General features: G+C 38.0%; 6 protein-coding genes, 1 long non-coding RNA gene, 1 other non-coding gene and 1 pseudogene across 15 annotated transcripts; 6 read left to right on the top strand and 3 right to left on the bottom strand.

Annotated features, from left to right (window-relative positions):
* Nucleotides 1-21,472: 21,472 nt before the first annotated feature.
* On the bottom strand, nt 21,473-27,526 carry LOC126611824 (putative mannan endo-1,4-beta-mannosidase 9). The gene is made up of 5 exons (XM_050280167.1): nt 27,500-27,526; nt 23,216-23,365; nt 22,240-22,362; nt 21,925-22,130; nt 21,473-21,833 (listed from the first exon to the last, which is right to left on the bottom strand). Exons 1-5 carry the CDS (start codon nt 27,524-27,526, stop codon nt 21,473-21,475), a joined length of 867 nt encoding a protein of 288 aa, XP_050136124.1.
* Nucleotides 27,527-27,734: 208 nt separating this feature from the next.
* LOC126611500 (uncharacterized) lies at nt 27,735-29,634 on the top strand. Of its 3 annotated transcripts, none has more exons than XM_050279796.1 (6): nt 27,735-27,823; nt 27,920-28,014; nt 28,111-28,242; nt 28,353-28,426; nt 28,522-28,659; nt 29,340-29,634. In XM_050279796.1, the coding sequence occupies exons 2-5, from the start codon at nt 27,967-27,969 to the stop codon at nt 28,655-28,657; spliced, it is 390 nt and encodes a 129-aa protein (XP_050135753.1). In that variant the 5' UTR covers nt 27,735-27,823; nt 27,920-27,966; the 3' UTR covers nt 28,658-28,659; nt 29,340-29,634. The 3 variants fall into 3 exon arrangements, with proteins under 3 accessions (XP_050135753.1, XP_050135755.1, XP_050135756.1); XM_050279798.1 differs by having other exon boundaries at nt 27,741-27,823; nt 27,947-28,014; XM_050279799.1 differs by lacking the exon at nt 27,735-27,823 and having other exon boundaries at nt 27,922-28,014; nt 28,097-28,242.
* A 12,429-nt stretch (nt 29,635-42,063) lies between these two features.
* On the top strand, nt 42,064-43,095 carry LOC126609587 (uncharacterized). Its single transcript, XM_050277433.1, has 2 exons — nt 42,064-42,850; nt 42,939-43,095. The coding sequence occupies exons 1-2, from the start codon at nt 42,671-42,673 to the stop codon at nt 43,059-43,061; spliced, it is 303 nt and encodes a 100-aa protein (XP_050133390.1). The 5' UTR covers nt 42,064-42,670; the 3' UTR covers nt 43,062-43,095.
* Nucleotides 43,096-43,938: 843 nt separating this feature from the next.
* On the bottom strand, nt 43,939-48,945 carry LOC126611653 (uncharacterized). 2 transcript variants are annotated; one of them, XR_007618918.1, is made up of 3 exons: nt 48,537-48,945; nt 47,202-48,435; nt 43,939-44,228 (listed from the first exon to the last, which is right to left on the bottom strand). It is a non-coding gene; the product is annotated as an uncharacterized LOC126611653 (long non-coding RNA). The 2 variants fall into 2 exon arrangements; XR_007618917.1 differs by having other exon boundaries at nt 47,202-48,945.
* Nucleotides 48,946-54,675: 5,730 nt separating this feature from the next.
* Nucleotides 54,676-87,893, top strand: LOC126611646 (uncharacterized). Of its 2 annotated transcripts, XM_050280013.1 has the most exons (46): nt 54,676-55,054; nt 55,214-55,291; nt 55,721-55,833; nt 56,071-56,164; nt 57,729-57,766; nt 57,986-58,054; nt 58,463-58,524; nt 59,411-59,612; nt 65,720-65,788; nt 66,329-66,408; nt 66,541-66,690; nt 67,649-67,712; nt 68,780-68,881; nt 69,317-69,478; nt 69,556-69,683; nt 70,467-70,617; nt 71,268-71,363; nt 71,508-71,609; nt 72,455-72,513; nt 72,639-72,741; nt 73,802-73,984; nt 74,072-74,188; nt 74,813-75,084; nt 75,465-77,038; nt 77,168-78,261; nt 78,820-78,948; nt 79,026-79,175; nt 79,563-80,135; nt 80,210-80,281; nt 80,363-80,821; nt 80,961-81,144; nt 81,242-82,028; nt 82,109-82,225; nt 82,440-82,713; nt 83,286-83,399; nt 83,488-83,571; nt 83,960-84,010; nt 84,094-84,273; nt 84,358-84,680; nt 84,760-85,101; nt 85,193-85,256; nt 85,512-85,658; nt 86,059-86,163; nt 86,243-86,353; nt 86,434-86,608; nt 86,763-87,893. In XM_050280013.1, exons 1-46 carry the CDS (start codon nt 54,952-54,954, stop codon nt 87,449-87,451), a joined length of 10,395 nt encoding a protein of 3,464 aa, XP_050135970.1. In that variant the 5' UTR covers nt 54,676-54,951; the 3' UTR covers nt 87,452-87,893. The 2 variants fall into 2 exon arrangements, with proteins under 2 accessions (XP_050135970.1, XP_050135971.1); XM_050280014.1 differs by lacking the exons at nt 54,676-55,054; nt 55,214-55,291; nt 55,721-55,833; ... (5 more) ...; nt 65,720-65,788; nt 67,649-67,712.
* On the bottom strand, nt 58,870-58,989 carry LOC126612753 (5S ribosomal RNA). Its single transcript, XR_007619315.1, has one exon. It is a non-coding gene; the product is annotated as a 5S ribosomal RNA (ribosomal RNA).
* Nucleotides 87,894-88,538: 645 nt separating the features above from the next.
* On the top strand, nt 88,539-92,691 carry LOC126611648 (uncharacterized). 2 transcript variants are annotated; one of them, XM_050280019.1, is made up of 12 exons: nt 88,539-88,981; nt 89,068-89,170; nt 89,447-89,570; nt 89,711-89,731; nt 89,954-90,019; nt 90,277-90,315; nt 90,438-90,518; nt 90,641-90,688; nt 90,782-90,832; nt 90,938-91,006; nt 91,577-91,822; nt 92,089-92,691. In XM_050280019.1, exons 1-12 carry the CDS (start codon nt 88,690-88,692, stop codon nt 92,338-92,340), a joined length of 1,392 nt encoding a protein of 463 aa, XP_050135976.1. In that variant the 5' UTR covers nt 88,539-88,689; the 3' UTR covers nt 92,341-92,691. The 2 variants fall into 2 exon arrangements, with proteins under 2 accessions (XP_050135976.1, XP_050135977.1); XM_050280020.1 differs by lacking the exon at nt 89,711-89,731 and having other exon boundaries at nt 88,540-88,981.
* A 7,411-nt stretch (nt 92,692-100,102) lies between these two features.
* LOC126611647 (histone acetyltransferase HAC1-like) lies at nt 100,103-111,172 on the top strand. 3 transcript variants are annotated; one of them, XM_050280016.1, is made up of 17 exons: nt 100,103-100,457; nt 101,088-101,398; nt 101,706-101,814; nt 102,133-102,427; nt 102,533-103,015; nt 103,191-105,028; nt 106,027-106,323; nt 106,417-106,695; nt 106,871-106,999; nt 107,104-107,304; nt 107,413-107,555; nt 107,648-107,960; nt 108,258-108,397; nt 109,410-109,488; nt 109,597-109,989; nt 110,116-110,333; nt 110,511-111,172. In XM_050280016.1, the coding sequence occupies exons 2-17, from the start codon at nt 101,202-101,204 to the stop codon at nt 110,623-110,625; spliced, it is 5,229 nt and encodes a 1,742-aa protein (XP_050135973.1). In that variant the 5' UTR covers nt 100,103-100,457; nt 101,088-101,201; the 3' UTR covers nt 110,626-111,172. The 3 variants fall into 3 exon arrangements, with proteins under 3 accessions (XP_050135973.1, XP_050135974.1, XP_050135975.1); XM_050280017.1 differs by having other exon boundaries at nt 101,326-101,398; XM_050280018.1 differs by lacking the exon at nt 101,088-101,398.
* A 28,636-nt stretch (nt 111,173-139,808) lies between these two features.
* The window catches only part of LOC126611651 (coniferyl alcohol acyltransferase-like), a 12,070-nt pseudogene continuing 7,699 nt past the window's right edge, over nt 139,809-144,179 (top strand).

Raw genomic sequence — 144,179 nt, forward strand, 5'->3', positions numbered from 1 at the left:
AACCCGTTTATGTAAAACGGTTTTCTATTCATAACAGAACGGGTTCCTTGTGTTCGAGCGAAAGTAGAACCACGACGATTGGCCTTCCTCTTGCAATCTCCTACTTGAACATTGAAGATTAACACCAAAAAAGTTAACAAAACAAAGATATGGAGCAAACCCTTCTCGGACATGATAATTGAGTTCTCATGTAGTGCCTGAACAAAATTAATTAGACCCCTTTAAGTGCTTCCCTGATTGACAGTGACGAAAAAAATCAAGGAAATTAAGAGAAATTCTTAGGAAATCCCAGCTGAAGAGAGAGGAGAGAACACAAGTTACGTAATGCATCATTTTACGTGTTATAACAAAGGTTCTTTAGAGAAATGCCCTTGAAACTCCTATTTTCCAAACAAAAACCCACATAATATTAAACATTCAAATAAAACCCAAAATTCAAATAGACTACCATGTAGACAAATATATAACCAATTATTACAACATATTTACAACTTATGCCACAAAATCCTAATTATGTCAATAAATATTGTTACTCACCCTAATTATGATTAGCAATTAGCCCAATATGGAAATTTTACCTTTCTTGTATCATAAATATTAGTAACATATATATATATATATATATATATATATATATATATATAATATTAACTTATCCATATTCATAAACAATTATGGGCACATTTTTCGTATGAAAAAAGAAAATCCTTTGTACAATCAGTTATTTTGCATCAAATAATATTGTTTGATAAAATAACAAACCAATTAATATTTTATGTTGTAGGTAAATTATTACATACATTAGACATTTTTTATTTGTTATTATTATATACGTGTTAAAAATAATTTATCTATATTTATATGTAAAATATAAGTAAATTAATTTTGAATCAAATAGTGTGACGACCCGTCCCTAATTTTCCTATGTTATTTCTCTCTGAGCATGTGTATTGACTATTATGCCCTTATTGGCAATTGACATGGACGTATTCATATCGCTTTTATTGTATTTCTTGCTATGGCATTTAAATTGTACACGTTGTTACGAGTGTACGAGAATTTCTACCAGTGCAGAAATATCTACTTCAGATAGATTTTGATTTCCCTTACAGTAGAAAATCTGAAAACCTATCCCTATTCACCCTTTTAACCCAAACCGTGCACCCTCCTCCATTATTTCACTTTCTCACCAATCAACTCCCTCAAATCTCTCATCAATCCCATCCATTCCCTCATTTTTTGTCCCCCAATCAGAAAAAAGAGAAAATGAACTCTCTCTCTCTTCCTTCTCTCTCTCTCCCGTATACTCTCTTTCTCTGCAAAACCCTCAAGCGAGCTTCAAAGCTCACAAATCGAACCCAAGAACCTCATTTTCGTGTTCATCTCATCCTCAAAAACATAACCATGTTCTTGAAACCTGGAATGGTCAAGTTTTCAACGTCGAACTCGTGAGATCCAAACTCGGGCAAACTGAGTTCGATGTGTTTTCGAGCGAGTTAGGAAGTTTTAAAGCTTGGGGAAGCTTCTACGCAACTCCTCGAGGCTCCTACAACAATTTCAAAGAAATTTGGAAGTGAAACGACCGAGTTTCGAAGAGTTCACTTTTGGCCGGAACTTTCGAGGCTTTTTCCAACGACCTCCATCCACTTTTTGGACTCCAAACAAGTATAACGCGATTCTTCACTTCACTAGCTTCAAATCCATATAAAGTACGTCAAAAATGGTTGAGAAATGAAGGAGAATAGTGGGTTTGAAAATTTTCCAAAAACCGGCGAACAATCAAGTTGCAGACGAGGACGGACGACGGCGACGACGAGGACAACCGGAGAAGGAGACGGAATATTCCTGACGGCACTGGCCTGCGCATGGGGGCGCGTCTGGCTGTGCCCTTAACGGCGCGTGGGGGCGCGTGAGCTGTCCAAAAATTATTTTTAAAATTTAGGGATGTTCGTGACGTTAAGTAGCTCACGATGGTATATTTAAACCTTAGGTTTGAGCAAACTATGAGGGTTTTATTTAGGTTTTCGTATATCTGCTTTAATTAATTCTATTTTAGTTATTTCACATATAGGTGAAACGTATCCCGAGGACATTCAAGGCCAAGCTAGGCTCAGGGGCTATGACCCAACGACGTACTTGTGAGTGGGCAGTTTGTTTTTATACCTATACATATTTATAGTTTCCATAAATGCGTATTTACTTCACTTTAACGCTTATTTTGCCAAGTGTCGTTGTTGTGATATTAATTGTGATAAATGCTGCTATATGGTTGGGATATTACTGTCATGACATCCCTATATATATTTGTACATGCTTATCTTGCTGCACTGGTGTTAGTACTCACCCCAGGGCCAGGGCCAGGGCCAGTCCTTCACGTGTATGTTCACATCGCACCGTTCGCTCATCTTGGATCCAAGTTAGGTGTCAGTCCTGTCGGGTAGATTGCATTAGGCAATTCGACTTGTATGGGACCGTGCTTCTGCACCAGCCTTCACGTGATTGTAGTACTAGAGCATATTGATTTCACCCAGTCCTGTTCGTGTTAGAAATTATTTGTTCGAACTCGTGTGTCAACCTAGATGGATGAGCACTTAGCTATACTTGATTATTACATGATTATATTATTGTGGCATTTGATACATCATGACTTGGCATATTTCTGGTTCTAATACTGTTATAATATTGTTGTTTTATCGTTTACTTACCTACGTAGTATGGTTTAAGGAAACTATACTTATTTTACGGCGAAGGGTTAGTATATTCGAAAATAAAGGATTTCGTATAAGCATTGTTTTGCTGGCCCACTCAACTTTGTTTTTCGCCCCTCCAGGACTTAGATAGTTGTACTCTTTATGGCACTCGAGGAATCTCGGCAGTTCTGACATTCTCTTATGTTTAGACGTACAAACTTATCACTGTTATGTAATAAGTGTACTTTAGCTACTTTGACTACTCTTCTGTAGTCTCACTATCTATTACGCTCTGAATAATTGTAGTGGGTTCACCCCACGATTGTGCACTCTTTCACTATTTAGTATAATTAGTTCTAATTAGTTTTAAATTTACTCACTTTTTCATCACTTACCCTTATGGTTACGTCACCTCACGGTGATGGCCAGCATGCTTCGACCTTTCCAGGTCGGGGTGTGTCAAATAGCATTTATTTTGTAGGTAAATTAAAATAGTAGTTACATTGTTTTGGTCAAGTTAAACAGTGCCTAAATTATTTCGTAAAAATTAAACCAAGATAAATTATCGTCATTAAAATAAAACAGTAGATACATTAGTTTTTTGTAAGATTAAACAATAGGTAAATTATGTTGTAGATACATTATGTTTGTTAAAAAAAAAAAGGAAAATTGAAAGTAGTAGATATATTATTTTTAATCAATTTTCCTTTATTTGTAGGTGAATTATTTGCATGCATTATTACATATATATTGGGCACATTTTATTACTAATATATATGTGTGCAATGATTCACCTATATTATTATATAAAATATAGATAAATTTATTTTGAATCAAATAACATTTCTTTTATTTTATAAGTAAATTATTTTGCATGTATTATTGCTGGGCAAATTTTATAGTGCCCTTTCATATTTTCATTTGGTAAGAAAATGACAAGATCAAATTAAAATTGCCTAATTTTATGCAAATTTGAAAAACAATTATGAAATCTTAAGGAAAGTATATCATTAGTGCTTTTTTTTTTTTGGCCAGAAGCATTAATATACAATTTGTTATGATATATTAATATGCAATGATTTTAAACATTAATGCATTTTTTTCATTAATCCCTCCCTTCAAATCTACATAGAATTAAATGTATACATTAAAATTGTAATTAGGGATGTTTTAGGTATCTAAAGAATGCAAAATGAGTAAAGGCAAACATAATTAATGAATTTGCTTATGTGGAGCCTAGTCATTGGGTTTTATTTAGGTAAAAAGACAATGTCAGGTTTTATGTAAAGAAACTTGAGTTTCAGAGGCTAAAGTCATATTTTCAGTTATAACAATGATAGACAAGAAAATATTGATATTACTTTTAGAATATATGGATAATTTGAGTGGAAATAGTAACAATGTATATTGAAAAATAGCTCAATTTATACATGTATGTATTCAATTATCAAGAGATTTGAGATCAAAAATAAAAAATGAAAACTAATGAAAATAGCTTAAAAACTTTAAGTTTGATCAAAATGACAAAAATGTGTTACAAGTGAATAGTATCCGAAGTAACTTTTTAGAGTAAAAATATTTTTTTCATTAATAATGAACTGTACCAAAAATATTTCGTTAAAACTTCCTTAAAAAAATCATACTAAAAGATTCAGTTAACTTGTTTAATAAATGATATACCATAAATAAAATTCTAGAAGACAGGTGTATGTATGAGTATGTTACTAATATACACTTCAACCCTGATGCTATTCTAAGCTACCAGAACATAGCCAACTCCTAGGAGGCCACGAAACCGACTTCGGGGGAGCACGACGCCGACTCCGGGAAAGCCCACAATGCCGACTTGGCCTTTAAAGAAGACGGATCGAGAGGATCCTCTCCCTATAATAGCTACTAGCTGATAGGACGGTTTATTGATTAATTACTGTGTTTAATTAAATTGATTACGTCATTGCTAATTTGCTACATATTTGAAATTAAGGATCCATACGTGGTCAAAATAGTTGTTTGAATGGTGCATTAAATACCTAGACAAGGGAAACACCTATGGGAGCACAAGGGAGGTGACTACGAGAAATGCTAAGCATATTTTTAAAAGTGGGACTCTGAATAAATTTTCTGCCACCTATATATGCAAATGTAAGCCCGTGAATTTTCATTGTGACTTCAACAATCAATTAATAGATTAGGGTCCAATATCCTAGTAGATAAGACGTTGGGTTTCTACCCATGTGTACCAACTTTAAAACTGTTATTCCTCTAAATTATTGTAATAGTTTCAAACATTTTCCCCTCCCTGTAATTATAATATAAAAAAAATTAATAGATTAGGGTCAACACTGAAATTTCAAGGATCTTGTACGAAAAACTAGAATTAACACTTTTAACTTGGTCTCACGATACAATATGAATTCTACCATGTTAAGTTTTTTTTTTTTTTTTTTTGGTAAACTTCTACCACTTAAAGTTTTGTGATTGAAACGCAACATCAATTAACACAATCATTGAATTTTTTTTTTTTTTTACGCTTGCATTGTGCTTGTATTTGGTCACTACGATAGATCATGTGTTTGCCTTTCTCTTTTTTGTTTTGCCGAGTTTTTCTTAGATGAATACAATGTATGACTAGCACAACTTACATTCACATTCTTAAGAGTATATAATTTTTTTGTTTCAACAAAGTAAAGAAAAATACCAGACCACAGATTCATTGGGATTTTTGGCCAAGTTGTATTGCGATTTTAGTAAAACTAAAGGATTTTCTACCTACCGTATATGATATCTAACTTTGAATTTATATGGTTGGATGTGTCTTTAGTGAAGCAAGTTGTCGATGAACGTGTTTCTGTTATCTTTCCTTTTTTTTAATTAAACAACAACAACAAAATGAATCAAACTTCATTTTGGTATAATGTATTTGGAGAAAAAACATCGCAATACATGGTTGGATTTTGGGTATAAGCCTTTACGTTTGGATTTTGGGTAGTGCTATATGTGGATGCAAATTTTTTCCTCTTATTCTTGGACAAAATTGCATATACAAAACAAATAATACCTTAGAACAAGGCCAAGAGCCTAACGCGCCCACGATGAATTTGGGGGAGGGGGCGCTTTGGTGAAGAACCTCCAATGCCAAAGTTAGAATTTTGAGGGAAAAGTGTTTGGAAAATTTAGAGAATTTAGCAAGAGAATTGGAATTGAGTTTTGGAGAGAATGTGGGGGTTTATATAAGGGTGTGGCCAGCCCCCTTGGGAGAGGAGGAACCAGCCACATGGATGAATTTGTCAGTTAGGTTCATGATTTATGTTTAATTAGCTAATTAATTGAATAATTAATCAATTAATTGGCTAATTAATATAATAAAAAAGGAATGATATAGGAGTTACCTTGTGGAGAAGATATGATGAAGGGTGGATGAAATAGGTTATAAATAAATACCTATTTGGACACTTTTGACTTGATTGAGGGATGATTGTTCACTTCTCGCGCGTAGGAATCCTGGTGTGGCTCGAGAGTAATTTTGTCCTTTTTACCCAAAAATCCACGTGTCGCCTATTGATTATTTTATGCTCCACAAATGCCCCCACACCTATTGGGCTACTCGTAGAAAAAAAGGGCAATAGGTGTAGAGATTTTCTTGCTTTAGGAAACATAGGATTGTTTCTTGTTTTGATGTAGATTCCATCTTTAATAAGAAATTAGATCCTTCTAGGAAAGAGAAATAAATTTCTCTCAAAGCCTATTTAAGTCCACCTTAAGTGGGTTATTAAATCAACTTTGGAGAGCGATTTATTCTACCCTACAAGAGAGAGAAAGCTTAGAGGATATTTGTTCCCCCTCCTCTAGCAATCTTCTACATCTTGCCCGTGCTTTCGTTGCTGCTTCGTCTTCTCGTTGCTTCTAGGTAAGAAAAAAATTAATTTTCTTGTCTTCTTAATTTCTTGGGAGCCTCGGGGTTCGAAATTTGGCTCGACAGGGTCGAAGATGTGAAAAAATAGGTGGGAGGAGGCCACGACACTGTTGCCGTGGGTGGTGAGTCATGTGTTAAGCAATATGCAGAAGGAGAAATAGAGAGATCACAGAGGAAAAAGAAGAAGGAATCAGAGAGAATTAGAGAGGAAGAAAGAAAGAATTGCACTGATATTTTCTTGATTACTACAATGGTTACAATGATATGCTTACTATATAGATGAGTGCTAGGCTAACCACCTTAACCGACTTACTCCCTTACCAACAGTCCTAACTAATTATTCTAACAGTCACATTCCTAACTGCCTTATATACTCTAACATCCCCCCGCAAGCTCATGGTGGTTCAAGCATGAGATTGTTACAATTTGAGAGTATAGGATCTTGTCACTGCTGCACACATACCCTGCAATAAGAAACCTCCTAGCATCTGGAGCTTGTATGTTACCATTATACCGTGTATACCATAGTACCCAAATCAGCATAGACTCGGTGCCCCCACCCTTATCAGAAATTCGCATATGGTAGCCTAACTGAATATCAAATATACTTCCACCATTACATAACTGAAGTACATAAAATCCCCGGAACTCATGTATAACAATTTGAGTAGGAACACCAATTTTCGTCTTGTTGTCAGCATCAAAATGATATTTCTGCGAACAAATGGTATGTGATCTGCTAATTTGTGAACTTTCTGCACCAACAAAACTAGGTGGCTGCTCCTCGGTTGCAAAGGATCTTAAATGACTCAAACCTAACAGTGCATAGTGATCTTGTTCTTTACCTTCGCCACCAGATTTCTTCTTACCTTGGCTGCTGGACAAATCAAATGATGATACAGAAGTCTGTTCCTTGTTATTAACCACCTTCTCATCTTCAACTGCTGTCTTTTCCTCCACATACCTTGTTCGGGACAAACTGTGATAGTTCTTCCAATCTAACTGTTGTTCTTGTTCTTGGTTTAGGTCTTGTTCTTGTTCTTGTTCCTTGAAGCTTCTTTCTGAGAAGTTTCTGTAATAATTGTCTACAGGCTAGCGTATGAAGTTTGGAGGATCAAGAAAGCTTGACTGAGGCTGTTTGCCGTGTTGGGCAAAATCTGGAGGCTCGAGAAAACTTAACTGAGGTTGTGTACCATGTTGACCAGTTCTAGCCCAGCAATGACTCCGCATTGGATGTGCGGAAATACCAGGGTCATGATGTTGAAGTACACTCTCTCGGTGGAAATGTGCTGATGTAAAAGCCCCATTATTAGACTATGAACAATCATCATAACGTTGAGCCCAAAGATCTTCAAATTTCAGTTGATTATCTACAAAGTTGGTTGGATTCCAATCAGCAGAACAATCCACAATGGCTTCCTCAGCAAGCAATTGTGCACGAAAGTCCTTGAGTGAAATGATACTCTCACGCCCTCTGAGTACACATTTAAATGTGTTGTATTTTGGAGGGAGTCCATTCAGCGCAAAGACCACAAAGTCTTCATCAGGAAATGTAACACCAAGAATAGAAAGTCCGTCCCTTGCTTCTTTAAGCCGTCGAAGATATTGGGAAACAGAATCGGATCCTTTCTTCATGTTGTACATATCAGTCTTTAACTTGATGATGATAGTTCTTGTGACTGGTAAGAAAAATTCGTCTTGAAGACGAACCCACATCTCTTGAGAACTCTTGCTACCAATCATACAAGAAATTGCAGATGAAAAAAAGGTTGCAGTAAGTAACAACATCAAAGCATGATCATGCATTTTCCACACTTTAAATTCATCTAATTCTGGTCTGGCAGATGATTCAGATGTGATTACATAATGTGTAGATGTTGCCGCATCTTGAGGAGGACAAGGATTCGATCCATCAATGAATTCCATAATGCCATGACCTTGTAGCATCATCTTCATCAGAAAATGCCACTGCAAGTAGTTAGTCTTATCTAATTTTACACAAGTAGAGGAAGAAACTGACGAAATCAACGATACAATTGGGGAGTGCAAAAGTTGCAATTGTGCAGCGGTAACCATAACTTTTGTTGTAGAAATGAACAACCCAGATAGAGATTTAGAAGAGAAACGCCAAATTTGTTGCTGACAAATCAAACTGGTTGATAAGTTTTCTTTGAGAACAAAGAGCAAACACCTTGTGTGCACAACTTTGTTGAATGTAGAATGCAGAAATGGGCAGTCGGAGATGCCCAGAAAAACAGAGAAGACATACCCAATATCTTCTGGTCAATCAGAAATTGAAAGGATCGAAGAAGCTGATCAAGCTTTAACGGCTCTTGATACCATGTTAAGCAATATGCAGAAGGAGAAATAGAGAGATCACAGAGGAAAAAAAAGAAGGAATCAGAGAGAATTAGAGAGGAAGAAAGAAAGAATTGCACTGATATTTTCTTGATTACTACAATGGTTACAATGATATGCTTACTATATAGATGAGTGCTAGGCTAACCACCTTAACCGACTCACTCCCTTACCAACAATCCTAACTAATTATTCTAACAGTCACATTCCTAACTGCCTTATATACTCTAACATCATGGTGGCGGCTCGGCTCGGCTTAGGTCGAGGGTTGGTGCGGTTGGCGTCGGCCAGGTTAGGCCATGAGGCCTACGGGTGAGAAAGGGCGGGAGATGCGGGGGCTTTGGGCTAAAAGGAAGAAAATGATAGAGGAAGCATAAGGCGTCGACCCCTTTTCCTTCGGTTTGGGTTGTGAGGTATGCGGGCCGAGAGGCCTGATTTGCCTCCCCCCCCTTTTTTTTTAAGCTAAGCTCGAGCTCGTGCCCAAGGGAGAAAGGAAAGAGAGAGGCCGAGATGCTTGCTGTGCTTTTTTTTTTTTTTTTGGCAACCCTCTAATGGATCCTGCTTGTATCTTTGTAGAATTTTTTCAAGCATGTCTTCCTCGACCCATAAGAATGATGATGGTGTTCCGCCATTATATCGTCAAGGCAAGCCTTTGAGCAAGGTTGGTTACTTCAAGGCTGCTCACTTCAAGATTAGCTCTGATGACTTGTTTAAAGACTTCCTTGAGGCATACTGGCACTTCATTCCATTGGGAGTGCGTGTGAAATGTGTTAAGGATGGTAGCAGCCTTGAGGCATGTGATAGGGCTCGGAGAGCCATCAAGTTCCACCCCTATTATTTTTTGTTGGGGTTTACTTTTCCTATGCCCCGTTTCTTCCAAGAAGTGCACTGCTCCATGAGATGTGCCTCCGCCTAATGTTCTCCAAATGCGGTCCGTGTGATGGTGGGATTCCATAATCTAAGCCAATTCTTTAACTTAGATTTAACCGTTAACGAATTTTGGTACTTCTTTGACATAGGTCACATTGATGGAGTTGGGCAGCTGTGATCTCACCATAGGCTTTTTTATAACTCGAGCAAGGGAGATCATGACTGGGCCAATGAGACTTTGGAGATAAGTGGAGAATGGGAGTCTGATTCTTCCCTCGAGCTGCGTGTACCAACGGTTTTCATATCCAGTAAGTAGGCTACTTTGTATTTGTGCTAAGTTGTTCTTTAATTTTCTAATTGTCTTCCGCTACTTTTGTAGATTCGGAATTCGACTCCATTCCTAAGATTTCTCTGGACATAAGGAAAATGCATGTTGCTTTAGGTATCCCCTCCAAGTACCGTGAGTGACGTTGGCTGCTTAGTCCTCTTCATAGGGAAAAAGGTGGGCTGCCCCCAAGAGAGGAGATAAAATGAATCAAGGTTGAGGCATTGGCTCGTCCTATCACTGTGGTGGAGCCTACTACAAATAAAGATGGGAAAAAAGGTCTTCCCGGTCTGCTCAAGAGATGTCTGCTGAGAAGAAGCCGAAAACTTTTTTCGCTGCTCGTGGGAGTTCACCAGCTGCTCAAGAGATGCCTGCTGAAAAGAAACTGAAGACTTCTTCCACTGCTCGCAAGGGTTCATCGGTTGCTTCCAAGCATGTGATTGACTTAACTTCCTCCAAAGGCGAGAAAAATAGGCTGCTAGATCTGTGCCAGTGGCACTTGCCGTTCCGAAGGCTACTAGTTCGATTGCTGATAGGATTGCTCAATGTAGAAGTTCTTTCATGCCTCTAGTGCCGAAGTTTGTGCCAAAGTATCCCTTTGGAGCTAAGTCTAGTTCACATTTGGAGATGTTTGCTACTATGAAAAGTGACAAGGTGCCTATGCCTGCTAAAGTGGCGCCAAAACCCGTTCCCTCTGCTGCTGAGACCTATATGTCTGCTAAGAAGAATAAGATTGCTCGTGCAGGCAATTATGAGAAATCCACGAAGTCTGCTTCTGGGGAAGTTGTTGAGATTTATGCGTTAGATCTGCTTGAGGATATGGATGTATGTGCCAAGTTTGTTGATGGCGTCAAAGGAGTTGTTGGCCCAAGTTCCTTTGCGATGTATACGACCGTGTATATGATGACTGCTCTGTTGGCCATGATGCATAAAATGGCAATTCTAGTAGTCAAGTCTATGCTTCTTAATCAAGAGGATACCAAGGCTGCTAAGGAGGTGGCAAAAACTGTGGTAGTCGAAGCTTACTGGAATCTAAGCTTGCTGCTTTGAAGGGGTCTAACATCCCTGCCCCCATTTCTTTGCAACTTGAGACCACTTGCCAAGAGATCGTTGATTTGAAGACTAAGCTTGACGCGATCCAAGTAAAGTATGAAAGTGCAGAGAAGGAGATCGAGTGTTACATACCTCAAATTCAAGATCTTGAGCGTGCCATCTCTGAATTCTGCTCCATTGTTTATGCAAATGATGAAAAATTGATCGTTGCTTACAACCAAGTTATCCATTTCAAGAAGGTTATTGATAGGCTTGAGCCTCAAGTGTTAGAACTCAAAAGTGCTTTGAAGATCAATGACAATCTGAAGAAGGAAGTGGAGGAGCTGCAGCGGGTTCATGCTTATCTGCTCGAGGAGAATGAGCAATTGAATGATGAAAAGGCTGGGTTCGAGGCTTCGTTTATTCTGAGTCAAGCTGATTTCTACAAGCTGGGTTATGTAGATCATCTCTTTGGGCAGCCGTGTGACTTTGAGTTTTCTGGTAAAGACTTCAAGACATTCTCTATTTCTCTGGAAGACTTGTTCGCCTTTACTTTTGAGTCTTCTATTGGTGAAGTAGTCGGAGAGGTTGGTGCCCAGGCTGGGGCAGTTAAGGGTGAAGCGCCGGATAGTGCCGCTGCTGAGGGCATCACGGCTACTGAAGGTGTGGTGACCGAGTAGTCGTGGGATGTCCAAGCTGCTGAAGAGTAGTCTTCTAAGTAGCTTTTAGGATTTTTTTTTTCCTTGTTGATTTTGCTTTGCTTGAACTCATTCGGTATTTGCTAGTTGTTTATCAATTTTGCTAGAAATTTCAATAAACTTGTTTCCTTCACTTTTCTCCATCTTCGTTTCTTTTGTTTATACCCTGACCTTTAGACTTTATAGACCAGTGGCAGGCGTGCTGCTTTTCTATAAGCAGACATGCATGCGTACACTATGTAGTTGTAGGTGTTGGTGTAGAACTTTTACAAAGTTGTTAGCCATAGGGTTGGCAGCCGGATGCCTTACTTACAGAAGTAGACAAGTCCGCGTTACCACTAGGCTGTTAACCTTGGCTTTCTCCAATTTCGTAGGTTGCGTAGCAAGTATCACAACACTTTAGGACTTGGTGTAGGTTGTTCCGCGCTCGGCAGTGGTGAAGCTTATCGACTACGTAGATGTCGGCAGTGGATAAGACTTCGTATATGCACGCTAGCTTGTTTAACCTTTCACAAAAATGTGCAGTTGTATAAGTCTAGCGTGGCTTTACTACTTGAAGGGTAAGCCGTAGACAGTCTTTCGAAAACCGTAGGCTACCTTAGTGCACTCGGTAGCAGCTTTAGGGTTCCAGGGCAGCCGTTCATAGGTCGTGCTACATTATGTGCCTCCTCCGTCTCTAGGGCCCGGTTCCCTGCTGATTAGGCCAAGAGAACCAAAATCCTTTAGTTAGCTAAGCTTTGAAAATGACCATTGTGGCTACTTCTAGGAATCCCGGCGCAAGCCATCATGCATCTAATTATACTATGGCAGCCCGGCTCATCCACGTCTGGATATTCAAAGTGTAGATTTTATCCTCCCTCTTTAGAGAGCAAACCCATGTGGGTGTCGGGGAATTAGTTTACCCTCTCACACTGGAAAACATGGTTGGTCCCTCGAGGGGTGCAATTCCTGCGGTGAGTCCCCAAGAAAGGCGTTATCTTCTTTTGAAATGCAGGAGAGATAAGTTGTTATAGACATGTAATCGAGCCAAGTTGTAAATTACTTCTGAAATCCTCATTGAAAAATGAGTGAAACGAACAAATAACTTAATTGTAAAGACTGCATAACAACTGGATAGTCCTCGGCTTGCGAGGTGGTGCCCGATGAGTTGCTTGAGTCTTCGGGTCTTGATATAGTGGGAGGTCACACATGGTACTTCCTTAGGTTGTAAGCATTCCATTGCTTCTTGATCTCTTTGGCGTTCATGGTGGCGAAGGTGTAATTACCCTTGGCTCCTACTCTGCTAATCTTGTACGGACCTTCCCAGATGGGATCCATCTTTTTGGAGCCTTCTCTGCGGGCTGCGAGCAGTGATGAAGACTTTTTTTAGGACCAAATCTCCGGGTTGGAATTACCGAATCTTGGCCCTTTTATTGTAGCTGGAGATGAGCTACTACTGGTAGGCTACGATGCTAGTGATGGTCTGCTCGCACTTCTCCTCTGCCAAATCTAAATTGGTGACCATCTCCTTACTGTTCTGCTCAATGCTTGGCAGTAGAGTGTTGATGCTTGGCATGATAATGTTGGGAAGAATGATTGCTTCCAAACCAAATGCCAAAGAGAAAGAAGTATCACCGGTTGCTCATCTTTTGGTGGTGTGATATGCCCATAAACATCCGGGGAGCTCGTCTGGCCATTTTCCCTTCTTGTCGGTAAAGGATTTCTTAAGGCAGTCAAGGATCATCTTGTTGGATGCTTCGATCTGCCCATTGCCTTGAGGGTATCTCGACGTGGACATGTGATGCTTAATGCCATACTTTTGGAAGAACTTCGTCAAATCTTTACCTACGAATTGTTGGCCGTTGTCTATGATGATGGACTGAAGAATGCCAAATCGACAAATGATGTTCCTCCATATGAAGCGCTCTATGTCCGTCTGAGTCGTGGTCGTCATGGGCTCTACTTCTACCTATTTGGTGAAGTAATCCGTTGTAACGATCATCATGCCTTTGCCCTCAGTAGCAGGCGGCATAGGTCATTTCAGGTCGATTGCCCGGTGTAGCTCGCTGGCAAGCAGTGCTGGTACTGGCTTGTAGCGTTGGCAATGGTCACACTTTTGTACAAACTCATTAGCATCTTGGTGCATGGTAGGCCAATAGTAGACCGTGTTAAGAGCCTTTTGTGCTAAGGATCGGCCTCCAGAGTGATTTCCACAAACGCCTTCGTGGATTGAGCTTAGAACCTTCAAGTCATTGGAAGACGCTAGGCAGCGGAGATGTGGTCTGGTGTAGGATCTTCGGATGAGAATGTCATTCCACATGTAGTAGCGCGCTGCCTTTATTTGGAGCTTCCTAGACTCCAACCTTTCCGGGGGGAGTGTGTCATTGACCAGGTAGTCTATAATAGAACTTTTCCAGTTGGGAGTTATACTAACCTATGACACCTCGGTAATTGGCTCCGCTTCTATGCTTGGCTTTTCTAGATACTCCACCAGAATAAAGTGTTTGAGTTGGTGGTCAAGGGCAGAGCCTAAGCCGACTAGCGCATTGGCGTGGGAGTTGTTTGCCCGCGAAACTTGAGTGAGAGTGTAAGTCTGAAATGCCTCAAGCTGCTCGCGTACCTTCTCTAGGTATTGCGTCATCCTCAGATGTTTTGCGAGCTTTTTCACCGCCAAGTCTTTTGCCATTCGGAGGCCTACTAGTAGGGCCTCGTACTCTGCTTCGTTGTTGGATGCTTTGAAGCCTAGAGTGATCGCCAGCTCAAGCATTGAACCATTTTGAGTGACAACCACACCTGCTCCTGAGCCTTTGTAGTTGAATGCGTCGTCGACATGCAAACACCTAAAGTCTCCATCAGATGAAGCTGGCGTGACTAAGGTGTGGTCGGCTGCTTTCAAGGTGCTGTTGGGCCGCTCTGTTGCGTTGCCTAGGCTAGGCGTAAATTCTGCTATGAAGTCCGCCAAGGCTTAGGCCTTTATCTTCGTATAGGGTCGGAAAACTAAACCGTATTGGCCAAGTTCCTACGCCCACTTTATTACTCGTTGAGAAGCATCTGAACCATATAGGATTGATCGTAAAGGATACTGAGTGATGACAATGACTGTATGAACTTGAAAGTATGGTATGAGATTCCGAGCAGTAACAACTAGCGCCAAAATTAATTTTTTTGATCTTCGGATATCTTGTTTCTTCATCGAGAAAAGCTTTAGAAATGTAGAATACCGGCAGTTGGGCCCCTCAGCTCTTCTTATATGAGGGCATAGCTCATTGCTACTTCGGAGACTGCCAGGTAGATGTATAATCCTCCATTGTTTTCGGCTTGGATAGTAATGGAAGTGATGTAAAATACTTCTTTAGGTCTTGGAAAGCTCTTTCGCACTCTTCATCCCATTTGTCTCATTGTGCCCTATTGATGGCTTTAAAAAAGGGTTTGCATCGATCGGTCGACCATGAGAGAAAGCGGTTGAGGGCAGCTGCTCGTCCGATCAAGCTTTGGATCTCATTCAAGGTAGTGGGAGATTTCATCTCTTGGATCGCTCAAATCTGCGTGGGATGTGCTTCGATTCCTCGTTAGGTTACTAGGTACCCTAAGAATCTGCCTAAAGATACTCCAAACGTGCATTTGGTGGGGTTGAGCTTCATCTTATACTTTCTGAGGATGTCGAAAGTTTCCGCCAGGTTGCCGATGTGGTCTGACTGCTGCTTGCCCTTCACCATGATGTAATCGACATAGATTTCGATGGTTACCCCAATTTGCTTCTTAAACACATGTTTACTAACCTTTAGTATATGGCTTCAGCGTTCTTAAGGCCAAAGGGTATGACTTTGTAGCAATAGGTGCCCTGTTCGATCACGAACACGGTTTTCTCCTTGTCGGGCTCTTACATGGCTATTTGGTTGTAGTCAGAGTATGCGTCCAAGAAGCTAAGCAGCTGGTTCCATGAAGTTGAATATACTAGTAGATCAATTCGGGGAAGCGGATAAGGATCTTTTGGGCATGCTTTGTTGAGGTCGGTGTAGTCTATGCAAACCCTCCATTTGCCATTCTCTTTCTTCACGACTAGCATGACGTTGGCAAGCCATGTTGAATATGCTACCTTTTCTATGAATTCGGCCTCTAGTAGCTTGTTAATTTCTGCCTCGATGATCGCTACACTCTCAAGTGCGAAATGTCTTCTCTTTTGGATCACACGTTTGGCAGCGGGGTTGACGTGCAGCTTGTGGCAAGCTATCTCGGGATCGATGTTGGGCATGTCGAAAGGTGACCATGCAAAGACGTCTCGATTTTCCTTAAGGAAAGTCGCGAGTTCTTCTTTCTTGGCTGGGCTTAGATGTGAGCCAATTCTAGCCGTCTTTTTCAGCTCCTAGGATCAAGAATGATGTCTTTGGCATCTTCTTCGGGTTTCCATCCTATCTCGTCTTCTTGGGCGCCATGTAATTGTTATTTGGTAGCTTCTTCGTCCCTTTAGACCTTGGTAGCCTCTACGAGGGTAAAGGTCTTCTTCTTTGATTTCTTCAACACTTGCACAGTGCATAGTCGAGATGCTGCCTGGTCAGATTTGATTTCTCTGACTTCTCCTCCTGGGATGCAGAATCAAATCTTTTAATACTTGATGGAAGTAACGACATCCAGCTTGATCAACCAAGGTCTCCAAAGAATCCCATTGTAGGGAGATAGGTCATTTACAATCATGATCGTCTACTTTGAGACAACTGGTGGTGTTTTCACATCAAACGTGATATGGCCGATGGCAGTTGAGGTATGCCCGTTGAATCCGGTGAATACCTTTGCTCGGCGCATGATTGTGTTTTCCAAGCCCATTTTCTAAATGACTAAGAGTTGAAGTAGGTTGATTACACTTCCATTGTCGACCATCATTCTATCAACTATGGCATGAGCCAGTTGGACAGATACTACTAGTGCGTCGTCGTGCGAAAAATCGACGTCTTCTGCATCCTGCTCGGTGAAGCCAACGATGGGTCCAGGTTGGATGTCAACTGATTAGACTTGTGAGACTAGTAGAGCTTGCTGGATCTTCCTCTTTTTGGAGTTTGTTGGTGGCCCCCAAGTGCTCGGATTCAGCGAAGATGTCATTGATTCGAATTGTCTTGGTTGGCAAATTCTCATCGTCGTCTATGTTCCTTCTAAGCTGCGTAGCTGGCTTGTCCAAGTATCTGTCAACCTTGCCTTCTTTCACGAGCTTCTCTAGGTAGTTCTTCCAAGTGTAACAGTCGTTGGTTATGTGACCAGGACCTCGGTTGAATGCACAGTATTTGGTGTGATCCAACTTGGAAGTATTTTCCTTTGATTGTTTCGGCAGCTTGAACCATGGCTTGTTCTTGATGTCACGAAGGATTTGGTGGATCGAAATTGAGAACTTAGAGTAGTTCTTGGTCGTCAAGCATTCTTTGGTCATGGGTTGGTCTCTATGTTTGGCCTCCTGCCTGCTTTTGCTGGACTGTTTCATGTCCTCCTTCCTTTAAGCCACTGACGACTCTTTTCAAGGCTACTCAGGTGCCTTGCCTGCTCATCGAGCCTTATCCCAAAGTGCATGCTTCTCTACTAGAGCAAATGAGTATGCTAGAGTTAGATCTTCTTTCAAGATCATTTCTCCGAACAGGGGGTGGTTTGATAGGAGTCCTTTTTGGAAGGTTGTACTTGCTATCAAGTCGTCACATCCAATGATCTTCGCCTTCTCTGCTTTGAACCTCTTCACATAGTCGCGGAACGACTCTTTTGGGTTTTTCTTCACGTTGAACAAGTGGTCGGACTTTTTCTTGATCGAGCAGTAGGATGAGTATTCTTTGGTGAAAACCAAGGAAAGATCATCAAAACTCCGAATGGATCGTGGTGGCAAGGTGTGAAACCAATCTTGCGCCTCGCCTTGTAAAGTGGTGGTGAATATTTTGCACATAAGGGCATCATTGTTCCGATAAAAGACCATCGCGCTTCGGTAGTGCTTCAAGTGTCTCTCCGGATCTCCATCCCCTTTGAAAGATGTGAAGTGTGGCATGCTAAACTTGTGTGGAGGCTCTGCCTGCTCGATCTTGTCCGTGAAGGGTGACCTACTCATGTTGGTCATATACTGTCGTAGTGCTTCGTCAGCCACTTCATTGCATTGGAAATCATACAATCGTTTGTTGAGGAGCCTCTCTACCTCTTCCTGAATTTGCCTTTGTTGGGGTAACGGAGCCCTCGGCTACCCCCGGTCTTGACCTTCTAGTCTAGGCTGCTTTTCTACAAGCTCGACACGTCTATGCTGCAGCTGCGGTGCATGAGGTAGATTCCTAGCAAGCAAGGGATTTCTTCGCAGGCTACTAGTTGAACTTAAGCCTGATTAAATGACTACTTTTCTTCATCCATCGTGCTACCTACTCCGTTGAAATGTGGAAGTTGCTTCTTGCAGGTCTAGTTGCAAATGAACATTTTGCCTAGAAGGCTGCTCATGTTGATCATCGGAGTGTGGCCCTAACTATGAGTGTATGCTCGTCCGTGGGCCTAGTCTAAAGTGCATGCTCCTCCGCACGTTAAGATAGGAGTATACGCTATCTCGGGGGCCTAATCAGGAATGTACACTGCTCGAACGCTCAATTTGTGGCTAGTAAAGTGGCTGCTTGTCGGGACACTGCTGGAGAGGTTCCTCGTCTACCCTTGTCTTACTTTGGGACACCTCATCTGGGCCACGTTGGATCTCAATGCGCTGCAAGAGTTGATTCACCAAGGTCATATGTTGTACAAGGGTGCTCGTCAACTCTATGACTTGTCGAGACAAGTGTTGTTCGCCATTTAGATTGGAAGAGCTTGGTAGGAATGCGCCTCCTTGAGCAGTGGAAGGGTGGTAGACTCCAGGCGTGAGATTTAAGTTATGAAATGTCAAATTTGCGGAGAAATGTGGTAAGAATATCCCCTGGCTCGATCGTAGGTCAGGAAATTTGAAGCTGGGATGGTTGAGATAATCTTAAGCCGGCTTGGGCTGCTTGGGAAACCACGGAAGCAAGTTGGGCTACTAGAGTGGGCTGCTCAGTGTGTGGCACACGTGGGTGCGAGGCTTAGGCTCAGCTTGGCAATGCGTTAGGCTTACATTAGGTTTGGACAGCGCGGGCCGACTCGGCTAGGGCTTAAGCCATTGAAGGTTGAAGTGGCACGGCTCGGGTCGTGGTTGTAGCGCCATGAACCTTGCCGTGGGTGGCCATCGTGGTGCCTCGTGGGGGTGCCGCTCCACTTACTGCTATGTTAAGCCTTGTAAATCGTCGCGGTCTTAATCCTTGAACGTTGGAATTTCCGTTCGTCGAGGTTTCCGAATCTCTTGCCATTGTACTTTTCTTTTACACTTTATCAAAGAATTTTTAGAAATAAAAATTCCTAGAATAAGAACGTACGAAAAATCTACAAATAGACAAAGAAACAAGAAACCTTATATGCGAGAGTCTTCTACGAGCTTGTGACTCAACTCTTAATGAAAGCACCAATTTGTGGATGCAAATTTCTTCCTCCTTGTTCTTGGACAAAATTGCACCTACAAAACAAATAACACCTTAGGTCAAAGCCAAGAGCCTCACGTGCCCACGATGAAGGGAGGGTTTTGGCCGAATAACCTCCGATGCCAAAGTTAGAATTTTAAAGGAAAAGTGTTTAGAGAATTTAGAGAATTTAGCAAGAGAATTGGAATTGAGCTTTGGATAGAATGTGGGGGTTTATATAAGGGTGTGGCCGGCCCCCTTAGGAGAGGAGGAACCGGCCACATGGATGAATTTGTGGGTTAGGTTCATGATTTATGTTTAATTAGCTAAATAATTGAATAATTAATCAATTAATTGGCTAATTAATATAATAAAAAAAGAATGATATAGGAGTTACCTTGTGGAGAAGATATGATGAGGGATGGATGAAATAGGTTATAAATAAATACCTATTTGGGCACTTTTGACTTGATTAAGGGATGATTGTCCACCGCTCGCGCGTAGGAATCCCGGTGTGCCTCAAGGGTAATTTTTTCCTTTTTACCCAAAAATCCACGTGTCGCCTCTTGATTATTTTTGGCTCCACACTATCTATATGGTTGGATGGTGTTCTAACCTAATGGGAGAGATGTAATTTGAGATCTCATTTAATTTTGGGTAGTGCTATCTATATATCCTTTTTTAATTCTCATACACCCCTCTTAATTTCCGACTGCCAGATCAAATGAATTAAAGGAGATCAATGGCTAAAAATTAATAAGGGTGTGCAAATGGGTGTATGAATAGCACTTCCTTAAATTTTTTTTTTCCTCTTTAATTATCTAGATCTATCACCAAACGATGTAAAAAAGTATGTATATTTAGATTTTTATTTACGTTTTCCGGCTAAAATGTGTATTTTACATCTCTGCATTAGAGAACTTTCTAGTTAACAAAAAAACATAAAATACACATTTCAAAGCATTTTGCATCTTCCATTAGGGATTCCCTTATTGACACTATGTTTGGATGAATGAAATAAACTTGGAATTTTCGTAAAAGTCAGAATTTATAAATTAACATGCACCAATTTCCTTATTTGGATTCATAAACATAGAAATTTAGAATTTCCGCATGGAAAAAAAACTTGGAATTTGGGACCTCCAATTTCCAAGTTCAAATTTCATGTAAATAGGTGTCATTTCCCAATTTCCATGATTGAGAGTTTAAAAATAACAAATTCCGTATTCAATTTCATTGTTCTTTTAGGTTAACCAAACAAGAAAATTTACAAATTCTAGAATATAAAATCTTGTCATTTCAATTTCCGTCATTTTAAAATTCCTTAGTAAACTTAAATTTCTTCATCCAAACATAGTGTAAAAAAATTGTCTGATTACGTCAGGCAGCAATAACAGTTTTGAAAACAAAATGAGTATTTACAAGTTTATCTGACAGCCGAATGAGCCTACCCAGTTGGGCAAATTTTGACATAAAACTAAAAGACCAATTACCCGTGCATATATAACCCGCTTCCGTATAACTAGAAGCAGAGTTCCCCGCGCATATGAAAGTTGGAGACGAAGACAGAGATTTTGAATTGTCGTCCTCATCGCGCAGTCAGTCAGATCGAGTTTGTATGAGATATCCGATATTACAAGTTTTATCTGTTTCCATAAACTTATCAGAATTTCTTGCCATCTTTAAAAGATTTCGTCCAACTGGTTAGGAACATAATTTGCTTGGGTCAAATGAACTTTGTTGGTTTATTCTTATTCCTAAAAGCTTAAGCAAACATAGGATGTGTGTCAGCTTAGATGATCTGAATTGGGTTTTAGCAGCTCAGCATTTTGGCTTAATAAATTTTCCATTCTGGTTTTCATTATTATTCTTTGGGGTCATGATCCGGTAAAGTTGAGGCGGTATGAACTTGCCATGCATCATTGACATTTTGCCATTTGTAATGTGCCAAAAAAGAGGGATTGTGGCTCTTAATTAAATAACAATGAGCATAACAGATGCGCTTTTATTTACAAATTAATCCAAAAAACAATAATTATATATTCATGAGAAATATTGATGACTGATAAGTAACCAGCTACGTGAGTTAAATATAGTATCTTAATTAAGTAGCTCATGAGACATTTAACTATATATATATTCATAGACTAGTCGTAATTTAACCTACCAAGCTTGCTAGACTGGTATGCAATGACATTGGCAGTAGTAGGGCTCTCCTCCAAAACGACTTCGTATCCATCTCCGAAGGTGTCCATTCCCTGTGCAATCAGCTGCCAGAAAATCCCACCTACAAGAGAACCCCCACTACTCGCACTTGTGTAGATGTACTCGTATAGTTTGCGAAAGTAGGCATTCCTCTTTCCTGGGGTGTAACCTGGTAACCTATAAGACTTGCCAAACTCTCCCAAAACCAGTGGTTTCTTAACTACTGTGTTGCAGTCTTCGATGTGTTGTTGCACCCATTTGTCCACAAAACCGGCTTGGCCCTCTTCGCTTGTCTCTGGTAACCTATTTCATCCAAGAATATTATATGCATGGCTTCTTTTTCTTCAAAAAGAAAAGTATATACAGAACAAATAGAGAGTTTCTAAGTACGTACCATTGCTCAGCATAGATATGTATAGTGGCGAAATCGCTGTCGGGAAGCAAGTTGCTGGCAATGAATTCAGAACCATATTCTAGGTTACCAGGATTGAACTGCTTCTTGTCCGGCGTTGTTTTGCCATAAAATCCTTCAAGCCCTATCTCTAGTAAATGCTTACTATCTATGTACTTAAAGTGTGCAGCCATTTCTTTCACCCATGGCTGTACAGTCAATTAGTTAAGGTGTTCGGATTCCATTAAACCATATGCCAAAAAAAATGAAAAAACAAATAATTTAGGGAAAAAAGAAGTGGAGAGATATATACGTAACCTGAAGAATTGATCCAGATACATCAGATTGGCAACGAGGCTCATTCATTAGTTCCCACGCGAAGATGGTTGGATCATTTTTGTAAGCCACCTTTGTTATGGAATTTTTTCTTGTGAGCAGAGTCTGCATCCCAATGTGCACGCATGCCAGTTAAGATTGTAATGTAAGAAGATAAATCAATTTTACCACTAACTAACCATTTCATCCACAATTCTGTCTTCAATAATACACACAAAATTAACATACTTTCTAATATAAGTAGGTTTTACGAATACCATTATATGTCACTGTGAGACTCTTGTATTAGAAAATGTTAACAATGTTGTTATCTTTTTTGTGTCTAAATAATATTACCTTCATTTATTTAAACAAAAAATATCTTGTGTGGGTACTTCGTTAATCAGGTACAGTGTTGGGAAATAATATACAAAAAATTGAAACACTTGCTTCTGTTGAAGTGTGTCAGCAAGTGTAATAGTTAAGTCGTGTGTACAAGTGCAGATTATTTTTTTTCCTTCTTGTCATTAGTAATTTCTCTAAACACGAAACATATTGGAAAAAAGAATGCGAGGGTAAGGTTTATATTCCTTCTTTTTTTTTTCTTTTTTTCCTTCTTGTCATTAGTAATTTTACTGGCCGTCCACCGAGAGATATTGTCGGCAGCAAGAGTCGAACTTAGGCCTTAGTCTAGTGAAAAAAATGATCTTTACCAACTCAACCAATCCTTGTTGACATTATCAAACAATTTTAATATGAAACATATATACATTCAAATAACATTTCACTAAATTAGTTGTAGTAGTTTAGATTATACATACATAAAGACATAGGTACGGTATGAAGTACTATACTACGTGTCCTCGTTGTATGAACCATTAGAAGGCTGAAGGGGTCTATCGTTACCGCCGTCACTGAAAGCCCAAACCCTAGCAACATTCATGCCATACTTGGAGCCTTGTTGGAGTGCACAAGTGACCTTGGCCCTTGTAGATGGGTCAGATGCCATGTACATCATCCAATATGCATTGAACCCGTTTATGTAAAACGGCTTTCCATTCATAACAAAACGGGTTCCCTGTGTTCCAGCAAGTATAACCACGACGAGTGGCCTTCCCCTCGCAATCTCCTACCCGAGCATGGAAGATTAACACCCAAAACAAAGATATGGAGCAAACCCTTCTCGGACATGATTGAGTTCTTGTGCCTGAACAAATTAGACCCTTTTAAGTGCTTCCTGTTTGACGTTTTATTCAGTAGTTGAGGACCATACTAGTATATATAGTACTGACATATAGATAACAGTGATGAAAAGAACCAAGAAAATTAATGGCATGTTTATGTAACCGTAATCAAAATCGGAGGAAGTCCCAGAGTGAGAGACAGGAGGGAACACAAGTCATGTGGTGCATCATTTTATATGTTATAATAAGAATGAACGATAAAATATTGAAATTTCTCACTTCTAGAATATATTTATAATTTGAGTGGAAAAGTAACAAAACCTGGCCGTGTTCTGTGTACACCAAAAAATAGCTCAATATATACATGCATGCACTGTTCTAAAAATTCTCGCCTAGCGCCACTTAGACGCTAAGCAGTTGGTCACCGTCCCGATTAATTCCTAAACGTTTGAAAATTAAGAAAGGGCGCGTAGACCTGCCTAGATGTCATCCGTCTAACCCACCTAAATCTGTCTAGGTCGGTCGTGACTCTCACTTAGACAGAAAACAAATAATTTCATTTTGCATTTTATTTTTCAATAAATTATAAGTGACTTGTTGAATACTTGAATAAACACTCATTATATGTTTGTTCCTCATGTTTTCAATATGTTCTAATACTTTATAATCTATATGCCATTTTTTCTAATTTTTTTATTTTTTTAAGTATAAATAAATATTTATTTATATGATATAATTGAATTTAAAAAAAATAAATAAAATAAATAAATAAAATAAAAAACCTAGGCCCCCAGCTAGACACCTAGATGCTAGACCCCTGCACCCTATCGCCTTTTAAAACCTTGCATGTATTCAATTATCAAGAGCTACAGTTTAGTAGTATTCCTCTTCATTTGTAAGTGAGATGTCTTATTTTCGATTCTCAACAAAAACAAATTTGAACCACATTATTGTTAACTCATTGTAATGTTTAGGCCACTCCTCCACCCCTTAGTATAGAATTATCAAGAAATTTGAGATTAAAAAAAAAACCCTACTAAAACTAGAAAATAGGTGTATGTATGAGTTTATTACTAATATAACCTTCAACTCCGATGCTATTCTAAGCTACTAGAACATAATTATTTTGAAAGAAGGTGTTAAAATGGGATAAAAAAAATAGAAATTATTCTCTTATAAAACTGACAACTCCGATGTTGGATTAGATGTGTGTGCCGTGTGGGGTTCATATGTTACATAATTACAAATTTGTAAATGGGAACAGAGAAACCAGTATTGTACAACTTCGCATGAGAGAAAATTTACCTACGCATATTATTGTTACGTGTATCGGCTTCATACTACCTACTAAAAAAAATTTCAATGTACTGGAAAGCAGCACAGGACATCAAGTGTTATAACATAATTGTTTGACTTTTTTTTCCTAAATTTCCAATCAATTGCATTGCACTTTATGTACTGGGTTATGTGACCAACACACTTAAAAATGTCTCCTAACTACTTAGCTCATAGGACGGTTTATTGCTTAATTATTGTGTTTAATTAAATTGATTAAGGCATTGCGAATTTGCTATATATTTGAAATTAAGGATCGATACGTGGTAAAGGCATACACCTATGGGTAGCATAAGGGATATGACCATATATGCAAGTGCAAGCCCGTGAATTTTCATTGTTACCAATTTTTCAACAGCCAATTAAGAGGTTAGAGTCAACTCTGAGATTTCAGGAATCTTGTACCAAAATAAGAATTAACATTTTTAGTTTGGTATCAAGATACAAGATTGGTGGGATAGTGCTATTTTAACACACTATTTTTATCTCTCACATACTATATTTTTTTACTATTGATCTTCTTCAAATTATTCGATCCACCGGCCGAAAATCACGAGGAGTGTGTGAGAAATAAAAATGGGTGTGAACAGCCTACCCTATTGATGCTACGAAGTAAAATTTTATGAAACTCAACATCAATTATCACAATTTTTTTACGCTTTTTTTGTACTTCTATTTGTAAACTACGATTGATCATGTGTTTGCCTTTCTCTTTTTTGTTTTGCCGAGTTTTTCTTACATGAATACAATGTGTGACTTGCACAACTTACATTCACATTCTTAAAAGTATATAATCTGTTTGCTTCAACAAAGTAAAGAAAATACCACTTCTAGACCACAGATTCATCGGGTTCTTGTTGTATTGCGATTTTAGTAAAACTAAAGGATTTTCAACCTACCTCATATGATATCTTACTTTGAATATATATGGTTGGATGTGTCATCTGTCAAGCAAGTTGTCGATGAACATGTTTCTGTTATCTTTCCTTCTTTGTTTTTAATTAAACAACAAAAAACACAGAAACAAAGTTCATTTTGGTGATGCATTTGGAGAAAGTGTGATATTAGAGTATACGCCCTTATGTTTATATACAAGAGGAATACCCTCTATTAATAAAAGCTTTTCTTAACTGTATTTTAATTATTCTAATCCGACCTACTCTTGCCGACTTGTTTACGTGTTTCGTCTGCTTTATACACTTATTATTGAGGAGGGACGAACCAAACTCAAGACAAAACGCATCTCCGGGCCTCATTTCCCTGAATGTGCATATTAACGTAAGCTTTGTTTATTGGGAAACTAGCATATGCCCACACACAAAGTGTGTGTGAGTATTTTTTATTTTTTAAATAGAAAGAGAGAGGAAAAGAGTGAGTGAACATGAGGGAGAGAGGGGAGAGATTTATATATATAATATCAGATATATGCTAGACTCACATGTGAGTGAGGCTTTAAAAACAATAGCTAAATTTGGTTTGTATGAAATTACATTGACGCCCATGTTTTTTTATTTCTGTTCAGTTTTGACTAGAGGGTTAGAATGGTAAGCTTATAGAATTTTGCTTGACAATCAGAATTCTATTAATATATAATTTGATTACTCTAAATTGGATGAAATTCATACTAAAAACATAATTATTGTTATTAACTAGTAACTTAAGCCCCTTGTTTATTTAGATTATGAAAAACCCATTAATTGAACCAATTAAAAACTTGTTAAAATTTTATGGAAAAAAAAAGTTCTTAGAGCATCTCCAATGGAGAGATGCAAATTTGAGGTGCATAATTACATCACATTTTACACTAATGCAAGGTTCTAAAAGACGTTAGGCGCTAGTTGGACGGCGAGCTGGGGCCTGGCGCCTAGGCGCCTAGGCAAACTAGGCGGATTTAAGTAAATCTATTATATTTCGTGTAAATAAGTGTCTATTTATACTTAAAATATATATAATTTTCTTATAAACTATAAAATAGAATACCATATATATTAGGAAGTATTGGAACATAATGAAAACATGGGGAACATGCATATAATGTGCATTCATTTAAGTATTCGACGAGTCTCTTACAATTTATTGAAAAAATAAATAAAATGCAAAATGAAAGTTATCTATTTTCTGTCTAAGTGAGTCGCAACCTAGGCGGGTCTGGGCGGGTGCCTAGGCGGTCTAGGCGGGCACCTCAGCAGGTCTAGGTACCCTTTCTTAATTTTCAAACGCCTAGGCATTAATCGGGGAGGTGGCCAACTGCCTAGCGCCTAGGCGGGGATTTTTAGAACAGTGCACTAATAAGAGAGATGTAGATGGGTGTTCTACTTTAATGAGAGAGATGTAAATTTAAGATCTCATTTAATTTTGCTTTATTCACGCATTCATTTTTAATTCTCACACACCCCTCTCAATTTATGGTTGTTAGATCAAATGAATTGAAAATGATCAATGACCAAAAATTAAAAAGATATGCGAGAAAGGGAAAATGGGTGTATGAATAGACTTCCTTAATTTCCTTTCTTTGATTGGCGGGCCCACCATCGAAAGATGTAAAAAAATATGTAAATTTAGATTTTTATCTACGTTTTCTAGCTAATATGGGTGTTTTAAATCTTTCCATAGGAGAATTTTCTGATTAGCAAAAAAAGGTAAAATACACATTTCAAAGCATTTTGCATTTTTTTTAATTAAAATGAGGACTAGCCGATGGCTTCGCCACATCAATCCATCTTTCGGGGGCCGGGAAGACTCACAAAGGCATTTAACCTTCCCCTGTCCATTATCGTACAATTCACCAGTGGCAGAAATTGAACCCAAGACGTTAGGTACCAATAATAATAACAGTTTTGAAAACAAAATGAGTACTAGCAAGTTTTATCTGACAGCCCAATGGGCCTACATAGTTTGGCCAATTTTGACATGGAACTAAAAGGCCCAATAACCCGTGCATATATAACCTGCTTTCCGTAGAACTGGAAGCAGAGTTCCCGCGCATCTTAAAGTTGGAGACGGAGACAGATATTTTGAATCGTCGTCCTCATCGCGCAGTCAGTCATATCGAGATTGAATCATTGAAGGTACGAATTTATGTCAAATTATGCTTATAATTAAGTTAATTAACGATAATTAGAATCGATGCTGAATTTTGCACTGTTATTGTTATCGTAATTAAGGTGCTGTTTGGCTGATTACTTAATTAGCTTAATCAACAATCGATTCAATGGAGAACACAGAAAGTGAATCTACAAGGAAACGCATGAAATCAGATGTAGGTATTTTTTTGATGTTCAATCCGTGTGTTTTGTGCTTCTTATTCCGTTTTGTGAATTAGTGTGTGAAAATCTGATTAGTTTTGAGGTTTAAGGAAGGAGAAGGAGTGATGATAGAATCAGAGATGGATCAGAAGGAAGAATTTGAGGGAATAGTTGCTGGATCTGAGGAGGTGGAGCTCGCAATCGCTCACATCCTCGAGAAGATTGAACGCTTCACTCAGCTGGTATTTAGCTGTTAAATTTCAGAGTAAATGAATCATTATTTCCTTGAATAATTGTAGGTATTTGCAATTTTTTGGATGTTTTTTATGTAATAAATTAGAATTATGCATAGGTATCTGAGAGTCTGGAATCAGGGAAGACGATGTTTCAGAAGATTAGCGATGAGTTTGAAGAGCGAATGATTATGTGAGTTGCAAAAATTAACTTTATATTTTCTGTTGAATTTGTAATATTTGGGGTTTTGGATGATTGACATTTGTGGGGTACAACTACACCTAAAGGGTGCACAAGGAACAAATTGAGAAATGGCAGGAAGAGATCCGAGAGTTGCGTATGCTTGATGCTTCAAACGAGGACGCCAATGTTCTTCTGCATAATGCCCGACATGTATTTCAAAATGCTAACCTTGATTCCTGAAGGTAATTATACAATCTATTCGTTTGTATGAGACGTCTGATATTATAAGTTTTATCTGTTTCATAAACTTCTCAGAATTTCTTGCCGTATTTAAAAGATTTCATCCAACTAATTGTTATATGTGGCTCAATACGCTTAGGAACATAATTTCCTTGGGTCTGATGAACTTTGTTGGTTTATTCTTATTCCTAAATGCTTAAGCAGTTACCTAGGATGTGTGTCAGCTTAGATGATCTGATCTGGGTATGAGCAGCTCAGCACTTTGGCTTGATGAATTTTCTGTTGTTTATTCTTTGGGTCATGATCCGGTAAAGTTGGGGTGGTATGAACTTGCCTTATCTTTCCAGGGTAACATGCTTTAAGAAATTTCAAATATCCTCGTACAGCCAAACCATGTAAAAGTTGAAAATCTCAAGCGCTGGAAGCAGTTAGAAGTCTAGTGTTTTTGGTTTAGAAGTGTAATTTGTCCAATTCAAGAACTTGGGCTTGAACTCTTCTGGTTTGTGTTCTTTGGCCTTGAAATTCAACTAGTGGGACTCATAAAGTAGTTTGGATAAGCAGCTAAACTGGTAGGGCTTAAGCTGTAAGTAGCATATATATTACTGGCCAATATCCAGCTGACTGTTTCAGCACTGCATAAACCTTAAAATGTCGAGAAACTAACGAGGGCGCTGGTATGCAGGTTTCCCAAGACCGTAGCAGATGACCACGGATATTCATTCTGCTAGTTGGATGGAGGGGACTGTCTCCGTTGATGTAGGTAAAGTTACAAGCTAAAGCCACAATTTTAAGCTTCTGCAGTTTGAGTTGTTTGCTGCCTGAATCTGTTAGTAGCTGTTGGCATTACATGAGATTTACAGTTGGCATATATTTGTAGTTTGGACATTTCTATTGGTTTAAAAATCGATCTGTTCCCTTGAATTTCTCATAAGATTGCGTATTCATGATCAATTTTAACATCGTGAATGATTCATTTACCACATTTTCTTACATTTAAAGCAGAAATTGACTTGCTTCAACCATGAATTAATTAGTTTTCAAAGAACATCGTCGTTTGATCAAAGAAGAAAAAAGAATTGTACGTTATAAATTACATCATATTTACAAAATCGTTGGATCAAGAACTATATAGTAAATACGTACAGAAAGGTGAATGTTGGTAATGTCTTGAAGATCATTATATCATCGTGTTTCTAAAGGCTTATTCTAATTTATGATCACCTCCTTTTCTTTCTTTCGGCCGTTTTTAAGACTAGCTCTGCACCTGTTCTCACCCTCACAACCTCTGTTATAAGAGTTCGATGGTGGAGGCATGCAACGAAATGCCTGGTCGTGATCCATGACAGAATATTTAAGAATTTTGGCATTCGTCAAACCAAGCATGCTAAAACCTACTTCAATCCTTAGAGTGAAACTCAAATTTTAGGTTTTAAACCCACCCCGACCCTTACTCCTTAGGGCAAATTAGTAGTGCTCACCTACAGGTCCTCTTTTATCTACTCCCTTTAGATTAATCTGACGGTAAATTAATGAATAACCTAATGCTATCCCTGTTACACTCTAACAAACATTGGGGACGTGAGTCAGCCAGCCGCATCCGGCTTCCTCTCTCAATTCTATCACCAGCATTCGCATACCGAATCCCAGTCAAAAGCAACACCACTGCCGCCACCAAATCTTCGTCCTCGGACAGTACGTACCAAAAAACCCACCTCTCAAACCCATTACCCTCCATCGATTTCTTTGCAATGCCGCAATCAACTATCTCGTCTGCCCTTGAAGACCCATCTCGGTTTGTTCCTTCCCAATCGCTCTCATAAGGCACATGGGCTGCTCCGTGAGGTTGGGCCTGAGCACGTCGACGGTGTTCAAATCGGCGGAGGTGGTTTGTGTCCTCTTCTTGGGCATGGTGGCGGTGGCGGCAGTTGCAAAGAGTTGGGAATTCAACGAAGGGAGGCTTCGTTGGCTTGTTGTTCGAATTTGGCTTCTTGTTACTCGGCGGCGAGGGCCCAAACGCTGGGCTTGGCTGAAAGAGACACTTGCTGCCCCTTGGGGAACATGAGATAGAGGGGATGAAGGGGATAGAGACATTCACGCCTGAAAATATCAGCTGTTGGATTATTTAAGTCAGATTAATCTAAGGGTTTAAATGAAATAAGACCTCACATGTCTTTAAAATGAGGACCTTAGGTGAGCATTCCTGTAGGGCAAATATAAGTTTTGATTCAAAACCCATTTCTAGGGCAAATTTAGGTTATGATTCCCCTTGAATTATTGAGCTGGCCCATCATATATGTATATTTTTTTTAGTTTTATGTTTATAAATTCATTTAATCCAATAGCTATAATTAAATATAGTCAAATTCAACCGTAAAAAAAATAAAATAAAATCTAATGATCCAAATTTATGTACAACGGCTAAAGTAATTAAAAAAAAATTATTTCACATGTTTCATGTTTTTCATAATGTTTCACGAGTTTCATGGTGTAGGTTTAGTGATCGTTTAGTACCTTTAGGTTAAAATGCTTATAAAATTAAATTATGATAGTCTACAAAAAAAAAAATTAAAAAAAAGTTACTTTAAAAAAAATATCTTAAATTCAATCTTTAATAATCTCAAGTTAAAAATTTACTAGATTAAAAATTTTAGGTTTTAACCTAAAGATGGAGATGGTCTAACAGAGCAACATCGCAAACCGAGCACACTTTATCAATTTTAGGCAATGTGTGGCTCAGATTGAACCTGAAATATAGTTAATTCTGTTATTCGTTATTGGTTTTGCTCAACGTGACGTGACACACTGGTTTCATAAATTTATGGGAATTTTAACGAAAAGCACCCGGTACTGTTCACTTTAACGAAAAACCACATTTTTACACTAAAAAGTCAATCCTGATACTATTCACTTTACCCTTTATTTTGTCCTTATCATTAAAACTCAAAGTTTTTAAGCTCTTTTCATTAGTTTTCCTTAAATTTATTTGGATGTATGGTTTACCTAAAGAAGACATTCCGCTTCAAGAACCAAATTTGGAAATTTGTCGAATTGGACTTTTGGTTTTGTGGTAAACGATGAATGAAATGAAATCCTATCAATCTGCTAGCTCTTTGGTGGACACCAACAATAACAATAACAAAATTTTTTCCCACTAAATAGAATCAGCTGTATAAATCCTAAAACGCCATTGCGTTTGGTTCTGTGTCACGTCTTCCTTTAGATCCAAATACTTAAAGTCTTTTCTTAGAGTCTCTTCCAAAGTCTTCCTATGTCTTCTTCTACCCATTTGCGGCCCTGAACCTCTATCCCGTAATCGCATCTTCTAACTGGAATGTCTGTAGGTCTTCATTTCACATGCTCAAACCACCATAAATGATTTTCTCTCATCTTTTCTTCAATTTCGGCTACTCCTACTTTACCTCAGATATTCTCATTCCTAATCTTATCATTTCTAGTGTGCCTACACATCCAACAAAATATTCTCATCTCCACTACATTCATTTTATGTACGTATTGATGTTTCACCGCCCAACGTTCCATGCCATAAAGCATTGTTGGCCTTATTGCCATTCTATAAAAAAAATTCCTTGAGCTTTAGTGGCATACGACGGTCACACAACACACCTGATGCACTCTTCCACTTCATCCATCCAACTTGTATTCTATGGTTGAAGTCTTCATTCAACTCTCCGTTCTTTTGCAAGATAAATCCTAGGTAGCGAAAACGGTCGCTTTTTGGCGCACACGAATCCGAAAAATTATAATATTTGATTTACTTGTTCAAATGACTAACTAGAAATGAACAACCACGAGAGCCAATTGCTTGAATATGTAATCAAATATGATATTACTTGTTAATAAGAATCAACTAGCTTTCAGTTTAGAGTTACTTCTCTTCCGACAATAAGTTCGTCAGAAACAATGAAAGCAATAGTTTTTTGCATCACTCCATGCGTGTATTGAACATTTTCTACAAAGTTAAAGTTCACTTGCATATATTTGCTAGAATTGTGTAATGTTCATCGATGTTGTTAAGGAAAAGAAAGTAGAACTTGATTAAATTCAGAAGAACAATGAATTAATTAGTTATGACTAAAAGAATTTTTGCTATTACATCATGCTAATCTAAAAAAAAAATATATTGAGATTAGATAAAGAAGTTTCATCAATCACTTGTGTTTCTCAAGACTTATTTTAATTTACGACCACCTCGACACTTATTCTCCTTCTCATGGCCTCTGCTATAAGGATTTGATGGCGGCGGCATGAAGCGTGACTTCCTGCAACGAAACGGCTGGTCATGCCCAATGTCTAGATAACCATGGATTTTGCATTCGGTGTTTCAATGCAAAGCATATCCTCCGCTATGTGGCACGCTTTCACATGGTATATGCTTTCACAAGACATTTTCATTCAATTTATATGGGTTCTTGGATTGCAATTGGGCTGGTAGTGTTGATGATGGTCGCTAAACTATTGGTGCATACATTTTTCTTGGACCTAATATTCTTACATGGACGGCTAAGAAACAATATGCTGTTTCTCGATCTAGTAAGGAGGCTGAAGCTGATATTCACTGGTCCAGTTATTTATTTCGCGAACTTAGCATTCCCTTGCGTGTTCCTTCGTGCATCTTTGTTGACACATGTTGCACTACATATTGCTGCAAATCCTATTTTCATGCAAGAACAAGGCAGATAGAAATTGATTATCGCTTTGTTCAGGAGCTGCTAAACCTTGGTTTTCCTCGAACCCGTTATGCCCTACTATACATCAGCTTGCTGACATCTTCACGAAAGCACTCAATCGTGAACGATTTCTTTCTTTGGTTCCGAAGCTCAAGCTCCACTACGTTTCATATCGCTTGAGGGGGTGAAAGGGCACATGCACATTTAACCAAGCGATCAATTCATTCCACTAAAGAGACACAAATACATTTAACCAAGTCATCAAGTCATTCCATTCTTAGAATCAAGAAGTCACAACAACGTCCTTCTTCTTAGAATCTGATGTATTTATTTTCGTGTCATTATTTCATTCATTGTATCATTCTTCTTACATCTCTATACTAGAAACCTTTTCGGAACTCAGTTCATCTTTCTATAGTTTCTTCTCCAAACTAATCTTTCTATAAATGTAACCCCTAGTGAAGCTCATGGTCGTGATCCATGACTGGATATTTAATAATATTGGCATTCGTCGTTACAATGCAAACTGAGCACACCATAAGAGCAACGATGCAAAGTGTAAATGTCTTGGGCATGGTAACAAGAGGACAATGAGGAATATCAGATAAGATTCGAGGAGGTCGAATATATGATCATTCGATTGAGAAAGTTTGTATATAATCAGATGGTACTTTGCCAATTTAGGCAATGTGTGGCTGCATATTGAACCTGAAATATAGTTAATTCTGTTATTCGTTATTGGTTTTTCTCAACTTGGCGAAATTTAGAAATTTGTTATTCGTTATTGGTTTGCTGAAGTATAGTTAATTCTGTTATCGTTATTGGCTTTTGCTTCAAGAACAAAATTTAGAAATTTGTGAATTGGATCTTTGCTTCTTTAGTAAACGATAAATGAAACGAAAATCGTACCAATCTGCTAGGTCTTTGGCACACAAAAAATGGTCCATGAATTTGGCATAACTTCTTACTTTGGTCCCTGATCATGATTTGGTCCCTGACAATGAAAATGGATAAAATGGTCCTGAGTTTGTACACCGTAAGTTATTTTGGTTAGTGTGTGAAATATTTGTCAATATCTTTGTTAAATTGTAACATGAACGACCGTGTTACTGCCTTTTTAAGTGTATTTTTTGTCAAACTAACCCCTCCACTTAACGAGGATATTGACATATTTTTCATGGAAGGACTAAAATGATTTACAGTGGACAAACTCAAGGACCGCTTTTATAGATTTTTATTGTTAGGAGCCAAAGTGAAGAGTTAATCTCATAGACTGTTTTGGCTAAAATGCCAATGTTTGCATATCTTTCTTCTTTTGATATTAATTTGTAATATTTGATGTAGAAATAATTTTTTGCCGAATTCTTTTTTATAGATATATCAATTTACAAAGAGTCGAGAGTCAGAAAACTCTACGGCTCCACTTTGAAGGCTCAACTAGGACCCTAAAATTCTCAGGGCCGGCCCTATTTTGATTAACACCATATATAGAATTTCTGAGTTATAAAACTAGTGTGACATAGACATTAAACCAACAATCAATAACACAATTAGCAACAAAAATTTCAAGTTGTCTTGCCTAAAACTAGCAAATCTCATCACATTAAATAGACTTAACCCCATGATATCATCATCTCCTCCTAAGCATATCTGATATATCCCGCAGAGACCAAAACCATTTGGAGTTTGTTTTGAAGAAATGACCATGTCCAAGACATTTACACTCTGCATTGTTGTTGTCTTAGTGTGCTCCATTTGCTTCGCAACAACAAATGCAAATACCATTGGTAATCCAATCATGGGGCACGACCAACCGTTTCATTGTAGGGAGTCACACTACATGCCGCCACCATCAAATCCTTACAACAGAGGTTGTGAGAAGGAGAACATGTGTCGGGGTGGTCGTAAATTACAATAAGTCTTGAGAAACACAAGAGATTGATGAAACTTCAAGCCATTACTGAAAGTTCATCCTTTGCAACTAAAGAGGGTGTCCATTCTTGTACATATTTTGTTCTTTACCTAATCTCATTGTCTTTTTTTTTTTTTTTAATTAGAATGATGTAATAGCAAAAATTCACTTATGCATAACTAATTAATTCATCGTTCTTTCTAAATTTAATCAAGTTCTACTTTCCTTTTTACAAACAGCATCGTTGAACATTACACGATATTGGCAAATATATGCAAGTAAAATTTAACTTTGCAGAAAATGTTCAATACAACGCATGTAGTAATGCAAAAAACTATCACGTTTCATCGTGTTTCTAATTGGGCGATATATATTTGGAAGAGAAATGACTCTAGACACCCAAGTCATATCATTTATGTCATATCTGATCGTGCATTCATGAACTAGGTGTAAGAGTATGAGTATGATTCTTACAAGTCTTGGGATAATTGATATTATAAAGAAGTCTTAAATCATGTTGACAAGATTTAATCCAATCATATTGGTATATTGAGGACTTTTGTGTTTGCTCGTTTATAGGACTCATACTAATATAAGGAATGCAATTTTGTATTCCTTGTAGGATTGTAATAGGGCAATCTATGTTTAGTATAAAAATATAAGCCACTACTCTCATAAAACACGCGCTCAATATTGAACTAAGACCTATTGTTAGTTTGAGTACCTTTGGTTTTGCAAGAGAGGAGAAGGTGCACTGTTTGAAGTCTGATTTGGCTTCTTCTTCTACTGCTTTTTACAAGTTAGTTTGTCATTATGTTTATCGAACTGTGATTTTAATACTTGTATAAATTTGTGGTCCATGAGCTTAATCTCTTAACTTGTATTTTTGATAAGTTTAGTCTTACATGTGGTATCAAAGCCTAAGATTATTGCTCTTGAATTCAAATTGAAAGTTTCGAAACTAAAACAGTAAAAGACGTGATGTTAATTAGCAAATATCGAATTTTGTTTGTGAAGAAATCTGTAGGGCTTTTTCTAGAAAACCCTTCTTCTCGGTTACGATCATTTTTTATTCCATGTTATTTTGTTTGGGATCTGTAAAGATTTCATGAATTTTCTTCTACTTCCTTATCAAGAATTATATAGGTATGACATATCAAACTCCTAAATTTTCATCTTGCTATAAGTTTGAGTTTTCTGGGTTCACAAGAGTCAATTATCACAGCAAATTGAACATTGTGCTTTTGTGGGCCAAATTATTCAATTGGTCAATATTGTCTTTTTGAAATCTTGATCATCCAACTTTAATTGAGATAAAGAAATAATAGAGAGGATGTCTTTATGCAAAAGATTAGGTAGTGTTGTTTTCAAAATTATTTTGACAATTGCAATTTTTGAAAAGGGGGGAAATCGTGTTCTATCTAAACCATCTTTCTGCAAAAGATCAAGGGGTTGTTGAGGTTTGTGAATATGTGAACGCATACATGCACTTGTGATATTTATTTTGAGCTAGAATTGTTATTGTACATATGTCAATATATATTGAAGTGCATATGTCAATATTGGAGGCCATGGTTATGTGTCTCTTGATGCATCTAATGGTTAGTCTAATAATTAACCTTTTTATTTGTTGTTGTTATTAAATTAATGGTTTGATATTAGACTAATGAAACATTAATGCATGTGACACAATCAATTTTTGAGGCAAGAAACTATTATTTGTAATTTTTATAAGGATTATCTTGAATGCAACTTGTGTATTTATAATTATGAAATATTGGTTTTGAAGTTTCTTGGTTTGATTGAAGACATTTATATGTTGTCTAACATATTCTAAGAGATACTAACGTTCATAATTTTTTACGGGAATTTGTGTTGACGAGATACGGGCCGATAACTTTTAACGATGATTTTGGTTTGACGAACTTGTAACACTGGAGATTTACTTCGATAATCTTCAATATTACGGAATCCACGTGAATCTGGAGTGAAGGCAATCTGCATAGACGGTTCTCAAGCATTGATGGATAGTTTGTTTCGTTGATGTGGAGTCGAGGAATCTCAGTCGGGTTGACGAATATGGGTCCAGTGATGCATTCGGGTAACTCAGTTCACTGTTTCATGCATGATTAATTGTTCTCTTATATGCATGATTATAGTGTGATGAGTTAGAGCATGATGAATTAGGGCTTTTGTTATTTCGAGTATGCTTGTTTATTTATATATATTGTGAAGGCATGATTAAACTCGAAATCCCTATATAGATGCCAACTTGTGATTTATGTGAGATGTTTGAAATCATCTTTTGCTACATTAAAAATAATAATAAAAATAAAAAATTAGCGTAGCATTTGGTCTATATATACTCTTCTATTTTTAGTAAAGAGTCTATGGTTATGATTAAATTGGTCTTGGTGGAGGATAAAACTTGTTCATATACAGCACCTATTGTTCTCTTTTGTCTGTTTGGTATTGGGACATATATGATAAATGTCAAGTTTGGGTTGGAATTAATAGAATTGACTGCATATCATTTATTCTTTATACGGTGCAAATCCGTGATATTAAATTTCGTCAAATATGAAAGCTTGTGGGTGCTATGGAGCAACACATATAGATGAATATATAAGGTAGATGTTTATGGACCCCCTACAATGAGTCTTGCGACAATAAACTTTTAGCCATTTACAAAATGTATATTCTATTATGAATCGGAAAGCAAATAATTATTTTGTCATCTTATTGGAAATTCATAAGATTGATGATATGCGGCTGTCATTATTTTCTCCAATGACTTGCTTACGAATCTGTATATAATTGACGATCGTGTTGACAATGAATTAAAGGTATGAAGATTTTTAATTTGGATTATTGTCATATATAAATCTTAGGATTAATAGACTTGTTATTGTCAATGGTCTATTTATTCTATTGTGAAAATTATGGAGTTTAAGATGCATGCTTATTGTATATGTATATTTTTTATTTCATTTATGATGCATGCTTCCGCTATTATGATTTGGTTGAAATCACAAAGATGGAGGAAGATGAACTTTGAGTTCTCCAGAAGAAATAGTGGTCTTGATTATCTCGTTTTAATCAAGACATGTTGTTGTGATATATATCCAGACATTATCAAAATTTGGTTGATCTTGCTTGATGGATATTGAACTAGAAATTGAACTAGTTAGGATCAAATTGAATGCAAAAATATTGTGCTTGCTATTCCGATTTTGATCGTTGTTGAAATTGGTGATTTTGGGTATATGTGAGATAAGTTTTTTCCGAATGGATTGTGACTATCTTTTGATACCTAGACTATTTGCATAATGGTTTAGGTGTATATGACTAAACTGAGATTATGCAATTGGTGAGGAATCGGGAACCAATTGGTTCATATCTTCGGTTTCTTTATTGGTTGTGCAGTACATTCTGCTTATGCTTAAGTGGGAGAATCATATGTTCGAATTTAAGCATAAGGCTAAGAATTAGGCTGGCCATTATAATTCATTTGGTTGAATTATTTGTGTTACTTAATTTGTTTAAGTAATGAGAAGGATCCTATTATGTCGGTTAGCATTCAAAATGAAATGAATTTGGTTTCCATATGGATTCTGATTAGTCATTCATTGTATTTGAATGATTTTTTAGTTAATATAGTTGCTATACCACATCTTTTACTTAACTTGGTTGTGTTAAGTATGGCCTAGATAAGTGGGAGCAAATTGGTTTGGTTTTGCTATATTGGTTCACATAATTACAAAGTGCAAATTAAGTATGTTGTGACTTTTGAGTTAATTCTACAATGTAACAGAAAAGATTCTTAAGTTCAATACTTTAAAATGCATAGGTAAGTTGTATGTGAGGTTAAGCTTTTGTTGTCCAAAAGATTTGGTGTTCACTTCTATGAATATGATAAAGTTGTTGATTGGATCATAAATGTGTTATTCATACAATTATGAATAATTTTAAGTTGACAACCTACTGTCAAGAATGTTTGGTATTTTTAATATAAATTTTGGGCTATATGAGTGGGAGTAGACATCTTGGTTTACTTTTGAGCTTAGATACATTGCTATGAACATGAAATGGACATTGTGATCTGTAAGTTAAATCTGTATTTTGTGTTGCAGAGGTAATTATAAATTCATTGTTTTGGTTTATGTAAGCTAGTTGTGTCTATGTACTAGAGTGTTGATGAATGACTTAAGCGATCACCTTTATAATAATTTGAGATGATTATCGGTTGTGATGAATCATACTTAAGTGGGAGAATGTAAGAGTATGAGTATGATTCTTACAAGTCTTGTGATAATTGATATTATAAAGAAGTCTTAAATCATGTTGACAAGATTTAATCCAATCATATTGGTATATTGAGGACTCTTGTGTTTGCTCGTTTATAGGACTCATACTGATATAAGGAATGCAATTTTGTATTCCTTGTAAGATTGCAATAGGGCAATCTATGTTTAGTATAAAAATATAAGTCACTGCTCTCACAAAACACGCGCTCAATATTGAACTAAGACCTATTGTTAGTTTGAGTACTTTTGGTTTTGCAAGAGAGGAGAAGGTGCACTGTTTGAAGTCTGATTTGGCTTCTTCTTCTACTGCTTTTTACAGGTTAGTTTGTCATTATGTTTATCGAATTGTGATTTTAATACTTGTATACATTTTTGGTTCATGAACTTAATCTCTTAACTTGTATTTTTGATAAGTTTAGTCTTACACTAGGTTGTCATAAGAAAAGAAAATCTAGACTGAAAGCTAGTTGATTCTTCTTAACAAAGTATGTCATGTTTGATTACATATTCAAAACTTTAAGTATATGACTCGCGTTGTTTTTCATTTCTAGTTAGTCATTTGAACAATTGTAAATGAAATAGGCTTTTTAGTCAAATTGGTTCTGGTATAACTTTTCATTTTGGGTCCTGATAATAAAAATGATAGAAATAGTCCCTAAGTTTATCTACCATAAATTATTTTGATAATTTCGTGAAAAATCTTACAATATCCTCATTAAATAGAAGGGTTAGTTTGACAAAAATACCCTTAAAAATTCGTCACATGATCATTCACATTACAATTTAACGAGGATATTGATATATTTTTTGTGAAATGACCAAATGATTTATGGTAGACAATCTCAGGGGCTACTTTTATCGATTTTCATTGTCAGGCACTGAAGTGAATAGTTATGCCACTCTTAGAAACCATCTTGACTAAAAAGCCTGGTAATTTATATAGTTACATGGATATGTTGTTTCTTTAATCTCTTCTGGCTATCCCTTAATTTGACTTTGGTTGCCTTTTTTGTTCATTTTATATTTAAGTTTTGTAAATTAGAAACATGACTCGGATAACTCTAATGGCGCGTTTACATAACCATAATGAAAATAGGAGGAATTGAATTGAGGATGAGTTGGAATGAGGAGAAGTCAGAATCAGATTCCTGTTGAAGTTGTTTACTTAAATGTTCTGAAATCGGAATAGAAATGACACTAATTTCATAAAGTTGTTTACTAATTTAGCAGAATCGGAATATAAACCAATATGATTACTAAAATGCCCTTGTCCCAAATCAAATATTTTATACACTTTTTTTAATAAAATTTGATATAATATATAATAGTAAGAAAAAAAATTAAATTTCTTTTTTATTTCATAGACACACTAAAATGCTTTTGTTTATTTTTTTCATAAATTTAAGTATTTACTTTAATATTTAAATTTTCTCGTTCAAATTGTAGTTTCTTCTATTTGGCATATGCATGGAGTTGTGCATAATGTTAATGAGGGCATAATAGGAAGAACAAATGCATTCCTGATTCCCTCACCCTCCTAGAATTCAAATACTTCATCTATCCAGGGAATATCACTTCTCCAATTTCAGGAATTGCATTCCTTGTTTCGGGTGGGGTCCACCACACTATTGATTCCCCAGTATTTAGTAAACACCGGAGTAATCCGTAATCGGAATTCAATTCCCTTTTTTTATTCCCATTACTCTTACGTAAACACGCTCTAAACTTTTTATGAAAACAAGACCAATTCAAAGCTGAAACAAATTTTCTAGTTTCGCTCTTTAAGCCAGATTGTCATTTTGATTCAGGCCCAACCCTGAGGGTTACCAGAGTAGAGGGCCATTACTATGAAATGGCTCCCAGTTTTTTTGTTTATTATATATCTTTTAACATTACAAATCTTGTGTTTAAAGCTAAGAAAATAGCAAGTGAAATGGGGATTCAAACTGTTTTTTTTGTGAGAAACGCATCATTTGAAGAAAGAAACAATTTGATGAGAGTGTTAGTGAAACAGTAACTCAATCAGCTATTGAACCTTTTAGAGTTGATTACTTTATTTATAAAGTTTATCAAGCTCGTAACTCACTTGATATCATATTTGAACAATTTCAGAAATATGAAGAAACTTTTAGGCTTCTGTTTAATTAGATGAAGTTAAAAGCTGCAGACAATGATAGTTAGAAGAGTTTTTGTATCAATCTTGAAGGATTTTTGAAACATGGTGAACATTCTGATATTGATGGAAAAATACTTATTTCTAGAGGTAAGAAATAAGTTTTTCAAAATTAAAGTTGATCAAATCTTATCTTCGATCAACTGTGTCACAAGAAAGATTGAACGGTTACCTATTTTATCAACTGAATAAGAGTTGCTTGAAAAATTATGTAAATTTAATCATTTTGGTCATTTCGTAAAAAAATATGTCAATATCCTTGTTAAATTGTAACGTGAACAACTATGTGACTACTTTTTTAGGGGTGTTTTTGTCAACCAAGCCCCTCCATTTAATAAGGATATTGACAGTTTTTTTTCACGAAATGACCAAAATGATTTACGGTGGACGAACCACTTCTATCATTTTTATTGTAAAGGGCCAAAGTGAAAAGTTATACCAATCTCATGGACCATTAGCTAAAAAGCCTTAATTACCAACTTCCCATGTCATTGCAGCTGCAAACTTAAGGTCATAATACACCAGGAAACTATCTTGTCATGTTTATCTTCTACCACTGAATTAAATTACTTCCACTAGTAGAAAAAACAGTTTGTGCGACGAACAATATTTTGTCGCACAAGACGTACTTGCACGACGGAAAAAAAGCTTCATCGCACAATACTTCGCGCGACGATTTGTTGTCGTCGCGTAAAGTCAGCAAGAAAATGCGAGGTAATTTTTTTTGTGCGACAAAGGGTTCGTCGCGCAAGTTACTGTCAGTTTTCACTCAGACCATTCATTGCAGGTGAATCAGAGGAATCAATACCGCATTTAATACAGATGTTTGCGTGACAAAGCCTTAGTCGCGTAAAGGCTCTAACCTTCCTATAAATATGCGCTTCTGTTGTCTTTATTCTTCATAATTTTGTTCTCCTTATTCTTCAAGAACAAATGGAGGATAAAAACAAGGATCAAAGCGTGCCTGCCGCCAACCCGAATGATTTAAGGCAACATTTTGAGTTCACGCATGCGATTGTTGTAGCCATGGGGAATAATTGTCCTACTGTTGAGTGGCGTTCTTGGAAATATGTGTCCGAGAATGTGAAGAAAGCGGTGATGGATGAACTATTAGTAAGTATACTATTGATGAATCAATAATTAAGTTTGTGAAATTTTTAGTTATATGTTGGAATTAATTATTTGCATATATGTGTAACAGTGTAAGTATACTCTTGATGATGATAAGAACGATCATTTGATGAAGTTGATGGAGGATGCGCTGGAAGGAGGTTACAATCGACGGTGTTATGACGTCCAACGGAATGGAGGACCATCGAAATAGTAGTTTTAAATTTATGTTTGTGAGGACAATATTAAATTTAAGGTTTTTTTTTATAAGTTATGTATTTGGACTTAATTAGGCTTTAATTCCTGTTTGGTTTTTTTATTGAGGCCCAATGTAAGCACCATATCCTCGGTTTGTATGTGTTTTCAATCTTCAATGAATATCGTACTTATGCTCAAAATAATTGTATGGATTAAGGTATTAATTATTTATAGAATAAATATTTAAGGTATTAATTATTTATAGAATAAATATTTAAAGTATTAATTATTTTTAGAATAAATATTTAAGGTATTAAATATTTTTAGAAAACATATTTAACTGAATATGACACACCCTGTGTCACATCCCGGCCTGGGACGGACCACTTCCACCATCACTGGACATCTTGGATATACCGTATCCACAAAACATCTATCCCATCTAGGCATAGAAAACTCTAAATCATATCCTAGAGGTGTAGGATGAGGTTGAGTCATTTGAGCAAATGTATGAGAAACAACAGAATGCGTAGCACCACAATCAATCAATACTCTAGCAAAATGACCAAGAATATTTAATGTACCTATGATTAGGGATGGGCAAAATACCCATGGGTATGGGTAACCACGGTTACCCGCCCATTTAAAGTTGATGGTTATGGTTATGGGTAACCGTTTAGACAAATAAACGGTTATGGGTATAACCGTTTATCCATAAAATTTAAATGGCCGGTTATGGGTATTATCCGTCGTTATAACGGATATCCATCGGTTATGGGTAATATTCATGGTTATAACGGGTATCCATTTACCCATTTAATTTAATATATGAAATTTTTTTTAAAAATTAAATCGGATATGAAATTTGATTTTACCCCAACGACGACATTCAATTCCATTCAATTCATACAAACTTCTCATATAATGCAGGCATATTGTATACAAGTACATTTCGCGACATCATTTAAGTTACTCAAAATTATGTCACTTTATCAAAAGAAATTCTCACTTTACCAAAATTGGGACACAACGACGAAATCATGAGCAACATTTAGTTCTTGAATCTGGTGCTCCGACTGATTCCTGCATTGATTCCGGTGGCCTCTCCACCATACGGACCTAAGGGCTTCCTCACCTCTCTTACCTGTCCTCTTCTACTCTTCACTGCCTTCTGGTGCTTCAACTGCACACGCACAGAGAAAGAGATGAGTTAGTAGAGCAATCATTTAATAGCCTGCAACATTACGTGTGTTCGACTATTTGATCAAAATACCTTGTACTTCTTTCTTGGATTCTTGATCAGCTTCTTATGAGCACGAGTAAATGTATGCTAAAATGTACTTATAACGATGTTTAATTGTCAGAAAATAAAAATTATGACAAATTTTTCTTTTGTAATTTTCAAATTGTTAAAAAAAATAATGTAGACGGGCAAAAAAAAAGGTAAATGGGTAAAAAAAGGATAAACGGGCGAAAAAATAGGTAAACGGGTAAATGGTTATGGTTATGGTTAAATGGGTAAATGGTTATGGGTAAATGGGTACACGGTTATGGGTATGAATAACCGTTTATAAACGGTTATGGTTATGGGTATAACCATTTATGTAATTACCCAACGGGTAAACGGTTATGCGGGTATGAATATAAACAGTTATGGATAAAATAACCGCAGTTACCCGCCCGCATAACCATTGCCCATCCCTACCTATGATTAAATCAGGGAGGTTCTATGCCATATCATCCACATTCAGCCGGTGGATCCCCAACCCCAGCAGGTAGAGATTGTTGCTAGCAGTGCAGGATCTTCGAAGGCAGTCCGGTCAGCCAAGACAAGGATAAGGTGTTCATGCTAACAGAGGTCATGGGGGACGACAGCAGAATCAGGGACGTATCCATAACATGACACTGCATGATCATATACGGTCCAATGTACCTAGGACTCAGCTTGCCTTTCTTTCCAAACTGCACAACACCTTTCCATGGTGATAGTTTTAGAAATACCCAGTCATCTACATTATGCATCCGGTCAATGGCATGCTTGTCTGCTAAGCTCTTTTGTCGATCCTGGGCCACTTTCAGGTTAGACTTAATTACCTGAATATTCTGGGTAGTTTCATCCACAATCTTCGGGCCCACCAAAACTCTTTCGCCAACCTCTAACCAACATAAAGGTGTACGACAAGATTTCCCATAAAGTGCCTCAAATGGTGTCATACCAATACTCGAATGGTAACTGTTGTTATAGGCGAACTCCATCAAATCCAAACAATCATGCCAACTATCACCAAACTGAAGCACTGAAGATCTCAGCATATCTTCTAATGTCTGAATAGTCCGCTCAGATTGTCCGTCTGTCTGAGGGTGATATGCTGTACTATAAAGTAATCTCATACCAAGAGCCTCCTGAAACGCTATCCAGAACTTAGAAGTGAATCTAGGGTCCCGATTCGAGATAATATTAACCAGAACGCCATGGTACTTCACAATCTGTGATATGAATAACTTAGCTAATTGGCTTAATGAATACTTCTCCCTCACTGGAATAAAATGTGCTGACTTAGTAAACCGATCAACTACCACCCAAATGTCGTCATAATCATTTTGTGTACGAGGAAGCTTGTACACAAAATCCATAGTAATATTTTCCCATTTCCACTAAGGAACGGGAAGTGGCTGCATCAACCCAAACGGTTTCTTCCTTTCAGCTTTAACCTGTTGGTAAATGGCACATCTACTCACATACTCGGCAATTTCCCTTTTCATACCTGGCCAATAATAAAATGGTCGAATAGTATGATACATTTTGGTACCTCCTAGATGCATTGCATATGCCGAAATATGCGCTTCATCCAGGATTTCTTTCTTTAATTCTTCATTATTCGGCACATACATTATGTTCTCTTGCATAAGCATGCCATCAGTTTCTCGAATTCTGAAATTTTTCTTCTTCCCTTGTCTTAGATGCGTAAACTCTTACTTTTTGCGATCAATATAAGCTGGAGGGATAAATCTTTTTTGGAACAACTGCTTAAATACTTCCCAGTCCGCAATCTCTGATGGGGTCAACTTGTAAGACTTTTGTCTCCACCAGGATGCAGGCTACTCCCCTAAAAACCAGGTAGTCGTCTCGACCCACCTATCAGGAGGAAGATTCCCCTGACTCTGCATCACAAGGAAAGTCTTTTCGATATGATTAAGCCACTTCTCCGCTCCCTCATGTCCTTCATTTCTTATGAAATGATTCTGTTTCAGATTATACATAGTCTCAAGGGGTGTCATTTGAGAAGAACGGAGCGAAGACTGAATGGCATTAGCTATAACTTCCCCTAACTGAGCAATATCAAGGAAACTAGACTCAGCTGAGTGACGGGGCTCTCTACGAGACGACATAGTTCTGACAGAGAACATCACAATGATTAGAATATTCATGAACTATACAGGACTAATAAACCTAGGCTCTGATAACATTTGTCACATCCCGCCCTGGGGCCCAAAGCGGACAATATCGTGCTACAGTGGTGGAGCGGGCCTGGGAAGTTATCCACCTCGGGCCGGGATGTGACAAATGGTATCAGAGCCAATCTCTGGCCGGAAGTGTGCCGACGAGGACGTCGAGCCCCTAAGGGGGTGGATTGTAACATCCCACATCGCCTATGGGAGTGACCCTTAAATGTATATTCTCATCCCTACCTAGCACGAGGCATTTTGGGAGGTCACTGGCTTTAGGTTCCGTCAGAACTCCGAAGTTAAGCGAAAAGATGGCCAGAGCACTCCCATGATGGGTGACCCATTGGGAAGTTGCTCGTGAGTTCCTAGAAACAAAACCGTGAGGGCGTGGTCGGGGCCCAAAGAGGACAATATCGTGCTACGATGGTGGAGCGAGCTCGGGAAGTGATCCGCCCAGGGCCGGGATGTGACACCCGACCAGAGTCGAGGTATGCTGGCCGTCACCCGAAGGTGATGTAACCAAAAGTGTAAGTGATGTAAAAATGTGAATAAATTAAAACTGAAACTAGAACTTATTTAAACTCATAAATTGAGTGTGCAGTAGTGGGTAGTTCCCATATAATACAAATATTCAAAGCATAGATGACAAAAGAGTGTGCAGTCGAAACTAGTTAAGTACTTTAGCACACAACCGGGAAAGGCTCCTTACATTTATTTAGGTATATCAGAATCCGCCGAAGTTTCCTCGTATGACACAAAGAATTCGGTTGTCTAAGACCTGGAGGAGCGAAAAACAGAAAGGTGAGTGGGCACAAAAACAAAGGTTTATAAAACACATTTATTTTTCGAACATATTAATCCCTCGCTGTAAATCATGTATAGTTTCCAGAAAATCATACTACATATAAGTATGAAAACAACTGTAAAGAACAATGATGCCAGAAATACGCCAAACTACAATATCTCAACAATAGCATAATGAAAACAGGTTACTTATCAATCTACGCTAGCACACGAGTTCATGCAGATAGTTTTTGACATGAACAGGACTGTGGTGTAATGTATAAGTACGCTCTAGTGCTACAATCATGTGAAGACTAGCGATAATCGCAGTCACCTATGAGTCAGAGTTGCCTAATACAACCTGTACGACAAGACTGACACCTATTTGGATCCAAAGCGAGCGTGTGGTGCAGAGGTGAACATACACGTGAAAGACTAGCCTTGGCCCAGGGCGAGCACTAACATCGGGTGTAGCAATGATGAGCATACTACATAAATATAAACATGCCATAACCATTCAACAATTCTAGTCAACGTGGAAAACTTACATGCGCATCCCATAGGATTATTTTAGCATTTCACAGCAGTATAACATTTCTTGTAACATATGTAATCATGGCATAATAGGTGTAATATCAATCTAAAAACAATAATGGCAACTACAAAACTTTATATATATATATATACACACACACACACGAAAACAAATGCCCATTCATTGGTACGTGGTCGGATCGTAGCCTCTTAGCCTCGCTTGACCTCATATGTCCTCGGGATAATTTTCACCTATATGTGAAATAACTAAACTAATAAATTAAATAGGACATATTAAAAAAGGCTAGGTAAATCTCCCATACTTTGCTCAAACAGAAGGTTTGAATATACGAAAATGATGTACATGAACTCACGGACCCGTACGTGTCAAGCACTCGCTGGTCGAAGGCTAGACGCACCCTTACACGCCGCATAGCCCACGGCCACACGCGCAGGTCAGAGGTGACAGAAGCCAAGGAATATTCCGTCAGAGTTGACGGAATATTACGTTAAATATTAACAGAACTTAATGGCGTTACCTGACGCCGTTAGAATATTCCATCAACTTTGATGGAATATTCTTCGTCTTCTCTAGTGAGCCTCGCTGCTGTCTGGTTCGCCGGTTTCTGGATAAAATTTCAAAGCCTTATAACTTGCTCATTTCTCAACCATTTCTGATGAAATTTATATGGAATTGAAGCTGGAGAAGAGGATAACAAGATTTTACCTTCCAAAAGTCCAAAAATGGAAGGGAAATGGCCTAAAAAATCCTCGAAAGATTCGGCCTCACCTTCAATTCCTCAAACTTGCTTATTTCGACGTTAACTCGACTCCAAAATTAATCTAGGGACCCTAGGGAGTTGTGTAGAAGCTTTCCCACGTCCTAAAACCTTGTAACTCGGCCTGAAACTCATCGAAGGAAAACTCACTGAGTTAGACCTTTCGAGTTAAGGGATTAAAACTCGTCCATTTCGTGATCGATTGGTGCGACTGGGTTCGTGATGATGAGAGGAACACGATGAAGGTGATTTAGAGTTCGATTTGTGAAGTTTTGAGGTCGTTCTAGAGGGTTGCAGAGAAAGGGATAGTTTCGGTGAGAGATGAGGAGAAGAGAAAGAGTGAGAGAGCAATTTCTGATTGGGGGAGACGTGTGAGGAGTGGGTTCTTTGATTGGTGAGGGAATTGTGGAGAGATGTTGATTGGTGAAGAGTGAAATGAGGGAAAATGATTGGTTGTGAGTGAAATAGGGGACACAAGTCCAATTTAAAAACAAGAGAGGATAGGGTTTTTCAGATTTGCACCGTAAAAGTACTCAGAAAATCTATCCCCTTATCAAACATAGTGTTTCTCACACTGAATAATTAATACACATGTGTACAAATTTTACCCGCTGTTACGTACTTTGACTGAGCGTAACTTTTTCGTTATAAAACCGATTCGAGTCTAACTCGTGCTCACGCGTTCGTGACAAGTACTATTTAATTATGATAACGAGAAAAATAAATTGAAAGCCGAATACTACATCCACGTCACCTGCCAACAAGGGCATAAATGTCACTTTACACACTAGGGGAGAAAATTACATAGAAAATTAGGGACAGGTCGTCACAGAATACTTTTTTGTAATTATAAAGTTTACGTAAATATAGATATATATATATATATATGCTTACGTAAACTTTATAATTACAATCATTCCATTCGTTGCTAAATATATTGTGCAACGCTATGTTCGTTGCTTAAGACAATTTTGCGCGACGAATAGCAGCTGTTTGTCACTCAAAGCACGGTCAGATTGCGTTGAAACATTCCCATTTATTGCGCATTTATGACGCGTTTTGCGCTACGAAGATGGTGATTTGCGCAACGAATGGGTTCGTCGCACAAAGGTATCCTAGTGCTATATAAACACAGTTTCAGAACCCTAGTTTTCAAAAAAAATATTTGTTTAAAAAAGAATGGCCGATTTTGAAGAAGGTTCTGGCAAAAAAGAACTTGTAGTGCGATCAAAGAGGTATCGACGAAAGCAAGTGTCGTACTTTGAAGGCAAAAATATGGCTAATGCGTACGCCGAATTTAGATATGACATTGGGAATTTGGTGCAGAGGGATTGTTCTTCCGAGTTTGAGTCTTAGAAAAAGGTCCCTGAGGTGTTGAAGAAGTTCATACTGGGGGAGTTATCGGTAAGTTTGTGGTAAATAATGAACAATTATTTTTGTTAAAACGTAATATTTTTTAAATTACTAATTTATTGATATTGACATTAATGTAGGTTCATTGGGATGTTGATGAAACCGATGAGAAGCAACGAATTTATGTGGATGGGCTTTTCAAGCAGAGTTTCCGGCAATGGAATTTTGATGTGTTGTGGGCGGGGGATGATTGAAGTTGAATTGTAATTTTTTTTTTTTGAAATAAGATTTTGTGGACTTTATATTTAATTTAATTAATAAATTTATGTTATGTGGATGAGTATTAATATTTACATTAATTATAATTTGTGTTTGGGATAATAAATTAGTTTTGTTAATTAATTTAATGTTTAATTAGGTTTGAGTTTTTTTATTTATAATAAAATAAAAATTTACATTACATACAAATAATGGAAAAACAAAAAAAAAAATTAAAAAATATGCATTTTGTGAGACGAATGTTGGTATCGTCGCGCACTTTGTTTAAAATAATAAATTATAAAGTAAATGAAAAAAATTGTAACCTTGCGTGACGATACATTGTTTTTGTCGCCCAAAGGGTATTTGAGTGACGAACACGTTTTTAGTCGCGCAAACTGTATTTGCGCGACGAAAACGATGTTTGTCACGCAAAATCAATCTTCCAAAAGTTAACTTTATAATTTGGATTCAGCTGTGCAGAGCCAAACTATAGATTTAGCCTATGCACTCATCCCTTTCGTTTTTCTTCAATCCGACATCCGTTATTTTCATTTTCTCTCAATTTCATCATCTAATACTCCCTCCCTATTCTTGTCTAGGTTGATCGAGTTGTCTCGGTGTGTCTGGTAAGCTTTGTTTTTATTAGGGTAAAAGTATTAATGTAAATTCATACTAACGCCATGAATTTCGTTGTTTATAGGGATATTGTGTGTGATTAGCGAATTGGTGGAGAACGATTAAGAATGTATTTTCTTTGTTTTATTTAAAAAAAAATTAATTAAATTATGTTGAACTTATGTTGTTATGTTTATATTGTGTTGTGAAATTATATTTATATTATGTTGTTAAATTTGTATGTGAAGTTCAAATATGTGTTCTGATGTATGGAGTTAATTGTAATTAACTTCGTACTTGTTTTTTCTTTTAAGTAAAACTTAGTTTCCTGTTCGAGGATTAGTTGGATTTCGCGCATGGATGTGAAAGCATGACTGTTGTCTAATTGATTCTTGAATTGTCCCATTATTTGGACAGTTTGGGAATGCACAGTTATGGCGTGTAGTTTATGGTTGAAGGATTAAGTTTCAGTTGCGGAGATTTTCGGTGTCATCTCTGTACGTTCTTCAGGTGGCTCATAGGTATTTCATATCTACGTCGTCCATCAAAAGAACTGTACTGAGATGCTGTCGAAATTCATCAACGTCGATATCTAATCTGATGTAGCCGTAAATTACGTGACATAACGATGCATTCCCGAATGGGATATGGCCTTTACCAGAGGCATAAGGTGACACTATCATTTGTATGAAGTTGTTGTGATTGTTGTACTATTATTGTGGTTGCAGGAATTATGAACATAACGTGGATACATAACCCGAATAGATGCGCGGACAAATATTTGGATGGAATCAAGGATTTTATTGACTTCCGCTGGGTGCTTACCATCACCTTCAACTCCATGTGGGACGGAACTTGTGCAATCAACCAGCCATTGTAGGAGAAACGGAGGTGGCTGGCAAGAACGCCCATCGATAATGTCATTGAGTGAGTGAACGAGTCAGAGTTGAAGCAGAAGGTTAAACCCTAAGCAAGAAATTCTACACGTTAAACCCTAAATTTTGGAAACGGAAAACAATCTGAGGCAAAACCCCAATTTGAATATTCAAGATTAGAAGGCACAATAATGTATCAAATCTAAAACGATATTGGGCCTTTTTATTATAGCCCAAGCTTATTCTTGTCTTTTTATTTTTTATTTTTATCATGAAAACAACTTTCATTATAATAAAAACTAGTACAAAGCCAAAAAAGAACCAGGTAAACAACTACAGAGAAAGTAAAAGGCCCAAGTGAAATGAGAGCAGTAACCTAAGATACAATAGAAGGCCAACACAAGCTTAGGCCTGAAGGCTGTAAAAAAAAACAATAAAAAACCCTAATTTCCAACATTAAAGACCACACCGTCATTGCCGTTATATCCTCAGAGGAAGCCAAACTCCAAACAGAGTAAGTAGACACTAGATCCAAGTCCCCTTCACGAACCTTTGCAAATATATACAAACAAATTAACATAAGGGTAGAGAGTGAGGCAAAGGGGTATGTAAAGTACCCAACACTTGGCCTCGATGGGGATTTGGCATGGTGGTTGGGGGAGGGGAAGTGAAAGAAGGAAGTGGATCTAATATCCAATTTTTGATTGGAGTGCACCAATCTAAGCACATGATGGGATGAAGATAAAGTATCACAGCTAGGGAGAAGGGAGGAACGAAAATTAAAAGACATAAAGCATTAATAGTATGCGAAAAATGCTGAATAAAGGGGCATGAAGCCTAGGATAGTTGAGACTCGGCTCGGGGAAAAATGAGATTAAACTCAAGGGAGAACCGAGAATTAAAAAGGAAGGGAGAAAAAATGGAAATGATGAAGGAAAAGGAGGGGGAGTAGGGAGGGGGAAAGAGTAAAGGAGATGACGGGGGATGAAAAGAGTGAAGAGAGAAACTGAGCAAAAACTTATGAGGAAACAGAGAAGAGAAAGGAAAAGAAGAAAGGAAGGTGGATGCCTCCAGCACCCGAGCCAAAGGCTAGGGCCGCCGACGAAAGTTTCTGGGATTGTCTTTTAGAGAGAAAAATGAAGACTTTTTAGAGAGAGGCTTTTTTAACTAGTTTCCGTTAGCTTGAGGCTTGTATAAGAAGAATTTTTTTTTTAGTGCATCAAAAGTGCACATTTAAATTACACATTTGAATAAGAGTTGTTAGATTATTAGCTTAACAAAATTTAACAACTCTTATTCATATATGTAACTTAATGTGCACAAGAAAAAAAATTCTCTATGCTATTGGACCAGATGAAGTGAACAGTGAATTAGCCCATCTACTTTTGCTTTACCCACTTGATTAAGTAGATTTAGGGCTGGTTCGGTATGGGATCCCAAACCGAAAATGGGATACCAAATTCCAAACCGATTTTTTTTGGGACGAGGTTTCAAAATCCAAAACCAAACCGAAATTTCGATATTCCCGAAGTTTGGGATTCCCGAAATTTTTTCGGGATTTCGGTATGGTTCGGGATTCATCGACCTCCCACCTTCCTTGCCAGCCCACACGGCCACACCTCATCCCAGATTTGTCGACCTCCTCACACCTTGTCTTTGTTGCCTTCGGGAGTCAGATGACTTTGCAAAGTGCATCGAACATAATCATTTATCGATTCTCGTCGATGTGTGAGCTTTTCCATGTCTTGCCGAACAAAATCGCCATTAGAGAGCTACTCTACTTTGTAGCGATGAATCTGATGTCTTGGAAGAACGACTGGGTTCCTCAGACAAAGGCTGCAATGGTACGGTGTTTTGGGAAGAACAGGTTGCGGGTGTGGCTGCTTTTTAGGCTTGCTTCTGCGTTTGAGGGAGTTGGTGGAGAGAGAGAGAGAGATAGAGAGAGAGAGAGTCAATGGCAGTCTGTGGGAGTGATGTTATCAAGAAATAAAATAAGGAAAGGAAAGGTTAGTGGTAGACAAAGAAAGAATAAAAAACAGAAAAAGGTGGTGAAGAAAGATGGTTATTGGACAGAGGGTCGATTGGTTGATTAAATTAAATAATAATATTTTATATATAAATATATATATCGGTTTGGGATTCCCGAACAAAGAAAAATGTGAGACCGATTCCCGTACCGAACGGTTCGGGATCGGTTAGGGATTGGTACCAAAATTTTTGGGATTTTCGGTTCGGGATTATTTCGGTTTGGGATCGGGATTTTTTCGGTATGGTTCGGGACTTTTGGGATTTTTTTCCAACCCTAAGTAGATTAGTTTGGGTTATCCATGCATGCGTGAAGAACATATATATGGTCTAAAAATAAAGATCTTATGTTTTTTTTTTTTTTTTTCAAACGATGAATTGTGTTAGATTAGCCACTAATGGGGTTTGAACTCACACCATCATGCAAGGGTTTAATACATTTTCACTACTGTAGTAAATGACCGCTTGCAATTTTATGTTTAGATGTTACCATTCAATTCTTAATTTATGATTCTATAACATTAGCAATTTATAATTGTAACGGAAAATGTAAGCATGTGATGAGTAGCCAATAATTAATGTGAATTTATGGCACTTATTTTTCTTTTAAAATGAGCACAAAGTTTCGTTTTTCTCATACTATATCCTAATGTATTAAAATTATATTCATTTGTACTTTCAATCTCATTGATTGTATAATATTTCATTAAATATATGACATTGTGATCACTAGACATTCAAAAATGGCAAAAATAAAAATAAACATTTCATTAATATAATGGAGAGGATTAGACATTTAAAGAAACAAAATACGTAAATTGATACAATTTCAAAATCTAAAAAGCAATGACAGAAAATTAAAACCTCAATTAGACGTTAAAATGATACATTTATTTATTTTGGACAGATCTTTCTACCAAAAAAAAAAAAAAAAAAAAAAAAAAAAGAAATTGGAACACAAGAATAAAAAAAATTGAATTACAATAGGGTGGGGCAACTGGAGCGCTGTTCGCTTCCTCCTCCTCCTCCTCCTCCTCCTTTCTTCCCAAATTGCTCTGTTTTTTCTGAAACCCTAAACCCTGAACCTCCAATCAATCTTCCTCTTCCTAAATGCCCCCCAAGTCGATATCCCTCCTCTTTGCTTTCAGTCTAGCAGTTATTGCAAGCGAGGTCCAATTGAATTCTCTGATGGGCGCAGCGAACGAGAACTGAGAAGGGACGGAGGCGAGCGTAAATGACGATGTTTGAAAGAGTTGTGAGTCAGGTGATTTTGGGCTATCTGGGTCGGTACTTCAAAGATATTCAGAAACACCAGCTGAAGATCACCCTTTGGAAAGGTAGTATTTTCAAGTATTGAAGTTATATGCTGTTGTTTTTCGTTTTCTTAGTGGAAGTCGGTTGAGTTTTGCAGGTTTTCGATGTTTTGAGTACTCAGGAAACTATGAATTTATGTATATAACAATGCCCATGTAATGAATTTTAATGTTGTTGCGTAGGGGAAGTGTTCTTGGAAAATGTGGAGCTAAGTCTTGAAGCATTTGATTATCTTCAGTTGCCTTTTGCTTTAAAAGAAGGTACTTTTGACATTTTCTTCGTACTACCATTGTTAATACTTCTGACATTTTCTCTACTTCTTCGGTACAGGCAATGTTTTTGGGTTATATGTCCATAGGTTTAAAGTTTTTGTAGTTGTTAGTGCAGTTATTGAGGACCATTTGGTGGAAGGATTCCATTATATTGATATGCCAGAACTTTAAGAAGGTCCAGTTAGTCTAAGTACATTATTGAAGGCACTAGTTGTGATTTTCTATCTGTGCTTTATTTAATTTTATATGCTGTATCTTTTGGGATGGGAGGAAATCTTATGTCTGTAGAGCTGTTGGGTCGTGCCTCGGGTCCTACATGATTACTTCTTAACTGGTGCATTAGATTTATGGCATGATTCTATATATTTCTTCATTACTATTATTGGTAGCTACACCTGATCATGGATTTTTTGGTAGGCCGGGTGGGAAAGTTAAGCATCAAAATTCCTTGGAAGAAGCTTGGTTGGGACCCCATTGAAATTATTTTAGAAGATGTCTTTCTTTGTGCATCCCAACGGGATGATCAAGAGGTAATTTTCAGTCTCAGATATGTTCATTTGAAAAGAAAGTGTTCTTGGAATTGACCGGTAGAATTACTTGGAGATTGTATAGATAATAGATATTAGATCACAAGACTTAACTAAAACAATGAAAAAAGAAAAAAAAAAGGTTTTGCGGATGATCTAAAGGTATCATATATCATGTAAATTAAGAAAGTATCTGAAAAGGGATAATTTCATGTCGTTAAGTGATTTTGTCTGTTTTAGTGGAGTTCGGATGAAGTTGAAAGACGAGAGCTTGCTTGGAAAAAGGCCAAACTTGCTGCAGCAGAGTTGGGAAAACTATCAAAACGTGTTTCCGGTAAGCTTCTTAAATTCCACTTTCTGAAGGCAAATAATGAACAGCTCTGATATTAATGCCCCTCTCTTTTCTTTGGCAATTTAATTGAGTGCACTATTATTGATTTAAAGTTACTAGCCATGTGTAGAGTTCACCAAGAAAATGAAGGGTCCCTTGTAGAAATTTAATTTGGGGCCTTGGGAAAATATCACTGAATTAACAAAGAGTTTTGCTTTTTGAATAAGATTCTGAAGTTTCAATTTAATTTTCCCTTATTCTATTTTTCAATTTTTAAAATATTTCTATTAGTTGAGCAATGCAATTCTTAGAATATTTTGAGACACCCCGAATTTGAGGCATGAACACTTCTGATTGATTTTAGTATCTTTGTGTACACACTGCAAATGTAATACCTTGCCTTCCAAGTGGGACAAACCTTGGCCGGTATCTGTATGCTAAATTGCTAATGCAAGTAAAGTCATGTAGGAAACTAAATCAGTGTACCTGTATCATTATAAAAGTGCAACATCTTTACTTTTTCACTGAAAGATAATGTATCTGTATCATTCAATGTTTTAAAAGGCTCGCCTCAGGGCGTGCGTAGGCGGCCTCTGAGGTTGTTGCCTCTGTTTTGAGGGAGTGGGTGGAAGGCGTCGGCAGAGCCGCCTAGGCGGCGGAGGCGTGCCTTAGGGAGTCCAGGCGTCTCTGTTTGGCTGGTTTTTTTTTTTTTTTTAACTCCCAAACCCAAATTTTGGGTAGGGTTTTAACTGCCTCATACCTCGTCCTTGCATTATTGTCTCTCTTCCTTTTTTTTTCTGATTTTTATATTTTTATATAACGGATGTGTGTGCTATCTGCGTGCATTGTTATATGTGTGCACATTGTGCTTTTCATCCTTCATTATATATATATATATATATATATAATATATGTATATATATGTGTGTGTATATATATATAATATATGTGTGTGTTCAGGGTGACTATTGATTAATAATCTTTTTTTTTTTAATATAATGTGTACGCTCAGTGTATATATTAAAAAATTTAGGTCTCGTGAGGCTTTGCCTCACTCCTCACGCCTAGGCCGGGCTATCCCTTGGACGCCTCGCCCACGCCTCACACTTTTAATACATTGGTATCATTAGAAATGTAGTTATTCTATGTAATATATTCAAATTACTAGGGCATTAGCCACAGTTTTAAAAAGAGTAGTCAACCCATAAATTATCAAATGAGGGATATATTATTGTTGAGCTAACACTTATGATTCTTTAGTTCACATAACTGTTTGGTTTACCACACAAAGAAGGTGTGCATATTGTTTGGAATCAATTAGGCGCTAAGCTATCACCAGATCTTTTTGTTCTCATGGGATGTGGCCTACAGCTCATGTGCTGCTGCTCATTGTCTAAGTGGCTAGGACATATTGCATTTACTTTATTCTTGTCCATCTAGTTCTCTTAGTCTCCATGACAGTTCAGTTTTTTTGCGGGAGATGCAGTGTTAATTCTTTTCAAAGTATATTCTGGCTACTAATTTGTAACTTTTGGTGCTTTAATGGGTTTTCTTTTTCTCTCTGCAGAAAATCAGGCTGGGCTTATATCGTATATTTCTGCTAAGGTGATATTACCTTATTCTGAAATTTACATTTTGATTATTTTTAGCTCACAGAGATGGCATCATATTATTATGCTTTCTTTGTTTCTATTCTTCCATCTCAATACTTGAAAAGAAATGAAGTGTATTGTATAATTTGGTACTGTTGAAGATATATTAAGATATTTTGGGGTTTGTGATCATTGCTGAACACCACTGACATTTATGCCTTTTGCCCCTTAGGTTCTTGACAGCATCCAAGTGTCAATCAGAGATTTTCATATCTTGTACCATCACAAGCTCAGTGACTCGGTAAATTTTCTCCATGTTATAGTCCCTTGCTAAATTTTTTTCTTTTATGTAGCTGTTCGTTTGACTCATTATTTGATGAATCTACTGGAATTTTCTCCACTAAATCTTATTGTCATTTCTTATATGCTAATGGTACAGTGTAGGTTTTTTTGAAAAAGAGGGGTTGGTCTTATTTTATTTATCTACCATGTTTCCCATTAATCCTAAATTATAAATTAAATTTATCAAACTTTTGATTTGTAATTTATTGTTCTTTTACAAGTAAAAGTACTATACAAAAAACCTTCATTTATTTGTTGTTTTCTAAGATGTGGATATTATTTAGTATCTGAAGTTACTATTCTATTTGCACAACATTTTCTCTTGAATAACATAGCATAATTTTTATTCCTGTTTATTGTTTTGCAGGCATATACTGTATTTGGGTTGAAGTTATCCAGCTTGAGGACAATGAAGCAAACTCCTATAGGGTAATTCACAGTTTCTTCTGGTTATATTGGCAGTTGCGATTGCTTTTTTTTCTCCAAGTTCTTTCTGTCTTTCTTTTCTTTCATTGTTTCTTTCTTTTTTTTACCCGTTCAAACTCAAGAGAGTCTTTGATTATTAGGCATATAGAGCTTTTCGTCTATATGGGCCCACATTACTTCAACTATAAGAATGTTAGACAGAATTTTTAAAGTTGCAGTGCATCCCTTTTTTCAATCTTTGCTAGTTTATATTTGGACAAAGTTTGCATGTGACTGGTTTGCACAATGCTTATTTTGGTTAAATGTAACAACAACAACAAAGCCTTTTCCCACTAAGTGGGGGTGGGGGGGATGCAACACGAGGACTTCCCAGGAGGTCACCCATCCTAGTACTACTCTCGCCCAAACTCGCTTAACTTCGGAGTTCTGATGGGATCCGGTGCATGTGAGTTGGTATTTGTGTCTTACTTGGGTTGATAACACTGTTAATAAGAAACGAGATACCTGAATTAGGAAATGCAAAGTGTACAATCTCTAGTGCATTGCCATTTGTGTCTTACTTGGGTTGATAACACTGTTAATAAGAAACAAGATACCTGAATTAGGAAATGCAAAGGGTACAATCTCTAGTGGACAAGTAGTCCACAAAAGAACCTAGCCCCATCCAACAGAACATGAAACTAGCAACATAAGATAAAAACCAGAAGACGACTACATTCAGACCATAGTACCATCAATTGAAAAAGGATAGAGGGACCAAGTCAATAAACTTGTTAAGTAACTCTCAGCCCTTTATAAAACAACAGATGTGGCTGCAGAGCGTGGACCTGTTATGGTCTTATGATATGTTCCAAATGGATTTTAATTTTTTGAGCCTTTAATATCTCAGGCCATCAAGTGGAAGAGGGGGCCAAGTTAATAAAGTTGTGGAGATTACGGGTTTGGAATTTTACTGTGGCACATTTTGTGGAGCGGTCGAATTGATGACTATGAACAATGGTGGGGACTCCAAACTGTGGCACAATACAAGACCTGATGGGGAGAAATATGACTCAATATTGTCTCCTTGTGATGTTTCCATGTCACTTTCGGTATGAAAGTCAATTTCTTTTCTTCTTTGTCCTTTGCATTGTAGTTGCATCTCTTCTATCTGTCTCTCTCTCTCTCTCTCTCTCTCTCTCTCTCTCTCTCTCTCTGTTGGTTGTGGAATGATCGTCTTGTTTTCTTCAAAGGTTTGTTTCTGATTATTGGCCGGATTTCAATTTAAAAACCTTGAAAGTGCACTAGCAATTGCAAAGGTTGTATTTTTTATTATTTCTGATGTATCTTGATATAGTTAGTTGGTAAAAGCAGGGTTTGTTTTTCAAGCTCGGTGGATATCTTGTCCACTGCATTGTACATTTTCATTTCTAGTAACAAAAATTTGTTTCCTATAAAAAATAATAATAGACGAAACTCGAAATTCTGACGAATATATATATGTATGTATATGTACGTGTGTGTGTGTACACACACACACAGAGCCTTTATCCAAAGGGATACCCATTTTTTTGGTAAAAATGGGGACTAATTGTCGGGCCCTTATACATCGAACTTCAACGATCTAGACCGTCTATTATTTAAGTCTTCATTCAGAGATCATCCTTGCAAAAAATCAATTCAATCCACAACCATTTATTCATTTGATTGCCCTGATGAAATTTCAATGTTTCTTGGAACATAGTGTTCATCAATTTCTTTGAACTCAATTAGGTGCCTCAAACATTTTCGATTTGGCTAATATTTTGCAAGGATGATCTATAAAGTGCAACTTGAAAAATAGACGGTTCGGATCGTTGAAGTTTGATGTGGTGTGGGCCCCACAACTAGTCCCCATTTTTACTAAAAAATGGGGATCCCTTTGGATAAAGGACCTGTATATATATGTAACACTGTTGCTTTCGCTCTATGCTTTGGTATCAAATGTGATAAACAGTAAGATAAATATTTTGGTAACTAATTTTTTGTTACATTAGCCTGGTGCATGTGTAAACAGTAAGAACACTACCAACCCCAACCTACATGCTCCACTCAGAAAGCTTCAACATACAAGCTTTAACAAAAGAAAATTCAAAGAACTTAGCGAAGAAGGCTTTGGTGTATTTAACACAATACGTTGAAATGAAGGAAAGCTTATTTATTGATATCCCCGATAAGCTACAAATATGTACATATACATGAGTCAAAATAAGCACACAAGAGGGAGCCTTCACAAAGGTTACTTAGGAGAAGTCTCAGCAGTCGGTAGAGCCCCAGAAAGAGAAGGCACCGGAGGGGGATCATTTGGAGCCTCAGTACTGGACAGAACCCTAGAAGGAGGAGGCATCAGAGGTTGATCATTTGGAGCTTCATTACGCGGTACAGCCCCAGAAGACGAAGGCAATAAATGCCTTTGGAACAAACCCACAAATCTCTGATGATCAAGTAAAACCTGACCATCAGTTTCCTTCATCTGGTCAAGCTTCCTCTTCATGTTTGTAGCATAGTCATGTGCGAGCCGGTGCAACTGTTTATTCTCATGCTTGAGCCCTCTAATCTCCTGTTTGAGACTCATCACTTCAGCCGCCAATGATTCAACTTGGCGGGTTCGAGCAAATAGGCGTTGGGCCATATTAGACACAGAACCTGCACACTGAACACTGAGAGCTAGCGAATCCTTAACAGCTAACTCATCAGACCGTTTGGAAAGTAGTCTGTTATCTTTGGGAGAGAAGGTTCCTGGCCACCACCGCAGCGGTCATATCATTCTTCATCACGGAATCCCCAACGGTAAGAGGACCAGTAGGGGAGACGAAGGATGGGCGCCATATGTTGTCTGGAGAAGGCGGGGCTGCCTCTTCAACAAGGTTCAAGTCAAAACGACGGTCGGAGGGGCCAGACATTTTCAAAGGTGTTGAAGAGAGAAGAGGTCGGACAAATCAGGATCTTAGAAGTGCAAGAATGAAGCTTCTACTGGTGGAGATTCAAGTGTGCTTTGGAACTTAATGCCAGCCCCTATAAAAATCTGCACTCGACGAAGCTTCAGAAATCGAAGAGGCGCCTGCTCAGAAATCGAAGAGGCGTTTGCTTTCTCAAAAGCTGGGCTGCTTAGAGATCACGAGGGTTGATCTCAGAAATCGAAGAGGCGTTTGCTTTCTCAAAAGTTGGGCTGCTCAAAGACCACGAAGGCCGATCTCAAAAATCGAAGAGGCGCTCGCTTTCTCAAAAGCTGGGCTCCCCAGAGACCACGAGGGCCGATATCAGAAATCGAAGAGGCACCTACTTTTCCAGCCTTTTCCAGCCTTGTCAGCACCTGTCACACGCACACTCAGTTTTGCGGAAATTATGGGCATTCTGTCAAAGACTTCTGGGGAAGTAGAAAACACATGAATCTTACTGTTCAATCACCCACTTCCCACACGCAACAATAGCTCATGGGTACCACAGATAACTTTGCCAAAGTTCTCTGCCAAAGTTGAGCACGTGAAGCTTGCAGCTCCCACTACATCGCTCTGACCAAGAAGGGTAAAAGAATAGCAAAGAAACAGCACTAACAAAGTTTAGACCCATAAATTTTGAAGGTCTAGCTACCATATTATTACCCACAAGGGTAAAGGAACAGTACCACTGCTGGATAATTGGAAAGTCCCTGTGTGTCAACCTCTGTGCTTCGTGGCAAGGTAGACTAGCAAACATGCCCAACCTTTACTCACATTCGAGAAAACACTCCCAATAAGATTGCTTGCTCCAAAATCGAAGAGGCACCGTCCTCCGAATCTCGAGAGCCAGACTCCCAACATGACTACTTTCTTAAAAATCGAAGAGAGGGTAAAGGAACAGTACCATTGCTGGATAATTGGAAAGTCCCTGTGTGTCAACCTCTGTGCTTCGTGGCAAGGTAGACTAGCAAACATGCCCAACCTTTACTCACATTCGAGAAAACACTCCCAACAAGATTGCTTGCTCCAAAATCGAAGAGGCACCGCCCTCCGAATCTCGAGAGCCAGACTCCCAACATGATTACTTTCTCAAAAATCGAAGAGACACTGCTCCCCGAATCTCGAGAGCCAGACCCCCAGCATGATTGCTTTCTCAAAAATCGATGAGGCATCGTTCTCCGAATCAATCGAAGAGGCGCTCGCTTTCTCAAAAGCTGGGCTGCTCAGAGACCACGAGGGCCGATCTCAGAAATCGAAGAGGCACCTACTTTTCTAGCCTTGTCAACACCTGTCACACGCACACTCAGCTTTGCAGAAATTATGGGCATTCTGTCGAAGACTTCTGGTGAAGTAGAAAGCACATGAATCTTACTGTTCAATCACCCACTTCCCACACGCAACAATAGCTCATGGGTACCACAAATAACTTTGCCAAAGTTCTCTGCCAAAGTGGAGCACGTGAAGCTTGCAGCTCCCACTACATCGCTCTGACCAAGAAAGGTAAAAGAATAGCAAAGAAACAGCACTAACAAAAGTTTAGACACATAAATTTTGAAGGTCTAGCTACCATATTATTACCCACAACTGTAAAGAAACAGTACCACTGCTGGATAATTGGAAAGTCCCTGTGTGTCAACCTCTGTGCTTCGTGGCAAGGTAGACTAGCAAACATGCCCAACCTTTACTCACATTCGAGAAACACTCCCAATAAGATTGCTTGTTCCAAAATCGAAGAGGCACCGTCCTCCGAATCTCGAGAGCCAGACTCCCAACATGACTACTTTCTCAAAATCGAAGAGAGGGTAAAGGAACAGTACCATTGCTGGATAATTGGAAAGTCCATGTGTGTCAACCTTTGTGCTTCGTGGCAAGGTAGACTAGCAAACATGCCCAACCTTTACTCACATTCGAGACAACACTCCCAACAAGATTGCTTGCTCCAAAATCGAAGAGGCACCACCCTCCGAATCTCGAGAGCCAGACTCCCAACATGATTACTTCCTCAAAAATCGAAGAGACACTGCTCTCCGAATCTCGAGAGTCATACCCCCAGCATGATTGCTTTCTCAAAAATCGAAGAGGCATCGTTCTCCGAATCTCGAGAGCCAGATACCACAGACCATTTTTTCAAAGTGCTCTGACAGAGTTAAAACATGTGAAACGGGCAGCTCCCACTACCGTGCTATGACCTAGCAGGGTAAAGGAATAGCATTACTACTTGTTGTTAGGGAGACTCCTATATATGTCGACCTCCATCCCCAACGGACAGGCAGACCTGCAAAAATGCTCAACCCTTCATCATATCTGAGAGGGCACTCCCAACGAAGCCTTTCGAAATATTCAGCTTTCTTTCCCCCCGATAATACCTCTGCAAACAAGCTATACTAGAGCAAGAATATCTCATATCATTAGGGTTAAAAGCAAGAGTATCCCATATCATGCTTTTTCCCTGTCTTTTCTTTTGGCCTTGTTTTTACCTGCAAGACAAGGAGAAAGAGAGCAATCAGTCAGCACTTGGAATCAAGCTTCCAGCCAGGAACTGACTGCCTGGAACCCCTTACCTGATTACTTACCTGGCATTGCTCTCGAGTACTCATCTTCAACATCTTATGTTTCCAGGGAAGATTCCGCATCTGCTTGAGGAACAGATAGGGCAAGTGCGAAGGATACAAGGAAGCATGTGGAGACAAGCGTAACAGCACACGTGCCGATACATTCATTACTCTGTCAAAAGCAAAAGTATCCCATATCAGCAGGGTGGAACGTACTCTAGATTTGATGGACTTGTTTTGACCCTCAAATTCTTCAGTCGGCCTTATACTCTGGAGGAAACCAGAAAACCCTCCAGCTCAGTTCAAGAATAAGCCTGTGGAAAGTTACTTCTTCAAAAGCAAAAGTATCTCATATCATCTCTTCTCATTTTTCTTCTCTTTATCCTTCATGCTGCTGCAAGATGGGGAGAAGGTGAACAATCAGTCGGAGCTCTGATTGCTTACCTTGTTTGTCACCTCTTTCAGCAGACCCCCTAGCTCGGCGACTTGGGGGACTCCTACTACATGGTTTGTATCGCGCTTGACCAAGCCTGAAACTACAAGTAAGCTTCAAGTGAAATTGATACATTACCTTGTGCATCTCCACCAGTTAAAGATACCACCCCTGGATGGAGGAAGAGTACTTCCAGAGAAGATGCCACATCTACCTATGAGACAGATAAGGCAAGTCAAGACGACACCACACTCCGATACTTAGAAGTTTCGTGATTACGAGATCATTCTCCCACAATATTTCCTAATGTCATTTGTACTAAATCATTCACTTGTACTCACTAAATGAGAGCTTGAACCTATGTACTTGTGTAAACCCTTCACAATTAATGAGAACTCTTCTATTCCGTGGACGTAGCCAATCTGGGTGAACCACGTACATCTTGTGTTTGCTTTCCTATCTCTATCCATTTATATACTTATCCACACTAATGATCGGAGCAATCTAGCGAAGATCACAAAAAGCGATCGTTTTCGCTACCTAGGATCTATCTTGCAAGAGAACGGAGAATTAGATGGAGATCTCAACCATAGAATACGAGCTGGATGGAAAGAGTGCATCCGGCGTGTTGTGTGACCGTCGTAGGCCACTGAAGCTCAAGGGAAAATTTTATAGGACGGCAATAAGGCTAGCGATGTTGTATGGCACAGAATGTTGGGTGGTGAAGCATCAACACGTACACAAAATGGGTGTAGCGGAGATGAGGATGCTTCGTGGGATGTGTGGGCACACGAGAAAGGATAAGATTGGGAATGAGGATATCCGAGGTAAAGTAGGAGTAGCCGAAATTGTAGGAAAGATGAGAGAAAATCGGCTCCGGTGATTTTGAACATGTGCAAAGAAGGCCGACTGACGCTCCGGTTCGAAGATGTGACTACGGGACAGAGGTTCAGGGCCGAAGGGGTAGAGGAAGACCTAGGACAACTTTGGAAGAGACTCTAAGAAAAGACTTAGAGTACTTGGATCTAACGGAGGACATGACACAAAACCGAGCGCAATGGCGTTCTAGGATTCATATAGCCGACCCCACTTAGTGGGAAAAGGCTTTGTTGTTGTTGTTGTTGTTGTAGCCTGGTGCATGTGTGTATACGTGTGCATCAAAATGAATTGGTAGTTTATATAATACGTGTCTTAAGTTATAAACTTTTTACCCATGCATACTGAGGTTGAGTAATATGCATGCTCTTGAATGCCAGGTCAACAGATCAGGAGAGCTTGATAACAATACTCCACAGTACTCTATCACCGCAGAGATAACTGACTTGGTAAATTGTCTGTAAGGTGTATATAAATTAAATTTTGGGCAATTCCCACTTTACTACCCTCAAGTTTTGCCAAAACCGCACTTTACTACACTTACTTTTTTTCGTCTCACTTTCAGACCTAAAATTGGATTTTTTTGCCCCTTCGATACTTCCCTTAGCCTACCCGTTAACTTTTCTGGTAACTGATGACGTGGCAGGATCCTGATGCACTAATTCTCACTTTACCACTCTCAAGTATCATGAAATTTGCACTTTGCTACCCTTTGTTTTTTTTTGTCTCACTTTACTTGAGAGTAGTAAAGTGAGAATTAGTGGGCCAATATCCTGCCACGTCATCAGTTAACAGAAAAGTTAACGTCTAGGCTAATGGAAGTATCAAAGTGGCAGAAAAATCAAACTTTAGGTATGAACGTGAGATGAAAAAAAAGAAAGTGTAGTAAAGTGCGATTTTGGTGAAACTTGAGGATTATAAACTGGGAATTACCCTTAAATTTAATTGGTTTACTATCTTCTCATCTCTTTTCTTGATGTGCACGTCAGGTGATGTCTTTAAATGAGGTTCAGTTGCAACAAATCTTAATTCTTTGGGATTTTTTAGGCACGTGTGAATTAAGAAATAAGTAAGTTTTTTGTTCATACTATTTTTAGCTATTATATTTACGATCATTGTGTTGATAAACTGAAATTTTGTGTGACTTCTATGTAAAAGCTCAAGTGGCTTTTAATTGATCTATGGTTATTGGATTTTAAAGGTATGGGCGTTATTGTCCCTGGTATAGTCCGTTATCAACAAAAATGAAGGGTTGGCAATTGCAGTGGTGGCATTATGCGCAAGAATCTGTTCTATCAGATGTTCATAAGAGATTAAAGAAAAGCTCATGGAGATATTTTGGACAGAGACTGTGAGTCCGTTTCTGTTTTGTTTTTACCCTCTTCTATACCAAGTGCAACGTTAACAAGTACAACTATGTACTGTTTGTCTCTTGCTCACTCAATTTTTTCATATTGTATCTATGTGTGCGTGTGTGTATTTTTATTAAAGAAACAATTATATTACAAGAGGAAGTAAGCAGTAACAACAGAAAGGGTGGTCAATCAAAACACCCTAACATATATATATTCATAATGAATGCTTTTTATGTCTCCAGAAAGAGTAGAATTATGTGCTAAAACTGCTGATTCACGAACAAAGGGCATTTGAAAAGTCTTGTAAAATATTGTTTTTTTTGTCCTGTAAGATGGGTTTCAGTATGTAGTATGTACACAACCATATGCTGCAATGTACGAAACAAAAACATGGATTCCAGAGTGCAAGGATTATTCTTTCTGTGTCATTCTATCCGATCGGAAAGCTTTGGCATGCTTAGTAATAATGGTCTTCCCATTTTTCCCTTTAGAAACATAAGTTCCACACTATCAGTGCTACGCGTACTCATTAAGAGTTTGAATTCTTATCTTCTGTGAATATCAAGATGTCCATCTAAATCAAAACTACAATATTTTCGTTTCAAAATTCCTGTAATTAAGTATTACGCTAAAAGAAAATTTTAAAAATTCATTCGTTAGAATATCCTAACTTGTTAAAAGAAATTTTGTTGTTTTACCACCATTTGACGTTATGTGTTTGGGATAATAGTTCTGTTTCTTATAACATACTTTCTTCTCTCATAGATACTTTCCTTACCTTCGATACCTTTATCATGTATCCCAACAACTTTTAATTTTTAATGTCCTTGTTCCTTGAAGGAAAGTGTTTTCATTCATAGAATGTTAGGTGATGATCATTTCCCAGGTATGCATACTCAGTAAGAGGTTGTACTTGTTTGAAGTTTTAACATTCAGTATTTAATCTGGTTGCAGAAGTTCTTGTCGGAAATACGTTAACCTATATAAGGCTAAGCTGAATTTTCTTCGCCATGATCAGGTGATTGTTGTACTTGTCGCTTTCTTCTTATGGGTGTTTGATGCCCTTTCCTTTTTATCTCTTTGGTCGGTGATGTGTCATTTCTGCATGTACAAAATCCATCTTTTATGTGGTTTGGTAATATTGGGCATATAGTCATGCACAAGCAATGTGTGGATGTCTTTAGTTTTTGCTGATTTTATTTATCTTAAATGTTATTTAGTTATGGTAAATAGGAAGTGTGGTGGACATGTCATTTTATTTTTTTATAAGATTTGTGTACTCTTGTTGATTATTTCTATCTTGGTTCCACTTTTGGCATAAATGGTAGGAATGTATTCAAAGCTTCCCGCTATACCCCCCTGTAGTGTGGAATGTCTTCACTATGGGCTTTAGTTTCCACAGAATTCAGGGGTTTATCGTATTATAGTATTTGGTTAGACCGGAAAGCTGTTATAATTTAATTTGTGTTCTCTGTGTTTATGTCTATGTTCATCTCCGTGTTTATGTCTTATTTTCAGAACTTTGCTCTTATGATTTTCCATTTACTTTGTTTTTAAGCCATGGCCATCTTGAGAGAGAGATTTGGGTTTTAACAAAATTCACATTAACAGGCAGCAGTCTGTTTCTTGTGTAAAAGTGCTATTAATTTAGTTATAGTATAATAGTTGAACTTAGTTGGATGAGGATTTGGTCAACTTTCTCCTTTTTGTCTCCCTTGAAAGTATTGAAATCTACTACAATTTTTTTTATTACCATAAATGGGGGTAAGGCTAGCCGACATTCACCTCTCCCCGACCCTGCGTAAAGCGGGAGCCTTGTGCACTGGGTACGACGACCATATTGTATGTCCTATGCATATACAGTAATCTTGAAAAGGAAGCAATGCAATATCTCGAACATCATATTGCTTTTTGTTTCTTTTCCTTTTGATCACTTTCAGACCATGTTCTTCTGGGCACAGTTGCTGTTAAATTGTACTTCTTATTCATGCACATTATCATCTGTTTAATTAATGAGGTATGAACATTCAATTTAAGGGTTGGTGTCTTACTTGTGAATGACACATTATGCTTTTTTGTTATCAGCCAATTGACGAGAGTACTCAATGGGAATTGGAGCAAATGGAGAAAGAATTGGACATTGATGATATTTTAAGTTACAGGTCTACTGCTGAATGTGAGCTGCAGGTATGAATGGTATTCATGTGTAGGTTGGGAGACATTGACACATAAGCCACATTTGTTAGAGTGGATTAGCTCGGATAGGATAACTTACTAGATTGAAGGCATACTGAAGGAACAAATGGATGACAAATTCCAAATTTGTCCAAGTGGAATGTAGGAGATGGATTACTTATGAAGGAACTTTATCTCGTCTTATCCTCACAAAAACAGTAGGATTAGAAGGGATGAGTTTCGTTTATGACTACTCTGTCTTCTTCCTTCAACTTGGGCAAAATATGGAAGTTGTCATTCACTTCTTCCTTCAATATGCCAAGCTACTGCTCAGAGTATTACTTTCAGTACTTCTAGCCTTCAGAATCAACTCAACTTTTATGTATGAAAAATTTGTCAGTTGGTGAATTTAGATATTTCAGTTCTCGTGATTGTGTGTTCCTGCAGGAAATTTTGTCGAACTCTTTAACTTCAAACACAAATAATGATGAGCATTCAACTGGCAAATCCCGGGGATGGTTGAACTGGCTATCCCGTGGCATGCTTGGTGCTGGTGGAACAGATGATTTGGGTCAATTTTCTGGTGTTGTTTCTGATGAAGTTATTCAGGTATCTCATATCCAATTGGGTAGCAGAAGACTACATTTTTGCTAAACATTAAATACAATGTTCTATTTCATGTGCAGGATATATGTGAGGCAACAGAGTTCAATCCTCCAGTTTTATACAATGGGGATGTTCGGGCAAATGATAAAATCAGTATATGTGCACTCCAGTTCAGCATTCATCGGATTTCTGCAACACTAAGGAACATGTATGAGTGACTATTTTCATTACTCAATATGACTAAAAGGAATACAAATTTGCTATCAACTATTTGGCAGCTTGAGTTTGCCTTTGCATTGTGCTTGAGCTTGGCATGAGTGAGGCTCCAGAATAGCTTCACTAGGCGAAGCTGAGCAGAGCTGGTGTTATTTCTTCATGTTGTTTTCACCTTTGACCTTGTCTTCCTGTTGAAGAATTAATTAAGCTCAGTGTCACATATAACCTTAAATTGAATACTTGTATCATGATTAGTGAACTAAAATGGTAGGTAAGCTTTACAATTAACACTCTAGCTAGTCTGTTTTGAATCTTGTGATAGGAGTTAATTTCCGTTTTTCTTGATTCAATGGTTAATATTTACAATTATGAAATATCGTCTTCAGGACAAAGCTCCTATTCTAATTTGTAAACAAGTGGAAGCCATTGTGAAATATTTTCTTTCTATGGTTCTGGTCTAATATTTTGCAAAGCAATGTACTAACTGTTACTGTTTGATTGTACTGTATTGTTAGATTAGTGTCACATTTTCTTTTTATGTGCTGTCATGGGTTTCTTTTGTACAGTATGTATATACTTTGTCAGTTACTAAACTGGCGTGTCTTTTAGAAAACGAATCATTCTGCCAGCGAGACAGCTTATTTCTTACATTAGTTGTTTCATATGTGTCAGTAAGTGATCTATTATTTACCAGACAGAAGATTCATGTAGTGGCGTTGCTTCTCTTCCTCCCTCTCTGTGTTATACTGTATTGACTAAAATTCACACTTTTCAGGAAATATGGTCAAGAAATTTCTGAGACAATGTTGAATGGCGTGATTATTGAGTGCAAGTTTTGGGAAGAATCTGCAACCATTTTTTCCGTTGTCCAATCAGGCCAGATGGTTTATCCTTGTAGCAAGAAAGTCATTCTGCAGATGAGACAGGTTCGTAATTAATTTATTCATTTCTTTTTCTAGGAGTTGATTGTTTTCATACTTTTTTTTTTGGAAAATCTATGGACAGTATCTTTAGTTGGACTCTACGACCTGCGGACATAAGTCATTTTTTGTTTTCAATATTTAATAAGAACAATGTTTTTCACTTAAGGGGATTAAATGACTTGTTACATTACGTATTAAGTGATTCTCTGAAGTCCAAGTGGATAATCAAAGCTCATTCAGCTTGCCTTCCTGGGTGGCCTTCTGGGCAATATGGTTTAAGTTAGAAAGAAATGGAACATGCTATGCAATTTAGTTCAGAATTTTATCCACTTAGAGTACTTGGATCTAACGGAAGACGTGACACAGAACTGAGCGCAATGGCGTTCTAGGATTCATATAGCTGACCCCACTTAGTGGGAAAAGGCTTTGTTGTTGTTGTACTGTTTCTTGTACTTCATGTGTCTAGAGCTGGCTAATATCCAAACCAGTTAACCACATGCCCAAATCTCCTCTCTTTCCACTATCAAATCTAGTTTAAATAGCATCTTGATGGCATCTCTGTTGACACTCATTATTGTTCTTTGTGAAATTACTTTCTGGTAAGCAATCTTATAGAGGACAATTTCAGCGATTGACCATTTTCTTTTTTTCAGCCTACTATTGAGACGGAAGTATTAGACAATGAGCATCCATCCTGTAGATTGCAAGTGGATGTATCACCAAACCTTGAGGTTGAATTGTGTATTAAGGTACCATACTGTTACCATCTATTGCTCTGAGATACCAAGTATGATATGAGAAACCTCTCTTGGATAACTAGATATGTTTCGATGAGTATTATTTGTCTGGATGTCGTTTATTGACAATTGCTTCTTCCGAACGCTTGTACTCAGGGAATGCTTCAGCCATTGGAAGTTAATTTTGATGCAGAATTTTTCCTAAACTTGATGGACTTTTTTGGAGTTTTAAATTCCTTTGAAGGTCAGCATGGAAGGGTAAGAATTGATACATTTTGTTACTATAAGTTTCTTTTTTTATTGGTCACACATCTATCTCTCTCTCTCTCTCTCTCTCTCTCTCTCTCTCTCTCTGTGGGGTTTGCTTTTTCTATCTTCGGTGTCTCAAATTGATTCATAGTTGCTGCTATTGTCTTCAGATCATATAATTTTGGTTTTTCTGTTTTATATTTAAGAGCTCCTTGGACTTTCAAGTTTCTAAATTTGCTAAAGTTGGAGAGTTATAATTAGCCGAAAGTTACAAGGGATATGTAAAGAAAAAGTTACAGTGTTACACATCATAAATCATCTTTGATGAAGGTTTAGATATTAGTATGCTTTTATTTGTTGAAAAATTTGTTGGGGAAAGAAAACATAATAGTTGTTTCTTTCCCTTGTCGTCATTGATTTTGTAAAATTTCTATAGACTGAGAGATCCATTTGCAGATTGGAGCATTTAAGGTTTCTTTATTTTGCATCTCCTATTTTTGTTGGCATATGGAGGTCTCTATTATGCTCTCCTTTATGGTCTTTTGACTGTTATTAACTTGTTATTACTTGTATATGTTTTTTGAAAAAAAGTTCACGTGATAAGTTGATAACAATCTTTTGACATTTTATATAAAAAAAGAATAAAGAAATTAACTGTATCCTGACTACAGCATCGAATATGAAATCATTTTAAGAGTGTTCTCTGTTTTGCTTGCTCAAGGAAACATGGTTTAAGAATGACATGTTTTGTTCAGAATTGCTTTCCTTCTCACATTATTTAGGTTTTGGATGGCCTTCTTGACTAAGGATTTTCTTGTTTTGACCCATGATGCTTGTAATGTGACCTGCTGCAGGTTCTCTTGTCACTAAATGGGATAGAAAATGTAAATGGTCGATTGTTATCAAAAGCTGAGTAAGCTTTCTTGTTGCCACTATTATGTTCCATTGCTAGTCTCTACCTTATTCAGATTTTTGACGCCCATGTTATTGTCCATATATAAACAGATTGATGAGTTATATCAATGTTATTGCTTGCAGATACATTTTATCCCATCTTAGGAAAGTTGTGTGGGATTTTAGTATCATCAATATTATCATAAATGTTCCTTGGAGAGATGCAATACCAGAGCAGCATAACTTGGTAATTCTACTGATTAATGTGCCACAGAAAATTTTGGTTTTCGCCTTTTGACTTTCTTGATGCTTGTTATATATGTTTTATGAAAACAAACAATTTCAATTGGTCAACTCAAAATGTACACTAGATGCAGACAACATTAGAATTACAAAAGAGATCTACATTCGTAGCTAAAACATATCTTGAAGCAGCCTTTCAATCTAAGATAATAGATGATAAGGACCAGTCTTTAAATTCTGCTGATATTGATGCCCATGACGAAGCCAAAACCTAACTCTAGCCAATTCTTTTCTACATCTCCCCCTTTATGATCTTCGAAGATTCCTTTCCATCCAGTTGACATATATCACAGCCCAAAACAGTGCACCCCTCATAGGACTTTAGTCTTCATCTTTCTTCAAACACCAGATAAATTTTCATTTAAAAATGAGAACCCTGCTGAAATAACCCAGCTACAAAATTCATAAATGAACTGTCATAAACTTAAAAATAGCGAGATCACTCAGCTTTCTGCCTGCATTTTGCACATGATGCAGCATTGTGGCAAATGGAAGTATTAATCCGCCATCCTAAGACCTTATACTGGAGGAACCTTGGTTTTCCAAATACTTTTTAGATATAAGTAATAATGGTAAAAGAAAGATGGACATGTTTTCCTTCATAATCAGTATTTCACAGTGATTTTGGAGGCGCTGCCTTTGTCTGCTTTGAAGAAACTATATTAGTCAATGAAGAACCTTGTCCCCAGTCATGATGATCAACCCAAAAGGGATATCCCTCAAACTCCATGGCATCTACAATTAAATTTACGCTCTAACCTACTAATACTCGAAGAATCCAATACCACGACTGCCAAAGGGTAATATAATAACCATAATTGGTCGGAATACCCAGTCTTTCACTACAAAGTAATCATTCAAGTTTTTGGCAACTGTTTCTGTTGGCTTATGTGCTTTGTGGAAAGAATGCTCCGCAGTTGATACTATTAATTTAACTAAGCTGAGAAAAAAGTAAATTCATTGCTTAATGCAGGATTTGATTAACTAAATGCAATTTTTGACAGGTAATTGAAGCAGGCTCCCTTATTTTTATGACTAGATGTGATATTGGATCTCATCCATCAGATGATGGACAATCATATACTTTCAAGAACTTCTTAACTTCGGTTTTCAAGTCTTATATTCCTTTGAGCTTTCAACTTAAAGATCTATACGATCACTTCGAGGTCAAGTTAAATGATTTTGAGGTAGGTTCTAGTCAGATACTCTGTACTTGTTTGTTTCTCTAACTGATTTTTGAGGATCCCATTAGTGATAATACTGATATTGTGCAGATGAAGATGATTATGCCTTCTCATTCTTCTCCAGTCTCTATTTTGGAGAAACTTAGCACTTCTATCTCTTTGGAACGTTGCTTGATCCAAGATGAATCAGTACTGAAACAGTTGGAGGCATGTATAGTTGTAAATAGATGTTTTTTTCTAATAATTTGGTCATGCTCACTCTGTCTTGATTTAGCTGAACTGCCACGAACCTTATAGTAGTTTTAACATTGGAATCCATTGTAGTACGAACTTGAACATCTGGTTTAGATACATATTGCATAGAAGCAGCTTGCTTGTGTCATCTGTTAGTCATGCCATGCTCATGCCGTAGAAGTTTTTCAATTGAATAACAGATGGCATAAGCGTTGGCATTTGTGGTAGAATGTAAAATAATTCTGAGTTAACCTTCTATTAATTTAAGCTTTTGCATCCCTGTTATTCGACCCCCAATTTAAATTAAATTTGACGCTCTGGTCTCTCAAGTGGGGGGAAGAGGTACACATGTGAGTGGGAGTGAATTAATATGAACTAAATGTTGATTCACATCCTAATAGTTTCAGATCTTGAAAATAGTGGTGAACAACAAAATTGATCAATTGGTAGACAGCTTTGAATCAGGAAACTGTTTTAATTTCTTTTTATTTCTAGTTCATGTATTAGTTTGGTTGTTCTCACTTCTACTTTTTTTTTAATTATTAATTAATTAATTTATTTATTTTTAAAGATGCTCAGCTGTTCTTTTGGTTTCAGGTGTACATCAATACATCATCACTGAATGCACACTTTTCTCCATCTATATATGCTGAAATTCTGGAATTGATTGCATACTTAGGTGCTCTGCAGCCAGCTCTATCTTTAGAAACTATTGATCCACTTAAAGTCATATCCAATGGATCAAGGACTGCTGTTTTTGGGTTCTCTACCAATGTCAAACTGGAGACAGTCAGCTTTCAAGTAGAACTTGAAAATGAGAAAGAAAATAGTTCATCCATCATGCTTGCTTGCCAACAATTAGATATCAGGTATCTTGTATTTTAATTTCTGCTATGAGCATTTATATGAATGTACTGTTGAAATCGGACAATTACATACTTGCACATTTTTCTGTTGGTTTATAAATTTGTAGCCGGATTGCATGTCACAGGTACTAGACAATTTTGAGAAAGCCTATTAGTCAATTTATTTTTAATAGCATATTCTCTCTTTCTTTTTGTGCCATATGTGTGTTTTTTTATTTTGGGGGCGGGGGAGGGGGGGGGGGTGTGTGTGTTTTCCCTTATGGTCGAAACCAGTTAATGTTTAGTGGCCCATGTATTTGGGCAGGAAATTTACATATTTGTTTTTCCTAAATTGGATCACTAACACCTTGCTTGAGGTTGACACTTGGTTGTTAAACATGCAGATATGCTCTTACAGAGCTTGAGGAGTGCTGGATCTCTATGAAAGCATTAAGTACTACTTTGCCTTTGAATGGTGAAAGTGAGAGCCATATTCTGTATTCATCTGGAAATCAGTCTTCTACAAATGCTTTACATCAACGTAATACGGGGTTTAGCAACAGCAGTGATGATTTTGCCACAAACATTGAAAATACTGAACCCTGCTTTATTTTACAGTATGAGTCTCTTAGGAATGAGTCAGTTCGCCAAAAATGTAGAATATGCTTGAATAACACTGATATCCACTGCTACCCGTATGTAATCAGACTGTTGATTGAATTTTTTGATAAGCTAGCTGCATATGGTGCATCTAATTATGGTATGAACTCCTTTAGCTCATCTGTGGATGCTGGGAATCCAAACAAGGTTGGTGGTTTTGGGTTTGAAAGGTTTGGTTTCTCAAACTTCTTGGAAAGTGGTTCCTGTGAGCATGCAAGCATACCTGTAGATCATTTTCCTTTTGTTACACTATGCAATTCTGGTTCCCTTGGTAGCCTTGAAAGTTCTTTACTTTATGCCAGTCATGACTGGAGAAAATATTTCACTTTGAAGGACAGCAGAATCATCAGTCCACAATCCAACACAAAGAAGGTATCTAAATATTTTCATGCCACACCTTTAGAGTCCACATTTATTGCTGCAGCATCTGATGTGGATGGGAGTTCTGCTGACAGTGGTACTGTATTTGTTATTGATTTAGATCTGTGTGGAATCAGAGTGCATTTTCATGATTCCTCATGCATTATTGGAACAATTTCCCTGCCTACATCTCACTCATCTGTAATCATTTCTGAAGACAACTTTGACATCTTAAGTTCTGCAGAGGGATTAGTTCTCACGTCATCTTGGTGGCCACAGAACTTACGTGAGTTTCTATGGGGGCCCTCACTCCCGAGTTTATCTCCTATTTTAAACGTACGAGTGAGGAAAGGAAGCTGTGGGCCATTGCGTTCTCGCATTGAAGTATGCTTCAGCATTCAGCATGTATATTGTGTTTTACCTCCTGAGTATCTGGCAATAATAATTGGTTACTTTTTGTTGCCTGATTGGAGTTCAGATTCAACTGAGCAGCATGTCACCGTATCGCATGAGTACACTGGAACTGAAAATGAGTGTTCACTTGCATATAAAATTGAGATACTAGACTGTACTTTGATAGTGCCCATCAACAGCAATGAGGGTCAGTTTCTAAAGGCAGAACTTCAGCAGTTGTATTGTAGCTTTATTCATCGCAGCAGTTTAACTAATGTATTGAAGGATATTCCTCCTGAATGTTGGGTTCCCGGGCATAAACTTTCAGAAAGAAATCACTGTTTGAATTTGTTTGGACGAGACTTGCTCCTATCATTCCTCTCTTTCAAGGACGATGAATGCGGTGTCTCAAAGTTTGATCAAGATGCTGATTGTGTAGACATTCCATTAGTTGTACCCTTATGTGCTGACGTTTGGGTCAAGATACCTTGTGAAAATGAATTATCAAGTTCCTCAACCATCTGTATCATGACGAGGATTGGGTACTGTCAACTTATGGTTGAGGGTAGGAGTTTCATCTTTAAAGTTCTGAACCAAAATCATTTAGTATTATCTTATTATACTGCATTTATGAAGTTCTCTTCACCAGAAGATGTATGTATGAAATTTTAACCCTTTCTGTTTTTCTTTACAGGTGCTCACTTTTTTTGTGGATTTGAGGGACTAATTGATGTCATAAATGAATTTTCCCAAGTTTCTGATTTATCGAAATGTTTCAAATCTGATGTTCCACAGTTTCTTCAGTTAAAGAGGTGCCTAGAACAGAATAATGCAGTTACACCTGTTGTTTCAAGCATTACATTTTCAGAAGTTAAATGCTATTGCAAATCATTGTCGATACAGTTAAATGGCTGCAGAAGAGACTTGAAAGAACCTATAGCTAAGGCTGAAATGCAATTTATGTGTTCTGCATCATTGAGAGATGACATTCTCTTAAGTGTTGTGCTTAGCTTTTCCTCATTGGCATTATATTCTTTACCTGGTTCTGTTGTATTAGCAAGATTCAAATCCACTTCAACCTCATCAGTTCTTGACTTTTCTCTTTCAAAATCAAATGAAGGTGGGAATGAGCTGCTGGTTTCTTTGCCTTCTGTTGATGTGTGGTTATATTTGTCTTACTGGACTGATGTAATTGACTGTTTGAAATCTTATCCGGGACATTCATCCCCAACTACACCTGACAACTTAAAGCAGGAGGCCGATGTTCTGATTGTTAGGTCAGAAAATATTTGCGTAACATTTCACTTTCCTGTCTGGATTGGTGATGAAGGTTGGGGGGAATATCAGGTAGATGAAGATCGTGTCGAGGGTAATCAAAATGATTTATCTGACTTGGTCAAAGGAAAAAACTTTAGATGCCTTGCGGTTACTTTATGCAGTAAAAGTAGTGAACTTTTTGTTGATGCAAGAAGTGTGAAAGTCAAGTCCGACATGGAAAAACTGAATGGTACGGTATTGCTAAGCGAGGACAAAAGTGTTCTATCATGGCCTCTTTTCCAGATATGTCAGGGTACTTTTGAAGCTGAGATTAACCAGAATGAGCTTGTGCATGTTGAAGTAGATGCTCGATGTGATCATTTAGATGTATGGATTTCACACAGCATTCTCCACTTTTGGCATGGCGTACCATTCACTGTTTCTGAAGGAGGGCCTTCTCAGTTTTCTTATGGCGGAATTGCTTTTAAAGTCCAATTTAGAAAGGTTTCTTTTCTTCTAAGTGATGGAAGGGTATGCTGACCTTGACTGCTGAATCTATTAGTTTTTTTTTTTTCTTGGTAATATGCATATCATCTGATTTTATCCCTGTGACTGTCGTTTGTGCCCTTTTTTTTTGCAAAGCATAATCATAATAGTTGGGTCCTTCGGTTATTTCTTGAAGCTACTTATTTACTGTCAATTGGTTGTATGCTGGGCATTTTGAATCTTTACTACGCAACTTGTAGTGTGCTTATGTGACCCAAGAGAAAATGAAAAAGAAAAAGAATACTATTCGTGTAGGTACATCTTGATTTTAAATTTTTCATTGGCAGTCTTATTTTATTGGGCCATTCTAATTACTAAACAGGGAACAGTGAATTTTGGTTACTATCAGTTTAGTTCGTATATTTGTGAAATTTTATTTAGTCCTTTTTGTTTTATTTCACAAAGATTATTAGTCTGTTTTTCCTTTGAAAGTTTTTATTTTTTATATCACTGATTACCCAGTATTAAATGGTGGACTCTTTATTCTGTCTACTAAATGCATGATGCTTTCCATGCTGATAATTCCTGTTTGGCTTCATGTAGTGGAGTTGTAGTGGGCCGCTGTTTCAAATTCTTATGGGTAACATCCTCTTTTGTGGTAATGTGACTCAAAAAAACCTCGAAGGTTCAGTCAGTGGTGACCTTCAAGTGAACTACAATAACATTCACAAGGTATTTTTTTCACAAACCATTACTTTCTACGTCAGCAGGAATGATATCTCATAACTTCCTGCTTTTAATGGATAAAGGTCTTCTGGGAGCCTTTTGTCGAGCCTTGGAAGTTTGAGGTTGATGTGATTAGAAAGCAAGGGATGAGTCTCAACAGCTCCATGTTGACAGAAGTCAATCTCAAATCGCCTGCGCACCTTAATCTGAACTTCACTGAATCCCTAATAGAGGTGTGAACTCCTTTCAATTCCTTTGACATTTAGATCTATTTTCAGAAAATTTCAATTAGAAGTCTCATGAATCTTATCAAGGGTGTTATTGAGGAACCTGATCATAGCACCTGTTTGGTTCATATACCTTGAATGTAAATAACATTATCATTAACTGGACTACTAAATACTCACATTGGAAGGAGCGAAATGTGGGCTTGTTCATATATTGTTGAAAATACCTATTGAGACTGAAAAGATGATCCACTTACAAGTTATTAGTACTTGACCTTTGAAACCATGCAACATTCCCCACTAATTTTGATATTTTGTTTTTTCACTTAGTGAATTACATTGGTTATCTTAAGTTGTCATATTTGTAACCCATCTCATTATTGTTTATTACAGTGTGTTTTCAGGGCAGTTGAGATGATTAAGGATGCTTGGGTTCTGATGGGTACAAATGATCTTCCCGAAAGCCAAATTTTTTTAAATTCTCCTTATTCTGAATATACATATGCAGGAAAATACGCTCCTTATGTACTTCAAAATTTGACATCTCTGCCTTTAGTATATGACGTTTATCGAGGCCCAGTTAATCTTGGTGTGTTTGATGTCCCAAAGATGAAGAACAGAAAGTATGTGCAACCGGGTTCCTCTATTCCAATCTATATCAATGATACTCCTGAGGAACAACTTATTAATGTTAAGACAGCACACTTTTCTGAGAGGCTTTTTGAGCAGAAGGCAAATGGGGTTGCTCATCAGTACATTACCATTCAATTTGATGGATCATCAATATTGTCTGATCCTATCTCAATGGATCTTGTAGGACTTACCTACTTTGAGGCTGACTTTTCAACGGCTTACAATGACAATATGGAAAATAATAGAACAAATACAGTTGGTGGTTTTGTTGTTCCAGTTGTATTCGATGTTTCAGTGCAGCGTTACAGCAAATTAATACGATTGTACTCAACGGTATAATACAAACTCAACGTATGACATAATTTTATGTTTGTCGGGTATTGATTACAACTTATATACACTTGCAGGTGATACTTTCAAATGCAACTTCAACGCCACTCGAGCTGCGATTTGATATTCCATTTGGTGTTGCCCCTATGGTAGGACAAAAAATATTTTCCATTTTTATGACTTTCATAGTTTTTATAAGTTAACAATGTCAAATGTTTTCTACTTTTCAGATATTAGATCCGCTATACCCTGGTCAAGAGTTGCCACTGCCTCTCCATTTGGCTGAGGCTGGTAGGATTAGATGGCGTCCAGTTGGAGATTCTTATCTCTGGAGCGAAGTTTATAACCTTTCAAACCTGCTTTCTCAGGAGACTAAAGTTGGATTTCTTAAGTCCTTTGTCTGCTATCCAGCTCATCCAAATAGTGATCCCTTTCGTTGTTGCATTTCCATTCGAAATATCAGGTTACCCTCATCTGTTAGGTCAAGGAAGACTTCACATCTCAAGAGTAGTCTAAACCAAACAGTTGGTAGTCATGATGAAAGATTGAAAAAGTTAGATGAGTCAAAGAAGCAGTTCGTTCACCAAGTGACTCTCAGTATCCCTTTAGTAGTTAATAACTACCTTCCAAAGGAAGTGACATTGACGATAGAAAGTGGTGGGATTACTCGGACTGCATTTCTTTCAGAGGTTTGTAGTGTGATGACGTTAAATAGATCTTCCTTTAGCTGAATGAGGAGTTCTGTGCTACTTTTCATTTTTTTTCCCATCCTCATAAGGTTAATACCATTATTCAAGAGGCTCTTCTCATTGATCTTTTGTCCTGTAGGTGGAAACTTCCTTTCATAATGTTGATCCTTCACATCACCTGAAACTTGAGATCCATATGCAAGGGTTCAAACCAGCTGTTTTGAATTTTCCACGTACTGAAACATTTTGTAAAATGGCTAAGTTTGGTGGAGCCAAGTTTTCACTTTCTGAAATTGTGGCCTTTTATACAGACTCATCAAATGGTAGTTCATTTACTGTTAGTGCTTGCTTCTGTTGAAAGTAACCTTATTACCTTATGCTTAGTAACATTGTTAATTGTTTTGGTGTTACTTTGTTTAGGTCCTACATATGTTACCGTGGAAAAGGTGTTGGATGCATTTTCTGGTGCCAGGGAACTCTTCATTTTTGTTCCCTTTCTGTTGTATAATTGCACTGGTTTCCCTCTTGTCATTCAACATGCTTCCAGTGAAATGAGAGTAAGTTGTACAGTTCCTTCTTGTTATCATATGGCTGAACAAGAGCTTCTTCAGGACAAAAAAGATGGTCTCAGTACGGTTTCTTCTAGCCATCATCTGCGTGCTACGGGTTCATATGGTCTAGGAAATTCTTCCTCAAGAGGTCATGTTGTCTCAGTTAGAGAGAATGTGAATCCACACAAAGAAATATTTCTTAGCAAACCTTTGAATCCATCGAACTCTGAACAAAATCTTCATGAGTTTTCGAGCAAAAGGGATTTAGACCGTAGCAAAAGTGATTTAGATGGTCAAAATTCTCTTTCTAATAGATCACATAACAGATCGAGTTCAAGCAGTCAGTTGACCGTAAAAGATTCGAACTTTAATGGTTTTGAGCGTGGAAGGGCTAGGGCATGCATGTTCTCACCTAACCCCAATTCCTCTGCTGGTGAAGTTATGGTTAGAGCAAGTAGGTGTCTGCCTGAATATGTAATTGAAAAGATGCCAAATTCTCTATGGTCAAGTCCATTTTCCCTTGTTCCACCTAGTGATTCAACCACCGTCCTTGTTCCACATCCATCATCAAGTGCAGCAATCATGTTGTCTGTAACATCTAGTGCAGTTGCTGCACCATTTGCTGGAAGGACAAGTGCCATCACTTTCCAGCCCAGGTAACAATAACTATTCAGTAACCAAGGTTTTAATTCCTATGGTTATTAATTTCTGTATCTAAAATTTCTTAAATTTGCAGGTACATCATCAGCAATGCATGCAGCAAGGACTTATGTTATAAGCAAAAAGGGACTGATATCGTTTTTCATTTAGGCATAGGAGAACATTCTCATCTTCACTGGATGGATACAGCCAGGTAAATTACCTTTTGCATGCGGAATCGTCTTGATTTTGTTGAATTGGTTGACTCCACTCTCACATTCAAAATTTAAGGTGGGCAATACATTAGATATCGCATGCATGTTTTTTGTTTCTTATCTTTATTTTTCTTCCTAGCCAACCCCACTTAGTGGGATAAGGCTTTGTTGTTGTTTATTTTTCTTCCTCTTGCTTATTTCAACCTTCTTCAGGGAGTTACTGGTTTCCATCCGTTACGATGAACCTGGATGGCAATGGTCAGGTAGCTTCTTGCCTGATCATCTTGGCGATACTCAAGTGAAATTGCGGAATTATCTTTCTGGTTCATTAAATATGATACGGGTTGAAGTGCAGAATGCTGATGTCTCTCCAGGAGATGAAAAAATTATTGGAAACTTCCATGGAAATTCTGGGACAAATTTGATTCTCATATCAGATGATGAGACTGGATACATGCCCTACAGAATTGATAATTTTTCAAACGAGGTTGGTATAACAATTAATTTAACTGAAAACTAGAATATATCCCAAAATAGTTGGCATAGTACTCCGAGTCTGAGTTTGGCTGTTTTGTTGAATTGTCTTCTCCATTCTTGTTATCTTGCTTCTTTGGGTTGAGGTGTGCTTCTCAATTGTCATTGAGTTCATTGGGTTGAGGTCGCACTTGGTGCGATGGCAAGTGCCTTCGCCCATGAGCGGTAGGTCTCAGGTTCGAGACTTGGGAGCAGCCTCTCCATAAAATGGGGGTAAGGCTAGCCGACATTCACCTCTCCCAGACCCTGCGTAAAGCGGGAGCCTTGTGCACTGGGTACGACCTTTTAATCGTATTGCTGGCAGTCTTATTTTATATTACTAGTTCATTATCTGGTTTGCGGCAAACTTTTGTTTGGTTTTACATTTGTTGAGCCATAAGCAAATGCCAATATGCATTGTTGTCAATCTTGTTCGTACTGTTGAGTGAAGCATGCTTGCTAAAGCTTAGTGAACTCATTTTTGCATTCTAAACTTATCAGACCTTTTTCTGAAACAATTTTGTTGTGCATCTTGGAACTTTTTAGAGGCTAAGGATTTACCAGCAGAGGTGTGAAACTTTTGAAACAATTGTTCACTCTTACACATCTTGCCCTTATGCCTGGGACGAACCATGCTATCCACGCCGTCTCACCGTGGAGGTACACCCTTTTTTCTTGTATGAATTGTAACAATAAATATTTTATGTTGTCTAGTAAAGAGTTTTTTTTTTTATTTGGACGCTGTAAGGTACCCGGAAAGCGTGTTTTGGGGTCATACGCTCTTGATGATGTGAAAGAGTACAGTCCGGTGCAAGTACCATCATCTTCTGAGGTTGTTACTTTCCCACAATAAATTTTCATAGCTTAGCACAATCAAATTCGTGGTGTGGGAACAGCATTGTTGCCTGTTGGTTTCAAGATTTTCTGACATCTATTTTGCGTGTCCCAATCAACATAAATTTGAAAAGAATATTTGCATAACTTAGCACAGTATAGTTGACTTTTTTAAGCCTGTTACTACTTGTTAGTGGGATGTTAACGATACTTTTCTGGCTGTTTTGAGTTCTTGCTGGATTCTTTCTTCTTCTTTTTATGTATTTATTATTTTTCTTAGGGCGATGTATTGAATCACCACACACACTTCATATATATGGTTCACCATCTAAGCTCGATTTCTACATTTTATGTGAAAGTTAATTTGTGTTAACTTTTGCCACCAGAAACCTGAGAGGACATTGCATTTATCCGTCCATGCTGAGGGAGCAACTAAGGTTCATTTCTTATACCTTGGCACGTGCCACGAACTATCAGAACTTATCTTTATTAGCTTTGTGATTACCTTCCTTTATTGCAGGTCCTCCATGTTATTGATTCAAGTTACCATGTTGTGAGTGACATGACGAATCCAACTGTTCCTCACTTGAGAGAGAAGGGGAAACATGAACAGAAACAGGACAAGTTTGTAGGTTTCATGGAAAGAATTTCAATTGTTATTCAACACATTGGTATCTCCATGATCAATATTCATCCACAGGTAGGTAAAATTGTGAAATCGCATCTTCTACTCAGGTTCCATGGAGCTTATTCAGACTATGTTCATCTGTTGTTTCTCTTGTAGGAATTGATTTTTGCTTGTGCAAAGAACATTACAATTGATCTTGTACAGAGTTTGGATCAACAAAAGCTTTCCTTGCAAATCACATCATTGCAAATTGATAACCAGCTGCGTTCTACCCCATATCCTGTTATCCTGTCCTTTGACCATGATTATAAAAGCAATCCAATTGGCCATGTGATTAAGGATGATGTCATGAAACCAATAAGTGAAAGACTGCTTCAAAGGACTTCTCATAGCTCTTTCGAACCTGTTTTCTACCTTGCTGTATCAAAATGGAGGAAGAAAGATGTCTCATTGGTTTCGTTTGAATATATCAGCTTAAGGTGTGCATACCTGCATTTAAAACAGTTATGATAACTTAATAGCTTTCAGTGCTTATTTTTCTCTGTTTAATGTGTGCAGAGTTGCTGACTTCTGTCTTGAGCTGGAGCAAGAATTGATATTAAGCCTGTTTGACTTCATAAAAAATGTTACTTCAAGGTTCCAGAGTAGAGTTTTTCCATTGTCGGATCCATTCCTGCGCTCTCGTATCAATGACACAGGTTTAATGGATTCCTTTGCAACAGAGAAACAACTTCACTTAATGACTGCTCCTGCTTCTACTGAAAACCACAAACCGAGACTCTCTCTACCTTCAATTGTTCCAATTGGAGCTCCATGGCAGCAAATTTACCTATTAGCTAGAAGACAGAAAAAGATCTTTGTCGAAGTGTTTGATTTTGGCCCCATCAACTTGACCCTAAGGTGACTGGTTAGTTAATAAGAAAATGCCTCTGTGTACTTAGTTTTGTATTAAAAGTTGCCATTTAACAAGCTATGAATTTTGTCTGCACAGCTTTTCAAGTGCTCCGTGGATGCTTAGAAATGGGATTCTTACTGCAGGAGAATCTGTTATCCATGTAAGTAGTATACTGATGTCCTAAGAGAAGCTTTACAAAGTAGATAATGTAATCACATAAATGCAAGTTAGAAAATATTTTGTCGGAACTTTGCGCATGCATTGAATCACAGGCAAAGGTTGAGGTAATGAATGTGAAGATTTCATGTAAGAAGAATATGCATTTGATACACAGACACAAACACCCACATCTACCGGCAGCAACTCTATCCTATGATTCAAAAAACATGTGAAATCATATTTGGTTGCCTTACAGAGAGGTCTTATGGCTCTTGCTGATGTTGAGGGCGCACGAATTCATCTCAAGCAGCTGACAATTACACATCAAATTGCTAGTTCAGAGTCCCTTCAAGAGATCCTTGTAAGGCATTATACTCGGCAACTTCTTCATGAGATGTATAAGGTAAGTATTAAAACTTTTCTACTAAGGTTCTTGAGACTTGGTAATAGCGAGAAACTTTATACTGTGAGTCACATTTGGTTAGTTAAACAGGTTAATCACATTGACACCCCCTGATTCTAGCGGCAGTTATTTGTTTGCTATCTTTTCTTGTTGGAGAGCTGCCGGTTCTCAGTAATGCCTTATTTATAGTCCTCAATGTATCTTGCTGTCCTTTTACTTTTTTAGCTTTTGTCTACATGTTACCAGCACATCATGCCGTGAATTACCTAATAGATATTATTGTACATGAGTCCTGCAATGAATTTTCTGTCTTTCCTCCATTAGAATGTAAATTGACCGATGGGCTTACAACAATTCAGTATGATGTTTAACTTGCTCTTATTACGCTGTATATTTCCAGGTGTTTGGTTCTGCTGGTGTTATAGGCAATCCCATGGGATTTGCAAGGAGTATGGGGCTTGGCATTAGAGATTTCTTGTCAGTGCCTGCTAGGAGCATTTTTCTGGTAAGTTTATTTGTATATGTTTTACAACTGTCCTCTTTATCGGTATAATAATGTTTTTTTTTTTTTTTTTTTTGGGTAGAGCCCCACTGGACTAATTACTGGCATGGCACAAGGCACCACTAGTCTTTTAAGTAACACTGTCTACGCTATAAGTGATGCTGCCACACAATTCAGCAAAGCTGCGCACAAGGTAACTGCATGTCGAACGACATCCTGGTGGCTGATAGATTATTTTCATCTTTTCATTATTAATTGGGTTTCTATTTGTAGGGAATCGTGGCATTTACATTTGACGACCAGGCTGTTTCAGAAGTGGAACAGCAGCAGAGTGGTATTGCTACTCATTCTAAAGGTGTGATAAATGGAATATTTGAGGGACTCACAGGTCTTCTTCAATCACCAATTAAAGGAGCTGAGAAACATGGCCTTCCTGGTGTCCTTTCAGGTATTCAATAGTAGGATGCAGTAATCATTGCGTTTCTTCTTTACCTTCATGTTGATATGCAGCTCACGGAAGAAACGATGCTATCACCTTTAGATCCACATGATAAGATTTGGTTGCCTGGCTCTGGCCAACGCTTTTTATGTCTATGGTGCAGGCATAGCTTTAGGTATTACAGGACTAGTGGCAAAACCAGCTGCTAGTATTCTTGAAGTTACTGGAAAAACTGCACAGAGTATCAGAAATCGGAGTAGGCTCTATCAAATGGGACAACAGCGCTTAAGAGTCCGTCTTCCAAGGCCTTTAAGCAGGGAACTCCCCTTAAGACCTTATTCTTGGGAAGATGCTGTTGGAACTTCAGTGCTTGTTGAGGCGGATGATAGTTTGAGGCTCAAGGATGAGATTTTAGTCATGTGCAAGGAACTTAGACAAGCTGGTAAATTTGTCATCATTACACAGAGGCTTGTATTGATTGTTAGCTGCTCAAATCTGGTGGACTTAGGCAAGCCTGAATTTCGAGGTGTTCCTGCTGACCTTAACTGGGTAATTGAATCTGAAATCTGTTTGGAGAGTGTTATACATGCTGACTGTGATGAAGGAGTAGTGCATATAGTCGGAAGCAGTTCAGATGCCCCTTTGCGGCAAAACCAGCAAACTAAAAGCAGCAGTGGAACACGGGCAGTTCGTTGGAACAATCCTACTGTTCCTCTCGTACAGACAAACCTGGAACTGGCTCGCAAAGACAATGCGGATAATTTGTTGCAGATTTTGTTGTCTGCAATAGAATTAGGAAAGGAGCACGGGTGGGGATGTAGGTATCTTCTGCAACGAAGTAACATCAAATAACTCAGTGGCGGAGCACACTAGTTTGAAGGATTGAATTTCGTACAACACTAGTAGACAGAAGACTTGTTACAGAGATCACGAGATGTGTGAAACAATAGTTTTGAAGGGATTGAGTTTCGAATGGAATGGAGTGAGAAACGGGTCACTTGTTCGATGCATTTTGCTTTTGAACTCTCGCGACAGAAAAACAGCATTGAGAATGCCCGAAGCCCGAAGCAAACCTTTCCCCTTGTGATGAGGTCTTGCACAATGCAAAAGATGGAATTTCGAATTTCGATTCTTTTGGTAGATACTAGATAGATAGGTAACTTCTACAGAAAAAAGTTGTAGGGTATAGAGATATAGGTTACTTCATATTTAGCACTTGTATATTTGCTGTTTGTGAACCATTTAATGTATATAAATGTTAGTCAGCAGTTATAACCAAATGAGTTCAAACACACACTTATTTGTCTTTCACCTGTTCAGGTAGTTATGCCTAAGTTTTGTTCTTGTCTATTTCTGGTATTTCGGTTGTCTTCGATCTCTTGGTTTTCGTGTCTTCTGTTGGAGAATGACATGGGAGGTGAAGTGATACTCCCATTCGAGCTCGAGTCATGTTGTACCAAGACAAAACTTAGGATGGAAAATGACAATCACACATTATTTTTCTTCTCGTGCACATCTAATTTTTTTCCCGCGTCTCTCCCGCTCTCTCTCTCCGAAAACTGAGCCACCGTACCCTGTGTGATCTCATTCAACATCTCTATGGCATCATATATGATAGGACCAAGAAAAGACAGATCTGCCTGTATTCTTTTGCTTCAGTGTCACCAATGCCAACAAAGAGATCAATCTCAATCTCAATCAATCAGTGGCGTAATCAGAAATTTACATTAATTGGGTCACAAACAAGAAATTGTTTATTTCCTTACACGTGGCGCTGATGTGGAATCCGCATAAGTAAATGAGAATAAGGGCCCCACAAAAAGATTGTAGTAAATCTGGAAGCTATGATTGGGCCTCAATGTTAGGGAGTTTTCAAGTCAAAATTGGGCCCAAAACATTTGAACCCAAATCCAATCCGAGCAGTGGTGTTCCGTGTTCGTCTCCAACACCAGAACAAACCCTTTGATCGATCCCAATTCTTCTTTCAATTCCCAATTCGAAACCCTAATTTTCCCTAATAATCCCCCGCTGCCTGGTTCGCTCTTTCCCGGAACCCTAAAGGGGTTGAAGAGATATGAACAGAGGTCGAAATGAGTAGACTTTCATTCAGGCCTCGCCCTGTTGATATCCACAAGAAGCTCCCCATTGTCAAATCCGTCAAGGACTTCGAAGATGATGACACCCCAACTTCCACCCGCAATTCTCAGCTCTTCCGCCCCGCCGCCGATCCCCCCGTTGAACCGGAGGCGCCCCCGGCCCCCGCCGCGCCCAAGAAATACATCCCTGAAATACCCACTCCTCAGTTTGTTGTTGTTGACACTTATGAGAGGGACTATTCTCGCACTTTTGGCCAGCCCAATTCCTACCTTCGCGCGAGAGGAGGTTTTGTTTTTAACTTCACACTCGTTTGTTACCGTCATTTTGTTGTTAGTATTGCGTTGCTGACGATTTTTTCGATGGTTTTGCAGCTCGGGCCGAGCTCGGAGAGTTTGTGGAGTATGACCTAGACAATGAGGATGAGGACTGGCTGCATGAGTTGAACAAAGAGAAGAAGATTCTTGCACCTGAAAAGTAATCACTTTGCCTACCCTTTACGTCCACATTTTTATCAAGTAATTTAGGACAATAGAATTAGCTTGTACGAAAGCAGCAGCAATTAATCACATTCTAACTCTTCATTTCTATTTAGAATGTAATTTGATAAGCGCAGTTTCAAAAAATTGATGTTGAGGAATATGTAGAGACCCAACCCTCCAGGATTGAATCTTGACGTAGCTTTAATCAAGTTTTCTTTATTCTTCGATCGATGATGGTATTTTGATCATTAAGGTGTTCTCACACATACAGGCTTGAAAGTCTTCTTTTTAAGTTGGAGGTTTTGGACCATAAGGCGCGAGAAAGAGCAGGAGTTATAACTCCTACTCTTGCTTCACCAATCCCTGTACTTCTACAACTTGATGTTGCTAGTGAGGTGATGTGCGTTTTGATTTATTTTTCCTAATGAATTGACCAATATTGATGCATGATGTTAAAAGTTATTTTTCATTCATTAGCTATATCCAACTGCTGGTGGCATCGTTCATTTATATTTGTCAATTTGGTTGTTGTTAGGTCTTACTAAATGAGACTGAGGTACGTAGTATCATGTTCCTAAACTGAAAAGGTTGCCATTCTCCCTGTTTATGAAGACGCTAAAAGATAATTTCTGGTCGTCTTTTATTAAAGCTACTAGTTGTATTTCTCTGTTTACAAGTGATCTTTTATGGTTGCATTTTAAGTGCATATTTTTTCTAACGTTTGGCCATGTTGAATCATTTCTCGAAGTTAATAGAATTTTGTTTCCTTTTGCTGTAGGCTCTTCAATCTCAGTCTCTCAGATATGCTGTTATCCAGTCTGTTTATAATTATTGGAAAGAGAAGGTGTGTATTATCTAACAAGCTTTAGAGGTTAAAGGATATACAACGTTGTTTGGAAATGAATTAGTCAACTAGAAATGTTTAATATCCAGTGAGTTCTGTTCCTTGTGGGTTGGAGAATAATCAACATTATTGAACAAGCAGCTGATATTCACTGATTTGCATGATATACACAATAAGTTGTGGTTCAGTCCCGTCTAATTATTGTTCGTTTTTTAATATTTCTGATGATATGTATTCTTTTCACTCAATTTTGGCAGCGTGAACGTTGGCAGAAGCCTGTTTTGCGGCGTTTGCAGGTTAGGTTTAATTCTTGATTATGTGCTTATTATGTCACCTGCCTATATGTCCTTGCATATCATTTATTCATCGTTGTGATAAAACTTTAACATTATGATTCTCATCTACATTTTTGTTACAGCCTCCTCCACCAGTTAATGACACCAACCCGTACAATGTCTTTAGACCAAGGGAGAAAACCCACAGACTGCACACAAGAAGGGTACAATAAAAACTTGATTGTGTTTTCCTTTTTTCCTCAGGCGAAGTCATTTAGTTAATGAAATGTTTTTGTTTATACACATTTCTTAAATATCTCTTTCTAATTGTTTGTCTTTTTCTTAGATGCAAAGAAGGGAAAATAATGTGCAGTCATTTGAAAAGCTTCGCCAGGTTTGTATTGCTTTTTCAATAATTTCTTTCCAGTTGCATATGTATTTGACAATCACAGTCACAAGCTTTTCTTTTGGAATTGACTATTCTCAGGTTAGGCGCAACCTCGAGCAAGCCAAGACCATAGTAGAGTCTTTAATCAAGGTGCTTTTATTGAAGTGTTTAAAGTTTCCTTGAGTGGTGTTATATTCATCTTGCCATGAATTTGTCCTCACTGCAGCTGGTTGCTTCTGTATAATTTGTATGCAGAGAGAAGAGAAAAAGAGGGAAGTCATGGAGAATGAAGTTAGTCTTCAAATAATCCAAATGAAGTACAAGGTATGCATAGGGCTTGTTACTCTCTTGGTTTGCTTTAACGATAGCAAATCCCCGGCAGCTTTCTTTTTAATATTGGCCTTGACAATCTCCTCATTCCGTTTGACTTTTTATCTCAATTTTTATTTGGAATCGGTCTATCTTTTGGGGGTGAGTGATGTTTCAATTGTTGGTTTATGCCATTAGTTTTTATATTTTTTCCTATTCTGGATATTTGTCTGTCAATTCCTTGTACCTTTTTCTTTTATTGTAAGTGAGGACGCTGGAATTAGTAGTTGATACGGGAAACAGTTACATGGTCCTATGAAACTCAAAGCTTTTCCCTCTGAAGCTCAAAGCTTTTCCCTTTTATTTTTCTTTATGAAATACTCTTTCATCTCAAAAGAAAAAAAAAGTTAGTGAAAGAAAAGAAGGTAGAAAAAGGGGAAGGAAAAGGAAAACTTTGTTGCTGGTTACTTTTTGTTATGCCTTCCATCATGCATATATTTCAGTAAATCTTCTGGGCTATGTAATTCATAATGGTTTAAATTTAATATATGTTGCTGATTGGTGCATGACTTTCGGATTTTTCAGCATGAAACTGAGCTCCTGGAAGATAGCTTGGCGCTTCCTGGCTTTCAACCTGTATCTTGCAAATTTGGTTCAAGCGAGGACGAATTTGTTGATTCAGATGATGTTTCAAATGGCCGGCCCCGCACACGGCCTCCTACAATACCGAATCCGCCTTTAACAGATTCGAACATAATTATGGCTCCTACAGGTACCATGAAGCAAGAGTTTAGGCGGCGGCATGCACCACAAGGGTGGCTTCATAAAATGGTACTTTCTTTGGCTTTTTGAGAATCAGATTACCTATCTGCTGTACCATTACCTCCCTTCCTTTCTTGTTTTTTCTCTCTTCTAGGCAGCTATATCAATAAGTAACTGCTGAAGTTTTGTCATTGTCATTAATTCAATATGTGGTAGTTTGTTAGGGAATTTTAGCGAAATTAATTCGGATTGTAGATTAGGTTTGAATTGTTCTGTTTTTTGTCGGTATATGAGTTTCAGTAGTGAATTTTAACTGTTGGATGGGCGTCATGTAGGATCCCCTTGAGCCAGTTTTGTTATTTACAAGACCTCTAGTTCCAGAGAAGTTGGCAGCAGCAGGCATTGTACCACCATCAGATTCTTCAGTAACAAATGGAGCAGCCACATCACCTTATAAATTCCGAGGAAGAATTGGCCGAGGAGGCCGATTGATATTTGATAGGTGGAATCCACTGATGCATACGCCAATCGACTGTGGGAATTCTTTTTATATACCACCTAAACCTAGACCTGCAACATACAATTGATCTTCTTGCCCCTCATGTTTCGTCTTGCAGACAACTCATTGGAAAGAGGTGCGGTAAACTATTCCTATGACACGACGGGAGATTTGGTAAAATGTGTGGTTGCATTAACCTTCTGTCATGCCCGGATATTGGATATCCATGGGAGCATGCCATTCTTGGAATTTTGACTTGAAATTAAGGGTATTTATGGAAGGGTAGGAGGGGTGGGAGTGTGTTGTATTTTCCTTGTTTGTTAAAATTGTACTGGTCTGTCTGCCCAGCCCTTTCCCATGTAAATTTCCTTACCAATTCATATGGCAATCAGCTAATGATGGTAACTTCTCTATTAATACAGCCATTTAGTTAGTGTGATATTTTGCACTTTGAAGCTCGAGTGGAGAGAAACTTACACGATGGCGTTGGACTCCATCGTGTCGTGGAAGTTTCTCTCCGGACCATCTTAGGGGTGGTTTGGGAGTGAGGTGATTAAAAAAAAAAACACCCATGAAAAAAAGCTGCGAGGGTTTTAGGTGTTTGGTAAACTAAAAAAAAGATCTTATTTTGGAAGTTGCTGTGAGAATAAGCTGAAATCAAAGGAAAAAGCTGAAGCAGCTATTTGCAGCTTTGGAAAACTGGTTTTTTTTCAAAGCACACGGAGCTACCGTGCTCCTTTAATGAAAAGACCCACTATCAGATTGCTTTTTTCTCTAAAATCACTTTTACAAAAAAGTTTACCAAACACTGCTGATTTATTTCACAACTGTTTATTCTCACAGCACAGCCGCTTAATCTCACAACAGTTTTTTTTCAAAGCAAAGCAATACTAAACCAGCTCTTAGTCTCCTTTGGCTTTTGTTGTGGCCCTTTGTTGTCCCACATTTGGACATTTGGTTATGGTTCTTTTCTTCCCCTTTTGCCCTTGTGGCAGACTGGTTTGTTTTTTTTTGAGGAAAAGAAGAAATAAAAGAATAGAAACATCTTCATTTCTATTTTGGGAAAGGAAATTTGATGTTCTATGTAAAGTTCTTCCTTCATTCATGATCCGGAAAAAGAGAAAATGACAAATTTGGAAATGTTGAGAAGCCTTGCACCCCAAGGCGTACTTTGTAATGCATTATTTTATTATTCTCATTCACACCCACTTATAGCTAACATGCTTCACATTGGGTGGAGTTAGAACAACATGTCCAAAAACTTTATGCTTCACTAAGGAATCAAGTTCAACTTGGATTGCTTTCTTCCATTTTGGCCAATTGGTTCTACATCGACATTCATCAACGAAATGAGGTTTGATGCCATTGCTAATCAAAATCTCGGTAGCCATTGTAAATGCAAAGGCATCGTCGATGGTAACTTCATTTGATCCAAACACATCCAAGCTAGCAAAATGGACCGAAATCTCTTGATTCTCGGGAGGTGGTTGTGTATCATCTAAGATACTACCATAATCTAGAATATCCCCATGCGATGGACTAGATGAGATAGTGATATGATTATGAACTAGTTTGACTAGTCTGTATCGTTTGTTTCCCCTTCCAATGATGCGAATCCTTTGAACAAATGGGTCACTCACGCTTCAAGGTAGGTACGTGTGATTAGCTACTATCAGGGTACTAAAGGCCTTGTAGAGGTGGCCAACTGTCTTTTAAGGTTGGCACATCCTTGCTCGACGTTAACTTGACGTCCTTTAGAACTATCTAAGTGCGAGATATCAAGCAGTAACCAACTATAACGCGGAATAAGGTTGGGTGGCACTGAGTTGCAAGCAAACTAACATGGTTGCGTGTAAGATTGTATAGCCCCAAGCATAAACATGTAGCTTGGTGCGCATGACCAAGAACCTTACAACTTTTGGAGATGCTTAACGAATGCTCCTGCTAGACCATTTTGGGTGTGAACAAGGGGAACTAGATGTTCAACTTCAATACCCAAAGAAATGCAATAGTCGTCAAAAGTTTTCGACGTAAACTCTTTGGTGTTATCCAATCGGATCAACTTTATAGGAGAAAGTTCAAGTGCAAATGAGTCTGGTGTGATCTCTCATTCTATGGATACTGAAAGTGAGCCAAGTCTTGAAAATGCAAGAAGTTCAAGTGAAATCAACAACGTCATTTTGGGACAAGTCTTAAAAAGAAAAAAAAAACTCACTGAAACTTATGATTGCGCTCCAAAGAAGTGAAGAAAATTGGAAGATGTGTTCACTCAATGTGATTGATCCAGAAAGCTACAAAGATGCCTCACAAGATCAAGCTTGGAATAAAGCAATGCAGGAGAAATCTCAATGATTGAAAAGAATAGCACTTGGGAACTAGTGAATAGACTAAGTGGAAAGCTTGTTGTGGGGGTAAAATGGATTTGTGAGCCCGTTGTTTGATACTTTGCACTAGGAGCTTTGTAATGAAGTCTTTCTTGTGGACAACAAGAAAATATGTGGTCATCTTGTCGATGCATCATCCAAAACCATAAAGTATCTAAATAGTCGGCATGGTGGTTGGATTAGTCCACAAATTTCCCTTGTATTCTTTGCAGAAAAGATGAAAGATTAGTAGTAATCTTTGTAGGGGATTATCTAGAATTTAATTTTCCTAAAAAGCAAGGTTGGCATGGTGTGCTTGAAAGCACAAGGTCCTTATTTCGAATAAAAGGATGCCCATGTGAAGAACCAAGTATACAGCAAATCATACTATAACCTAAGTGTCCTAACAATCATGCCAAAGAGAGTAAAGACTAGGAAACATAGTGATTAGGGCAGGCCGGCCACATAGTGGGCCTCTACAACTTGATTGGTTGTTCGAAAGGCATTCCATCTTATGTAGAATATGCTTACTGCCATATTCAAAGAAAGTTATGCAAAGATAATCCACTCCATTCTTGTTAGTGGTTGCAGCGTGATAAGCGTTATCTCGAATATCCTTAAAGCTTTACAACGTTCTTCCAAAACGAGGAAAATATAAGACCTCTTTAATGGTGAATTAAATACCATTGGACAACCTTAGGAGCACAGTGTCATGTCCCTCAATCAGGTTAGATGTACCTGAGAGCATTGTCAAAGGTGTCAACTTAGGTATAAAGTTAGTAAAGTACTTATGCTCAGACACTATTGTATGCGTCATAGACTATCAACCAAATAACAAACTTGCCTAAACACACATCTAAAGATAAATTAATTGAATATGTCACATGAATAAGAAATTAAAACTTGATATTCAATCGATCACATATTCGAGAAAACATACATTCATTCATATATCCAAACTTAAAACCAAAGGAAACAATCACCAAATCAAAATCCAGAAACATAAACTTGTTCACAAATTTAACCAAAAAGGACCCTAGCTCTATGTCCTAACTACACAACTTCGAGCACTCCCCACTAACTTTAGATGTCAAATGTCTTCAATGTTGTATTTGCATGATTCTCGACTTGGGCATAGTTTGTCTTTTGTGAAGTTAGCCACTCTATCTTTCTTCTTTGCGTGATAGTCCTCCATGACCTTCTTAGGAACATGACACACATGAGCCCAGTGGTACGGCGACCTATAATGGTAGCACATGTCAAGGTTGGGAGGATTTTTGGCAGTTTTATGTTTACTTTTGAAGCTCTTGGCTTTGAGAGCAAATGAATCATGCCTACGATCATCTCGTCTCTTCTAGCTGGAGTTATGTCTCCCTGCCCCCCCTCCCCAAGCTTGGATTTGAGGTCCTTGCTGTGTTGTCTCTACCTTTGATGGCATTTATAATTATGTAAAGCAATTGCATGTGCTTCCGGATCAACTCTAGTGCCAGTGGGTCAAAATTGATGATTCTTCATTAGCAGTTGATTGTTCGTTTCAGCAATCAACAAGACATATATGATATTCGAGAATTTAGTAAACTTTTGTGCTCGATATTGTTGTTACAAAACAATATTTGTAACATTGAAGGTTGAGTAGGTCTTTTCCATAAGATCCTCTTCAGTAAACTCAATTTCACAATACTTGAGCAATGATCAAATTCTGTATATTTAAGAGTTATAATCATTCATAGACTTATAATCATATAATCTCATATTAATCCAATCGTGCCTAGCTTCAGGCAAAGTAATCAACTTCTGGTGACCAAACAATTAGCTAATGCTTGTGTTTGGGCCCAAAATATTGGTTTGTGCCGAGATTTATTCTCGGCCCGGAAGGCCTTACGAAAAGGTTACCGTGGATCGTCTAGTTCATGGGCTTCCTAACCTAGGTCGGCTAAGTCATGCTGCGAGACGAGTAATTGAATCCTGGCGCAATAAGGAGTCTCGGCAGGATATGAATATCGATAACCCGGAAGTGAATCCGGCTTGATAAAGGACTGGGTTCAAAGTCATAGTGAAAATAGGACTGGTCGAGATAGTGTTTGATTAGAATAAGAAATCCTAATCCGAGTAAGGTTTTAACTCGATCTAGAAAATATCTGATGCTATAAATAGAGGAGGATGTGCATCGTTCAAAGCCCCTTCAATTCAACACACAATTGCCCTGCCCAAATTCTCTCAACAACCTTGAGACTTTTTCCTTTTCTTTTTTCGCCGACACACCTTCAGTTTGGATAAACAGCACTGTGAAGGCAACCGGTGATATCTTCAGTCGGCATAGATAACATTGTCACCGTAGAACCAGCTGATCTCACATCATCTTCAGTCGGCATAGATAGCACTGCGTCGAGGGTAACTGGTTATCTATCCAAGTCTTGGTCGAAAAGGATTTCCGAATCCTTATTGGTCGAGGTTATCTCATTAGCCCTCTCGGCGAAGTGAGGTGTTATAGTTTATTTGGCTCGGCACATTGCACGCCGAGTTAGTTTATGATTGGATACTCTCAAATGGGATTTAAAGTTCGGCATTCCGGTGGCCGAACCACGTTTATTGTTAAGACATATATCCGCTTTGAGTATTTGTGTCCTTACACTTTGGTGTCGATTCGGAGTGAGTTTACTCTGACGAACACCATCACTGTGACCGAATCCGACGACAACAATTTGTGAACTTCGTAAGAATAGTAGCCTTGTCTTCAGGTTCGAGATCCCAAGAGGCCGAGACGTGTTCCTTCCTCGGTCGCAATCGCAAGACGCAGAAGTCGGCCGCGCACTCATCACCACATCAGCATATTTTACTCCTCGGTCGACGAGTTGGCACGCCCTGCATTCAACCGAAGGACGTAGTTAGCTCATAAATTACTCGGCCTGCGCGCCACGTAGGCTTGGTAGTTTTTAGGGTCAACAGCTTGCCAGAGAGTTTGAGTTTGAGGGTTTTCTTTCGCCATATATTCATCTGTACTGCAACATGCATGTGGCGGCGGATAAAGATCGTTACAGCCGCCTTCTTAGCTTCAATTACCTCGTTCTCAGCTTAGATGGTTGCTTTAATAACCTTTGCAATATGATGGAGTGTCACATCATGAATCCACTTGAGGTAGTTTCTTCCAAATACCTTCAAAGCAATGAAATCAAGCTTAGTAATGTTCGACATTTTGTACTTTACCAACACATGAATTAGTGATTTGAATAGAATTCACAAGCATTATAGCTATAACTATAACTTATAGGGGCATAGTTTGTTTAACAGATCTACATCATGGAGATCAAAAGTTCTCAGCATGGTTAGTGCACTTCTTTAGAAAAACCCCGGGTTTTTCAATGGCAATGCTCGAAAACTTAGGTTTCAAGATTGGAATGAACCTCAAGTTCACTCAACATGTATTTATAACAACCATATGGGAATCAGTGTCAGCTTTAAGGAAGAGCAATATGAGCCATTGCACATGCCCCAATTGAACAGGCCACCAATGTTTAGGGAAAAGAATATTGGATTAGTTCCTCTCATATGTCCATAACTCATAATACCGCTTTAAGTAAATCCTCAAGTAAATGGGATCATTCAATTACTTGGATTCAAGTGCTAACAATTTGATTCATGTAAGGCATTTAACATATATTATAATGTGATTGTTGATTGAATTGGCAAAGTAAATTTAGGTGTTTTATGTTTTTTTACTGCTATTATGAATTTGACTTGAGTGTTTCTTAATTGATGATGAGTTTTAGTTTTAATAATAGATTTGTTTATTGGCATGTGATTTTCACACACCGTTTTAAGCTCATCAGACACTCTTTTTATTTTTGGGCATCGAATTAAATAAATCAAACAAAAACAGCGGACAAGATTAAACGTAGGTGTATGAGAAGCTAAAAGGGTGTGTGTTTATCATTTCCCTTGTACAGTGTCTAAAACAAAATTAATATTTTCTCAAAAGATTATATTAAAGAAGGCCCCATTTAAAATTCTCGCACATGACTCCCAAATTCTAAGAGATGGCCCTGAACAGTACACACAGGTACATATGCAATATAAAACACAAAACAGATGTAACATTGAAACATTATATGAAAGCACGTAAAGAAAACTTCCAACTCTTACGTGTGGGGAGTCTTCCAGACTCGTCATTGAGTATATTTGTGCTTTAAGGCCTAAGTATCTGGACACAGGTATGTGTGAACTTCAAGCACATTCCAAAATCAAAAGGTGGACAAACCAGATAGGGTTTGGAAAATTCTAGCCGAAATTGGAGGGTTTGTTTGGTACCTTTCCTTAGAAAGATCAAGTTTGATACATCCCAGCTGAAACTGTGAGTGTGATTCGATAGGCTCCTGTTGAAGCAAGACACTCTGATTGGTACTTCTTTGTTGACCAGGGCATATCTTTCATTACATCTCTACCAATCCAATGCATGCCTTTTCGGTGTACCACATTCGAAGATGTCAAGTGTCATTCGGTAGACTCCTTTCAAAGTAGGGTCTATATTGTTCGATATCTTCCAGCTAAATCTTTGAGAGAACCTCTCTTTCATTGGAGTTGCCAGCCTCATCGTATTATTAACACAATGGAAGCAATAAGTTAGGAATCATAATAATTATAACAGTATTATTAACACAATGGAAGCAAGAACTAAAATTAAACACAATGGAAGTAAGCATTCATAATCATTTCAGTACACGTTCTAGTATGGATAAACATATCGTTATTATCACAATTGAAATCAGTTCCTCTGTTTATGAGGATGAAATGTGAGATGAATTATTATTGTGAATGAATTCAAATCTTTCCAAATATATAAACTTATTATTTATTGTTATACTTATTAACCTCCCTGAGCTTACATGCGCATAACTGCGCGCTTAGGTACACAGTTACACATGCTAAGCATGCAGTTATGCTTATAAATTGTCTTTAAAATTTCAGTTGCTTTTTGAATTTGTTTTTTTTCCTAAAAAAAAATTTCTTATACTCATAGTTTTAGAAGTGGGAAGAACGAGGACCATCTCCTAATATTGAGAAGAAAAATATACAGAGTGAAAGATCATAAAAGAAATAAAAATGAAAGGATAACATATTATTTTTTATGAAAATGCGGATGAAAAAAGGGGCACTTATGTCAATCATAGCTTAGTTCGATGGAGTACACTATAAAAACACCCATTTCCTCTCTTTATCTAAATTTATTTGCGTTTCAATACTACGGTCTGATTATAATCTTCTTCACTTAAAAGTGAGAGATCTTAAGTTTGAATCTGGTGTTATCTATTATGTAACTTTACTGAACTCATTCTCTCCTTAATGTAAAAATATCAATGTATTAAATAAAAAAAACAAAACCTATCTGCGTCTCTCTTATCGTCCCTGTTTGTGTCATTAATTCAATTATTTTGGTAATTAAATCATAAACATAAATTTTTGGTGAATTAAATTTTGGAATTAGAATAATTTCTCAGCAAATTAACCCCCAATTGAGCAATTGAGATTTGAGCCCCAAAAAGCCCCAAAATTTCGAGTGCCTCTCGCTTTCTTCTTCCTTCTTCTCCTCCTCCTCCTCCTTCCTCTTTCGCCGTAATTTCGCTTTCGATTTCGACCCCTTTTCGGCTTCGTGTCAATTCGCACGTGCGGTATATAATTTGGGGGAGACGGTGCGAACCAACTCTCTCTCTCTCTCTCTCTCTCTCTCTCTCTCAAACCCAATCCCTATTCGTCGCTCTTTCTCTCTTTATCTCGCATCGCCGATTGTACTGGTCGTGCTTTATTAAAGCCCTCTATCAATTTTGATCTCCGATCGCTTATCTTTCAGGTTCGCTCGCAGCTAGGGTTTGCTTCGATCTTTGATTTGATTTGATTGAGTATGATTGGGTTGATTATTGTGAAATTGGGAATTCAACTTGTATTTGTTGATTGTTGAATTACTCAATTGCCCCTTTGATTGCATATGTTTAGGTTGCAATCTTCCCCGTCCCCAATTTCCCCCTTGGCTGATTGATTGTATTATTCATTTCTTACGAGTTCATTATCTGACTGCTTTAGGATGTTCAATTGTAGTAAGCGAAATTCGAAATGACTGCGTGAAAATGGCGGTCGATTTTGCTTAAAGTCAATGTCATTTTCAAAGATTTGTTATTGGTTTACTAATTTGATTCACATTTTTCTGAATTGTTTTCCATTGTATTCGCACTCGCCCAATTTAATTTTTTTACTTGGTTTCCTGCTACTAAAAGCCCCAAGTAGTAAAAGTTTAAGTGAAAAATGCAAGCGATTCTCGTTAAATCACTTGCATTTTTGAATGGTTTCTTATTGAAACAAAAATGTGCTCATCATGTTGTAATTATGTTTTTTCCTCCCCGCTACTAGTTTTTTTTGTCTGTGCTATTTCTCCTACTTAAGTAGACTCTTGATTTTTTTTTTTGTTTTCTCACTGTATGTACAGTATGGAGGGAGTTTATTATGGCTAAGCATGAGTTGGCAGTGCAGCTCTAAAGGTTTTGTTTTTAAGTTATGCGGTACTTGCTAGTTACAGTCAGCGTGGTGAAGGATAAAGGAGATGAATGTGCAGACACACACTTCAGGACCGATATCGGGGCAAGTGCCCAATCAGGCAGGATCTCAGATGCCTGTGCTCTCCCAGCATAATGGAAATGCCCTTGCTCCCCAAATGCAAAATTTAGGTGGGCCTGCTCGTGTTATGTCCAACATGGATCCTGAACTTCTCAATGCACGCGAAATTGTGCAGGGTAGAATGTAAGATGCATTTCCTTTCGGTGTTCTATCATTATTATATGGGCAGTAAGTTGCTTGTTAACATGTCTCAGCTTACTTGTTTGTTATTTGTTCGTTTTTGCAAAGTATGCTATTCCTTATTAATTGTTGCTATGTAGAATTGATATTGCTTACCTCCGTATGGAATCAAAAGACATGTTTTAAAATCAACTGACATTAACTTTTTTATTTATATGAAGAAACTATTCTTTCGGTTTTTGCGTTTTGGTTCTCTTTATATATATATATATGTTTACCTAAATACTGATGCTACCATTGTTTTTTTCAGACGCCAAATTATACAGCAGCGACAACGTCCCCAGCCAATGAATGACAGGAAGTTTACGGAGATTGTTAAAAAATTGGATGAGGGTTTATTGAGAAGTGCTCAGGACAAGGTTTCTCATTTTATTTTTTTTATTGTTTCTCTATTCACTTTCCCCTTGAGCCTATTTAGGCAAATTTTTTTTCTCTCTCTTTTCTCAGTGTTCTTGAAATAGCTAAAATTTTTATGTTGTGTTTATTAAATTATTATTTTTTGACATTAATTCTGAAGTCAAGTATGCTGGTTAACCTTTTGATTTCTTGACAGCTATTGAAGCTCACTATACATGTATCTAGCGATAATGTTCTTACTTGATCTTATTCTTATTGTGTATGAAATGGATATCGTCTTAGTAGGCTTATGATTCTGTTGTTTGCAAATCCTATTTCAGGACGACTATATGAACCTGGAAACGTTAGAGAGTCGTTTGCACAATTTGATTAAGCCATCCCCAAATCAAAGCCAACAGTTTCAACAGGCTGTTAATTCTTCCTCTCCTGCTGGTATGATGATACCAACTCCTGGTATGTCACACAGTGGGAATTCAAATATGATGGTTACTTCTTCTATGGATGCTTCTATGAACACCACTAGAGGAAGTACTGGCATAGCGCCTATGACAGTCAACACAGGAAACTTGGTGCCCACTGGTGCCTTACATGGCGGCTCGTTCAATAGATCTGATGGTAAACTGAGTTGTATCATCTTTTCCCTAAATTACTCAAACTGATTCTTCAAACCACTGTTACAATTTTTTTTATTTTATTTTTTATTTTTTATTTTTTTTGTAGGTTCTATATCTAATGGTTATCAGCAGTCTCCTGCCAGTGTGTCTGTTGGTGCTGGAGGGAACATATCATCAATGGGTGTGCAAAGAATGGCTAGCCAAATGATTCCTACCCCTGGGTTTAATAGCAGTAATAATCAGTCTTACATGAATTTGGATTCTTCTAATAATGGAGGTGGGTTCTGTACTGTTGATTCTTTAATGGTAACACAACCACAACAGCAACAGCAGCATATTGGTGGTCAAAATAGCCGTATACTTCATAGCCTTGGCAGCCAAATAAATACTGGAATAAGGTCTGGCATGCTGCAGAAGTCTTATGGGTTGCCAAATGGGGCTCTAAATGGTGGGTTGGGATTTGGGAACAGTTTACCAGTGGTTAATGAGTCTGGTACTTCTGAGGGCTATCTGACCTCAACACCCTATGCTAACTCTTCCAAACCATTACAACAGCACTTTGACCAACATCAGCGGCCGGTAATGCAAGGTATGCTCTAGCTTTTTTGGTGTGCATGTACATTTGTACATGTCTAGTATAGATTCATATCATGAATCTACTCTTTGTCTATCACTCTATCTATACACTGCAAGGTTATGACTTTATTTGAGTAGTATATCATAAAATAGGTAAATGTTTGACCAATGAATCATGTATTTACTAGGTGATAGCTATGGAATGAGCAATGCTGATTCTTTTGTGCCTGGAAACTACTATGGTGCTGCGACATCTGTTGGGTCAATGTTGAATCCTCAGAATTTGAATTCAGTCAGTTCAATACCCGTGTCCAAGGCCATCTCTCCCCTTGTAAATAGTCAGTCAAATATGCATGGTGCACAGCAAAGTGTACATGCGAAGCCTCAACAACCTGATCAATTGGAAAAGATGAATTTCCAAACTCCTCTATCTTCAAGAGTGAATATTTTCCATTCTCATCAACAACAACAATTTCAACAGCAACCTAATCAGTATCAACAGCAACCTAACCAGTATCAACAACAGCAGCATTTAGGTCACCAACAACGTCAACAGAAGCAGCAAAATCAGCAGCCCCAGCATTTGTTAAACAACGATGCTTTTGGTCATTCTCGGATCACACCTGATGTAAGTAGTCAAGCAAATCGTGGTGTGGACCACCATAGTGAAGTTATGCACCAACAAGGTACAGAACAGTTCCAATTATCAGAGATGCATAACCAATTCCATCAGCACCCTGCTGATGATCGGTTGAGGAATGCGCAGCATATCCCATCCCGGCAACATGGTATCTCCTCTTCGTTGTCTCAAGCTTCTCAGCCAATGCAACAGATATTGCATCCTCACCAACTGGTTGCAGAGTCTCAAAATGATTTCAGCCCTCTTTCTGCTGGAGCTCAAGATCAATGGCATCCTCAGTCACAAGATGGGAGTCACAGACAGGTCAACATGTCCCATGAGCAGCATCTCCAGGAAGATTTCCGTCAGAGGATATCTGGGAAAGATGAAGCCCATTGTAATAATTTGTCTTCAGAAGGACCAAATGCTGTTCAAACAATTTCACCTAGAAGCACATCTCGTCCCCCCAATTCATCTAGTGCTGTTTTTGGATCTTCTAATGGCAATCAGGAGAAACAGTTCAAAAATCAACAGAGATGGCTTTTGTTCTTGCGCCATGCTCGGCGTTGTTCAGCCCATGAAGGGAAATGTCGCGAACGTAATTGTGTAACTGTTCAACAATTGTTAAAGCACATGGTAACATGCAATTTACCTCAATGCCCACATCCTCGTTGTCATGTTACCAAGAAATTGGTTCATCATAACAAGACTTGCAAGGACCCAGCTTGCCCTGTTTGCTCGCCTGTGAGGAATTATCTGCTGAGACATCCAAATAAGGCACACAATCATCTAGTTTCTGATTCTGGTTTGCAGAATTCAATAAATGGATCATGTAAAGCCTATGATAGTGAAGACGCTTCAGCTAGATTGGTTTTGAAGACAAATCCGGCTGTTGAAACTTCTGAAGATATGCAACTTTCTATAAAACGCATGAAGATAGAGCAGTCCTCTCAACCTGTTCTTTCCGATAGTGTTAGTTCTGCAGTAAAAGTTTCTGCGATTATTGAACCCCATGTACCCCAGGATATACAGATTCAGGATTACCAACATGGTGAGATTTCTATGCCAGTCAAGTCCGAGGTTGCAAAAGTGAAAATGGAGGTTCCTTCAAGTTCTGGACAACGGAGTGTTGATGAGATGAAGGATATTGTTGAGGATAACTGCAATCAAAGGCATGAAGGTGAACCTGTCTCATATAATGAGCCCGCTGGTTTAGCTAAGCAAGAAAACATAAAACTTGAGAATGAAACTTATCCAGCTAAACAAGAAAATGCTACGCATACTGTGGAAAATGCAGCTGGAACAAAGTCTGGGAAGCCTAAAATAAAGGGGGTATCAATGACTGAACTGTTCACTCCGGAGCAAGTTAGGGCCCACATTACAGGTCTCAGGCAGTGGGTTGGCCAGGTTAGTCAATGGATGAACTCATTCAACCTTTCTCCGTATTCTGTTAGTTTCTTTCTCTGTGTTCTATTAGTTTCACTATTGTAGGTAAATCAACATGTCAATTTATGACGCAATTGAAACTTTGTTGGACATGTGTAATTCGGTTGAGGATAATCAATCTCGAACGAGTTTAGGTATTATTCTCATTCGATGTATTAGTAGCTGCAAAATGAGTTTGGGTTCAGGTCTTGGCTAGTATTTTAGATGGTGGGTTTCATATCCACTTGTAATAAATCCTTCTGCTGTTTATAAAAGTTTTGCATCTTGGCAAAATATATTTATAGAAGAAATAAGTTCTTTGTAAAGAGCCTGAAGAGGACAAGATACACAAATCAGTATATAGTAGTACTCCTGAAGAGGACAAGTTCTCTCATGCATAGATCTGGATACTTTAATTTGAGTAAAGATTTTCCCTTCGTTTCTTTCTAGCCTGTTCTTCCTTTCCCTTCCTCAAGTCTTTTTCTGTTTAGGAAGTTTCCTCATGCCTATTGTGTGTTCCGTACTCTTGCTGTGTGTTTTCGTGGCACATGCATCATGTCTTTAACTGTTAGTTTCCTCATACCTATTGTGTGATTCTTCACTTTTTTGGAAAGTAACTTCTATCCTTTTTTATCTTGACGTGGTGGTTGAAAATGTTTACAAACACTGCAGGTAATTTAATTACATCATCTACTTTTAAAATTTAGAGTCAGAGTTTGCTGCATGCTAATTTAACTTTATGGTTACATGGTCTCTCTCTCGCTCTCTTGATAGTATAAGAAAATTCTTTAGTATCCGTTTTAAAGGTTTTGTTTATCTGCTGATAAGTCATAATGTATGTTTCTAACAATTTTTTTCTTGTTGGCGTTTACCTTTTTTTGCATGTATAATTTTCAAGGAAAACAGATATTCTGGTTTGAATGCTTCACCAGAAGTTTGATTTTAGAATTTAGACTAATTTATTTCTTTTCTTTTCACAGAGCAAAGCAAAGGCAGAGAAGAATCAAGCAATGGAGCATTCAATGAGTGAGAACTCCTGTCAGTTGTGTGCAGTTGAGAAGCTTACATTTGAGCCACCGCCGATATATTGCACACCTTGCGGTGTTCGTATCAAGCGCAATGCAATGTACTATACAATGGGGGCTGGTGACACACGACATTATTTCTGTATTCCATGCTATAATGAGGCTCGTGGAGACATGATAGTTGTTGATGGGAATAACATTCCAAAGGCAAGGCTAGAGAAGAAGAAAAATGATGAAGAGACTGAAGAGTGGGTATGTTCTTTTTTCTGGAACAATTCTTTTTGGGTTCGATAGTTTGACTGTTCTAGGTAGTCAATCTTATGCTTTTCACCTCCTTATATGCAGTGGGTCCAATGTGACAAATGCGAAGCTTGGCAACATCAAATTTGTGCTTTGTTTAATGGCCGAAGGAATGATGGTGGGCAAGCCGAATACACTTGCCCTAATTGTTATATACAAGAGGTTGAAAGGGGAGAGCGTAAACCTTTACCACAGAATGCTGTTCTGGGGGCCAAAGATTTGCCAAGGACAATACTGAGTGACCACATAGAGCAACGGTTATTTAAGAAACTGAAGGTTGAAAGACAAGAGAGGGCAAGGCAGCAGGGAAAGAGTTATGATGAGGTGATTTATATAATATTATGTATTTGAAGTGGTATGAGGGATGGAGTACCACATGATGCTTTTCCTGGTGCTTTTACAAGTATTGTGACTTTCGAAAATGGAAAACTGGAAAAGTTTTTTCTCTGAATGTGATTATTGGCTGATTTTTTTCCTTTCTGTTTACTGGTGCCACTAGGTTCCTGGGGCAGAATCGCTTGTAATCAGGGTTGTTTCGTCGGTTGACAAAAAATTGGAAGTAAAGCAGCGGTTCCTTGAAATTTTTCAGGAAGAAAATTATCCAACAGAGTTCCCATATAAATCTAAGGTAGGAAGATAATTAAGTTTAACTGATAATAAAAAGGGTTAAACTGTATTGTTTTAGCTTAAAAGGGAAGGGTTCCGATATGCTAATTACATATTTCCCTGTAGGTTGTATTGTTGTTTCAGAAAATTGAAGGTGTAGAAGTATGCCTATTTGGCATGTATGTTCAAGAATTTGGAGCTGAAAGCCAGTTTCCAAATCAGCGCCGTGTTTATCTATCGTACTTGGATTCTGTTAAGTATTTCAGGCCTGAGGTTAAAGCGGTCACGGGAGAGGCTCTCCGCACATATGTTTACCATGAAATTTTGGTGAGTCTTAGGCTTTCATTGATCTTGTTATTCGTGTTATTTGTGTTTTATTTAATTTGATATGTTCCCTTGGAGCCATCATCCTTAGTTAATGGTTCCCATTTTCAGATTGGATACCTTGAATATTGCAAGCTACGAGGGTTTACAAGCTGCTATATATGGGCTTGTCCTCCGTTGAAGGGTGAAGATTATATTCTATATTGTCATCCGGAGATTCAGAAAACACCAAAATCTGATAAGCTTCGTGAATGGTGAGCTTATACAATTTTGTGAATTGTGTTGCAGTTATTTCTAGCATCAACTATCCCGTTTCTTACATTTTATTATCTCTGTTTTGTTTCAGGTATTTGGCAATGCTTAGGAAAGCTGCCAAGGAAGGCATTGTTGTTGAACTCACTAATCTATATGACCATTTCTTTGTAACTACTGCTGAATGCAAGGCCAAAGTCACTGCAGCTAGGCTGCCCTATTTTGATGGTGACTACTGGCCTGGTGCAGCTGAGGATCTGATTAATCAGATGCGTCAAGAAGAGGACGGGAGAAAACAGAATAAGAAAGGATCAACCAAAAAGACTATAACAAAAAGGGCTCTAAAAGCTTCTGGTCAGACTGATCTTTCTGCTAACGCGTCAAAGGATCTGCTACTAATGCACAAAGTAATCTTACCGTCTTCGAACTGCATTATTGTTTTCAGTCTTTGTAGATTTTTCTGTTAGATATTCAGAGTTTTAGCACTAATAAGCCGAAGGGTTTCAATTTATTTTTGTAGTTGTCAGTTTTCTATTGAAGGAATTAGTCTTTGAAGTCTTCTTGTAAATTAATATATGAAAGCTGTTCAATGGGATGATTTTTATTAGACTTAATTACACTTTTGTACAATTGATTAAAAAAAAAAGAATTTGAGATAATCTTTTTCTTCTTTTTTGCTGACTTTTGTATTTATGTTCACCCAGCTTGGAGAAACCATTTCGCCAATGAAGGAGGATTTCATCATGGTTCATTTGCAGTACGCATGCTCCCACTGTTGTATACTAATGGTATCAGGAAACCGTTGGTCCTGCACTCAATGCAGAAATTTTCAGCTTTGTGACAAGTAAGATTCTGAACTCCTGCATTTATCTGTTACCTCCCTCCCCCGAACAGCTTCCTAATACTATATTAATATTGGTTTGTATTACCTATTTTACCGCATATAGTGCTTTATTGCTTGTTCATATATCACTAGATTGTGCTTATAGTTTGTTTGGAGAAGAAGGGACGAAGGTTCTGGTATTGTTGCTAATTGAGTTCAAGGTTCTGTTAGAATTTGCGGACAGTTTGATCAGTTAAATATCCTCAGTTCTGATTCTTTTGAAAAGCTGAGGGCTTGTTTGGTATTCTATTTGAAATTTTTTATAATTTTTCAAAACATTTCTTAAGAATTTTTCTTGAAAACAATTTTTCTTTAAGACTCAAAAACTTATTTGGTATACGATTTAAAATTTTTAAATCTTACAACTTAAACTGGACAAAAAGATCCATAAAAAGGGGGTGGAGAGAGAAAGAGGAGAGAGGAGGAAAGAAAGTAAGAGATGATTGGAGGAAAGAAGTGAGAAGATTGGAGGAGATAGAGAGAAAGAGGAGTGAGAGAAAAAACTGAGAGAATGAAGAGAGCAGATTGGAGGAGAGACGAAAAAAATAAAAAATAAAAAGAGAAGGGGGAGAGAGAAAGAAGAAAAGAGAGATAGATTTGGAGTGAGAGGGGAGGAGGGAGAGAAAAGAAAGGAGTGAGTTTTAAGTTTTAAAACTCTAAAAACTCACTTTTTGTGTTTTTAGGTAATAGACTATATTTTTGAGTTAGTCTTGAGTTCAGTTTTTGAAAATAGTCCTACCAAACAAGTTTTTAAGGCCTACAACTTGAAAATTGTTTTTGAGTTTAAAAAGTTAGATTCAAGTAGAGTACCAAACATGCTCTGAAATTTTCTTGCATTTTTATGTACATGAAGTTTCTTACTGAATGTTGAATAATCAAGTTTTTTTTCTTTTTTTTTGAGCTGTTTTTAAATTGCAGTTGGAATAAGGTTTGCCAATTTGATTTGTTGTAATTACTTTACATGGGACGACAGGTGTTATGAAGCAGAGCAAAAACGGGAAGAAAGAGACAGGCACCCTATCAATCAGAGGGAAAAGCATGAATTGCGTCCTGTATGTGAATTTGTCCTTAGTTCTAGCTTCAATTCTCATGGCTCTGCAATCTCTTCGTTCTTTTTTCTTAAAATTTCTGCTTAGTACTGACATCATTATATGTTGCAGTTTCAAATTGCTGATGTACCTATGGAGACAAAGGACAGAGATGAAATCCTTGAGAGTGAATTCTTTGACACTAGACAGGCATTTCTCAGTCTTTGTCAAGGGAATCATTATCAGTATGATACTTTACGGCGGGCTAAACATTCCTCTATCATGGTCCTTTACCATCTTCATAACCCAACTGCTCCTGCGTTTGTGACAACATGCAATATATGTCATCTCGACATTGAAACAGGGCAAGGTTGGCGTTGTGAAGTTTGCCCTGAATATGATGTATGCAATAACTGTTATCAGAAGGAAGGCGGTGTAGATCATCATCATAAGTTGACAAATCATCCATCCATCGCTGATCGCGATGCACAAAACAAAGAAGCTAGACAAATGCGAGTTGTACAGGTGCTTTATATTTGTGTTTACATACTTGAAGATTGATGTTAACATCGATGTATTAGTGGAGGAAAGGCTTGGATTTCAATGTATATGGAGAGTCAAATTTTTATAACACTGTTTTCAATTTTGCAGCTTCGGAAAATGCTTGATCTTCTGGTGCATGCATCACAATGTCGTTCTGCACAATGTCAATACCCCAATTGCCGTAAGGTGAAGGGGCTTTTCCGCCATGGAATTCATTGCAAAGTCCGTGCATCTGGAGGATGTGTTCTCTGCAAGAAAATGTGGTATCTTCTTCAACTTCATGCTCGAGCTTGCAAAGTATCCGAGTGCCATGTGCCGCGTTGCAGGTTCGTAGGTTATTGCCTTGTATTATGAGATACGATTCTCTTAATTCCCACCCCCGCCCCCCCCCCCCCCCCCCCCCCCCCACCCCACCCCACCCCACCCCACCCCACCCACACACACACACTCCCTCTTTTTAAGGGTAATATCGTTGATTCTATAATATAAATGTATGTTTTCAGAGATTTAAAGGAGCATTTGAGGAGACTACAGCAGCAGTCTGATTCAAGAAGAAGAGCTGCTGTGATGGAGATGATGAGACAGAGGGCTGCCGAGCTACACAACAGTTCTGGGTGACCAAATTGTACATATATAAACAGTTGCTTTGGAGAGGGGAAAATACCGACGGGGACAATAGTTTTCTGCTGCTCAGCTACCACACTACTGGGAACCAGGCGGTGACAGCAAAAGCGGCGTTAGATGGTTAAGAGGGGATTGCATTTTACAGTACAGCATATTGGTTTATAGTTCACTTTTTGAGGGAACAATTTTTTGGCTCTGATCTTCACAACTGAACTCTCCCGAAGAGGAAGAAAGGTGAAGTTCGTCAACGAGCGCTTGCTTGCCTGCCCTATTCGACAGCTGCTAACCGTGCCCCCGTGCAAGTGAAGTAGATATTGATGCGTGTCTGATTCCGGCTCGATTTGGTGATTCTTTGATTTTATCCTCCTGTAAACTGTCAAGTGGCTAGTGTAGTGTACTCTTACCTAAAACGGTTTATTACAAAGGAATATGGAAGGGGAGATAGTTTCAGATCCTAGCTTTTTGCCCCTTCCCTCCCTTTTGTTATATGGATCTTTCTTTTGCACATTTGTTTTCTTATCAATGGAAGGATTTTAAGTTATCTCTTTTTTTAATAGTTTATTTCACTTACATTGGTGTTGCATGTTAGGGAGAGTAAATTTACAAACAAAATTTTTTAACATGGAAGTTAAATCGCTCAAATCCTATTCGGCTTGTGCATTACAAGTGTAATCGTATTTTAAATTAATCATTAATTAATGTAGATCTGGCATTCGTGTCGTATTTTTCGTGTTCGTGTCATACCCGATATCTTAACGGGTCGTGTTGAGTAAAACCCGTTAAAATAAACAGGTAAAATGACCCGACCCAAAATCGACCCGATAATATTAGCAGGTAATATGACCCGACCCGTTAATGAAAATATATTTTCAACCAATAAATAATCAAATTAAAAATATAATACTAAATAAGTATATACATACTATGTTGTTATAGGAATGGGCAAAGAGAAAGGGATTAGGGCTTTTGTTTTGATCAAATGGTAAAATTGGAAAATATTGGAATAGAGAAGGGGTTTTTTCATCCAAAAAAGTTCTAATAATATAAGTGAAATAGAATCCAACGGTACAAATTTACTCTCATTTATCTTACGACTGTTATTTAAGTAAAGTCTTTAATAGTTTTTTAATTAACGTAGAAGTGTAAAAAATATAGAAAAAAAATATATAAACACTCGTAATGACAAGCTTTACAAATTTCGTGAGGAGCTTAACTTCGAAATTCGCCACTATAATCATATAAATCATAGATCAAAATTTAATCGTCGATTGTTATTTACATTTACGCTTCATTTTTCTCATCAAATTTTGTTTTTTCAGATTTTCTTTTTTGAAAACATGATCTATTAAAAGATGCAAGAAGATGAACGGTTTGGATTGTTGATATTATGTTTAGAGTTTTACGGTTAGTGAAAATATTGCTTGATGTTTATAAAGTTTCTACAAACTATACGACATCAGCTCATATTTCAGTTAACCGTAAATATTGAAACGTGATATCAAAGATCTGAACAGTTCATCTTTTTACATCTGCTAGATGATCATGTTTTCAACAAAAGAAAATTTACAAAATGAAATTCAGTAAAAAGAATAAAATATAAATGACAATCGACGGTTAAATATAAATTTAATGTTTATGGATTATAGTGTTGGATTTCGAAGCTGACCCCTTCATGAAAGTTATAAAGCTTGTCACTATGAGTGATTGTATATATATATATATATATTTATTTATTTTTTTGACATTTTCTACACTTCTACAATAATTATTCTTAATTTTGCCCTCAAATAAAAAACATTATTCATGAGGGTTTGAAGGATTTTAAAAATCTAAATGATAATGTAAATGTAACCATTATCTACTCGTGGAGGAATAATGATGAATCATGAGTGTTGATATATCCTTTCACATTTTTCATACTTGTATGTATGTCTTCATAGTTCTTGCCTATATAAATACTATGCTAGTTTATTTTAATTTTGAACAACAATATGTTAAGTAAAATTTATCCTAGTAATGATAATAATGAACTCTCATAATAAAAATAAAGAATGACTAAAACTTTTGTTTTTAACTTATATAGAATAATAATATAAAACTATATTTAATATAGAATATATTGTGTATATTAATATGGCTATTGTATTTTATAATAAATCTTTTAGTAATTAAACTTTAAAATTATCAAAATATTTTTTTTCTTAACGGGTTGAAACGGATAACTCACGTGTTACCCGCGTGTATACCTGTTAATGACCCGATTAGTTATCGTGTTAACGTGAAACCCATTATTTTCGTGTCGTGTCAGAAATTGTCGGGTCTACGTAATGTGTGGGACACTTAAAAGTTAAAACACACTATCTTTATTGCTGAATGTGAAAGTGAAATTGTAAAATGAATTTGTGTGACAATGAAACACAACATGGACATTTTTGAATGAAAAAGTTAAAACACATTTGATTTCACTAACCTGGGGGACAAGTAGTACACTAATGAAAGGGAAAATGGTCCTCTACGTGGAACGTTTCGTCTCATGACTGTCACTCTCTTTTCAAACCTCAAATTATGTGTTGTGGATATTATGTGATCCGGAGAGGTATTAGGTGGAATGGGATCCGGTATGTGGTATGTCTGTTTGCTATGTCAAACTCAACACTCCCACCATTCATTTTCCCGTTTTCCAACTATTTATCCTTTTATTCATTTCTTTTCACACCAAATTTAAAAAAAAATTAAGGGTAAATTACAAAAAACTACTTCAATTACTGGGGAAGTCCATTGCAGAGAGATAGAGATGGGGGTGTCCGTTAGAAGAGATTTTTCAGTGTGACCGTCACACGAGGTGGTACATCACGTGTTACTATATAAATGATGGGATATGTGTGTTAAAAGGTTAATAACTTAAAAATTTAAAATTTCCATCACTTACATAAAAACACGTGATGTACCATCCGTGTTCCCATCACAACAAAAACTTTCTCGTCCGTTAGGTGCCCTTTAGTTGTCACTTTTGTGATTTGTCCACCCTTGATTGTTGTGTGATTCATTCTCACGAGCGTTCTATGCACAAAGTTTCATATTATTCCCAATTTTTTATTTTCATTTTGATATTGTTGTGCTTAATTTCTTTTTTTTTTTGTTGTCCACCCTTTTAATTTTGATATTGTTGTGCTTAATTAATTTATTTATTTATTGGGTGATTACATTACAATTTACAATCTCCAATTTTTTATTTTTACTTTTTATGGCTCACTGTTATTTCTTTTATCGTGTGGTATGGAACAAAAACTTTTTTGAATGTTATTACTGCTGCAGTTTCTATGCGTTCGATGCTGATATTGTTCTTTCCCACATGCGCTCTTTTCACAAGGTTTCATATTTTTCACAGGGGATACTTACCCGCTTACCCTATGGGCACCAACGCTGGTGGGCTTGGCCCTTCCATCTCCTCCAACCGCAGGTCCATATATATATATATATGTGTGTGTGTGTGTGTGTGTGTGTCGTGTCTACTTATTTGCATATAAGTTTTTGTGTAGGGTTTGTTCCTGTTCAGTTTTCCTTCACTTTTAACAATGTATGCAATTATATTGCTTAGGATTACTATTTCAAATTTAGGTTTTTAATGCGTTTTGGAATTTTTGAGATTGTTAGAAATTTTAGAGTTGATGATTTTTATTTCAAATATTCAGTTTTAAGTAGCATAATAACAACGCACAAGGAGGACAATCCAGAGCAAGTGTAGCCACTATAAACACAAAGGATTCCAGTATTGCTTCTGCGCAACATGGTGGTGTACAAAATGGAGGCCATGTACAGCCCCAATTACATGGTACAGATTTGCAATATCAGTTCTCTTTCAGTCTAGAAAATTTATCTGTTTGAAGGAGTTTGGGAATCTTAGATAATTGTGTTTTCTTTTAACATCTGAGTTGCCCATTTTGTTTGATTTTCATTTCTTGGCAATGTTTTCCTGCGACTGATTTAATGTAGGAGGTTCTAATACCCCAATTGCAACCATGCTTCCTGGATAGCTGAAGCTTCAGCCTCACAAAGAAGCTCCCGAACTGTTCCAAAGGCTCCGACTTCTCAAGAACACCCACTACACTAGCGAAGGGTAAGTTCACACCCAAGACCATGGATTTTGTTGCACTCAATGGTGGGGAATGTGGGCATATTTTCACTGTTATATAGCAATCTTATGATGTCAATGCTAGATTCTCTCTCCCAAATAGGCAATTTAGTAATGAGTTTAACGTGCTGGTATATTATATCTAAATAAATGCGAATAATTTGGTATTAACTTTTTTTCTGTTGGTTTTAGCCCCAGGAGATGCGTTCAAGGGTTTTGCCTTTTAGTTTGGGTGTATAAGCCTTGGTTTCATGAATGGGATGCGGGTAATGTCATACACTTGCGAACACTTAATTAAAATTCTCTAATTTCCTGTATTTCTAAGTGTGGAACAAGTTTATAGCATGTTTTTAAAAGCAGAAAGGTTGTATCCACCCTCTTCATCTCAATTTCTGATTATCCTAATTAGGGTTTTATTAATTAATTATGCTTAAATATTGATCAGTTATAAATTAATTTGTTATTGGTGTTTAGAATTATTGACGAGAGTACCAAAAAAGCAGCGGTTGTGGATCCAGTTGAACCTAAAAAGGTTCTGAAAGCAGCCCAAGAACATGGCGGCAGTATCAAGCTTATCCTCACCACTCGCCATTACTGGTATATTTAGACTTCCTCATCCAATCCCTTGTATTCATACTGATATATAATACATATTTGTTTTGGGTATTTTAGTACTTTCCAGAAATGGATTTATGGGGATTTATAACTTAGTTGGGTACATGATGCAGATTCATATTCAGGGAAAAATGATCCCCGCTCTTAAGGTCACTTTCTTGCATCGATTGATCGTCTTGCTATGATTTCGAGTTGTTGCAATTAGATCTTGAAATTGTATTGTATGATTTAATTAGTATAGTGGTCCTCACAAATCACCACCGATGTAGCACCTAATTAATCGTATTCAATGTTGTGGTTTGAAAAGAAACACTAATTAAGGGAGAAATATTTAAGGTTGGAGATAAAAGATTCGCTATAGCCTATAGCTGATAGCTCTAGATGTGTAATTAACTAATTATCATAAAAATTAGCTCTGTTGGTTAATCCAATTAGTTGGGGTAAGGAATATATTTTGACTGATGCAACTGCATGCTCTCATGGATTTCCCCCAAAGATTGGATTTTCAGTTTTTGAGAATGTCAACAATTTAGTTGTTTGATCTTTTCTTGAAAGGATATGAAATTGGAAATCCAAAATATCACGTTTTTGTTGAAATTATTTGATTTTTGGTTCAAAATTTTGAATCCAAGGGCTCCCGTTGGTCCATTTTTGACCTTATTTTATATTTTATTTATTTATTAATTATTACATTTTGTTGTTAGCAATGAATTTATGAATGTTTGAAAACAGTGGATGCTAAATTTAGGGGGATATTGCTCAAATGAAGATACTTTTGTATGGATATTTAGTATTAGTGTGATTTCTGCTTCTTGAATTGGGGCAAATAGCACTTTGATAATGCTCTTGGACTTTAGAAAAAGTTTTCCCTTTTATGAACACATAGCTGAGTAATTTTAGGAAACATGTGAAATTATAGAAGTTTCTATGTTGAATTCACATTATTTCACTTTAAATCATTGTCAGGGGACTGCTTCTGGGAACATGGTGGTACATGAGGAAGTTCTTCGGGTTATCCAAACGTTCAAAGGTTAACTTTCGGTTTGGAGATTCTAAAAAATAAGTTGTAGTCATGAATTTTCAGCAAGAGAAGTTTGTCAGGTTAGTTTGACAATCAGTGCTTCCCAATATTTATTTGTTTCATTTAAAATGGTCTCCAACGACATCCATAATTCTGTGTTAAGTTTTTTTGTTTTTGGTTTAGGGCACTTATATGCTAATGCATGTGTTCTCTTGCTCCTCCTCTAACTCTCCTTTCTATTTCTTCTTCTTTCCTCTCCTCTCACTACAAGTTGCAAATATGACGGAATCGGTGGAGCTTCCCACTAGCCTCAACATCCTTCCTTTCAGAAACAAGGTCCTCTTACTTAGCGCCATCATTCGAATTCGCTGCACGTCACCCAACAGGTACCTTTGAGCCTTAATCTTTCTCTTTTCATGCTTTATAGTGAAATATGTATTTGTGGATGGTTTTGTGGGATTTTTGAGTATCAATTCATTACGAAGTGCTGTTATCCAGGTAATGTATCATTTTTCTAGAAATAAACAGTGGATGCATGATGTATGTGAAGCATCGGTCAATGAAATCAGCTTTCATATATCAAGTTCACCAAGTCCATGTTTTCTTAATCACTCAATTAATCAAGTTCTTAGTTTTCTTTCGTTTCCGATTAATTCACAGACTTTAGGCAAAAAATGATTGTAGATGGAGCTTTCGATCACTACTTTCCATTTTAGGTTTTTTTTTTTTCCTTTCAATTTCTCTTTTTATTAGATAAATTGGGGCGTTTAAAAGGGGTGAATTTAACATGATTGGATTATGTTTGTACCATACTTGACCAATCCCGAAACTACTGAGCACCGGTCAACGTTATACCGTCAAGGACCCAGAAGAGCTTCCTTTCAACCAGGAGGCCAATCACAATGCGACACGTGTCGACATCAGAAGCCAATCACAGCGCGACACGTGTCAACATCAGAAGCCAATCACAACACGACACGTGTCAATGTTAGAACAAAACTAGAAACTCTCTTCTATAAATAGGGATCATTCTCCCACAATAATCTCTAATGTCATTTTGTACTAAACTATTCACTAGAACTCACAAAATGAGAGCTTGAACCTATGTATTTGTGTAAACCCTTCACAATTAATGAGAACTCCTCTACTCCGTGGACGTAGCCGATCTGGGTGAACCACGTACATCTTGTGTTTGCTTCCCTGTCCCTATTCATTTACGTACTTATCTTCACTAGTGATCGAAGCAACCAAGCGAAGGTCACAAACCTGACACTTTCTGTTGTACCAAAGTCCTCGCTGATTTTGTGCATCAACATTTGGCGCCGTCTGTGGGAAACGACACTTATTCCCACTCTCTTCAGCTTTGTCAAGCTGGTTTCCACCGCTCATACACACTCTTTTGGCCAAGCATCTCTCTCCGACATGGGGAGCGAAATAAGCCATAGCACACAGAATGACACCTCCCTTGGACCTAGTATGAAGCAACGAAAGCAGGAGGGAAATAGAGTTACTCTTCAAGCTAAAGTCGATGAGCTAGAGGTTCAGAACAACAAGATAGCGATGAAGAATGAGGTCCTCCAGGAACAATATGAAAAACTTTTCGAGATGCTTCACGAGGCTAGGCATGCTCAAACACACAAGCTCGTCGCCCCTGTTGAGGTCAACAATCATCTGAATGCCCCCCAACACGGAGGGTCACCGATATCCAACACGGATATCCCTGATAGGGATCGAGCTACACATCAATGTGATAATCAACATGAGACTTCTCTCAACCCAGCTGCTTCAACCCGAAGCAGAAGAAGTAGAGGAAAGCACCTCTTCACAGAGGGAGTGGAAGGATCAAAAGCCGTCTATCACGATTGTCGAGACTTCCTAAAGCAACGTCGAGAGAATCTCATCCATATAAGCTCGAAGATCAATGACCCAAGAGTTTCTGAAAGACTCGGTCCTCTTCCATGACCCAGGCCAGCGGCCAATCTAGGGAATGGGCAACAAGTCCCAGAAGAACATGAAGGTACAGGGGACTCGAAAATATTCCGACATACTCACTCTAGGAGTCAGTGTGGCGAGTCCAAGGAAAAATCACGCTATCTTGATCAAACTTTCCTATTTACAAGAGGCGATGGGGACTTACGAAAGAAAACTTCAGTGGTGCACGACTCCACTCAGGACCCCCTTGTCCTACAGCTCCTGGAGGAAGTAAACAAGTTGAAGGCTGAACGTCAAGCCGAGATACTTGACTGGAACCAACCCAGGCCTGGCCCCCTCACAAGAAGGATCCTCAACACCCCCTCCAAGCAAAGACAAAGTAGAAGCTTGGCTTACAACTCTATACTGGAAAGGAAGACCCGATTGAACACCTTAACCTCTTTGAGTCCACCATGGTATACCGGAGACACACCGACGAAGAACGGTGCCTTCTCTTCCCTTCTACCCTCTCTGGCGGAGCTTTAAACTGGTATTGCCGTCTTCCACCTGAGACAGTAGACTCATTTGAAGAGTTGAGGAAGCTGTTTGTCTCTCAACACATCTTCCAGACCGATCGCTTGCATTCCGCAGATGACTTGTACACTATTCGCCAGAAGCTGGACGAGTCATTACGAAAGTATGCTGGCCGCTTTAGCCATGAGTATTCTCGTTGCGCTGAGGCAGATGACAAGACCGCCCTCAAGGCCTTCACGGCAGGCTTACGTGACTGTTTCTTTAAGTACATGATCAATGCCAACACTTGGAAGACTTACTCTGAGGTGATGGCACAAGCTTACAACCATGCCTCCGCCGAGGCAAGGACATATCAAGGGAAACCCCCTACAGTCACCCCTTATCAGCAAGTAGGGAGTGGAGGCCAGATCCAACCGAATGAGAAGACCTCAACCTTCCAAACGGTAGCAGCACACCCCCTGCCTCATTTAATGCTTCGCCAAGTCAGCACACATATCAATCCCAGGGCAAAAGGAAAGATTTCCATCCTCACCAATCTCATTTTAATAAAAAGAATAAGGGGCACTATCACGATAACTCAGGATATCGTCACAATAACGCCCGTCCCCAGGCAGTCAATGCAGTGGGCCAATCACATGTCAAGACAGGCTCTACCCCGAGGTATGAGACATACACACATTTGAACGCTACATGCGCGGCTATCTACCCCAGTATAGCTCGTCTGATACCAAAGCCAAAGCCAAGACAACCAGATTACAAGTCCACGAAAAACACGGGCATGTTTTGCTGCTACCACGAGTATAATGGCCATGATGGCGAGAAGTGCGTCATCCTCTGTGATCATATTGAAGCTTTGGCACGTGAAGGAAAAATTGATCAGTTCCTCCTTCACCCTCCAAGGGATAACCGTAACCAACGCCAGGTGAATATGATATATTCTATAAGCGGCGACACACCTATGTCTGAATCTTCCAATAGGGCCATGAAAAACAGTGAACGAACTTTGAGACCTGGCCATCAAGTGTTTCACGTGGAAGACATCAGGGGAGGCAAGTATCAAAAGCCTAACTGGGATCCAATATGTTTCTACCCTGAGGAAGAAAGAGGTATCATCTACCCTCACAACGACTCGCTGATCGTGGAGGCTCACATAGCAAATTTTGATGTGAAACGAATCCTGATAGACACAGGTGCTTTAGTCAATATCATGTTTGCTGAAGCTTTCAAGGCACTTAATGTAGCTGAACACTTGCTCGATCGCTCGATTTCTCCTCTGATAGGCTTCTCTGGCGATATCGTGCAACCTTTAGGGAGTATACACTTACCCCTCACCATTGGTACAGGCCCTTACACAGCTACTATTACCACTAACTTCCTAGTGGTCAATTGCCCGACGACATACAATGTCATCTTTGGGCGCACATGCATCAATGATCTCAAGGCCATGGTATCCACACATATGTTGTTGATGAAGTTTCCAACCCCTTTCGGTAATGGATACATCAGGGGAGATCAACTTAGTGCTCGATCATGTTACAACACTTCAGTTAAGCAACAACACCTGCCTATCCCCAAGGAGACCCTTTCTACACATAACCAAATAGTAAATACCAGTCCAGATGAAGCCAACTCGGATCTTCATAATGGCAACAGTCAACCCGATGACCTTCGAGATGACTCATTCACCTAGCAAGCACAACCCGCTGAAGAGTTAGAGAATGTCTCTATCTCCAAAGACCATCCAGATCGCATGGTGAAGATTGGCACCACTTTGTCACCACCCATTCGGTTGTCGCTGATCTCATTTTTGCAAGAGAACGCCGAGGTCTTCGCTTGGTCATATAAAGATATGCCGGGCATCTCTCCCGATATCATCTGTCACCACTTGAGTATTGATCCCAAGACCAAACCAGTAAAACAGAAGCGAAGATTTTATGATGTTGAACGATACGAGGCGATGAAAGCAAAAGTTGAAAAACTCAAGGACATAGGCTTCGTCCGTGAAGTCAATTACCCAACATGGGTAGCAAATGTTGTCCTTGTTAAGAAAAATCCGACCAAGGAAAGTCTCCTGCTTCAAAAGGTCTTGTGGAGAATTACCGACCTAAACAAAGGATGCCCAAAGGATAGTTTCCCCCTTCCTCTCATTGATAGACTTATAGACTCTACGACAGGGTGTGAGCTCTTGAGCTTCATGGACGCTTATTCAGGATACAACCAAATCCTCATGAACCCCTCAGACCAAGAACACACAACCTTCACTACTGACAGGGGACTATATTGCTACAAAGTCATGCCCTTCGGTCTAAAGAATGCAGGAGCAACTTATCAGAGACTGGTCAATTCAATGTTCGCCGAACAGATTGGGAAGAGCATGGAAGTTTACGTTGATGATATGTTAGTCAAGAGCAAACATGCTGACCAACACATCACCAACCTATCTGAAACTTTCACCATTCCAAAGAGGTATCGAATGAGGTTGAACCCCAACAAATGTGCCTTCAGTGTGGGCTCTGGCAAATTCTTAGGCTTCATGATTAGCCAACGAGGCATTGAAGCTAACCCCAAAAAGATCAAAGCAATCCTCGACATGAAAGAGCCAGTAACTTCAAAAGACATCCAAAGCCTTACTGGCAAGGTGGCAGCCTTAACCAGATTCATCTCTAAGGCCACAGACAGATGTGCTCCTTTCTTCAAAGCACTCAAGGGAAATAAGAAGTACATTACATGGACGGAGGAATGTGCCAAGGCATTCAGGAACCTCAAAGAGTACATGAGTAAAGCCCCTCTACTTTCCAAACCAGAAGTTGGTGACACTCTCATTATCTATTTATCGGTTTCGGCTTCAGCAGTCAGTTCTGTTCTTATTCGAAAGGACAGTGGTGTTGAACGGCCCGTCTACTATGCTAGCAAGGCCCTACAAGATGCGGAGACACGATACTCCAACATTGAGAAATTAGCTCTAGCATTGGTCATGTCTGCTCGAAAACTTCGCCCTTATTTCCAAGCGCACGCCATCATTGTGCTTACCAAGGAAGAAAAAATCGATAATATCGGCGAAATATCGCCGATATTATCGTTTTTTAGAGATCCGAAATTTTTTTAACTACCCAAATGATTTTCGTCAAAATATCGCGATATTATCGATAATATCAATAATATCGCGATATTTTTAAAATTATCGATAATATCGCAAAATAATATTAAAAAATATTTTAAAATGTTGAAAATATCAACATATACTACACTTGATCAAAGCCCCAAAAGGCTAACCAAGACATGATTTTCTTACCGAGTGAATGTGCCTTTTATAGGCATTCTTGGCATGCTCACTGCCCTCGCTGGGCGATGTGGGACTGACCAAGGAAAAAAAATAGGAATTTCGGCCGAAAATTCATACCCACTTTAAACGGCCATAACTTTGTCAAAACGCAACCAAATCAAGCAAGACAAAAACGAAAGTTGTAGCCCGTGAAGAGACGAAGAGAATGGTACCTCACACAACATCTGAATCGTCGTGGTTTGTCCGGAAAATGCCTCTAAAGTCACTACGGTCGCTTGAAACTGGTAAGATTCAAATGAGTATAACGTTTTCAATACTCAACGAAATTGAGTGAAACAAAAATGAAAGTTGTACTACTCGACGAGACGAAGAGATTGATACCTTGCACGCCGGCCAATTCGCCGTGGTTTGGCCGGAAATTGCCTCGAAAGCTACTGAGATCGCCGGAAACTGGGTAAGATTCAAATGAGTATAACTTTTTCAATACGCAACGAAATTGAGTGAAACAAAAAGGAAAGTTGTAGCCCTCGAAGAGACGAAGAGAATGGTACCTCACACGACGTCTGACTCGTTGTGGTTTGGCCAGAAATTGCCTCGAAAGCCACTGAGGTCGCCGGAAACTGGGTAAGATTCAAATGAGTATAACTTTTTCAATACTCAACGAAATTAAGTGAAACAAAAAGGAAAGTTGTACTACTCGACGAGACGAAGAGATTGATACCTTGCATGCCGGCCAACTCGCCGTGGTTTGGCCGGAAAACCAAAACGTATTGCCTCAAGGGCTGGTACATGTGAACTTGTGACTCTAACTAGGTAAGAGCCAAATCTAATTTGGGGCCTTCTATCCTATATTTGTGGACAACCATCAAATGCTAAAGATTAAACAAACATAATATGTTCTACTGCTTAGCAAAAAAAGCTACAAACCCTTTGCTTATCAGCAAAAAAAGACAAGTCCTTGCACTAGATATACTTTCAAATTACGTTGAGTAGCAACCTGATATATGTATTCGGACGAATTATAAAACAATTGACACACTCCTGACTTCCAAAATTCAATTCTTTTACTTTATATAAACTTGAAAAAACATAATCGGCATCCAAATTAAAGTTTAGTTTTATTCAATGTATTGATTTTCAATCGTTAATTGATATACTATAATTTGGAACTTCAATGCCTAGACGCATGCTTATGTGTAAGAAATTTAAAATGTCAAATTCGGCACATTAGTCTTCATCATTTTATTCACTTCCCTTTTTTTTTTTAATATCCTAAATAAAACCTCCAAATATTGTACTAATTCATTATATATAAATGATTATGGTGTGTTTAGACTTCTTTCATTAATTACTACATATTTTCTACACTCACAATGTTTGTCAGCTCGATATATAATCAACTTGATAATGTTAAATCCATCATGCAATGCATTTCCTTCCAATTTTTTGTGATAAACTAATAGATAATTGACTAAATAAACATCCTACAAAGTTTCAATAAAAATTTCCAAGTTTTTCTTACAATTTCCGTGGTTTCCATGTAATTTTTATCGATATCGATATTTTACCGATATTTCCATCGATATTTCCGTGTTTTCGGACTACCGATATTTCCGATATTACCGATATTTTCTTCCTTGGTGCTTACTAATCACCCTCTTCGACAGATACTCCAGAGTCCTGACACGTCTGGGCGAATGATCAAATGGGCGATAGCATTGGGTGAGTTTGACATCTCCTACCAACCAAAACCAGCCGAAAAAGGTCAAGCAGTAGCAGATTTCATCGTCGACTTCACATATCCTGTTGACATTGCTTCTACACCTGAAGCAGTAGCTTCATTACCATCGGAAGCTCAGAAGATAGAACCAACAACCCCAGCATGGAGTCTGTATGTTGATGGCTCATCCAACCAACAGGGCTGCGGAGCAGGATTAGTCCTCACTACCCCCGACAAAGTGGCGATAGAATACGCTATTCGTTTCAAATTCAAGGCATCGAACAACGAGGCCGAATACGAAGCCCTTCTAGCAGGCTTACGTTTGGCCAAGCATCTTGGGGTTAAACGAATTGATATCTTCAGTGACTCCCAATTAGTGGTCAACCAAGTCACAAATAACTTTGATGCTAAGGATAGCTCTATGGCAGCATATCTTGCGCAAACACGACTTTTGCTCAAGCACTTCCACTACCAGATCACCCAAGTTCCTCGAGCGACAAACAGTCATGCAGACGCTTTGGCCCGCCTCGCCTCGACAGTGGAAGACAAGATTGGGAGAAAAATTCATATCGAATTGTTGGCAGCACCAAGCACCATGGTCGCGGAAGTGTGCAATTTACAACAAGGAGATAGTTGGATCACCCCAATTTATAAATTCCTTGCCCATGGCACCCTCCCAAATGACAAAGTCCAAGCTAAGCAGATTCGATACAAGTCTGCTAGCTACCTGATCATTAATGACCAACTCTACAAGCGCGGTTTTACCCTGCCCTACCTAAGATGCCTTACACCTGCGGAGGCGGAAATTATCCTTCGGGAAATACATGAAGGAGTCTGCGGAGATCATGCTGGGTCTCGATCCCTAACACACAAGACTTTTCGCCAAGGATACTATTGGCCAACACTCCACCAAGGTGCCATCAGAATATCTCGCTCATGTGATAAGTGTCAACGCTACGCAACTATCCATCACTCCCCTCCCGAGCCGCTTACTCCTATGATCAGCCATTGGCCCTTTGCCCAATGGGGACTTGATTTGATCGGCTCAATGCCTGCAGGGAAGGGCAAGGTACGCTATGCAATCGTTGCAGTTGACTACTTCACAAAGTGGGCTGAAGTAGAACCCTTGGCAACCATTACTGAGGCAAAAATAGAAGACTTCGTATGGAAGAACATCCTCTGCAGATTCGGCATTCCCAATGCGATAGTCACGGACAATGGGCGGCAATTCGACAACAAGAACTTCAGGATGTTCTGCTCTAAGTTCAACATCAACTTATGTTTTGCCTCTCCAGCCCATCCTCAGTCTAATGGACAAGTCGATGCCGTTAACAAAATAATCAAGCGCACTCTGAAAACTAGCTTGGACAAAGCTAAAGGTTGTTGGCCAGAATTCGTACCCCAAGTTCTTTGGTCATACCGCACTTCATATCGGACTTCCACAGGAGAAACTCCATTCTCACTTGCTTTTGGTACAGAAGCAGTTGTCCCGGTTGAGCTTGAGCAAGCAACATACCAAATCCAGAACTACATGCAGAGTGAAAACGACAAACAACTCACCCTCAACCTGGATCTAGTCGAGGAACACAGAAATCAGGCTCACCTGAGGAATGTCGCCTACAAGCAGCGCATCTTCAACTACTACGACTCAAAGGTCAAACCTCGCTCTTTCAAAGTGGGAGACTGGGTACTGAAGAAAAGATTACTCTGTGATAGAGTCCCGAGTGAAGGAACACTCAGTCCTAACTGGGATGGACCGTTCGAGGTCGTCGGCATCAGCCGCCCTGGTTCCTACAAGCTTAGAAGCTCCGACGCCAAGACTCTTGGCCATCCATGGAATGCTGACCACTTGAAGTACTATTACAAATAGACTCACATTGTACAAGTGTTAAGCTACAACCGTTTGACATCCTTTGTAACAAAGACCATTTGGTATGAATTCAATAAAGAGGTGATTTAGCCAACTCGGCCCTAAACTCTTTTACATTCTGAGTAATGAAACACTCAAGTGTTGAAGCTTCAACGTAAATGTTTCCAATACAAAACAAAATCTAAGTATGTGTCAACAAGACTATACAAAGGAGCTACATCATACATTCCAACACATTCATACATAAACATCATACATACCGATACATTCATACATAAACATTATACATTCCAATACATTCATACATAAACATCATACATTCCAACACATTCATACATAAACATCATACATTCCAACACATCCATACATAAGCCAACTGTGCTTCGAAAGGGTTCAACACACTTTGTGTCATTCGACATTTGCCACAATGTACCTCGACACCTTGCCCTTATTCTCACCAACTAGGTGATGAAGAAACTCACCTTCGTGCCACCAACTAGGTGATGAAATGTACAACCCATACTCTAATATTATTTGGAAACTTGCCACCCTTATCACCAATCAGGTGAAGAAGGAACTCATCTTCATGCCACCAACCAGGTGATGAAATGTACAACGCGTACTCTCATTCATGCCACCAACCAGGTGATGAAATGTACAACGCGTACTCTCCTTCATGTCACCAACCAGGTGATGAAATGTGATGAAAGGTGATTAAGGAATTCACATTCGTACCACCAACTAAGTGATGAAAGCAACCCACCATTCATTCCACTAACCAGAAGACGAGTGGTACAACTTGTACATGTGAACTCCTAGCATTCATAAATAATAAAAAACCCTCAAGCTTTACAACTCAACTAGGGGAGCACTTATGCCTAACAAGAGCTATAGTCACCAACAAAGTCTTATTGCAAGCCAACAATGGCTTCAGTTCATGGTATACGAAGATCAAGCTCTTCAGCCCTCTTGCATCTGCTTCAGACATTTCTCCTCTGTAACAATGCAAACACTACAACTCATAGAAAGCTTCACACGCTCTTGATCAAGACTGTTCGAAGCAAATTCAATTTATATGGTTCATCCAAACCTTCGACTACTACAAGATGTGGCTTGCATCACAATCTCTCGCTCAACAGTGTGGAAGCAAAATTTGTATACGTTGTCTCTCCCACATTTTCAAATTTCTAGTTTTCCCAAAAAAAAAAGAAAAAGAAAAGAGGAAATTGGAAATTGGGAAATTCAACAAAGCTTCATCAATGGAGGACAAATATCAATCTCAAAAGCTTCGCACTATCTTCATCAAGATAGTGTGAAGCAAAATCAATTTATGATGCCAACAAAAGCTTCATCAATGGAGGACAAATATCAATCTCAAAAGCTTCGCATTATCTTCATCAAGATAGTGTGAAGCAAGATCAATTTATGGTGCCAACAAAAGCTTCATCAATGGAGGACAAATATCAATCTCAAAAGCTTCGCACTATCTTCATCAAGATAGTGTGAAGCAAGATCAATTTATGGTGCCAACAAAAGCTTCATCAATGGAGGACAAATATCAATCTCAAAAGCTTCACACACTCTTCATCAAGATAGTGTGAAGCAAAATCAATTCATGGTGCCCAACAAAGCTTCAACCTCAAAGCTTCACCTACAAAGCTTCAACACCAAAGCTTCACCTACAAAGCTTTAAAATATATATATTATTTTTAATTTTTATTTTTTCGGAAATTCGAAAATTCAAAAATCCGGAAATTTGAAAATTCAAATTAAAAAAAAAAAAAAAAAAATTGCCTAGGCCTCATCTTCTTTGGGCCTAACAACTTTCATAACAAATATATATGAAGAAGGAGTTTTGGGCTACCACTTAGAAAGGAAATGCCTCATTCGTCAACTCCCTCGACCAGAGACTTAGGGGACTCCTACCATATGCTACTGCACCTTGATACTCGGAAGTCTCACGACCACTCAGTGACTTGGATTTTTCAAGTCTCCAAACGAGAAGTTTTCCTCACTCGGGAATTTAAGGGAGCACTACCTCAACCTACATGCTTCACTCACAAAGTTTCAACATACAAGCTTCAACAAAAGGAAAAATTCAAAGAACTTGGTGAAGAAGGCCTTGGTGTATTTAACACAATACGTTGAAATGAAGCAAAGCTTATTTATTAATATTTCCGATAAGCCACAAATATGTACATATACATGAGTCAAAATAAACAAACAAAATGGAGCCTTCACAAAGGTTGCTTAGGGGAAGTCTCAGCAGTCGATAGAGCCCCAGAAAGAGAAAGCACCGGAGGGTGGTTATCCGGAGCCTCAGTACTGGACAGAACCCCAGAAGGATGAGGCATTGGAGGTTGATCATTTGGAGCTTCATTATGCGGTACAGCCCCAGAAGACGAAGGCAATAAATGCCTTTGAAACAAACCCACAAACCTTTTATGATCAAGTAAAGCCTGACCATCAGATTCCTGCATCTGGTCAAGTTTCCTCTTCATGTTTGTAGCATAGTCATGCGCGAGCCTGTGCAACTGTTTATTCTCATGCTTGAGCCCTCTAATCTCCTGTTTGAGACTTATCACTTCAGCCGCCAATGATTCAACTTGGCGGGTTCTAGCAAATAAGCGTTGGGCCATATTAGACACAGAAGCTGCACACTGAACACTAAGAGCCAGAGAATCCTTAACAGCCAACTCATCAGACTGTTTGGAAAGTAGTCTGTTATCTTTAGGAGTAAGAAGGTTCCTGGCCACCACCGCAGTGGTCATATCATTCTTCATCACAGAATCCCCAACGGTAAGAGGACCAGTAGGGGATATGAAGGATGGGCGCCATATGTTGTCTGGAGAAGGCGTGGCTGCCTCTTCTCCAAGGTTCAAGTCAAAACGACGGTCGGAGGGGCCAGACATTTTCAAAGTTGTTGAAGAGAAAAGAGGTCAGACAAATCAAGATCTTAGGGCTGGTTTGGTATTGATGTGCTTTGAAAAAAAGCTGCTGTGAGAATAAGCGGCTGTGCTGTGAGAATAAGCGGCTGTGAAATAAATCAGCAGAGTGTTTGGTAAACTTTTTTGTAAAAGTGCTTTTGGAAAAAAAAGAAGTCTGATAGTGGATCTTTTCATTAAAGGAGCACTGTAGTTCTATGTGCTTTGAAAAAAAGCCAGTTTTCCAAAGCTACAAATTGCAGCTTCAGCTTTTTCCTTTGATTTCAGCTTATTCTCACAGCAGCTTCCAAAATAAGCCCTTTTTTTTAAGTTTACCAAACACCAAAAACACTCCCAGCTTTTTTTCATATGAGCTTTTTTTTAAATCACCTCAACCCCAAACTGGGGCTTAGAAGTGCAAGAAGGGAGCTTCTACTGGTGGAGATTCAAGTGTGTTGTGGAACTTAATGCCAGCCTCTATAAAAATCTGCACTCGACAGAGCTTCAGAAATCGAAGAGGCGTTTGCTTTCTCAAAAGCTGGGCTGCTCAGAGACCATGAGGGCCGATCTCAGAAATCGAAGAAGCACCTGCTTTTTCAGCCTCGTCAGCACCTGTCACATGCACACTCAGCTTTGCGGAAATTACGAGCAATCTGTCGAAGATTTCTGGTGAAGTAGAAAACACGTGAATCTTACTGTTCAATCACCACTCTCCACACGCACCATCAACTCCTCGGGTACCACATATAACTTTGCCAAAGATCTCTGACAAAGTTTAGGCACGAGAATTTCGAAGTTCTAGCTACCCTACTATTACCCACAAGGGTAAAGGAACAGCACCACTGCTTGACAACTGGAAAGTCCCTATGTGTGTCGACCTCCGTGTTCTGTGGCAAGATAGGCTGGCAAGAACGTCCAACCTTTACTCACATTCGAGAAAAGACTCCCAACATAATTACTTTCTCAAAAACCGAAACAGCACCGCTTTCCGAATCTCGAGAGCCAGATGCCCGACGGGATTGCTTGTTCGAAAATCGAAGAGGCACAGCTCTCAGAACTTCGAGAGCCAAATTTCCTTAGATAAAGCTTGTCTGTAATCTTCACACGCAACATCAGCTTTCCAGATACCACATACCACTTTTTCAAAGTGCTCTGACAAAGTTAAAACACGTGAAGCTGGTAGCTCCCACTACATTGCTGTGACCAAGAAGGGTAAAGGAATAGCATTACTACTTTTTATTGGGAAATTCCTATATACATCGACCTCCCTCCTTAACGGACAGGCAAACCTGCAAAAATGCTCAACCCTTTCTCGCATTCGAGACTGCACCCTCAACATAACCTCTCGAAATACTCAGCTTTATTTCCCCCCGATAATACCTCATCAAATAAGCCACACCAAGAACAAGAGTATCTCATATCATCAGGGTCGAAAGCAAGAGTATCCCATATCATGCTTTCTCCCTGTCCTTATCTTCGTCCTTGTCCACACCTGCAAGACAAAGAGAAAGAGAGCAGTCAGTCGGAACCTGAAATCAAACCTCCAATCTGGAACTGACTGCCTGAGACCTTTGCCTGGTTGCTTACTTAGCATTGCTCTCGAGAACTCATCCTCAACTGCTGTCAAGGTCATGAATTCCACTGGCACATACCTCATGACAGTTGATCAGATATTGGCTCTTTACACTGAAGCTGCCAAGCGTGGATGAGTCACTATGAAGGAATTTTCTGAAGGACCATTTACATGCAAAGGTTGCACACCACTTCTGCCATGCAAAAGATTGAAGCAGAAGGTTCAACGGTGAGTTGAAACAGATCACTACAGCACGACACCTTTTCATACCACATTCACTATTCCGTCAACAGCAAAAGTATCCCATATCATCAAGGTCGAACGTACTCTAGATTTGATGGACTTGTTTTGACCCTCAAATTCTTGAGTCGGCCTTATACTCTGAAGGGAACCAGAAAACCCTCCAGCACAGTTCAAGAATAAGCCTGTGGAAAGTTACTTCTTCAAAAGCAAAAGTATCTCATGTCATCTCTTCTCCATTTGCTTCTCCTTATCCTGGCAGCTGAATGAGAGACAAGGAGAAGGAGAACAATCAACCGGAAGCCGAAGTCGAACCTCCGATCCTGGGTTGCTTGCTTGGAAGTTTGACTGCTTACCTTGTCTGTCACCTCTTTCGGCAGATCTCCTAGCTCGACGACTTGGGGGACTCCTACTATAGGGTTTGTATCGCACTTGACCAAGCCCGAAACTACAAGTAAGCTTCAAGTGAAATTGATACAATACCTTGTGCATCTTCATCGGTTAAAGATACCACCCATAGATGGAGGAAAAGTACTTCCAGAGAAGATGCCACATCTACATATGAGACAGATAAGGCACGTGAAAATGATACCACACTTCAGTACTTAGAAGTTTCGTGATTACTCAATGGCTTGGATCTTGCAAGTCCCCAACCGAGGAGCTTCCCTCACTCGGGAACTTAGGGGAGCACTGTTTGTACCATACTTGACCAATCCCGAAACTACTGAGCACCGGTCAACGTTATACCGTCAAGGACCCAGAAGAGCTTCCCTTCAACCAGGAGGCCAATCACAATGCGACACGTGTCGACATCAGAAGCCAATCATAGCGCGACACTTGTCAACATCAGAAGCCAATCATAACCCGACACGTGTCAATGTTAGAACAAAACTAGAAACTCTCTTCTATAAATAGGGATCATTCTCCCACAATAATCTCTAATGTCATTTTATACTAAACTATTCACTAGAACTCACAAAATGAGAGCTTGAACCTATGTATTTGTGTAAACCCTTCACAATTAATGAGAACTCCTCTACTCCGTGGACGTAGCCGATCTGGGTGAACCACGTACATCTTGTGTTTGCTTCCCTGTCCCTATTCATTTACGTACTTATCTTCACTAGTGATCGAAGCAAACAAGCGAAGGTCACAAACCTGACACTTTCTGTTGTACCAAAGTCCTCGCTGATTTTGTGCATCAACAGATTACAACTTCCTTACATATTAAATTGTAAGAGGGGGAGTAGGGTTGCTATATTCAAGTTCTCTTTTTTATTTTTACTTGAATTTGATTTTTTATTTTTTTTGCGACAGGTTGATAATGTGAAGGCTCTGTTGGAGGTGGAGGTGAGAAATTTAATTTAATTCAAGATTTATTGTTGTTTGTTACGACAGATTGTAGAAGATGAAGTTCACAGTGATAACCGGAGACAAACAGATCCTCTCCTTAAACATCGATCCTGACAAGACTGTAAAACCCTTACTTTTCACTTCAGCAGAAACCCTTAATTGATTTTATAGTTCTTTCAATTAATTTGGAAGTTGAAGATCTGCTTTTTTTAACTTGAATTTGATTTGATTTGTTTGTGATAGGTTGAGAATGTGAAAGCTCTGCTGGAGGTGGAGGTGGGAAGTTTAATTTAATTCATGATCTTTTGTTTTTTTTTTTTAAACTTTTTTTTTTGTGGGATTGTGCTGTTTTGGGGAAAAACAATATTAAATTGAAGTAATGTTTAGATATTTCTGTAATTGGGATTTAGAGTAAGAGATGAAGAACTGAATGTGATTGCAGGGTTAAAAGTTCAGAACTTTTTTTGTTTGGAAGCTAATTTTAAATTTAGTTAGTTGATTAGTTAATAGAGAAATGTATAACGAATGCGTGATATGTTTTTCAGTGCTATGAGCAGACACGGGTGTTGCTTCAGCGGCAATAGATGCTAAATAATGGTAGGGAGATGAGGAATTCTGAGATGCTGAGTGCTCTTGGTGTCAGAGATGAAGACTTTATAATGATTGTATCCAATGCCATTGTGAGAAGTGGGATGGTGAGTTTCTCAATACAGTTAATTTTTGTGCAAATAATGTTTATAGAAATTGTTTTTTTATTTAGTTCATTGCAGATTCTTATTCTTTTATTAAGTTCACCATTCATGCTTTTAAAGATAAGAATTGCAACGCTCTCTCAGATGTTAGTTTTGGGAGGCAAAGTTTTAAGCTTTCTGTATTAAATGTCCTGTTTTCGGGACGAAATTTGGTGTTTTAAGATGTCATGAACGAATTGTTGCTGGTTGGGTTTTGTGTTGTTGCGAATTTACTTGAGATCCTCAATATCCCATTTACGCTTCCTATTATCATATCCTTTATGCAATTGTCACTCTTCTACAGTTTACATTTGGATTTGATTCTTTGCTGATGCGATGTTGTGATGGGGTTTAGTAATTTTCAATATTCTTTGAGTCTTTTTAATCTGCAAAATCAAATTACCCATGGAATTTATAACATACAATTAGTTTCTTTTTAGTTAGGTTCAAATGGTGTTGATTGCGCTGTTATAAAACTCCTTTATAGTTAGGTTGAAAACCATATCAATAGATTGTTTATTTGGTTGGTCCAATCTGTAACATATGAGATTGTTTTGTTTGATGTTTCAATCAAAATTTGACATGTTTTTTTTTTTGTTGTGAAATTATAATAGAATCACAAATCAAGTATATCTTAGATTCTTGGTTGCATACTCACCTTCCCACAACTATTATATTGTCTATTGACTGGATGTTTTTTTTTTTATAATTTTCAAGATCTATGGTTGCAATGCTTTTGATACATGCAGTAAGGAGGAAGCCACTACTCTTATGGAGCTTCTTTGGCATGGTAAGTTGAAGTTGCATGTCATTTTTTTTTCGTTCATGGAATTCATTATCTTGCTGTCTTGGCAATTAGCAATGTCTAACGATTGGTAAAATGTAAGAATAAATGTGTTGAAGTTTGAATCGTACACATGAAAGTGAATTTTAACAACTCTAACTTAGACTTCTTAATAATTTGATCCGTCTCACTACTACAAAATTATCTATAACTGGCGGTTCAAAAATCGACAAAAACGTATATTACTGTCGGATTTTTGGCAAAATCCGACAGAAAATGGATGCAATGGCGAATATAATAAGCGACAGAATTGCCTGCGTCAGGAAATGAATTTTCCGACAGAAAATACTCTAAAACCGAAAGAAATATTGTTGGTTATAACCGACAGGATATATATTTATAACAAATAAATAAGAGAATTTATGTCGGATAAAACCGACAGAAAATATAAAATCGCCAGAAATTCTGTCGGCTATAACCGACATAAAATTTATCAATAACAATAAACAAAAGAATTCTTGTCGGCTGAAACTGACAGAAAATATATTAATAATTAAAAAAAATATAAACAACGACATTCTGCACAATAATCTCTTCTTACGAACTACAGAGGAGGAACCAAAACACATACAAATCACACCTCTAGTGTATTCATTCACACAACGATTGAGTAATGAGCTAATATACATTGAAAATGAGAACAACCCAGTAGCATAATTTCAAGGTTCAATTCAACAGACTGCAAAGAAATCAGTACAATGTTACCTTCGACACACGGCGACAGAAGCTCCCCGGTTTCAGTGTCCTCATCTCGCCGGATAATCGTGTTAATCGCGTCATTTGCTGTCCCATAGCGTGTCGAGATTCATGTACTCAACCTTCAACAAAACAAAGCAAAAAATGACCGACGGAACAACCAAAAAGAGCGAATGCAAAACCGAAATGGAAACGAGTAAAACCTCAGAATTGGCTTTGGAATACATAATTTCCTCTGCTCTTAAAACCACCAAAGGCAGCTTCTTTTGCCACTCCTTGTTCTTCTACGTTACAGAGCTGTGAACCTCATTGACGACCCTAATCAAACAGGTGTGGGCGGTTAGCAAAATGTGAAAAACAAACACCTTTACCAAGAAATCCATGGAAACAAAGATGACCCAGTGCTGGAAAATCTGCTGAATGATGGCACCTCTCATGGGTTGGTGCCTATCGCTATGCCAAGCTCGCCGGACACACTCATACGGCCTCGGGCCCGGCCAAGGCATCTCGGCAGAGCAATAGCAGGGCATCTCGACAGCTTCAAAACAGAGATTAAACCCCAGAGATTTTGGCCATAATACTCATCACAGATGGATTAGAACCCACACAACCAAGAGGGGAAAATAATTCATACCTGAGATGGAGTTCGAGAGAGTTGAAGATCTCAGCATTAATGGCAGAGCACACGGTGATGCATCGATGATACATGCAACGCTGCAGGTTGATTCCCTATGTCCCAAGGGTTCGAGGTTCAGATTTTTAAGGGTTGATTTGGTCAGAATTGAGAGGAATGGTGGGGGTTCCTTCTCGGAGCTTAGAGAGAGAGAGAGAGTGTGTCGAGAGTTAAAGAGTTAAAGAGTTATGTTTCAGAAAAATGAAGGAGAGGAGTGGGGGCCGGATGTAGGTATAAGAAAGGGTTTTGGTACTGTCAGTTAAAACCGACAGAAACATTTTTTAAAATATAAACTGACAAAAAAAATTTCATTCCTATCGGTTATAACCGACAGAACAAAAATGGCGGAAAAATTCACCCCACAAAATTCCGTCCCAAAATTTTAATTCCCTCCAAAATTTTGTTACGATTTTAAAAAATAAAATTGTTTGGTTTAATAAATAAATAAATAATATGTATTTACGTAGAATACGCTTTTAAAAATTAAATAAATAAATGTTTTTTGGTCGAAAATAAATCATTGTTTGGTTTAATAGATAATAACCTATGTAAAATATGCAATAAAGAAACAAAAAGATAATTGTACACGGAAAATGTCATCACACAAACGAAATATTGTCTAATCAATACTTGAAAAACATAAATAAGAATGCAATGAACGAATTCGATCTTCAATTTGAAATATTTACACTATGTATTCCACAAAATCTTATTTTATACTTAATGGAAGTATAATAGTAACTCTAAGTGTTTGTTTAATCTATCATTTTGACGTGATATGCCTTCTACGAAACTTTTTTCAATGATCCAACCGTCAAACTTATTTGTACACACTCCAAGATTGTATACGTAAAAAATCGTAAAAAACAAACATTCAGAGATTACGTAACAGAACAAAAGTTTTTGACGGTTATAAACAAAAAATCACAATTTAACGGTTATTTTAGCTCCGGTTTTGATGATTTTTTTACAGCTACACTCCTCAACCCTATAAGAATGCAATGAATGAATTCGATCTTCAATTTGAAATATTTACACTAGATTTTATACTTAATGGAAGTATAATATTAACTCGTGTTTGTTTAATCTACCGTTTTGACAAGATATACATTATACGAAACTTTTTTCAACGATCCAACCGTCAAACTTATTTGTACACACTCTGAGATTGCATACGTAAAAAATCGTAAAAAACAAACGTTCAGAGATTATGTAACGGAACAAAAGTTTTCGACGGTTATAAATGAAAACGAAAAATCACAATTTAACGGTTATTTTAGCTCCGATTTTGATGATTTTTTACAGCTACACTCCTTGACCCTATAAGAATGCATTGAAGGAATTTGATTTTCAATTTAAAATATTTACACTAGTGGATAAATCTTATTTTATACTTAATGGAAGTACAACATTAACTCTAAGTGTTTGTTTAATCTACCGTTTTGATGCGATAGGCATTCTACGAAGCGTTTTTCAACGATCGAACCGTCAAACTTATTTGTAAACACTCCGAGATTGTATACGTAAAAAATCGTAAAAAACAAACATTCACAGATTACGTAACGGAACAAATGTTTTCGACGGTTATAAACGAAAAATCACAATTTAACGGTTATTTTAGCTCCGATTTTAATGATTTTTTAAAACTACACTCCTCGACCCTATAAGAATGTAATGAATGAATTTGATCATCAATTTAAAATATTTACACTAGTGGATACCACAAAATCTTATTTTATACTTAATGGAAGTATAACATTAACTTTGAAGTGTTTATTTAATCTACCATTTTGACGCAATACACATTCTACGAAACGTTTTTCAATGATCTAACCATTAAACTTGTTTCTACATACTCCGAGATCACATATGTAAAAAATCACAAAAAACAAACGTTCAGAGATTACAAAACAAAAGTTTTCGACGGTTATAAACGAAAAATCACAATTTAACGGTTATTTTAGTTCTGATTTTGATGATTTTTTACAGCTACACTCCTCGACCCTATAAGAATGCATTGAATGAATTCGATCTTCAATTTAAAATATTTACACTAGTGGATAAATCTTATTTTATACTTAATGGAAGTATAACATTAACTATAAGTGTTTGTTTAATCTACCGTTTTGATGCGATACGCATTCTACGAAGCGTTTTTCAACGATCGAATCGTCAAACTTATTTGTACATACTCCGAGATTGCATATGTAAAAAATCGTAAAAAACAAACATTCACAGATTACGTAACGGAACAAAAGTTTTCGATGGTTATAAACAAAAAATCACAATTTAACGGTTATTTTAGCTTCGATTTTAATGATTTTTTACAGCTACACTCCTCGACCCTATGAGAATGCAATGAATGAATTCGATCTTCAATTTAAAATATTTACACTAGTGGATAAATCTTATTTAATACTTAATGGAAGTATAACATTAACTCTTAAGTGTTTGTTAAATCTATCAATTTGATAGGATATGCATTCAACAAAATTAGTTTCAACAATCCAACCGTCAAATATGTTCGTATATACTATGAGATAGCATGTGTAAAAAATTGCAAAAAATATAATATTTAAAACATGTATTTATTTATTTATAATCGATATAACATTTTAAAATAATAAAATCAGACATGATAAAGTACACCAGATGTTCATGTGTGTTTATGTGTCAGACAATGTGCATTGTGACGCATTGGAAAAAATTGTTTAAATTTCTTTGTATCTTGTTGCTTGCCTGTGAGAGAGCATAATCCTTATTACAAAAATAATAGAGCTTTAGATTGTAGTCTGTTGTTATTATTCTCTAATAAAATTTATGGCTTGTGGGAATTGGGTTCATTAGACTTTAGGGTCATGAGTGGAAAAAAAAAATGTGTTTATTTATTTATTTTTAATCAATATAACATTTTAAAATAATAAAATTTTCATTTATGTCGGTTATAACCGCCAGAATACTAAAATAATAACCGCCATAAAGTAAAATAGTCAATTTTTGTCGGTTATAACCGCTACCATTAACTTAAAAACCGCCAGAATATGTAAAAAAATATTAAAAAAAAAGATTAAAAAATACCGCCAGTAAATATCCGCCAGTATTTTCTTGATATCCGGCAGTAAATATTCGTCAGGAATTTATGTCGGATATATCCGATAGAATTTTTCTAATATCCGCCAGTAATTAAATGATGTGTCAGATATAATTTATCCGACAGGATTTTCTAATATCCGCCACCATCATCTGCCACCTAAAGCTAATATTGTAGTAGTGTCTTTCTTTCATTTGTGTTCGACTATTTTACTTTTTTTTCTATATAAGTACAACTATTGATCGAAAGCCACAGAAAATACCCAACGGCTAAGAAACAGTTTTGTTACAAGAACAGATTATGATGTAAAGCTTAAATTTTGGGCACTTAAATATATGTGTTTTGTTTGGAAATTACAATCACTCGCATGAAAATCCAATTGGATTTGTTCTGGTCTCCAAGAATTTTCTTTGTTTGATTGCCGATTAATTTATGTGGCAGGAGTTTAAGTTTTGCTTTTTTTCCCATGTATATTTGATTTGAAATGGACAGTTCCATTTGCTGTATATAAATTAGTAATAAAAAAGCTCCAAGGAGAGGTAAATTAGAAACAATGGTGGAAGAGTGATGGAGTTGAGTTGATAGTTTGTCCCTCTTTCTATAAAATTTTGTGCGATGTGAACAAATTCTCAATCTTCAGATGGTGATTATTTGGCAGCTTCTACAAACAGGTACTTTGGAATATGTTTACATCTTATAGTGCTTACTTTAAATATGTTAATTTGTCCCCGTTTCTATAAAATTTTGTGCGATGTGAACAAATTCTCAATCTTCAGATGGTGATTATTTGGCAACTTTTACAAACATGGCTACTCAACCTTTGAAATACAGAGCTGAGCAAATTTTCATTGTGATCAAAGCATGGGTAGTACACCACGTGTTTTTATATATATGGTGGAAAATATTTAATTTTTCATCACACATATCTAATCATTTATTTAATGATGTGCGGTGTACCACTTTATGTACCGGTTATACCAAAAAATCTCTAGTATGAGGGAGTTTTGGATTCTAGGGATGAGAGCAAATTTAATTGCAGCTGAGCAGAAACTAAAAGAGCCATTGTGAGTCTCTGAATGCGATCCCAGATGTCAAGAGGGGTCAGTGGCATAAATGAAATAGAAGAGACTAAGTGGGGTGGAAAAACAGAACAACAATGTGCTTATAAACAGCGTTTCAGCGTGTTTTCAGTTTTAATGTAGATTGAATTTCTTTGCCTATTAAGAATTAGGGTGAGTTCATTAAGTCTTCTGGTATGTAGCCTCTATTGCAGTGTATGGAGACCCTACCACTGGAAGTAAAAATGAGTTTATTGTGATGATCCAATAAACTAGTACATGCTTTGCCAGAGAAGGGTACATAGAGCCAGCTGTATTATCGACATTGCTGACGTCCTTTTCCTGAAAGTAGCGATTCATACATTTTTGTGAATCATGTGCTCAGAAATGACAGCGAAATCACAAAAAAAATATACAAAGTGTCATCCTAAAATAATTACCTTGTCATTGTTATTGACGAAACTTGAACCATTTCGAAGGTCCGGATCCCTTTCCTCTACTTCATTAAGTTCAGGAATTCAGACCATTAAAATTTGATCAATCGGTTAAACTTATTATAATTTTTCAAATGGGTTCCTGTTTGTAAACGTTATATATTAAAATTTAATAGTCCGGATCTCCAAACTTAGTGGATTAGGAGGAATGAAACCGTTTTCCATTTCGACTACTTATGTTACTCGAAAAGATTCCATGTATTTCACTTTATTTTTTTGTCTTTATACTCCCCCTAACAAAAGTAAAATGTTGAGGGAATTTGGCTTAGCTACCTAGCCAGCTCTCCCCTATTTTTCCTTCCAAACGTCCCTTTAATCCAACTGGCTATTACGTCATTTTACTCTCCAACTCCTCCTTATAAATTTAGAACTTCTCTTCTAGTCTTTTGCTCACAAAACCTAAACCATATAGAAGTTAACTAGTTAATCAGAAACATGGCGCGAGCAGAGTTCAAGGTGACTATGAGCAAGCAAGAAGTGGTGGCAGCTGCCCTGCCATTGCAAGAGCATTGGCTACCACTCTCCAACCTTGACTTGCTTTTGCAACCTTTGGACGTGGGAGTTTTCTTTTGCTACAAAAATAAGCAAAGCATGAGCTTTGGGTCCATGGTTGGGGTTCTGAAGAAGGCCATGGCTCAAGCTCTTATTGTTGGAATTTTTGGATCGCTGGGCCCGCCCCACTCTAACGACACCGATACTGTCCCCACTTAACCACCTGCACAATCCTCAGGTGTGGGGTTTTACCACAAAAGGCCTCGGTATTAGTTAGAGTGGGGTAATACTATTTAAACCCCTTTGGTTTTCTTCACCCCACCGATGTGGGACAGTTTAACACTCCCCCTCACGTGTAACCTCATTTAGTGGTTCACACGTGGAGATCCACATCGGTGATTGAAACTCAGAGGTCGGCTGACGTTGAGCCCACTTGTTTTCAATTGGAACTCAGCGGTCGTCTCTATATTAAGAGCTCAGACTTGTTTCATTCCTGGTGGTGACAAGCTCGTTGGCTTGCACGGGCCCGCAACCGTGGGCTCTGATACCATGTTGGAATTTTTGGATCGCTGGGCCCGCCCCACTCTAACGACACCGATACTGTCCCCACTTAACCACCTGCACAATCCTCAGGTGTGGGGTTTTACCACAAAAGGCCTCGGTATTAGTTAGAGTGGGGTAATACTATTTAAACCCCTTTGGTTTTCTTCACCCCACCGATGTGGGACAGTTTAACACTTATGACTTTCTACGCCTTCTCCGGTGAGGTAGTGCCGAACTCTGTCGGGGAGCCTGAGATTCTATGCAACAACCGCGGCGTTGATTTCGCTGAAGCCTTTGCAGATGTTGAGCTTAAGGAGCTCAACCTTTATGACCCTGATGAGAGTATTGAGGGTAAGTTGGTGCCCAACAAGAAGCATGGCGTATTGGCTGTCCAGGTCTGTGTCTTATTATCTCATGTCATTTACATGTTACACGTTTCGAACGTTTATACTGTGTAGTTGAAATATGTAACCTGTTACGGAATCTAGGTATGAATATGAACTTGTAACACAAGGCATATTTTAAACAAGGAAAAATTAATATCTTGTCCTTAGTTACTAATGTTCATTTACTGAAACTTTATTAGTTTTCAGATTTTGATCCAAGTCTCTACCATTAATGTAATAATAAATTTACATGTAAGTTACATAACTTTTTAAAATAAAAATTAATAATTGATTTAGAATTTTAATACTCACACCTTTATTAAACTCCTAACTAATTTTCAATTCAAAAAATTTCCAAAATAATTAGAAAAAGTTTGTACCCAATAGCTTTTTAAAAAAAAATGTTTTCAATTTTTTTAATCTTATATGTGCCCATTCATGTATATTTTTCAAATTTTTAATCTTAAAATGTATTCGTTCTTAAATATACCATTTTTTATACGTAAAATGTACCATTTTTTTTTATATAAAATCTATTCAATTTTTTATAATCCATTTTTAAACTTATATGGGTACATTCTTTTTTTATTTTATTTGAGAATGTATCTATGTCAAGTTTAATCGAAGAAATTTACTAATGTTATTAAGCCTAAAATCTTTTCTTTTTTTTTTGTGTGTGATTTTGAATAATGTACCCATATTTTGATACAATAATTTTTTACGATTTTGAAGCATGTACCCCTGTTTATACACACACACACACAATAGTATAATTTATATTTTAATATTTTTACCACAAATTATGATTTTTTATTTAAATTTTCATTAATATAAACAACTATAAATTTCAATTTTTAATTTAAAAAATATAGTAACATACATAGAATAAATTATCACATTAATTTCAGGGACTTCGATCAAAAATTGAAAATCAACAAGGTTTGAGTCAAAGAATATTCATACCAAGAGACCGCATCTAAAGTCTCCCTTTAAACAAACAGTGCCTGCCACTTAATCTACAGGGCACCCACCAAGTTTTTATTCCCTATGTATGGATGGTTTTTTTTAGGAAACCTAATGAAAAGGGTTTGAAAACTTTGAGTTTTAACGATAAGGACAAAATAAAGGGTAAAATGAATAGTACTAGGATTGACTTTGTAGTGTAAAAATGTGGTTTTTCGTTGAAGTGAACAGCACCGGGAGCTTTTCGTTAAAGTTATCTTCGTTTTTTTTCTCTTTAAAGGGGGACAAACTAGTGGCTAGCCACGGTTATCCACCTCTTCCGGAAGGCCCTATGTATGGATGGTTTGTTTTGAGAAATATTTTCAACCACAATGTGAGAAGGACAATATTTTCTAATTCCAAACATTATGCAAACAAATTAAATTGCAGGCAACTGAGCTTAAGTGTGGTGGGATAGTGGTGGCATGGACATTTGATCATCGCATAGCAGATGCCTACTCAACCAACATGTTTCTGGTGTCATGGGCTGAGATGGCTCAGTCCAAATCCCTCACTATCCAACCAACTTTTCGTCGTTCTTTGCTTAACCCTCGTCGTCCTGGTCACATCGACCCCTCCCTAAACAACATGTATGTGCCCGTCACGACGTTGCCACCTCCCAGTAAAGGCAGTACTAATGATGATCACGACCATCTCATCAACCGCATATACTATGTCACATCCGATTAGCTTGAAAATCTCCAAGACCTAGCTACCTCTAATGGCTGCAAAAGGACCAAGCTCGAGTCTTTCTGTGCATTCTTGTGGAAAATGGTAGCAAAAAGTGAAACTAGTAATGATCGTGCCCAAAAATTATGTAAAATGGGCATTGTGGTTGATGGACGGACAAGATTAAGTGAAGGAAATTACCAAAACAACCATCCAACATTAATGGCTACATACTTTGGAAATGTGCTGTCTATTCCATTTGGTGGGGAAAAAGTTGAAGACCTAACTAAGAAACCGCTAAATTGGGTAGTTGAGGAAGTCCATAATTTTTTGGAATGTGCTGTGACGAAGGAGCATTTTTTAGGGTTGATAGATTGGGTTGAGGCACATAGGCCAGTGCCAGGCTTGGCCAAAATATACGGCAGCAGAAGCGATGAGGGGCCAGCTTTCGTTGTGTCGTATGGCCAACGGTTCCCAGCTTGGAAGATGGACTTTGGGTGGGGCTCGCCGGTTTTCAGGTCGTACCATTTCCCGTGGGGAGGCAATGCCGGGTATGTGATGCCAATCCCAAGTCCAGTTGGTAATGGTGACTGGATTGTGTACATGCACATGGTGAAAGGGCAGGTGGAGTTGATAGAGAATGAAGCTGCTGATGTGTTAAAGCCCTTGACTTTTGATTATCTTAGTTAAATTTAGATATAATCAAGTGTTATTGCCTATGGCTATTGTTTGTCAAGAGGTTAGCGCCAGTTGATATTGTCTGTCAGGCTTCTGCTTATTGGCGGGCTGTAAGAGAATGACATAATTAATTCTGAAAGGTGCCTTTGTGGGGCCTTAGGTGTAGGCCTTGAGGCTCACAATCAAAATTAACTTTAAGTGTTCAGGCGTGCCACTGCCATCTTTAGCATGACAGATGTAAAACAGGTGTTTAGTTTAATTGTATATGCCCAAGATACCAAATTAGCTATGAAATATGCCCTTGTGGGGCCTTAGGTGTAGGCCATGAGGCTCGCAATCAAAGCTAACCAAGTCTTCGAACATATAATGGTTGTTTCATTGTTGCAGAAGTAAAACAACTGTTATACTTTAATCACCCGAGCCCGAAGAGCAGAACGAACCCAGATAGGTGCCTTTGTAGGGCCTTAAGTATAGGCCTTGAGGCTTCCCATCAGAATTAATTCTATACTCAAGCGTTCTATGGTAATCATAATATAACAGAAGTACAACTAAGAAATAGGCTGATTACTTGCGCCCCAAGTAACATCGAACTTCTTGTTATCAAGGACTGTCGTGGATGGGTTAAGTTCACATGAAGTTCTTTTTTGTGCCTTGAAACCAAGGACTTTTTATTGATCAATCTTGTATGCTCGAAAGGTTAGAGCTTAGATCTGGTCAAGCTATGAGTACGGATTCCAACTTTACTTTTACATGGTTGGGCACCATTGAACCGACCATATTCAAGAACCAAAAAGCCTTTCAATCGTAAACTTGCTAGAAATAACTAGGATACAGATGGAAGTATACATCATATTACTAGATTTATGAATGAAAAGACAGACCAAAGAGGGTCGGGCAAGGCTGATCGTCTTGCAACTTCCTCTTTTTGTGATTTACAAAGGGTTTGAGTGCTAGAAAAGGAGATTGGAAGATGAGTTTACAAGAGGGAATCGATACTACAACAAGATTCAGACAG

The sequence above is a fragment of the Malus sylvestris genome, chromosome 17 (genome assembly GCF_916048215.2).
Source record: "Malus sylvestris chromosome 17, drMalSylv7.2, whole genome shotgun sequence".
Taxonomy (NCBI): Eukaryota; Viridiplantae; Streptophyta; class Magnoliopsida; order Rosales; family Rosaceae; genus Malus; species Malus sylvestris.

Excerpts from the sequence above, each read along its gene's own strand:
- LOC126611824 (XM_050280167.1), bottom strand. The coding sequence starts at position 27,526 with ATGGACAGGGGAAGGTTAAATGCCTTT. Across the intron at positions 23,366-27,499 it reads GGGGAAGGTTAAATGCCTTT|GAGATTGCGAGGGGAAGGCC; the intron begins GTGAGTCTTCCC and ends ATGCTCGGGTAG. Across the intron at positions 22,131-22,239 it reads TATCTGGATCAATTCTTCAG|CCATGGGTGAAAGAAATGGC; the intron begins GTTACGTATATA and ends TTGACTGTACAG.
- LOC126611500 (XM_050279796.1), top strand. The coding sequence starts at position 27,967 with ATGGAGAACACAGAAAGTGAATCTACAAGGAAACGCATGAAATCAGAT. Across the intron at positions 28,243-28,352 it reads TTGAACGCTTCACTCAGCTG|GTATCTGAGAGTCTGGAATC; the intron begins GTATTTAGCTGT and ends AATTATGCATAG. Across the intron at positions 28,427-28,521 it reads TTTGAAGAGCGAATGATTAT|GGTGCACAAGGAACAAATTG; the intron begins GTGAGTTGCAAA and ends CTACACCTAAAG.
- LOC126609587 (XM_050277433.1), top strand. The coding sequence starts at position 42,671 with ATGGAGGATAAAAACAAGGATCAAAGCGTGCCTGCCGCCAACCCGAAT. Across the intron at positions 42,851-42,938 it reads CGGTGATGGATGAACTATTA|TGTAAGTATACTCTTGATGA; the intron begins GTAAGTATACTA and ends TATGTGTAACAG.
- LOC126611646 (XM_050280013.1), top strand. The coding sequence starts at position 54,952 with ATGACGATGTTTGAAAGAGTTGTGAGTCAGGTGATTTTGGGCTATCTG. Across the intron at positions 72,742-73,801 it reads TACCAGAGCAGCATAACTTG|GTAATTGAAGCAGGCTCCCT; the intron begins GTAATTCTACTG and ends AATTTTTGACAG. Across the intron at positions 85,659-86,058 it reads TTCTTCATGAGATGTATAAG|GTGTTTGGTTCTGCTGGTGT; the intron begins GTAAGTATTAAA and ends GTATATTTCCAG.
- LOC126611648 (XM_050280019.1), top strand. The coding sequence starts at position 88,690 with ATGAGTAGACTTTCATTCAGGCCTCGCCCTGTTGATATCCACAAGAAG. Across the intron at positions 89,171-89,446 it reads AAGATTCTTGCACCTGAAAA|GCTTGAAAGTCTTCTTTTTA; the intron begins GTAATCACTTTG and ends TCACACATACAG. Across the intron at positions 91,007-91,576 it reads TAATCCAAATGAAGTACAAG|CATGAAACTGAGCTCCTGGA; the intron begins GTATGCATAGGG and ends CGGATTTTTCAG.
- LOC126611647 (XM_050280016.1), top strand. The coding sequence starts at position 101,202 with ATGAATGTGCAGACACACACTTCAGGACCGATATCGGGGCAAGTGCCC. Across the intron at positions 107,305-107,412 it reads ATGTTTACCATGAAATTTTG|ATTGGATACCTTGAATATTG; the intron begins GTGAGTCTTAGG and ends TCCCATTTTCAG. Across the intron at positions 109,489-109,596 it reads AAAAGCATGAATTGCGTCCT|TTTCAAATTGCTGATGTACC; the intron begins GTATGTGAATTT and ends TATATGTTGCAG.